This window comes from Leptidea sinapis, chromosome 18, assembly GCF_905404315.1.
Source record: "Leptidea sinapis chromosome 18, ilLepSina1.1, whole genome shotgun sequence".
NCBI classification, from domain to species: domain Eukaryota; kingdom Metazoa; phylum Arthropoda; class Insecta; order Lepidoptera; family Pieridae; genus Leptidea; species Leptidea sinapis.
This window is the reverse complement of record NC_066282.1, coordinates 5,099,631-5,243,809: the sequence shown is the minus strand read 5'-3', so window position 1 is coordinate 5,243,809 and position 144,179 is coordinate 5,099,631. Positions and strand designations below refer to the sequence as shown.

The following is a 144,179-nucleotide window of genomic DNA, read 5'->3' as shown; positions in this document are numbered from 1 at the left end:
TGGACATTGGCTGGCAGGCCTTCCAGCGGACTAGAATATGATAATATGCGGAGAAGTCGTACTGTATTAAAAATAAAATTAAATGGACACCATTAAGAACTAAGAGAGTATTAAATTAATATATTGGCTTTACATAAGAGAAAACAAAAATTGTAAAATTTTGGAATGCAACCAAAAAATTAAATTATAAACAGACCTTACCTGTGTCAGTAGAGAGTTGCCAGACCCCGTCAGATATAGCCGAAGTATTTGCAAAAAGTTTTAAAGTTAACCCTCTGACTGTAGAGTATGTGCCCGACCCTAAAATATATCATAAGGATGATGATATGGAATTCACAAGCAAAGATATCGCGAAAGTCATCATGAGTATGGTGAGAGGCAAATCTCCGGGACACGATGGGCTCAGTATCGAGCATATACTCTGGGCCAGTGATAAAATATTTAATCAATTAAGTTTTCTTTTTCATCAGGCGTTCTTAGTAGCACAACGAACTATCGACCTATCTCCTTAGGCACTATAATAGGTAAAATATTAGAACGTCTTATACACCCTGTACTGCTTAAGAACATTAAGATTGATGATGCTCAATTTGGTTTCCGTGCCGGTCTTTCGACAGATGCCGCTATTGTTAGTCTGAAGAGCGCTGTGAGTCACTACACAACTCGTCACACGTCCGTACACGCTTGCTTCTTAGATCTAAGCAGCGCTTTTGACATGGTTAATTATAACATCCTATGGACGAAGTTGTTGGCCTCACAGGTGCCTAAACGTTTGGTCAGTTTACTGAGATTCTGGTACGGAAGACAAACGAACTCTCTAAAATGGGGCGACACAACATATAGCAAGTATAGGTTAGAATGTGGAGTTCGTCAAGGTGGGGTGACCTCTCCTGATATTTTTAATGGTTCGATCGAGAAACTCAGAGGCACCAAAGTCTGCTGTCACGTAGGAAATGTTTGTGTCAAGAACCTTAGCTATGCTGATGGTATGGTGCTTCTCAGCCCCTTGATTAAGGGGTTGAGGAAGCTGCTTTCAGTCAGTGAGCATTATGCTTATGCTCATGGTGATGGTGATGTCATCAATGATGGTGTTCCCTGCAGGTGGAGGTCCGGATAGGGTACCTGAGGTGTATCTAAACGGAACGGTTAGCGTACGGAAGTGAATAACTTCTTATGGGAGGGTAAACCGCTTCGTAACGTAACGCGTTACGGCGCCTGTCTGTCTGGTTTCCCTTTCTCTCACGCATACGGTAGGTAGGTAGGCTCCTCCTCTCTCACTCTAACCAATTGTAACTTTTAAAGAATTAAATAATGATACTAATAATGTACAAACACAAAATTCTCATGTACTAAATAAAGAATTATAACTAAGAATGAAATATATTTTATAATCAATAAAAGATCTTACTAATAAAAATAACCTTTTCTTACTTTATCATATTAATATACAAAAATTTAAGTAATTACCTAAGCATTTCTCAAGTTAAACAATTTTAACATATATTTTATTAAATAGTTCAACTTAGATTAGTTTAAGTTACCACTCCTGTGGAATGAATACGCCTAAGGAGGTTATGCAGTGTTTCCGGGACGATAAGTCATGGGTACCTTAATAAAAAAATGCGTACCTTCCTTAAAGACCGGCAACACTCCTGTGATTCCTCTAGTGTTGCAAGAGAATGTGGGCGGCGGTGATCACTTAACACCAGGTGTCCCGAACGCCTGTTTGTCCCCTCCTTTTCCATAAAAAAATTTTTAGCAAAAAAACAACCGCCTTCAAAAACTCTATTCCAAAACAATAGATATAATGTGCACTAAAAAGTATAAAAATAATTGCGTATACAATCTAATTAATTAATCTAATTCTAGTTACGATTATTGCTATTTTTGAAAAAATATATATTTTTGCTAAATTTTTTTTTATTTTATGACTTTTAGTGAATTTGAAGTACACTAACTAACAGTTTGTCTAAATATGTGTAGATGTACTAAATTTTTCAAAGCAGCAATGAACGTAAGTACTTTGCAATTTGATTACAGACAGTGTTCTGTTACTTTGTCTTGGATTCCGTAATCAGAACCTTACCAAACTCTCAACAAACTATCTTTGAAGTATATCCTTTCCAATAAAAAAAGATTTATCGAAATCGGTTGGCGCGATATTGAGTTATTCGTAAATTTATCATCCACTTTGCTATAGGTATGTATAGCAAATTTAAGATTATTATGGTTTTCTCATGGATGCTATTGTCAGATCTGGACCAAATTACAATGGGACCATACGGAAAGCACCAGCTTTCAAATAAAAAAAGAATCAAAATCGATTCACCCAGTCGAAACTATTGAGGTAACAAACATAAAAAAAACCATACCGACGAAATGAGAACCTCCTCCTTTTTTGAAGTCGGTTAAAAAAAGGCTTGTCGGCCGTCCCGAGACGCACACGTTTTTTTATTATTATTATTACTTAATAATTAGAATTACTTAATTCTATTTGTACTTATGTCCAACATAGATACGATTTAAATTAAACGGCGACATATACCACTAACTAACATGAACCGATAGTAAACCACGCTCCTCTGCACACAAAAGTCATAAAGCGAAGTGTTCATCGCTAACAATGTCTTGCAAACAATTCGTGTGACGCTGTCATCGTTTTAAGATGCAGCACAATAGAGCATAACTAGAGTCACAAATCATTCCATACGAGAATTTTAGACATCTTATGCAGTTAGTAGCGTCGTTTGTGGGATTTACTAATATTTAGTAAGTCTTTTGTGGGGCGTTGTATATGCTTTTACAACAAGATCCCAGAAAATGTTCAAAACAAAAGTATTACGATATTCCACGGACGAGTAAAAAAAGAAGGACTCCACGCCGTGATATTAGCAAGTGAAGCACCGTTATGCTAGTGTGTGTCCGGTTACGGGGGATACTAGTTACACAATATTTTCTCAATTAAATAATCAAATATGGCCACAAATACTTATATAGCATCGTTTTTACACTTTTTCACAACGCATGACGGCATTTTTAAACTATTTTATTGAGACGCAAGCTGATCTGTCACAGACGATGCCAATTCTCATAATGGCCGCCTATCGGCATGTAGTAGTGTAAGTGTGTGCGTGGGGCTATGTATTTACACGTTAATCGGCTTGTTTTTTTCTGCTACACTGTTATGTAAGTTAACACGGCGTCCTTATTTTTTTAGTAGTCCGTGCGATATTCAAAAGAATTGTTAAGAAACGTTTGTGGTAAAGGTTACTATAACATAAATGACTTTCTTGATGATGCCACAGATTGGGAATGGAGCGAACGCCCTCAGGCTATTAAATAATAAGTTTAATTGTACAATATTACTTTGTTAACTCACTTCTCTGGTCTGAGGCATTCTTTTTGGAATGGTCGGTTTGACTTTCAATAAGTGATGTCACATCCTATTTTGAATAAAAATATTTGAATTTGAATTATGTGATACAGTGTTGGAGAAGCATCTACGAGTGTATTCGTTGCGTCATTCTCGTAAAATCATTTTAAAAATAACCTAATTATTAAACTAATCTGCTGTACAAGATATTGATGTATAATATTGATCAAAACGCTAAAGGTTAAGGTTGTACAAAATCTCAATCTCAATCTCAGAAATGAAATGAAATTATTTTATTTGCAAGTAACATTGTACTTAAGATGTTAACATAATATAATTAATAAATTTTTATTTGTTATCCAAATGATTTGAGTCTCAATTAATAATTCTGTTTCATGCCAGATTTTGACGAGTCAACACGTACTAGATGCCTCGTGTAGAGACGAAACACGTGTGGAATTGTTTAAAGACAAATATTGGCGGAATTAACACTAAAGAAAACTGAAATCAATTGGATAATTATTTATTATTTTTTTGCAAAAAGAAAATATAATTTTGCTTAAAATTACCCTCGATCCCCAAACTAGGATAGCCCGTGACATGGGGGTCAGTCTCTTCCCAGTTGTGCAATGTAAAATGTTAAAGAAAACAATCATCAACAAAATAAAGTATTGTTTCCGAAGCGGTGTTAGTGTTTAAACTGACATCAAAAAGAATTCTAAAGAAATTAATTTTGAGAAAATAAATGCCTTTTTATTGAAACTCAACCTTTCAATTCGTCGTGTGTCGTGCGATGCAAGGATCCTGTGGCGTTTCGTACAATTTGTTCTAACAATTTTTTTTTTGACACACTTTTACACAAATTATCTTGCCCCCAAAGGCATAGCCTGTACTATGGGTACAACAAGACAGCAATATATTTAATACAATCTACTTATTTAAACATACATAAATACATATAAACATCCATATTATTCTTCATATAAATGATTCCTACCGGGATTCGAACCCGGGACCTCTAGCTTAGGAGTCAGGCTTACTAGCCATTCAGCTATATGGGACTATATGGGTCGTCGTGTTCTAACATTACCAAATATAAGAGATTCAAATTCGCTTAACGAAACGTCGTCACCTCGAAAATTGGTAAAACATTTCCGAAGCTTGAACTCCGGAACGTCGCAACGGCGCTGCCAACATAAATCAGACGTGATTTATTTTTAATCGGTTGGCACCACTGTTCTTGCATATGAATGTCCTTTGCCTGCAGTGTTGTTTACATTTTTTATATCTTTTAAAATTATGTGCTTCTGTATTGTGTTTCTGTTTACGGCGTGGAATACTGTTCTATTGGGATTGATAATTTCTTTTTGATAATATTCAATTAGAAGATTAATACCGGTTTCTTAACGGAATACTTACGCACTTTTTCTGAACGTAAATTATATTATTTACATGAAAAATTCGTTTGGAAGAAATAGTTCTCTTTCCTAAAATATGTTCGAGGGAGGCGATGGCCGGTCCATGCGTCATGCTCGTGAACGGGCACTTCTTGTACCGGCTGGGTGATGCTGTTACCAGAAAAACTGTGTCATTTTTTAAATAATGTGAATTTTTATTTTTTATAAACAATCAAAATCAGTTTATTCACGTAGGTCACGGAAATGACACTTATGAATGTCAAAAAAAAATCTTATTGAATCTACCGTTACTTCGTAAAGGGTTGAGCTAATGAGAAGAAGTAGCAAAAAACTCATTGCCACGCTTTTATATCAAGATTTACATTTATGTACATCGATTTACAATTCATTTCAAATTACAATATAATATGTAAAATGTAAAATGATGCAACAGACACACTCAAACGTCAAATAGTCAATGTCTTACACGAGTAAGTCAAAAAAGCCTTTATTTATTTACAGTGAGTGTGGATTAATGAATGTAATAAACTCCACAAATGGATTTTTTTTTTAATTTACATTTATTTTTTTGACTTAGGTACTCGTAAAAGGCATTGAGTATCTGACGTTTCAGTATTTTTGTTGCTTCACTTTGCATATAGTATTTAAAATAACTCATAAAACGACGATGCTGTAAATGTTGATTAAAAAAAAATGTGGCAATCAGTTTCTTGCCACTTCTTCTCATTAAGGCCTCAACCTTCTCCGAAGTTGTGGTAAATGCTAAAATGTTTAATTTTTGACATTCATAATTGTAATTTTTTGACCTAAATGAATAAAGTGATTTTGATTTGTCGATTTGGTTACTTGAATTAATTTAGAGACATTAAGTCAGTTTTTATTTGTTAAAAGATTTTGAGAACCTATAATGACGTCATTTTGGAAAATTTAAAGACCAGGGCACTTTTTACCTGAAAAGCCAACGATAATATAAAAGATCTGCGGTAGCAACGGTATTCACTAACGGCCGTTCCCAATATTCAGTGTATCTCTTAAATTGTTATAATAATTTAAAATTTATAAAAAATCACTGCTAATTTAGGCTGATTGATAACCTTGATCAAAATAGCTACCAGAGCTTGGGTTTCTAACGGCCGTTCCCAATATTTAGTCTCTCTCTGGTTGTGGCCTACTTGAGATAAAAATCTTAAATATCGTTGACTTTTCTGTCTCAATAAACTTATCGACGGTAACTCGCCTTATCCGTACACGCTGTCTGTCAATGGAACGACGTATAGCTTACCAGCGATATAAAGTTTGTATGGAAATTGCAATTCACGCGTCCTAATAAAAGGCGATAAGAATGACTTATCGGGTATATTGGGACAGCTTCAGATTATTGACAGCTAATTACTGACAGTAGAAGGTAGTAATTTATCTCTATCTGTAGATAGTAAATTGGGAACGGCCGTAAGAAGGTTACATATTAGTCTATTTATTTCCTGTAAAATAAAAAAATCTAATAAAATAAAATTGAGCACAATTTCGTCACCTAATTTTATCAACATCAAGCAACCTAAATTTTTAATTGCGTCTAAAGCGATATTAATATTCAATAAACATGTTATCTGTGGCGGCAAAATAAAAAAATAAAAGAAGGTACCGAAACAATTTATTGGATATGCGTTTATGATAACCCACGTATCATACTATGACTGATTGAGAGGCTATAACGCGACTAATTTACATCTGTCACAAGACATACCAGTAATATTATCCAACATAAAAGTTATATCAATAACATTTCATGCTAGATGATTTGATTACGCTATATAAAGAACTTGTGAACACGTCGAAAAAACAAATAGCGGGGAACAGTTAACCTCTATTTCAGCAACGCACGCACACAAAAGTAATAAACCTGGCCTGTTTTCATGCGTTGTACTCGTATAGCAGCAAGAGGTTCTATCTAGACGTATAAATTACATTAAATTTACTTACATTCTTATCCGTCGGAAAGAGCGGTCTTCCCTAACGCAGATTCTGCGAACTTAACAGGGAAGTCCTTCAAATTCTATTTACTAGTAGGCTATATAAATAAATTTTCTTTTTTTTTTCATGATTCGATGGTCTCATTGTGACGTCGAAACAAGTTCATCTAGCGACAGTCTTCAATGAGTCAAGTTATACATGAATGACTCGATTATGAAGCAAATTAATACAAGTGTTTTATCACAGTCACCTTTGGCTCTGTACTTGTTTTGGTTGTATTAATGGAACATCGTCTTTATCATCATTCTCTTAATTATTTGTGTCCTTTTGTTATTGATTTTGTTGCGTATAATATACGTTGCTTATCTTGTTGAGCTACGTGTAGGAAAGTATCATCAATAATAATTGTTAATTATAACACGCGGACCAGTAAGAAAAGAAGGACTCCGCGCCGTGATATTAGCAAGTGAAGCACTTTTATGCTAGTGTGTGTGCGGTTACGGGGGATACTAGTTACACAATTTTTTCTCCCTTAAATAATCATATATGGCCACAAATACTTATATAGTATCGTTTTTACACTTTTACACAACCCACGACGGTATTTTAAAAATAATTTATTGCGACGCAAAGTGATCTGTCACAGACGATGGCAAATCTCATAATGGCGGCCGATCGGCTTGTATTTGTGTATGCGTGGGGCTATGTATTTGCACGTTTACCGGCTTGTTTTGGTGCCTCACTGTTATACGTAAGGTGATACGGAGTCCTAATTTTTTTACACGTCCGTATTATAACAAAGTATTGTTTGACAGCATTTGTACATTTTTGTTGGTGACAATTTAATATATTATCTTAGATAAAGGACTGGTGTCTGCTGCGCTCCAACTAGATACCGCACTACCTAAGAACAATAGCTTTTTTATTGCGGCAACTATTAGATGCTTGTGTGCGTGGCATCTTGACAATCAATGGCATGTTTCAAATATTGTAACATACGCTTTGTGTTATTTTACAATGAAATTAATAAAATACAAAGTACTTACTGATAATATGTGAATAATTCCCAGTGTCTTTTTTATTTCTTGTAGTATTATTTTTACAAAATCTTACTACGAAACCCGGCATTTTAGTTTCAATTATATGAAAAGATTAACAGAACATGTGGCACGTCAACGTCACACATTGTTAGAGACTGGCTCGAGAACGCCCACTTGGGCGTAGTATTAGTTGCCGCACTTTGGCGACTACGCCTGCCGTATGTAGTTGAAGCACAGTGTAGAGTCCTTAATCGGATTAAATATAATATAAACGTGCCAGTATGTTAGTTGCAAAACTTTTCTGTAACGTCTTGATCGATTTTCATGAAATTTTATTTGTATATTCTGTAGGTCTGAAAATCGGTCCATTTTCGAATCTATTTTCACACATGTTGTTCTTTTTTGCATTTTTGTTATTAATTTATATGACAAAACAAAGTTTGCCGGGCCTTCGAGTAATTATCTCAGAATTCTGTATTCTAAGGTAATTATATACAAATTAACAGTCATAGAGTCTACAATCAGCATCGAATCATTTTTTATGACAAAAGTTGGGTGCTATGTTCTACCTTGTGTATGCTTTCCTATTATGTTTTTTGATTTCTTTAAAAAAAATTCTTTAGTCCATAAAAAGTTTTATTATAACAATAGAATCCATAAGGAGATGATAGATTATTTATTTATTGGACTCAAAAAGTGCATCAGGTCAATCTGTGGTATAAGGTGAGCCGATTCATATAAGCCCTTTTTCAAGTTACTGAAATTGTTATCTTTATATGTTCTTTCTAAAACAAAACTAAAATTTACAAGCTTTCAAGCCTTGATCTTGATCGCCCTTGAAGTGCGAGTTTGCTTGTGTAAATGTAACTATGCTATATTTGGACAATATAATTACTGAAATACCCATCTGTTCAGCTGTAGTACCCATCTAGCAGATGTAGTGCCCATCTATCCGCTGTAGTACCCATCTAGCAGCCATAGTACCCATCAAGCCGCTGTAGTACCCATCTAGTAGTGCCCATCTATCCGCTGTAGTACCCATCTAGCAGTCGTAGTACCCATCAATCTGCTGTAGTACCCATCTAGCAGCTGTAGTACTCATCTAAGTCCCACTGTTGCTGTAGCACAGCTGTAGTACACTCTCAGTCCAAAAAGCTGCTGGCTTTTTTCAGGCAAATTAGTCTCAAATAAATAATAATCTGAATAAAACATACTATGAGAACGAAGTGGTGAAAAAATATTCAATGAACATTTAAAGCAAACAATGTCAGGGAACGATGCTACAAGTAATTTTAATAATTATTAGATACAACGTTATCAGTTCGTTTGAAGTGGAACCGACACGGCCGCGGCGTAAAGAAGCCAAAGTGTCAATAAAATAATAACTTTACAATTATCTTTGTCATTTGGTTGACCTCTTATCTCCGTCGAACGACCGGAGATGAAAGTTGGCCGAATGTGGCTGATAACACTCATGTTATAGTGGACACGTCTTCAGACAGTACAATATTGTATATTTTTATTAAAAAGAGCGCAAAAACGATTGCTGGGAGAGTTTCTTGTGCCGCTTCTTCTCTCTTAGGGCGCCATTTGTTTCCGAAGCGGTAGTAGTATCTAGTATATTAGAAATGACATCAAAAAGAATTCTAAAGGTATAAATTTTGAGAAAATAAATGTCTTTTATGTGTTTTATGCCTATTCTTCAATAAAAATAATAAAAAGAGGTAAAGTTTTTGAGTTTGTACGGGGCAATCTCTAGATCTACTGAACCAATTTTGAAAATTCTGTTACCAATAAAAAGCCGCATTGTTTTTTGAGTATCATAGGTTATATATTAACCCAATCTTCCTAATCTTATAGATAAAAAACATAAGTTTGTATTGTTTCCGGTCGACACTTCACTGATTTTCAAAGTGAAAAGAAACCAAGCTATGTATGACGAAGTGAACGATATTCTATCTGACATCGTGTACTGGTTTAGCGCTAATAACCTATTGTTAAATAGCAAGAAAATAAAACTAGATATTTTAAATTTACCGTACCAAATGTCAAAAATGCAGATGCAAGTGCTTTGTTAAACGGAGAGGTGATAGAACCGGTGGAATCTGCTATATGTGTCTTGGCATAACTATAGATTCCAAATTACAATGGGGAACAGACTTAGTTCTGCAGCATACGCGGTTAAAAAGATTAGACAATTAACTGACATAGATACAGCACAACTTGTATACTTTAGTTATTTTTTACAGTATTATGTCCTATGGTATATTGCTATGGGGCGACGCTGCCGATTTTAATACAATATTTGTACTGCAGAAGAGGGCTATTAGCGCTATTTTTAACCTAGGTCCTAAAGAATCATTGATTGCAAAATTCAAAGAAATTAACATCTTGACTGCTGCTTCTCAATATATTCTTGATAATGTAATGTATGTTCATAAGCATATAAGTGAATTTGCTTGAAACTGTTATTGGTTATGAACGAATAATGTTAACACCAGGAACAGACATAAACTTATAATGCCTACTACTCGGCTAAGTCAAGTTAGTAAGTATTATGTGGGGCCATGTATATGCTTTACAGCAAGATCCCAGAAAATGTTCAAAACAAAAGTATTACGTTATTCAAAAGAATTGTTAAAAAACGTTTGTGTGGTAAAGCTTACTATAACATAAATGAAATACTTAATGATACCACAAATTGAGAATGGAGCGACCACCCTCCAAATAATATATTTAATTATACAATATTACTTTGTATACATATTTTTTCGATGAAAAAAAAAAAGCTCGCTGAGTTTATTGCGCCCGTTCTTCTCAGGTCTGAGGCATTTATTTTGGAATGGACGGCAGTTTTTGACTTTCAATAACTATTGTCACATCCTATTTTGAATAAAAATATTTGAATTTGAATTTGATAAATGAACCTAGGGAGAAAAGTAGGTCATTCTCACCCGCGGAATATTGACGATCGCGGGTAGCAATGACCTACTTATCTCAAGTGCCTATTTCTGCCGTGAAGTAGTAATGTGTAAGCATTATTGTGTTTCGGTCTGAAGGGCGCCGTACCTAGTGAAATTACTGGGCAAATACTTAACATCTTATGTCTCAAGGTGACGAGCACAATTGTAGTGCAGCTCAGAATTTTTTGGGATTTTTAAGAATCCTGAGCGGCACTGCATTGTAATTACCATCAGCAGAACGTCCCGCTTGTCTCGTACCTTATTGTTATAAGAAAAAGTGATTCCTCTGCAAGAGAGATTAAACGGCGTTAATTACTTAGGATAAGGTAACCAGGCTTACCATTTATTCGCCTAGTTCATAATACAAGTCACACAAGGGGCGATATACTGCACGGCGCAAACGCGAGCGCCTTGAGACTTGAACATTGCAATAATTCAACAAATTGCCGAAATATAACGTCGGAATGGCCCATAAAGTTGATACATCGCGCTAAAATAAGCCAATAGTTTTATATAACTGCGCAAGATACATTAGATGTTATTGTGTACGAAGTTTTGGGGTTTTACAATTGTAATGAAGCGTTTTTGAATAGATAATTGTGGTTCTTTCGTTGAGTAAACAGTGGCTAAAACCTCACGGTTTTAAGTGTAATTAAAAATCAATAATTTGGTTTGTTAATAGATAATAAAAATTAGGCAGCTGACAGATGTTGAAACGGCTAGACTTGTATATTTCAGCTACTTTCATAGTGTCATGTGTAACGGAATTATATTGTGGGATAGGGTTGCAGGTATTGACAACATATTTGTGCTGCAGAAAAGGGCAATTCGAGCAGTCTATAAAATGCGTTCAAGGGATTCCTTGAGAGGAAAGTTTAGTGAAATTAATATTATGGACACAAGTACACTGCCAGTACATATACGAGAACCTCCTATACGCTCATAAACATATTAGCCAATTTAAAAGAATAGTGATGTACACAGTGTCAATACTTGAAACAAACATAAACTCGCAATTCCATCTACTAGGCTCCGTAGAATTGCTAAATCTTTTAAAGTAGATTGTGTTATATTTTATAATAAACTCCCAAATGATATTAAAATGTTACCTATTAAAAATTAAAATGTATTGTAAAAAATAAATTAACATCTAAGGCTTATTATAATGTGAAAGATTATATGAATGATAAAGATAGTTGGAATTAATGTTCTAAATTTTGTTAATGAATATTGTTATACTCATTTGAATGCTATTGTAACTTTTATACTTCATCCTGACTTGCACTAAATAACTTATAAAGTTTTACAGTGAATAAAGATTTTTTTGACTTTGACTTTGATATGTTGTAAGCAAATCATGAAACTCAATAGTTTGAGCATTTGAGGATTCAAAAGGTTATCTCTTACGAAATCAAATAAAATCAAAAATATTTTATTTCGTAGGTAAATTGCATTACACTTGAAATATTTCTTTTTCATATAGCTCGTTGGGAATGCAGATTTCCTTAGAGAAGAACGAGCAAGAAACTCTAAGGTTGCTCTTTTCATAATAGAATGGTATATATAGAGTACAGGTTCTTATTTTCAATTAAATTTATAAATCATTTATATTACAATACTAGCTGACCTGGCAAACGTTGTTTTGCCATATAAATTATACATGTAAACCTTTCTTAAGCTTCAACGAATCTATTACAAAAGATTTCATTGAGATCGGTCGAATAGTTTAGGAGTTATTAGGGAACATACAAACATACATTCTCTTTTATATATATACTAGCTGACCCAGCAAACGTTGTATTGTAACTATTGATTGTAGATGGGTGAAAATTTGAAGTTGTATGTAATTTTTAATGCTGATTCATAATCTAACAAATTAAAAAAAAAATTGGCATGGACCACCCTCAACCTTTAGGGGGATGAAAAATGGATGTTGTCCGATTCTCAGACCTACCCAATACGCTCTCAAAATTTCATGAGAATCGGTCAAGACGTTTCGAAGGAGTTTAACTACAAACACCGCGATATGAGAATTTTATATATTAGATATGCAAAGTGATGCAATGATGTGGCATTAAGCGCTCATGACGATGCCTGTCACGAGAACTCTACCAAATAACAAAAGATAATGTTCATCTACACATATTAAAGCGATACTCACTCAATTGCCTTTACTTACCATGTGTAGTGGGTTCGATTTCCACTAGGAACAACGCAAATTTAACACGTCCATATACTGTTTTTTTAAGGCTTAAGCATAGGTAATCACCAGACAAATCAATAATAAATTATCATTATAGTAAGTGAAATTGTTTTACGAATCCTACATTATGCTATTAAGGCAAAAACCTTAAGATTAATTAATAATAAATTTATTGGTTTGGACGGACTTTGGCTATTAATCTATACACTCTTAGATCATTTATACGTCTAGATAGACTGTGACAGCTGTGAAAACGTTGAAATAAATTGAGGTTGACATTTAACCTCTATTTTGAGCTATGCACGCACATTAACACAAAGTTACATATGAATCGCGAGTGTAAGACGTAGCTTGTCACGCACACTAAATATATAAACCTGGCCTGTTTTCATCGGTTGCCTAGCAGCAAAAGGCTCTAAATAGACCCATTAATTACTAAGTATACACATTTAAAGAATTGGTCATGTTTTTATTGTGATAACCCTCACTTCTGGAATAAATACACAAATAAAATTTGAAAAGAAAATTTTATGAACGATGCGGGACTCCCACCCACGACCTCTGGCGTTCCATGCGAGTGCTCTTCCAACTGAGCTAACCGTTCGAGTGACGTATCATCATAAAATCTTGTATGCTTTGTTCAACTCTCAGGTTGTGGCTTCATCTACCGGATCTACTTTACAGTAGATAACCTGCGCAACTCCAGTATTTTCATGTTAGGAAATTGACTTGAGATGTCGTGGGTTCGAGTCCCGCATCGTTCATAAAATTTTGTTTTAAAATTTTATAATTATACATAATAAAATTATAACAATTATAGACTTTACACTGATTATACAGGCAGCAACTAGTAATGTAATTACGGGTCATGTCTCTTTTGACGATTATTTAATACACTTGGTTTTTGAATACAATATGACATGCAGTCATGACTTACGGCCGTTCGTAATATGCTATCTACAGATAGAGATAAATTACTACGTTCTACTGTCAGTAATTGGCTGTGAATAATTTGAAGCTGTGCCAATATACCCGATAAGTCATTCTTATCGCTGGTAAGCTATACGTCCTCCCATTGACAGACAGCGTGTACGGATAAGGTCAGTTACTGTCGATTAGTTTATTGGGACAGAAAAAATTTAAAAACGATTTTTATCTCAAGATGGCCACTACCGAAGATAGACTGAATATTGGGAACGGCTGTTAACTATCATTGCAATTTTCGTTATTGAGCCCCACCCACATGAAATTATCACCTTTACCATCCAATTAATGAATTTATCCGTAAAAATCTTTATTGATATGGTAAGTATTTAATTGCATCATTGGAAGTTATCAGAGACTGAGAGCGGGCGTCACCAGGGACACATAACTTACGAGTGGCAGATCAAAGTGCCTGAGGCGTTCGGCGGCCAGGATATATGAGCCGGGCGATAGGCCGGTCCGGGTGTAGTGAAAAATAATGGCGGATAAACGACTTTATATGGTTATTGTGTTTGTGATTCATATACATGTTTGGTTGCAATGTTTTTATATTACATACCAGTGGCATGAAATTCCTTTAATTATGTGGCAATGGAGAAATATGAACTCACCATCTGGATGTGTGGCGGTCCTCCACAGTGCGGTTTTCAAGGAGCTTTCTCCTTCGTACTACAAAGCTGTGGAATGAGCTTCCTTGTGCGGTGTTTCCGGGACGATAAGACATGGATACCTTCAAAAAAAGCGCGTACACCTTCCTTAAAGGCCGGCAACGCTCCTGTAATTCCTCTGGTGTTGCAAGAGAATGTGGGCGGCGGTGATCACTTAACAACAGGTGACCCATACGCTCGTTTATCCTTCTATTCCTACGTAATGATAGTTTTAATTTTATGTAGACATAGTATTGTAAATATAGTTATAAGATTTGTTTTGTTTGAATAAATAACAATAAAGACAACTCATATACTAACCTAAGTATAAATAAGTTTAACATGTATGAAAATTCAGAGTAAAAGGCGTTATTATAATTATTACGTGACAATCTGGGCTTATCGATATCACGCTAACATTTCAGTCCCAATGTAGTGTTGCCATTTCAGGTCCCGTGAAAATCTGACTATCGTTTTGGAGATTTGGCGAAACGGAGAGCAAACTGAAAAATTAAAACAATAAGCTTTGACGTTGACTTTGTAATTGGTTTTTTGATATCAAACTGTTATCCGATGTTAAGTTATCACCACCGCCTACATTCTATTGCAACAGAGATAAACAGCAGGTGCGTGACTATAATTTTAGTACGAGTTGTTTTTGAAGGTATCCTTGTCAACTCATTGTGCATTCAATGTTCATTCCACATTTTGGTTACTGGCAGATCCTTAAAAACCGCTTCGTAGACAAACTTCCATATAATTTCCATGCTTGTGGCGTGTTGTGCGAAGGTGGAATTTAGTGAAATAGATGACACTCATGAAGCGATGTCTCCAAGCAAACCCGAGTACCCCGGATTCTCAACAATTTATTATATTTAAAACAGTTAATTGATTCGAGCTGATGTTAGGGTATACTATTACAGATGAGGCTAGAATGTAGGTTCATGGAACCTAAAAGAGTGGCCGTTGAGTTTCTTGTATGTTCTTCTCACGAGCTCTAACTTTTCCGACCATATAGTGGATTCTGAATATTTATAGTGACAATTCTAAAGCGCTTAGTTTAAGCCTAATTGAATAAAGTTTATATGACTTGACCTTACAGATAACCGTGGAAGTGGCAATCGTTCGATATTTTGAGTTGATAAGATTATTGTGTTGTCGAACAGCGTTGAAAGGACAATTATTGAGATTTTTTTTAGTGGTGATCGCGCAAAATTGAGCGTCTTGGGGTCGTCCACATAATCGAATGGTCCACATAATTTCCCATTCCGTGACCTTCTCAAGAGAGGACGTGAAAGACGATACAAGTTTCTTCCGGCACTGGAAGGTGATTTCCTAAGAGAGACCTGCATGGCCAGTGTATACGGCATGTCCAGTGTTGTCTGCATAACAATTCATGTTCGAGGTATCCAATATATCATTGGTTTGTAGAAGAAACAGGCGATGGCACACTGCTTCTAGGAAAACATGGCGTACACAACCAGCAACCGTCGAGGAAGCTGGAGATCTACTTCCAAAAACGCTCGTTGCCTATGTGATAGAAGTTTCGAAATAAATGCCTTGTGCCATATACTATCAAAGGCCTTCGCTATATCTAAACTCAATGACCAGTCTTCTTACTCTGAATGGTCATCGCCCATCTATGTGTAAGGAATACCAGAAGATGGTCAGGTTGAGTGTGGCGAGAGCAATACTGTCGGATATTGATCAAATGGTGTTTATCTTGATATGCCAAGGAATTATGAATTTATGATGACTTCATCTCCATGATTTTCAATATCAGGGAGGTTGTGGAAAAGTCTAGGTTAGTAATACGAGATACAAAAATCTTTTCTTCATTCTATATTCATAAAGTTATTTAATTTACAATATATATTGTTACTAGCGGACCCGACAGATGTCGTCCTGTACACACGTCTTCAATTTGAAAAATTGGTGCAGCCGTTGGGAGGAGTTCACTAACATATAAGTAGGCAGGAGGATTATATATGGACTGAATTAAGAATCTAAACCATTCTCAAATTCACTGGAACACACAAAAATTCATCAAAATTAGTCCAGCCGTTTAGGAGGTAGTTCAATTGTGAATCTAAACCATCCTCGAATCCATTTGAACACAAAAAACCATTCAAATCAGTCCAGCCGTTTAGGAGAAGTTCACTGTCAACACACGTACAGTTATAATTGGGAAATGCTCTGGGTAATAATAGTTTGATTGATCACGCTTCCTTAGTCGAATCGAGCGTTACATATCTGAGCGTGGTAGCTCATTCTCATTCAATATCCACAAAACAAAGTACTGCCGACTAAAGTTTTCATTTCAAAAAACTCCACGTGCGTGATATAATGAACCTCTAATTTACCAGACTTTCATAATTTATATCTTAAACCGTTACGCCATACATCCACGCAATGAGGTGTTAAAAATTAATAAATAAATAAAACGAACGCATGGACGCAAAAGGAAACACTAAAAAATGACAGCACTTTATCAAAGCATCTTTAACAATGTAATGAAGTACAAACGATTATTTCACGCCATTTCATTTTCATTTAAATACATATTGACTCGTTGCCGAAAGCGTAATTAAAAGGGCCAAGCTCGTGCCGACTCTAACACAAAATATATTATACAGAATAATAAAAACATTTGCATTTGTCGCTCTTAATATACCAACTGTTTTAGAGCCAAATGGTTAATATTACCCGCCGCGATGGCAAGCGTCCTGATGGAATGAGCCTGGTGGCTTGGGCACGGGGAAGGGCGCTGGTGTGGGACGTGACATGTATCGACACTCTGGCTCCTTCTCAAGTCCAAGTTACGTCAGTTGGTGCTGGGGTTGCTATTTCGACTGCCGAAGACAGCAAGCGACGCAAATATGTCGGTCTCAGTGAGTCTTACATCTCTGTGCCGTTTGGTGTCGCGACACTTGGGACCCAGAGGCGCGGAGAATGTACAAAATACTATGTTCGCCCCTCAATAGGGCTACTGGAAACCCAAGCGCTGGCAGCTATTTCGGTCAACGGATCATCGTAGCTATCCAACGCGGAAATGGTGCCAGTATTCTTGGTACGCTTTCCCGTAATGATAGTTTTAATTTAATGTAATCATGTATTGTAAATATAGTTATAAGATTTGTTTTGTTTGAATAAATGTTTAAAACAAAGTAATATTAACACTTATTACATTTCTAGTTTGGTTGCGGATAAAATGAGAAACTGACCCTTATTATCTTGAAGACTATAGAGACTCATTAAACAGAAATTGTTACATTTCATATAACTTCAAATAAAAATTTTGTTCTACTAAGGACAAAATAAGATAAAACACTGAAGTATGTTTTTTAAATTATCAGTATTGTTTCATGGTGAAAATATTTTGTCCTGTGTCGGGCTAGCTCAATACTGAATAAGTGTTTTAAATAAAATTTATACAATACATGTATATACATATATCTACTATTTTTTAAACAAATAGAAACTACAAAAATCATGCACAAATTGCAGCGGGGAAACTGAATATGGTAACGGAGTTTGTTTTTGGAGAGGAGGAAAATACATTTACGTTTTGAAGACCCGGAAACGGGGCCCAATTGTCTGGCTCGGGTGTAGACAGCCCCTACCGACTAAAAACCTCCTCTGTGCTGATAGCCCTAAAGGCTTTTACAGCGAAGCCGGGCGGGGAAAGTGGAGTACGCAAAAAGAGTCTCGTCTCTTGAACTTGGTTTAGCTTTGAACAGACCGCAACTCTGCTCCTTACTGTGCCTTTAGGGCCCGTTTATTTTAGATTATTTCCTTGCTGTGCCTTTAGGGCCCGTTTATTCCTCATTAATGCACAATTTGCTAATCCACCTTCTCACTTTGCTCGCTTCCTCGCTCCTTGTCAATCGACAGGCGGCTTAAAGAAGCCGACATCTGAGAGCTCATAAACTCCAAACGAAATTAATTAAAACATCCACACTCACAGATATTTTTAGCTTCGTTGAAGCAGTTAGTCTGTGAAGGATGCTGTAGCATAGATGGGCCAAGATATCCGAAAATTGATGAAGCTAGAAAACGCAGCGTTGAATCTGGATAAACACTAAGTATTATATTTTTACACATATAAACTTACAAAATATACAATAGTAATGAAATAGTTACTACATATAAACGAATATAATACAGTTACACTCCAATTAAGCCACGCAAGACTTAAACTATCAAACCAAATCGAAAATCCAAAGATCAAACAAGATAATAGTTAATCTACATAATTTAATTGTGATTTAATTAAAACTCAGGTGTAGAATATACTTTACGATATGCTTTCAGGGCATTGGGAAGCGTGAGGCAATAAAAGAAAGGGATAAAAGATATGACTTTACGTAGCTAAAAAGGGGATGGTAAATGAAGAATGGCTTTGCTCTTGTGAATTTGCGTGATAAATATCGTTGTGTTAATTGTGAAGTTGCGAATGTGTTTTCGGTGCACTTAATTAAGAGATGATGAATGAGATGCTACCGATGATTAAGATTACAGTAACTTGGACTAAAAGAGCAGGAATATAATATTGTTTTCAAGATATTTTGGGCGTTATTAAGCCAATGCGAGTCTTTTTAGGACGCCGTAGCTAGTGATATTACTGGGCTAAATAGACCTATTTTACGTTTCAAAGTGTTGAGCAAAGAATTTTCGGCTTATAAAGAATCCTGAGCGACACAGCATTGAATGAGCATTTACATTTTCAAATCTTTTTGAATTTCAGTATTTATTTTAAACTTATGTAATCTTTAATCCAAAAGGATTTTAAGCTCTTTTAAATTGTCATTTATAGTACTTTTATTTTTATAAAGCCATAAAACTATTAGTACAGTACAGTACAGTATGTGTGAATTGATGGACTTATTATTCTCATTAAGTTATCTCGTGTTTTTTCCTATATATTTACATTTTTTTAACTTATTTGTGTAATACGTTTGAGTATTTTTGTTACATCGCTTCATAAATAATAAAATTAAAATTATTTGTAAAATGATAAAGATGTAAATATTGATTTAAAAGAGTGGCATTGAGTTTCGAACTTCTAATTTAAGCTCATCCTTTTCCGAATAGTAAAATGTTTAATCTTATAAATTCATACGTATTATTCTTTGTCTTAATTGAAAAAGTCTCATATAATTTGACAATGGCTCTATAGATGAACGAGACAAAATCCAGACACTATCATGCATATTTTTATTGTTTCAAATATACGTAAGTAACGTTCAAAGGTGGTGACTCAAATGCTGTATTTGACATCGTCACAGGTGATGAAAGCTGGATATATTGCTACGAACCCGAAACCAAAAGACAATCAGCTCAGTGGGTGTTTCCTTTCGAGGATCAGCCAACTAAGGTAAAAAAAGGAAGAAGTCAAGGAAAAAAGATGATTGCCTCATTCTTTGGTCGGAAAGGTCATTTTGCGACAGTTGTGCTAAAAGACAGAAGGACAGTTACTGCAGGCTGGTATGTCAATAGCTGTTTGCCTGTTGTCTTGGAAAAAATTCGACAGCAGCGCCCTCAAACCAGGATCCTTCTTCACCACCACAATGCTTCAGCACACTCAGCAAAACGGACTGTTGAATATTTGACTATGGCAGGTGTCGAGATAATGAGTCATCCGCCATCCATCCCTGACCTGGCGCCCTGCCACTTTTATTTATTGCCAAGAACTAAAGATAAAATTCGAGGTATTCGCTTTACGAGCCCTGAAGATGCGGTGAAAGCGTACGAAAATACCATAGAAGAGACCCCTAAGGAAAAATGGGCCCACTGCATTTCTCAGTGGTTCCATCGAATGCGACGATGTGTAGAGTGTAGGAACGGAGATTATTACAAAAATCAATAAAAGTATTGGCAACTTTCTACATTAAGCCGTTTTTCATTTTCTAAACATTTTCAGTGTTACCTAGGTATTATGTTTGGTAGTTTAAATTTCATAAAAAATGTTCTCAAAATATTTTTATTTATATATGCTTTGTGTGAATTGATGCATCTGTTCAACTTTTTAATGTTTGATGTTGAAACTTTGGAGTATGTTAACGTATAGCTTAACATAGATTTTATGTAGCAGTAAATATTGATAGAAATTAGTGGCAATAAGTTGCCATGTTGATGCATTAAACATTAAAATTCAACCGTAGCAAAATGGTGTTTTAAGAATATGTTTCATTTCAGCAGTCAAATGTGTGATTATAAATAAGATTTGTAGCCAAGTTTATTGAAGATCACCTTGTGGATAAAGGATGCACAATATTTAATACAGTTCAGTTCAGCCCTGTTCCACTGCGACCAATGTGATCTATTGTGATAGCCACTGTTAACTATAGTTCACTGCTAACATTGATTCTTTTCATGAATCTTACAATATCTTTTGCAGTGACGTATCGCACCTGCGATACGTCAACCACCTGGTTGAAGAATTGCCAAAGGACTTGCCAAAGAGACAAACCACACAATTAATGGACCACATTGAGAGGATATGTTTTTTTTTATGAAAATAAGGGACGAGACGAGTAGAACGTTCAGCTGATGGTAATTGATACGCCCTATCCATTACAATGCCGTGCCGCTCAGGGTTCTTAAAAAACCCAAAAATTCTGAGCTGCACCACAATTGCGCTCGTCACCTTGAGACATAAGATGTTAAGTCTCATTTGCCCAGTAATTTCACTAGCTACGGCGCCCTTCAGCCCGAAACACAGTAATGCTCACACATAACTGCTTCACGGCGCCGCTGTGGTACCCAAAATCTTGCCGGCTTCCTGTGCAAAGGAGCCTCCTACTGGTAAAATGTAACGGGGTTTCATCTGCACTATTGCAGAATCTTCACGCCCTGCAATCATTGAGGCCTAGGTTTCAGACGGAACACAACCTGATACTAAGGATGGTAGTATTTTTTTAGGGTTCCATAGTCAAATGGCAAAAAACAGAAGCCTTATGGATTCTGTCTGTCTGTCTGTCCGTCCATATTTCACAGCCACTTTTTTCCGAAACTATAAAAACTATTCTGTTGAAACTTGGTACGTAGATGTATTCTGTGAACCGCATTAAGATTTTTACACAAAAATAGAAATTAATTTAGCATTAACATAAAAAAAGCAATAAATGCAAACTACCACCGAAAATTGGTTTGAACGAGATCTAGTAATAATTTTTTTATACGTCATAAATCAAAAGCCGCAATTTTGCAACAACAGTTTGCCAACATTAATTGTTGGAGACTTCAACGAATATTTTTTAAAAGACAATTGTACGCTGTCATGCAGAGCGCTGGATACAGGACCTTATTAACAACCACGCGAGGATGCACTTGTGTGCATCACTCGTGTGATAATATTATTTTTGGGAATATTTCTTGTCAAACTGGAATATATATTTGCTTGTTTAGCTATCGCAAGCCTTTATGGGCTCGCATATCTAAATCCCATCATGTAGGTACCTAGTTATAATGATTACTTATTAATAACTTCAGTGGGAGGCTCCTTTGCACAGGAAGCCGGCTAGATTATGGGTACCACAACGGCGCCTATTTCTGCCGTGAAGCAGTAATGTGTAAGCATTACGGTGTTTCGGTCTGAAGGGCGCCGTAGCTAGTGAAATTACTGGGCAAATGAGGCTTAACATCTTATGTCTCAAGGTGACGAGCGCAATTGTAGTGCCGCTCAGAATTTTTGGGTTTTTTGATAATCCTGAGCGGCACTGCATTGTAATGGGCATGGCGTATCAATTACCATCAGATGAACGTCCTGCTCGTCTCGTCCCTTATTATCATAAAAAAAAATTGATCAAAGTTACAATGGACTACAAGAACTTTTATATTCTGTTACTTGCTGCTACGGAACACTTCATGGGCGAGTTCGACTCGCACTTTGCCGCTTTTTTACGTAGAAGCCAATATGTACAATTCACACTTAAAGACCTTTGCCTAATTTGTTTAATACGTGTTGTTACGATAAGCACTTTGAAATGAGACCGATGAGGTTCAAAGGTCATATCGCAAGACTGAATACGAATACGCGAATTCCACTACAAATTAAGATAATTATTCCCATTCATGTTTACAAATATTGCTGCGCGATTCTAAGTCTTATACCGTTGATTTAAAGAAGTGATAAGTGTTATCTGGAACCTATTTGAGAAGCGTCAAGACCTTACATTTCCGTTCTAATAATGTCTGCCCTTTTGTCTTGTACCGCTGATATACATGTTGGCAAATAGAATTGATGTGTAATTTATGAATTAAACGTTAGCACTTGAAGAACCTAATTCATATAATTATTATCATATTAACAACAATTACTATTTGACGCACCAAATATTGTAACCAACGTTGCAAAACTAGCGTTTCTCCTTTTGTATCTATAGAATAGTAGCTCCAAGACCATTGGACCAATTTTATGCGGATTTTAACAAAATATGGGCATATATTTTTTTTTATGGAATAGGAGGACAAACGAGCGTACGGGTCACCTGGTGTTAAGTGATCACCGCCGCTCACATTCTCCTGCAACACCAGAGGAATCACAAGAGCGTTGCCGGCCTTTAAGGAAGGTGTACGCACTTTTCTTGAAGGATGTCGTATCGTCCCGGAAACACCGCACAAGGAAGCTCATTCCACAGCTTCGTAGTACGAGGAAGAAAGCTCCTTGAAAACCGCACTGTGTAGGACCGCCACACATCCAGATGGTGGGGATGATAACTTGTGGCGTGTCGTGCGAAGGTGAAATATATAGTTTGGTGTTGTGGCTACTTGTTATCTAGGTACATCAAAAGCTTAAGGCCGCTGTCCTAAGAAATAGTCAAAATAGCGCATAATTTAAAAAAATCCTAAACGGTTTATATAAAGCTTTTATTTTTACAAAAAATACCTAAATACCTACAGAATATGAGAAGAAAATTAATTCTTTTTTTACATTTATATATTTAATAGGTATTACGAAAAAAATCACCGTATTAACTGTTTACCAACACTATTTAACATGACATTGTTTTGTTATTTTTGTAAAGAAAATTGTATTATATTGAATATATATTGAAATAAACTAAAAATGCTTCTAATTCTGAATTGAATGTATGGCGCTTGTACGGGAGAGGTAATCTAGCTCCGCCCGATTCCTCAAGGCCATTGGCTCAGTCCCCATCCTTAATTCAGCCTTTCGATAATATATATATATATAAGAGATTTCTACTTATATCTCATCACGATATCTCTCGAACCATTAGAGCTAAAGACTTGAAATTTGGTAGGAATATTCTTTTCATCGAGTAGAGGTCAGCTAAGAAGGGATTTTACGAAATTCCATCCGCGGGAGTTTTTTTTTATTATGAACAGAACAACATCTGTCGGGTCAGTTAGTTCTTAATAGGCCATTCGATAGCCAAAGAATCAAAGAAATTTTTACAAGGCACCCGTGTAGGAGAACCATTTTCACTGCGTTAAATAATTTCCATTTATTTAGTTATTGATGCTCGACGAGGTTCAATCGCTAGCTTCATCTCCATTGATATAAAATATTAGAGAGATATTGTTATAGAGTTATATAAGTAACAGTTATAGTAAAATATATATGTTTTTATCAATAATAATTTGTAGGCCGATCAAATGGGAAAATGAAAAGATAGACGTTGAGGAGAGGTCGAAGATGATATAAAATAGGAAAGAAATTTTCGAAAGTAAACTAGACACACCCGTAAAACACCATACGATAGAGTGAAGTGGTGCTGGGAACGCAAATTATGAAGGCGTCCGATCGCTTGAAAGACGTCATAATTGTTCCGGCTAGGGGAGATAATATACAATATATTGCTTGCACCTTTGTCGGATAATTTTGGTAACCAAAGGTAAGTAAGTATATCTTTATTTGGAACAAACACTACAAATACACGTGAACTTTTACAAAATATAATAACAAATAATATGAAAAAACTTATCTAAACAATTACTATAATATGCCTAATCTAATTAAAACAAACATACATTAAAAACTAAAGTAAGGCTTATTCTATATCTGTTGATATAGAATAAGCCTTACTTTATGTTAATAAGGTGGTGTTTGCAGTGTTATGTCCCAAAAAGGTTTGCTACTCAGCATATTAGTTGGGTATCACCCAACACTGATTTTCAGTAGCTACCTTCAATAAGGCGGCCGCCGCGATAACAGCCACAAGTGCTTCCATTATTAAATACAATAATTATGTAATAAATAATAAATAAATAAATGGTAGTACTCAAAACATAAGGTAAAAAATAATATTATAGTTATAATAATATAAGTTATAAATTAGATATAAATATAATATAAAGGAAGCCCTGACCTAGTAAGTAAGTCTACTATTACATTTCGATCAGATGTAGGTACACGTATTTACGTAAAATACACAGCGTATGTACGAAACAGCCTCAAGATTGGTTTATTTTTAGACTTTTTATTTTATAACTTAGCACTGCGATGTCCGCTTAGGGGCTTTGTTGAGACATGCGTCTGTGTGCGTGCGTCGTTTCGAATTTTTGTATATCGTTCCTTACTGCTTAAGCAATTATATATGAATTATTTAAAAAAATCCGACGAGGCAACGATCCAGAGTTCATACATGAATTCATTCTCTTGCGCATAACATATGATATAACCCGGAGGATAAAATGGAACAAGACTAGGTAATTATAGCCCATTCTGTGACCTGGTAAAGAGTTGAGGCTATAAAAGATTATGTGTCCTTAAAGCCAATATCTACACTCACCAGCATTCCATGATAGCAACAATTCAACAGTCATTATTGCTATATCAGTGGGAGGCTCCTTTGCACCGGATGCAGGCTAGATTATGGGTACCACAACGGCGCCTATTTCTGCCGTGAAGCAATAATGTGTAAGCATTACTGTGTTTCAGTCTGAAGGGCGCCGTAGCTAGTGAAATTGCTGGGCAAATGAGACTTGACAACTTATGTCTGAAGGTAACGAGCGCAGTTGTAGTGCCGGTCAGAATTTTTGGGTTTTTCAATTATCCTGAGCGGTACTGCATTGTAATGGGCAGGTCGTATCAATTACCATGAGCTGAACGTCCTGCTCGTCTCGTCCCTTATTTTCATAAAAAAAGGTGACCACCTCCTATCAAGTCTCTACTACTAGAAAATTAATAATTTAATTATGTATGTATTGTGATTTAATTTAATAGTGATTCAATTTTTAATCTATGACATAATCGTGATAAAATTTTTAAAACATAGAAATTTTTTCTTTTTAATGTACTTGCTTTTTATATAAGAATGTTATTTGCGCCTATAATTGAGGTAGCACTCAACTTGTATTTTTGTCTATATATATATTAGTGTATACTTTGTTGGTGCAATAAATAAATAAATAAACTACTCACATCAAGATGGCTGACATCCACTGTACACTCAATCAACTCTCAGTCGCATAAAAACAATTCCAGTAATTCAATTACAACAATATAATTGTACAATGAAAGCAGGAATGTGTTACGTTTGTCATTAGACACGGTGGAACTTGTTTTAAATCAATTTGTAGCACTGTTTTTGTTGCGAAGAAAATCGATGTAGGGTGACCAGCTGTTGTGGTGTTTCTGGGACTTTGACGCGTTTGTGTTTAATGAGCTTAATTGAGCTGTTTGTCTACCGAGCAATGAATTCGATCCATCCTCTAACGGCCGTTTTCAATCACCTATCTATTCTTAGTTTAACTTACTAGAGGTAAGACAAATCTATCCTTTTACGCTTATTTACATTTAAATCACCTATCGACATAAAGCATTGGACTATAACTATATTGGACATAACTATGGATAGATAAGATCTTGTCATTAAACGGTGACAGCAATGTATCCGTAATTAGAGATACGTTATTGAAAATGGCCGTAAGTTACAACCATAGACTAAGTATATACTACCGCTTAGCCGCTTAGATGATCTGATAATTATTCAATTTTGTACAAGATACCAATACCACCAAAAAATACAACGTTTGCTAGTAGATCTAGCCCAATCTTACATACATATATATACAACAAGATAAATTTAAATTATGTTGTATTAAAAATTTCTCGGTCCATCAGGTCAAATTCAAAATACAGAGATGGTTTAAAAGACACACTCACTTATGCAGGACATGAAAGGTATTCAGCAACGGGTAAGAATTCACATAATGTTAATTCTTGATTAAACAGTGTGTAAGTAACACATACACTTTGACCTTTTGCTTCTTATTGGTAACCATAGAATGTAAATTGGTTACCTACAGGATAGGCTATGATCAGTACAGTAACCAAATACACGTATTGTATGTATAGTAAATATTCGATAACGATTAGATTCGATAACAATAAATAAACTGAACTAATTAGTTTAACTACCTACATTAATATTCCCCATGGTAAAACATATTATCTCAGCTCTTTGAATATCCATGTGAGTATTTGGACTCTACACTTATTAATCTCTTATCTCTTATCTTATCTCTTGACTTATTTCAGCTGAGGATACCGGGTAAAACGCTGTTCAATAATCACTTAACACTCCCAGATACTTCGTTTGAGTAACTTGTTGTATAGGTTTTAGGGCTAGCATTTTCTATTTTTTTTTTTCTATTTTTGTGTGAAAATATTAACGCGGTTCACAGAATACATCTACTTAACAAGTTTCAACAGTATAGTTCTTACAGTTTCGGAAAAAAGTGGCTGTGACATACGGACGGATAGACAGACAGACAGAAATGACGAATCTGTAAGGGTTTTTAATATTTCAAATTTCTATATTTGTTAATAAGATACGATAGTACAATATTACTTATAATCTAATTATTAAAGCAATTTAAAATTAAGCCTTATATATGTAGGTATCAGAAAACTTATTTCTACAACCCTATCTACGTGTTGAGGGATAAAACTTTATTATGCTGAAAAAACTAATACATAAGGTTTGTGGGGGAAAATGCAGGAAACTGGGAAAACCTGGCTAATTGCTATCACTTAACCTAACTTAAGACTAATGACTAGAGCTTAAAACTAACTTAAAACTAAGGTAAATAAGTACATAGATATGTATATACGTGTATAATATATAAATATAAGTGTGGTGGCGGGGGATCTCGGAAAAGGAAAGGAGGGAGAGGAAATAGGAGGTCAGTTTACGCCGATATTTAATGCTAAAAAAGCATTTAATTTTCAAAATTCTTTTTTTACTTACACCTACTATACATACAAATTATACGACTGTATATCACTTAATAATAGATTCCCTTACCTTTTCTATCTTGCTGTATCTCCGTTAGAGATATTTTTCTCTCTCGCATGTTTTATTGTCTATACGCTAGTATTTTGTTAGTCTATGGTCACAACAGAGGCAATGAGCTGGCTGGTCATCTAATGGTAAGTGATCACTTTAGCGTCCATGGGCTCTGGCAATAATACAACATTGCTTGCTCTTTACTTTTATCTTTTTTTTTGTAAGCATTTAGAGTTTTTAAATGTCATATTAATAAGTAAATCAGAATAACGTTAGTAAAAAGCAATATTTACAAGTTCAATAAAGGCTTTTAGGTTGTGGCTTCATCTACAGGATCTACTTTACCTGAAAGTTGAACAAAGCATACAAGATTTTATGACGATTCGTCACTTGAACGGTTAGCTCAGTTGGTTAGAGCACTGGCAGGGAATATACCAGAAGTTGTGGTTTCGAGTCCCACATCATTCATAAAATTTTGTTTTTCTAATTTTATTTCATATACTTGCCTTATGTGTTTTGTTTTCTAAATTATCACCTGGCAATTAATATTTATAGAATCAAAAACAATTTCATTAAAAAAATATTTTTGCAAGTAACAATCTTGATTTGATTACTCACTTGTTTAGGTATAGTTCCATAGAAATTAAAATTAATAGTTACCCTAATCTTTTCTACGACCAAAATCACTCATACTTTAAAGACGTCATGTCGCGTCAAGGATCAAACTCAGCTGGATTCCGTCCTTTATCAAATTAATAGCTTTTAATTTGTATAACTTTAGAAATCACGGACTAATTATTAATAATAATAATAAGGCATCATCACGAAGACTCCCATTTATATGTGTTAAATCTCATCGAGCTACGGAATGGTTTGTTTCTACTTGTCATTTCAACCCCAAAATGTAATGTTTTTTTTTCTATTTTTATGTAAAAATCTTAATGCGGTTCACAGAATACATCGACTTACCAAGTTTCAACAGTATAGTTCTTATAGTTTCGGAACAAAGTGGGTGTGACATACTGACGGACAGACAAACAGACTTGACGAATCTATAATGGTACCGTCTTTTGCCATTTGGCTACGGAACCCTAACAAAATCCTCCACCAAGTCCGTCCATTTGCCTGTCTGGTCGCAATAAACTCAAAAACTACTGCACCGATTTTCATGCTGTTTTCACCAATTGATAGCTTGGTTCTCGAGGAAGGTTTAAGTATATAATTTGTCAATTTTTTGCTTAAATTTTTGTATAGATTAATGATATAAAAAATATGCTGTCTAGGAGCTTTTCGATCCCAACTTTTGTTTCATTTTTAACTCATTAAATTATATTTTACTTGAATTTACGATAATTTTCGTTGCCACCTTATTTGGTATCCCGGAGGTCACTATGTACTTACCGGTTTGGTGATTTTTTCATCGGTTATATCTCTTGTCGCGATAACTGTAACAAGAGATATATTTTTTTGGGATACGTCATTTTGTTGCAGTTTCACTGCTTTGGAGGAACTCATTCACTGGGAAAACAGAGTGATAGTGGATTCTGTTTCCCCCTTCTTTAGTGGTAATTTTTCCCCTAAACTGTCACGCCACTCCTGGAGGAAAGAAGGTCAGTTATAACAAACATTTGATGGTAGCAGTACGTGTTTTTTTTAATGGAAGATGAGGAGAAACAAGCCTACAGACGGATCACCTGATGGTTAGTAATCACCGCGACCCATCCTCTCTTGAAACACCAGAGAAATCACGAGAGCGATGCCAACCTTATAAAGCGTTGAGTAAACGATCATATGAATTCAAACCCGAAAACACACTCGTAGGTGGCGGGCGAGTATCGAACCTGTGGCTTCATGGTAAGAGGAAACGGTTCTACCTATTGCGTCACGAATTGTTTTGGTATGAATTAGTTGTAAGAAACGGTCGGTTTGTCTGTGTGTTGCTAGTATCCGATAATCTCAGGAACGGCTAGACCAATCTGTCGTTTTCACTGATGTGTGCATCCCAGGGCATAGCAGACACATGTTCTATATAACAATAACCTATACAATTTTTTTTTATGAAAATAAGGGATGAGACGAGCAGAACGTTCAGCTGATGGTAATTGATACATCCAGCGCATGACAATGCAGCGCCGCTCAAGATCAAGAAAAACCCAAAAATTCTGAGCGGCACTTCAATTGCGCTCGTCACCTTAAGTCATAAAATGTCTCATTTTCCTAGTGATTTCACTAGATACGACGCCCTTTCGACCGAATTACAGTAATGCTTACACATTACTGCTTCACGGCAGAAGTAGGCGCCGTTGTGGTAGGCCATAATCTAGCTGGCATCCTGTGCAAAGGAGCCTCCCACTGATATAGCAAAAACCGTTGAATTGTTGCCACCATCGTATGCTTATGTTTGTAGATACTGGCCCCCTTATTCATAATAGTCTGCTAACTTAAAGCATTGCTAGTTCGCACTCTGTCTTCTTCTATTGACCTGAGTCAGAATGAGAAAAAACACTCCTTAGCGGCTGTTTAAAGTTAGCGGACCATTATGAATAAGGGGGTGGCTATTTACTGTGTCTTTAACACTTACCCCCCCATTCATAATAATCTGCTAACTTAAAGCATTGCTAATTCTCGATTTGTCTTCTTCTATTGACCTAAGTCAGAATGAGAAACAACACTCTTTAGCAGCTGTTTTAAGTTAGCGGACCATTATGAATAAGGGGGTTAATCTTTTAAAGGTTCAACTCCTTACGTGGTCGCAAAATGGGCTATAATTACCTAGTCTTGTTCCATTTTATCCTCTGTTAAGTATGAGTACGCTGCGTCATAGAATGTAGAGCGACTGCCACTTCTTACGTCAGTGTCAACATGAAGATAAAGCCAAAAACAAATTAGGATATCCCCTCCATCTGTTTCTGTGGCATTCTTCCACAGTGCGGTTTTCAAGAAATTTTCTTCCACGCACAACCAAGCTGTTGCTTCCTTGTTGGTCATCCATACTTCAGATCATCATTTATAGCATTTTAATTAATAATGGAACACTATTAATATCATAAGTCATTGCTTGAATAAAAAGGTTGCTAAGATTTATTTTTGATTTTTAATATACTAACTACATACACCTGTTCAGCCTAGCGAAATGCTCTAAGAAAAAAAGCGATTGTATGAAACGTGCAGTCATTGATAGATTGACAGATGACGGCTATAATCTTGTAAAAAAAACAGAGATAGCCAAAAAACACTACGGTTTAAGCAATTGTTCGCTTTCAAACTTAGCCGGATTATAGTTCGTCGCTATGTTATTGTTATTACTATTTCAAACTTACGTCAAATTACTGCACGTTTCATACTAAACTAAATTTAAAATTTTACTTAGACAGTGCCACCTCTTATTACATAGTATTTACATCCTCTTTGCACCTGTTCTTCAGCCATTAAAACGTTAAAAACTGCTCCATAAATAACGATTAGAACTGCCAGGAATGCGCGTAACGAAACGGTTACGCTCGAACGATAAAAAATCTATTCAAGTAAAAAAGAACGGAAATCATCACTACCTACCATGAGAATTACAATTGAAATTGAATAAATCGATATCATTAAATGTAAAGTTGAATGAGGTCTGGCTGAAAAAAGTATCGATGCGGCCGACTCGATTGCGAAGCGTTGATAATCGATACTTAGTGATGATCTTAATTCTTAATTTATTTATTTCTTAATTTGAATTTAAGCGATTATTATTTATTTTCTTATAGAATTGAAGAGCCATCTCAATAGCATCTTATGGTATTTTATTATCACCGAGAGGTATTTTTTAATAAGATATCTTTAAATAACAGTCTTATTTTGTTATTTCATCGTGTGTACGAAATCCTCGCTGCGCAACTCAAACCTTACTTTTTTAAATTTTTATTAGTAATAATTAACTATAGATTTTATCCGAGTTTAAACTTGTCACTCTTGGTATAAAATTATGATCATTTGTACTAAGAATCAGGTTTAAGCCACTTCTTGTTTTCGTAGTAAGGAGCAACACAAAATATCGATATCGCTAAATCAATGGATCGACAAGCCAGCTCATTGGTCTCGAAAATCAGGTGTATCAGTGGAGAATGACATTTGGTAACGGTAGCCGGTTCGCCAGCAGGGGGCGGTGCCTCTCGTCCGGAATCTTTATTTTATATCACTTTTTACTACTTGTTTATCCAGTTCGACACGTCATGGCCCAATGCACGCAGCAATCAATATACACAACCGTAAAACCCCGCCAGAATTAAATAGCGCAGCCATTGTAGGTGTCCAACGTTCCAGTTCATAGGTCTCTGGTAATTATTTGCTGGGAAAATGTTAGTGAATTTCTAACTCTGTCGAATTCGAATTGCTTTTCCTTTAATTGGAAACTTAATTAGCGCGACAGAAACATATTACAATATAGCAGCCTGCGTTAATAATGAAACATTTGCTTGCTCAGCTACGGGGATAAAAAAGCTAATAAGAAAATTATAACAAACACGTCCCGATGGTAGCAATTTCACACTTTATTAATGCAAGTATTAGGGCTAATTCCGCCATTTGACACGTGCCGAATTTGCTTTTCCCATAAAATTTCGACCCCAACCTACTAGCTCCGTTATTACGGCTATACAATTTTCAGTTTTATATCTGTACAGCTAGGGCGAGTGCCGTATGTATCATTTAACTTGCATCGAATACGAAAAAATCGACTCGAAAATATATCCTATCCGCTGTGCAGTAAAGGCGAGAGTAATTGCATTTAATTCGATGTTATTGCACAGCACTATAAGCAACGATTTCCCTCCAATTTTGACAGTTGATGCACAGATAAAAACGGAGCGCACAGATTCCGCGGGCCATAGATCACAGAGTAATGCGGTCATGCTCTATAGTATTAAGTGTCAGTTATCGTCTCCACGGGGCTTACGCAGAATATAATACATTCTGATATTTGCACGCTCCCCTTGTTGTAATAACAGCATGAAGTGAGGTTTGCTCGGATTGAATACGGCATTATAATGAAATGATTCATATTTAAGTGAGTCTTCCCCTCGCTTGATGTAATTTGATGGTGTCAGGGCTCGGAAGCAATGTTTCTTATTAAAGTGATGTTTTGACTTCCCTTTTATTGTTAGGCACTTTTTCAAGATTTTAACAGGTGTAAATCTTCATTGTTGGGATAATTTGTTCTTTGTACGTTGTTCCATTTCCAGTTTTTATTGGAATTAGTACGGGCGTTGGATCAAGTTAGTTGGAAATAAATTTTGTAATGTGACATTCACATAAGAAAAACTTTTTGTATTCATAACATTACTCATTCTTTATTACTATACTAGCCGTTACCGGCGACTTTGCCCACGTTTACGTAACATTCATAAATTACTTGTTCATCCAGCCAATAATCAGTGTGTCAAATTTCATTGAAAAGTAAACTCACACACAAGGATAGTAACTTTCATATTTATACCATACATAGATTGTGTTCTAATCATAAACTTAGTATTCTACCGTAATAGATGAACCCTGTGTGAAAGTGAGATAAATATCCTTACAAAAAATCTAGGTATGTTTTGTAACAATTTAGTGTCCATTAGTCTCCTGTCAAATTCGACTGCGTTTTAATTTTAAAGTTTTTATCGTAATTGTTCTGTGTTTAAACGGATATAAATTTAAAAATATAACGGTGTCGTTTTATTTAAATATTGATTTTTACAAATTTAGAAAGATATCACAATTTATAGACGTAAAGGTATCTACTCAAATTTAGATTGAAGTTGATTGGGTGGTACATTGAATTATAATTATTGAATAATTTTAATTTTAGTTGCAAAGCTTCACTTTTCAGCATTTTTTTATTAATTAACATTTTTTTAATTTTACTCGTGTAAGTTACATTTGTGTATTTTTGTTGCATCGTTTGGCTTAGATTGTAATTATTGTATCGCGACGAAGCTGTAAAAGTTGATTTAAAAGTATAGCAGTGAGTTTCTTGCCACTTCTTCTCATTAAGAAGGAGTATTATGAAGAGCTGTTTGATCTGATTCCTACCGCCGAATCCCACCTTCGAATGACTTATGACATCATTCCCTGGATTCACCTGGATACAGTGCGGTTTTTTTTTATTTTTATGAAAATCACGGACGAGATGAGCACGGCGTTCAGCTGATGGTAATTGATACGCCTTGCTCATTACAATGCAGTGCCGCTCAGGATTATTGAATAACCCAATAATTCTGAGCGGCACTACAACTGCGCTCGTCGCCTTGGGACATAAGATGTTAAGTCTCATTTGCCCATTAATTCCACTAGCTACGGCGCCCTTAAAACCGAAACACAATAATGTTTACACATTACTGCTTCACGGTAGAAATAGGCACCGTTGTGGTACCCATAATCTAGCCGGCATCCTGTGCAAAGGAGTGTCCCACTGGTATTCGGTCTGCGGTTTTCAATAATCATTCTTTCACGTACAACCAAAGTATAAATGAGCATTCTTGTTCTGTTTTCAAGGACGATACGACATGGGCCCATTTAAAAGTCGAGTATACTTTTCTAGAAGGCCGACAACGCTCCTGTCAACAACTACTGTGGACAATGTACCGTACGCTCGTTTATCCTCAACTTAGCCAAAGATCAAAATCGCAGATGCAAAACAATAAATTAATGCCACAAGCCGTACCAGGCATCTCAAGTTACATTCCCAGCGCCACCTAATCCGGAGATACCGATGAAAATGCGATAACGATCCGGTAATAGTCAAAATATCGTCCTAATGTGCACCTAATGCGCATCCACGTGCCGGTCACGTGTCGCCCGCCGTCACTTGTTTGTGTCCGGGGATTTACCGGGATTAGCACTTTACGGTGCGCATGTTCTATTCGGTTTTAATTACCGATTGATCCGTTGTATCTGTAGATCAAGGATTAGCCGCAACTTATGGTTGTAGTGTTCTAAAACAATGATATAAAAACTCTTCACTATTTTGTCTATGGGTAAAGCGTTTCTTGGGACTACTTTATTTATCCATCTAACGATATTTATGCTGGATTCGTGTATTTCGATGATACTATTTTTTAACTAAGGGGTTTTTCAATATTTATCCTGTCCAGAAATTGGCAGCCACAGATCTCTTTTCACGAGAGAAGTAGTACCTCTAAGTGTACTTCTAATAAAAATACACAATCTGTAATTTTTTTTCTTAAGTAATAACTCTTCTAAGTTACAGACAGACGGACATATGAATAGCTGAGTCTTAATAATCGTGATTTGAAGGGTGATTAACTGCCATCAGTTAGTGTCAAGCATGGGGTGTCACCTGCCCTCAAATGTCAAGCGTAGGTGTGAACTTAAAAAGGGAACAGGACATGATAATGTGGGGAATATCATTGGTGGTTCATATTCTTATTTAAGTAGTTAAGCGCTATCACCCATCTATGTTAACACGTTTAATTATTGTGCCATCTGTCAACGAAGTTTTAACCCTTTGGTACACTCTCGGAAATATTTTGCCTAGCGAATAAAATTATAAAAAAAGTCAAAAAATAATAAAATGTAAAACTTATATTTTAATTTCAATAATATAAGTTACATTTGACAGCCTTTGCACTCTGAATCTGGTAAGCTTGGCATTACAGTTTCAATTTATGAAACTCAGTCGAACTGTATGGGATCCACCGGGAGCATAAGCTGTGCTTTACAACCAGAACTTTGTGAGGGTTTGAATGTATTTGGCTCATTCCTACGTTTTATACCTCCAAATTACCATATTATGCATGTTTTAAACACCTTCTAGCCTAAACACCTAACCTAGCTGCTGAATATCTAAGCCATATTTTACATAAGAGGAGGCAAACGGACAAGAGGCTTATGATATGGGAGTGGTGAGGCCATGGGCATCCGCAACATCAGGTGTCAAGAGATGCGTTGTCGGCCTTTAAAGTTGTACGCTCTTATCTTGAAGGCAGTAGAAGTCTTCCTGGGACTAGATTATTTTGTATCAATAACAATGACAGTACAAAAAAAGAATGCTGGGAGAGTTTCTTGCGCCGCTTTTTCTCTCTCAGAGCTCCATTTGTTACCGAAGCGGTGGTAGTGTTGGAAAAGACATCAAAAAGAATTTTAAAGGAATCAACTTTTAGAAAATAAATGCCTTTATGCCTTTAATCACATGCAGCATGATGCAAGTGAGACCAATTTGTGTCCAAACACTTTATATTTCTTGTGTATTTGGTTCTTTGATTTTTTAATTGTTCTATATTATTTGTAAATGATAATGTGTTTGTTGAAAATTAAAACAAAAGTTATATATGAAGAAAATAAAATGTTTATTTTAACGTATAGTACCTACACGTAAATGCAAAAGACTTAAATATTATGAGAAACAGGCAAACAGACAAAACTGTAGCTTATTATTTCTATATTTTACAATGTCGTCTCACTCAAAACCATGTTTGCTGGTTTGAAAACCAGCGCTGGTCTTCCATTGGGCCATTTGATAACGTAGCGATAAAGATTTATGAAAAAAAAAAAACGTTTTATACCATGTAAAATGTGTAATAAACAACTATTTTTCTTTCTTTCCACACGAACCTATCTGTATTCGAGTTAATGCTGAATACAATTTGATTTTATCTTTAGCCGTATAAATAACTAATAATTACTCCTATTAGTACAAAATCATTATAATATACTAGCTGACACAGCAAACGTTGTATTGCCGATATTAAAATCGCGATACAAAAGTAACTGTTGATCGTAGATGAGTGAAAATTTTAAGTTGTATGTATTTTTTAATGTTGACTCATAATCAAACAAATTTATAAAAAAATGTAAAAAAAAATGTATCGAAAGGTACAGTTTAATAAATTGTCGCATTGAGTTGTTTGATGACTCTTTATATAGTTTTAAACGAAAGATTTGGGAGCATTACAGAATTTAGTTATTGTAAAATTTTATGTCACTTAGTATTAGTATTTTTAAGTGTTTCGGCAAAGCTATGTACACCGTAATTGTTGCACATATCAGGCACTTTACCCTGTATGCATAAAACTAGTTTTTTCTCTGTATGTTTATGTTAATTAGTAATTTAATTCGTGTAATCTTGCTATGTCCGTTCTGATTAAATAATAAATAATAATAAACATTACCGAAATTTCAACTCAAAGTTTAATTATTTACACCAAAAGAATCCAATGATATTGAAATATCTCGAGAGACGGCGCCATCCCTCGAGTGCTATAACACTAACTAGCGCATCTGGCAACGCAATGATTTTATCACATTTTACTGAAGACCAACTAAGCATTGATATAATAATTGAATAGAAAGTTGACGATTTATTTTGAATTGAAATAAATATGGCAAGGAGAATGAAAGAATGGAATTTAATTTACAAAAAATTGCATTGGCTTTCCAAAGTACTAATAACTATTTTGAGACGCAAACTGATCTGTCGCAGACTATGACAATTCTCATCATGGCCGCCTATCGGCCTGTAGTAGTGTAAGTGTGTGCGTGGGGCTATGTCTTTACACGTTAATCGGCTTGTTTTGGTGCTACACGGTTATGTGAGGTGACACGGAGTGCTTATTTTTTTACTAGTCCGTGTAAATAAGTTGTATTTCAGTATACCTAACACATAATGTCTTACGGCTGGTTTGTTCGGACGAATAAAGTCTCTCGCGTTGAAAAACTTCAGAATTATCATTGTATTGACAGAGTTGTCAACGATATTGTAAGCATTTTGCATTTTCTTTGTTTATCATCAGTTATAACTTTATACCAAGTTTATTTGTAAGGCTGTTAGACTTAGTATACTATCGTAATAGACGAACCCTGTGTAAGTGAAATAACTATCCTCACGGTAAAACCTAGGTGTGAGAAAGAGACGGAATACCATAAAACCGTTTTGAAACAATTTAGTGTCCATTTGTCTCCTGTCAAATTGGACCACGTTTTAATTTTAGTATGTTTAATACAATAACGATTGTTCGGTGTATTAACGGATATTAATAAAAAAGTGGTATCGTATTCTATATTACATTATATTGTTACATATAGCAACAATCCAACTAAATCGTTTCACAGGTAATTACTGATTCTTCAATACTATATGCGTGATGTTTATTTTCGTAGAACATATGCACTGAAATAATAAATATTACGTTTTATATACGCAGTAAACACTCTATTTTCTAATGATTATATTAGTTAAAAAAAAGATGTGTTAGAATATAATATATTGTAAATGAGAATATGACGCCGTTTATCAATTTTTGTCATGGCTATTGACCAAGCAATATACTACACACTTCACTAACACATCTGTAAAACTAGTACACATGAACATTTTTAATTTACACAAATAAAATTTGAAAAACAAAATTTTATGAACTATGTGGGATTCGAACCCACGACCTCCGGCGTTCCGTGCCGGTGCTCTAATCAACTGAGCTAACCGTTCGAGTACCGACATCTCAAGTCAATTTCCTAATATGCAAATATTGGGATCGAGCAGGTTATCAACTGTAAAGTAGATCCTGTAGATGAAGCCACAACCTGAGAGTTGAACAAAGCAAACAGAATTTTGTAACGAGGCGGTACTCGAACGGTTAGCTCAGTTGGTTAGAGCACCGGCACGGAACGCCGCAGGTCGTGGGCTCGAATCCCGCATCGTTCATAAAATTTTGTTTTTCAAATTTTATTTGTGTATTAATCCTAGAAGTGAGGGTTATCACTTTAAAAGCAAAACATATTATTTTTAATTTAGTCTCGCCGTAATGAGGAGAGTGTTTGTCTTTTACTCTAGTATACTAAGTTTATTATCTAACAACGGACACTCTTTGGCAACTATATCCTTAGATAATATGCGTCTAGATACAGTCTGTTGCTGTTAAAAAAACATGCCAGGAATATAAGTTTAGTGTGCGTGACAAGCAACGTCTACATTCGTATGGTTAATTGTTTTTTACTATTTAGGTAACGCCAGGGATACGTTAACCAAATTACTCTAAAATATGTATGATATGTAATATATTTGTCATACTGGCATGCAACTGTTATAAATTACCACCTAATAAAGAATGATTTCCACTAGCATGCTAATGCTTTTGAATAAGATAACACATTGGCAAGCAACTGTTGTCTATTATCCAAATAAATGTAATATTGTTCGCTAAGGCAAGACGTCGTGTTGTAGAAAGTTAATAAAACTTAGGCTAGTTAATAAAGTCAATAACTTCTTAGTTCTTGAAAAACCTCCTTAAAATATGAGTTATGGCTCGTCCAATTACACTCGCGATTTGTATGACACTTTGTGTTAGTGTGCGTGAATTGTTCAAAATAAAGTTTGGTTCTAAAGTCTATTTTTTTTCGCCTTTATTACTGCTGCCATAGTATTTCTACATACATACATACATAAAATCACGCCTCTTTCCCGTAGGGGTAGGCAGAGACCATTTCTTTCCATTTGCTACGATCCTTACATACTTGTTTCGCTTCGTCCACTTTCATTATTCCTTTCATACATACTCTCCGGTTTAGGGTACTCTTGACCTGGCCTTTTTTCAAGACGTCCCTGATTTGATCTTTCATTCACACTGGCCTTATACACTTTCTTCGTCAATCGTTCTTCATTCATTCTCTCGACATGTCCAAACCATCTCAGCATACCTTTCTCAATTTTTGTCACAACATCTTCTTTCGGACCACAACGTTTCCATATCTCACTATTTCTTATCCTGTCACTCAGTTTAACTCCTATCATACTTCTCAACGCTCTAATCTCAACTGCATTTTTTCTGCTTTCATGTTTCTTCTGCCATACCCAACTTTCACTTTCGTACATGAGTGTTGGAACCAACACCCCCTCATGCACATAGTATTTCTCGATGTATAAATGATCTAAGACTATATCAATCAAAAGATAACATTTTATTCGCAAGTAATTTTTACATTAACCAATGTTTTGTTTTCAATTAAATATAAGGCGGTAATTTTTAGTATGGCGTTCTTTATTTTTTCAGTCCCTTAAAATCCGGAGTGTTTCAAACGTAGGTACGTAGCAATATTAGTAAACGTTTATAAAGGATAATCTATCCACAGGACACTAGCACTTATAACCTTTCTGTTACCTGATTTCCTTTATTAGATTTCTATGAGTTAAAAAGCAGCACATCCGTGTCTTCAGCGTACCAACGCATTCTGGCTGCTTGTGTTAGACACTGGTTTTTGTATAGTGAATATCTCTTTGGTGCTGGTTGTTAGATCATGTAGAGATGATGAATGAAACAATAGCGGCTGCTTAAACTTTACAAATTAAATTTGTAACCATTTATGGACAATGCGGGGCTCGAATCCGCGCCTCCAGGGTTTCGTCCGAGTGCTCTTACCAACTAACCCAACCGTCCGAGTGGCGCATCGACCATAAATCTTGGTATGTTTTGTTCAGCTGTCAGGCTGTGGCATTCAATTGGTATTATTAATCCCAGATGGAAATTAAAAAAGAACAAAGACATTTTAAGCTAATGTGGGTTATACTACCACCATTGTACTAGAGAGAAACTAGTTGAGGAGTAGGTACCTAGAGATCCTTACAAGAGAGAGTTACTTGTTACATGAGAAAATGACAAAATTGTGGCAAAGGGTTTATTTACTTATGCAAACTTCTCTGAGGCCTAATAACTTGATACCTGCCGCCGAATTCCACCTTCGCACGATACGCCGCAAGTTAGGATATCATCCCCACCGTCTGGATGTGTGGCGGTCCTCCACAGTGCGGTTTACAAGGAGCTTTCTTCCACGTACTACAAAGCTGTGGAATGAACTTCCTTGTGCGGTGTTTCCGGGACGATACGACATGGGTACCTTCAAAAAAAGCGCGTACACCTTCCTTAAAGGCCGGCAACGCTCCCGTGATTCCTCTGGTGTTGCAAGAGATTGTGGGTGGAGGTGATCACTTAACAACAGGTACGCTCGTTTGTCCTCCTATTCCATAAAAAAAAAAGAATGATGCAGATATATAGAAGTACATTTTTTGCTATAGCCAGGCGGATCCTTGCCATATTAACGTCTGGGTAATCATGCATATTGCGGCTCGTCACTATGAGGTCACTAAGATGGCAGCCGATCCCTGTTCCAACGCGCGGGAATTCTACATAAAGAAAAATACATAAATAATTTTTGTTAGTAATTTATTTTATTTATTTATTTATTAGGTTTATTTACAATCACATACAATAATACACACAAATATAAAAAGTAGAACTAAAAACTAGGAACTAAATGTAGTGATTACTTACAAATAAATACAGCATGCACAGAAGTAATTAATTTTAGGTATACAATAAGTTACAAATTAAACATTTTTTTTTTAATTAATAAATGAGTTTTACACAGTTACATCAATTTTCCAATTATAACATTATTAAAGATTACCAATGATGCTGCAAAAGGTCTTGTGAAATTTGGCTAAGGAATCAGCAAATATATTAATATCAGCTACGCTATAAGAATTTAAAATTTTACATAATCGAGGGACTGGGGAATTGGTACCTAGGATCGTTCGACGAAGTGGAGGACAATGTGGAGTAATAGGCTTATGTGGAATTCTTACTGGTACTCTTAGACCAGTAATTGACGGATAAGCATGTATCGAAGTGTTAATAGACTTCGTTAACTACTTAAAATCTCTTATTAACCTTACTCAAAATTTATAATAATGTTTACTAATACTAATAGTGTAAAACTGCATATTTGTAATTTTTCCACACATTAATTACTTAACCGATCATCATAGAAATTTGTAGAAACTGTGATCTTAAGGAATCGCCAAAAGGAGCTAGCATTTTAATTAACTACAAACTTTATCTTAGCATTGCAATCATAACAAAGACATAAAGGCATTTATTTTCTCTAAGAAATAACTTTGGAAACAAATTGAGTGCTGACAGAGAAGAAACGGCATAAGAAACGTTCCTAGCATTATTTTTAAAAATAATAATAATAATCATAATTTATTTCGGATTAATTCACGAGATTACATCCATATTTGTTAGTACAATATGCAAACTTACAAAATAGTGTTGGTAATAATTTATTAAATCACATATTTAGACCTCCCGATGATGATGGTAAATTACTAAACGACTGCGTGCAGCCGTATCCACCGATCCAGCATCGGGGAGTCCCACCAGTCCGACAGCGCACGCAGTATGGTGTTGGGACTGTCGCGCATGCGGCGCATGGTAGAATGGTAGCAGTCCCATCAGCACCCGGAACGCGTTATTATATTGAACTTTTAGCGCTCTCTATTCGCCATTGTTATTGAATTTCAATAAACATCGATGGTACAATAGGTTGAACTATTGACTTTCACCATGGACTCCCCGATTCGATAGTCACCCGCCACGTACCAATGTCCTTTTATTTTCTAATTCATATGAATGTTTATTCGACGCTTTATAAGGTCGGCCACGCTTTTGTGATTCCTCTGGTGTTACAAGAGAGTAAGGGTCCAGGTGATCACTTACACTTACACTATCAGGCTGTATATGCTTTAACATAATCCCCGAACATTAAAAAAAAAGTATTGTAAGAAGACCTTTATGTGGTAAAGGTACAACATAAATGTCGTTGATACCACAGATAAGGAACGCAGTGACAGCCTTCAGAATATATAAAAAATAAATATTATTGTAACGAAGAATCCCACTGAGGCACCTCGAATGGTTTTTAAACCTTCAATATTCAAGTGATTTCAAATCCTATTCTGAATAAAAATATTGGATTTAAATTTGATTAACCAATTACCTCAATCGCAATACGAAAAACCGAAACGAAAACAAACCATCATCGGGAAGTGAATATCGAAAAAACGGCTACAATAATTATATTCAGAACATCCCCCAGGGTGGAGTCACGTACCTCCCGGACAAGGGGGAAGCTATTAAGCCAAGCCAAAACTAATTTAAATTAAATCCTAGTGAATTACCCGAGGAGGAAATTGTCGAGCGTACCCCCAACGCTCTCGTTCGTGTACAGTCAACGGAAAAAGTGTTTTGCTGAATATAATTAATTTGAAACTCAAATAAAGTTACAAACAAAGTGAAATTTATACAATTTGTTTTTTTTTTAAAGTGATACCACTCACCAACCAACAATCACTTCTGGGATTATTTACACAAATAAAACTAAAAACAAAATTTTATGAACGATGCGGGACTCAAATCCGTGATATCTCGCGTACCGTGCGAGCGCACTTCCAACTGTACCAACCATTCGAGTGACGTATAGTTCATAAAATCTTGTATGCTTTGTTCAACTCTCAGGTTGTGGCTTCATCTACAGGATCAATTTTATAGTTGATGACCTGCTCAACCTCAATATTTGCTTATTTGGAAATTGACTTGAGATGTCGTTCTTGCAAATCTAAACAATTTGTTATGTAAAGTAAATCCTGTACTCGCACGGAACGCGATAGGTCACGGGTTCGAGTCCCGCATCGTTCATTATATTTTGTTTTCACTCTTATTTGTGTCAAGTCAATTTTTTTTTCAAATAGATTCATAAAAATATTTTTTTACACTACCACTGATTTGCAAAGCTGCTTTTGCTGAGAAGAATCGGCAAGAAACTCTACAGCTCTTTTTTATTTATTTATTTATTTACACAACAAGATATTATACACTTATTATTTAACAGTAAGTAAAAAACGAGGCATATTAATAATTTAGAGTTAATTAAAAATACTGTACGATTCTCGGCTGCCATGTTCTGAAGAGTACATAATTCCTGCTACCAAATACCAGCTTTGCACCACACAACACTAATATTTTAACCATCGTCACTATTCCTCAGTGTAATCTAAATGGGGGGGATAAACGAGCATACATACGGGTCTCGTAATGGTATGTGATCATCGCGACCTATATACACATGTTTCACAAGAGGAATCAAAAGAGCGTTGCCGACCGAAATGAATAAACATAATATTGTTACGTGGCGGGCGAGGATTGGACCGGGTACCATGGTGAGAGTCAAGTGTCAACAGCCCTAACAAAAACGCCATCGACCTTTATCTTATTTTATTATACTCTAATAAAACTATAATAGGTACTATCTACATGATCTTTTATCCAAAGGCACCAAAATTTACGATTTAATACGTTGTGGCTTAATATAAATTAAATTAAATTAATATTTTTTTCACTCACTTTTTTTTTCTTGTTTCAGTTTATCTTTAAGAAGCTACTTATGAATTTTGTCTTGCCTATATAATATAAAATCTCTGGCCCATGTTATGTTATACAATACTTTAGCAAATAAGTGATGTTATGTGCTGTAGATTTTATGAAATAAATAAATAAAATTTCGCTTTTCTCACCGAGTATCCGTTCTATATTGCTTGGAAGCGACGTGGCAGAGGCTTCAAGCTCGTCGTTATATGTACCATTTGAATATTATCTAACTCCCACCCCAAGAGTTTAGACGAAGGCCTCAACACTTTAATTAATGCAAATTTGAGTGCTAACAAGATTATGAATCCACCGCTTTTTGAGAACACACTTAAGTAGCGTGTTACTTAAGTGGCTGTATGCATACTAAGGGCTAAAGTTGAATAACATCATGAGGCCAAGCTCATTTACGTATTCTCTACAATACGGGTTGTTTGAAGTTTAATGACTTGCGTAATTATCTTGATTCTTTGTATGACAGATGTTGAAACGGCTAGACTTGTATGTTTCAGCTACTTTCATAGTGTCATGTCTTACGGAATTATATTGTGGGGTAGGGCTGCAGATATTGAAAACATGTTTGTGCTGCAGAAAAGAACAATTCGAGCAGTCTATATAATGCGTTCAAGGGATTCATTGAGAGAAAAGTTTAGTGAAATAAATATTATGACAGTACACTGCCAGTACATATACGAGAACCTCCTATACACTCATAAAAATAGTAGCCAATTTAAAAAGAATAGTGATGTACACAATGTCAATACTCGAAACAAACATAAACTCGCAATTCCATCTACTAGGCTCCGTAAAATTGCTAAATCTTTTAAGGTGGATTGTATTATATTTTATAATAAACTCCCAAATGAAATTAAAATAATGCCTATTAAAAATTTAAATGTGTCGGAAAAAATAAATTAACATCTAAGGCTTATTATAATGAGAAAGATTATTTGAATGATAAAGATAGTTGGAATTAATGTTCTAAATTTTGTTAATGAATATTATTATACTCATATGAATGCTATTGTAACTTTTGTACTTCATCCTGACTGGCACTAAATAACTTATAAAGTTTTACAAGGAATAAAGATTTTTTTGACTTTGACTTGACTTTGTCTTTGTATCTTCATAGTGCTATTATAAAGCCATGTGTCAGAGTCTGTAGTTCTGTTTGTCTATCTATCTGTCTGTCTGTCTGTTCGGGACAAACTCAAAAACTACAGCACCAATTTTCATGTTGTTTTTCACCGATGGATAGCGTGGTTCTTGAGGAAGGTTTAAAATATATACTTAGTTAAGTTTTTGAATATATTTTTGTTTAAATTAACTGTATTTGTTGTAGGTGTCGGAAAAAATAAGCTTTTAACGATGTCTAAAACCTTATTAAAAAAATGTATGGCGGAAGTGTGTATCTTATATATGACTACAGAAAAGTCCGCAAAGGCATATGTCTGTCTATTAAGGATTAAATACTATATCCGTTTCAATTTTTTGATCAATCCGTTTCAAGCGTCTGTTGGGTCAGTTAGTCTATATATTATATAATGTGTTCTATATTATTATTATTAATTAATTACAGTAATAGATATGCAACGGGTGGCTGTATCCAGTCGATGTGTTCCTAACAACCCAGAATGATACTGGATACAATAAGCCAAATGGTATTACCCGCCGCGATGGCAAGCGTCCTGATGGAATGACCCTAGTGGCTTGGGCACGGGGAAGGGCGCTGGTGTGGGACGCGACTTGCGTCGACACTCTGGCTCCTTCTCATGTCCAAGTTACGTCAGTTGGTGCTGGGGCTGCTGCTTCGACTGCCGAAGACAGCAAGCGTCGCAAATATGTTGGTCTCAGTGAGTCTTTTGCCTTTGTGCCGTTTGGTGTCGAGACACTTGGCCCTAGGGGCCCACGGGCGCGGAGAATGTTCAAAATACTATCTTCGCGCCTCAATAAGGCTACTGGAAACCCAAGCGCTGGCAGCTATTTCGGTCAACGGATCAGCCGTGCTATTCAACGCGGTAATGCTGCCAGTATTCTTGGTACGCTTCCACGTACTTAATGATAGTTTTAATTTTATGTAGTCGTAATATTGTAAATCTTATATATAAAATTCTCGTGTCACAATGTTCGTTCCCGTACTCCTCCGAAACGGCTTGACCGATTCTCATGAAATTTTGTGAGCATATTGAGTAGGTCTGAGAATTGGCCAACATTTATTTTTCATACCCCTAAGTAATAAGGGTTGTTCACCCTTAAATTATTTTTTTTAATTTTTGAACGAAATTTTTTGTTTTTATTTTTTTATAATGTGGCATTAAAAATACATACAACTTCAAATTTTTACCAATCTACAATCAACAGTTACTTTTGTATCGCGATTTTAATATCGGCAGTACAACGTTTGCTGGGTCAGCTAGTATAGTTATAAGATTTGTTTTGTTTGAGTAATAAATATTACTATTAATTCGATAAATTAAAGTATAAGTCTTTTACATATAATGTTATAACTATATTAAAACAAACAATTTGCTCCGAACCTGCATATTTTTTTTTTCATTTTCATATGAATGTGAATTTCAATGTGATTTACATTTCAAAGTATTTTTCGGAGAGCGCTTTTTGATCTCCTTAATTTATCACGTTGAATTTGTATGTTCTCACTAAATTAGTTTATGTACCTACAACGGTGCGGTGACCATACGCAGGTGCCTAATATTTTCACTCCTAGTGCAAATGACATCGCTTAAATCCATGTTCTATCTGCACAGACGTAGACTTCTTATATCAAATTTTATTGAAAAAAAATCTTTATTTTAACTAATATGAGAGTCTCACATGATAGGATTTTTAATTATATCTGTTTAACTATCTGCAACACTAGAAAAATCTCAAGCCAGTTGCCGACCTTTTCAGGAAGGTGTGTCCTCTTTTTGTGAGCACCCAAGTCCTATTGTCCTTATGGCATCACAGTCTTTGTATCTTCATAGTGCTATTATAAAGCCATGTGTCAGAGTCTGTAGTTCTGTCTGTCTATCTATCTGTCTGTCTGTCTGTTCGGGACAAACTCAAAAACTACAGCACCAATTTTCATGTTGTTTTCACCGATGGATAGCGTGGTTCTTGAGGAAGGTTTAAAATATATACTTAGTTAAGTTTTTGAATATATTTTTGTTTAAATTAACTGTATTTGTTGTAGGTGTCGGAAAAAATAAGCTTTTAACGATGTCTAAAACCTTATTAAAAAAATGTATGACGGAAGTGTGTATCTTATATATGACTACAGAAAAGTCCGCAAAGGCATATGTCTGTCTATTAAGGATTAAATACTATATCCGTTTCAATTTTTTGATCAATCCGTTTCAAGCGTCTGTTGGGTCAGTTAGTCTATATATTATATAATGTGTTCTATATTATTATTATTAATTAATTACAGTAATAGATATGCAACGGGTGGCTGTATCCAGTCGATGTGTTCCTAACAACCCAGAATGATACTGGATACAATAAGCCAAATGGTATTACCCGCCGCGATGGCAAGCGTCCTGATGGAATGAGCCTAGTGGCTTGGGCACGGGGAAGGGCGCTGGTGTGGGACGCGACTTGCGTCGACACTCTGGCTCCTTCTCATGTCCAAGCTACGTCAGTTGGTGCTGGGGCTGCTGCTTCGACTGCCGAAGACAGCAAGCGTCGCAAATATGTTGGTCTCAGTGAGTCTTTTGCCTTTGTGCCGTTTGGTGTCGAGACACTTGGCCCTAGGGGCCCACGGGCGCGGAGAATGTTCAAAATACTATCTTCGCGCCTCAATAAGGCTACTGGAAACCCAAGCGCTGGCAGCTATTTCGGTCAACGGATCAGCCGTGCTATTCAACGCGGTAATGCTGCCAGTATTCTTGGTACGCTTCCACGTACTTAATGATAGTTTTAATTTTATGTAGTCGTAATATTGTAAATCTTATATATAAAATTCTCGTGTCACAATGTTCGTTCCCGTACTCCTCCGAAACGGCTTGACCGATTCTCATGAAATTTTGTGAGCATATTGAGTAGGTCTGAGAATTGGCCAACATTTATTTTTCATACCCCTAAGTAATAAGGGTTGTTCACCCTTAAATTATTTTTTTTAATTTTTGAACGAAATTTTTTGTTTTTATTTTTTTATAATGTGGCATTAAAAATACATACAACTTCAAATTTTTACCAATCTACAATCAACAGTTACTTTTGTATCGCGATTTTAATATCGGCAGTACAACGTTTGCTGGGTGAGCTAGTATAGTTATAAGATTTGTTTTGTTTGAATAATAAATATTACTATTAATTCGATAAATTAAAGTATAAGTCTTTTACATATAATGTTATAACTATATTAAAACAAACAATTTGCTCCGAACCTGCATATTTTTTTTTTAATTTTCATATGAATGTGAATTTCAATGTGATTTACATTTCAAAGTATTTTTCGGAGAGCGCTTTTTGATCTCCTTAATTTATCACGTTGAATTTGTATGTTCTCACTAAATTTAATAATAATTTAATTTAAGTTTATGTACCTACGGTGCGGTGACCATACGTAGGTGCACAGACGTAGACTTCTTATATCAAATTTTATTGAAAAAAAATCTTTATTTTAACTAATATGAGAGTCTCACATGATAGGATTTTTAATTATATCTGTTTAACTATCTGCAACACTAGAAAAATCTCAAGTCAGTTGCCGACCTTTTCAGGAAGGTGTGTCCTCTTTTTGTGAGCACCCAAGTCCTATTGTCCTTAAGGCATCACAGTCTAATCAAACAAATTTAAAAAATTCGTGTGGACCACCCTTAACATTTAGGGGGATGGAAAATAGATATTGTCCGATTTTTAGACCTACCCAATATGCACTCAAAATTTCATGAGAATCGGTCAAGCCGTTTCGGAGGAGTTCAAAGTTTAACACCATGACACGAGAATTTTATGTATTAGATGTACACATAAAGGTAGAGGTCCCGGGTCTGACTCCCGGTTGGTGTAAAAATTTATATGATGAATATGAATGTTTGTTTCCGAGTCATGGATGCTCATATATATTTATGTATGTTTGCGAGTATGCGAATGCATATTCGGTAGGTCTAAGAATCGGACAACATCTATTTTTCATCCCCCTAAATGTTAAGGGTGGTCCACACGATTTTTTTTCAATTGTTTTTTAATTTTTTTTTTAAATTTGTTTGATTATGAGTCAGCATTAAAAAATACATACAACTTCAAATTTTCACCCATCTACGATCAACAGTTCCATTTGAATCGCGATTTTAATAGCAGCAATACAACGTTTGCTGGGTCAGCTAGTATAGATATATTTGTCGCAATTTTTCCATAAAATTGTACAAAAACGACAATTTCATTTTGCAGAATAATAGAGTACGATTCTTTTCGCGAGCCGCCAAGCAAGCTAATCGATTTTAGAACGATTCGATGGAAATCATTAACAGACCTAACCCTTCCAGTTCCCAGGAAGTTAGGGCGTGACGCAACACCGTCACATCCATCATGGAGTCGCTGTTTTAATTTTAAATCAATTGTGTTCGCGCGTGTCCTCCATCCATCTTGCGTTATCAATAAAAAATAGGCATTCTCTATGGTTGAATTCATCATAGATAATCTGTTTTTTAAAGAAGAAATTAAGTATTTAACCAGTGGAAGGCTCCTTTACACCGGATGCTGGCTAGATTATGGGTACCACAACGGTGCCTATTTCTGCCGTGAAGCAGTAATGTGTAAGCATTACTGTGTTTCAGTCTGAACGGCGCCGCAGCTAGTGAAATTACTGCGCAAATAAGACTTATTACCTTATGTCTGAAGGTGACAAGCGCAGTTGTAGTGCGGCTCAGAATTATTGGGTTTTTCAATTATCTTGAGCGGCGCTGTATTGTAATGGGCAGGGCGTATCAATTACCATCATTTGTGCGTTCTGTTTGTCTCATCCCTTATTATCATTTAAAAAAGCTTAGAGTCACCCGATAGTAAATCGGCCTTCTAGTGCATCCCTATTTTTAATGTAGATATGGGAATCAAACTCCAGTATGGTTCGAATCCCGGTACAATCATTTATATGAAGAATATGAATGTTTGTTTCCGGGTCATGGATGTATGTATGTTTAAGTTTGTATATTGTATCAAATATATCGTTGTCTTGTATCCGTAGTACAGACTCCGCCTACTTTGGGGCAAGATAATTTGTGTAAGAGTGTGTTAATATAATATAATATTATTATTAATTCCAAGCGTGGCTGACTGTTAACAATTTGTCAATCAAAATCGATTACAGTGACTTAGATTATCTTTTCTATCTTGCTGTATCTCCATTAGAGATGTTCTTCTCTCTCGTTCGTTTATATGAAAGTATATTGTAAGATGGGTGACATGGTAAAATTTGGTGACATGGGCCACGTGAAACAGTTTTTTGGAATACACCCCATGATAAATTTGTTAGAAATATCGCAATAAAGGGCCGTGTGTATTAGAGATGTGCCGATTATGACTTTGGCTGACTAGCCGACTAGCCGATTGTATAGTTGCCGACTAGTCAGCCGACATGACTGTCAAGCCGAATTGATATGTCTTATTAGCAAATTTAAGTTAATTTTGGTAACTGATTACCAAAAAAAAATATTGGAGTAGGCGAAACACGAGTCAAATTGTTTAAACACATATTTTAGCGGAATTAACACTTTATAAAACTTTAAACATTTGGATACTGATTACCAAAGAAAAGTTTGCGTCACATTTCGAAATGTATAGACTGATTTTATAAAGGGGCTGCTGAAAACCAGTGTTGTGTTGGTGTCTTCTGCATTGACCAACAATATACTGAGTCAGCTCCTTTTAGCAGGGAATCACGCTCACACTGTTATTTTTATTTATTTATTTTTAATTTTTATAATATTTTTTACCTTATTTAATTTAGTATTTTAAGATTTTAATTAATATTGTTAATTGTTGTGTGTGTGTTTTTTTTATTGCTAATAAAGTGTTATTCTGTTCTATTCTTTTCACTACTATAAAATAAAAATATTAATAAACAAACAAGATTTTTTATAATGTAAGCCGAATAGTCGGTGTTTTTGACAAACAATCGCCGACTAGTGACCGACTACTATAGTTGTCAGATAGTCGGCACATCTCTAGTATCTATGCAATGCAATTTATAATATTTAGAGGTTATTCTATGCCACCCTTGATGGTACTCAAGGTGTATTAAAGCAGAAATATACGTTCAATAGTCCATCATTCTTCGCAAAAAGCTCACAGTGAAAACGACATGACAAGAAAAATAACATCGACACAGCATCTATAAAACAAAATCTTTACCGACCACTATGAACGCCTTTCCAGTCTCGACGTAAGCCCGAACATAATGAGTACTAACGGCCGGAGCGTGTATGGATACCCTAATGTGTAGAACGAGATAAAAATATTGAAAATAGCATGAAAAAGCGAGAAGGAAGTCGATTTCTAAACTGAATTGAAGATGGATGGTTCAGCGGCGCATGTGCCTTGGTCCGTTTCAGTTTATTATGGAAGTTATAACCCTGTTATATTTTCTATTGGATTTTATTGAACGAGATTGCGTTCCAGTCGATTTTATATTGAAAAAATGGTTTTATTTTTAAACCGAGCCTATTCATATATGTATTTGAAATAGAAGTCTATGTGAAGAAGTTAAAATAGCAACTCCATCGTAATGTTAATATAGACGTATGTAAACATAAGGCACGAGACGAGCAGGACGTTTAGCTAATGGTAATTGATACGCCGTACCCATAACAATGCAGTGTCGTCAGGATTCTTGAAAAACCCAAAAATTCTGAGCGGTACTACAATTACGCTCGTCACCTTGAGACATAAGATGTTAAGTCTCATTTACCCAGTAATTTCACTAGCTACGGCGCCCTTCAGACCGAAACACAGTAATTTTTACACATGACTGCTAATCTAGCCGCCTTCCTGTGCAAAGGAGCCTCCCACTGGTAGATAGGTGTATATGTGCTAATTTTCAACCCCATGTCATGGGAGAAATTCTATCCTCACTCAGCCACGTTGTGGAATCAATTACCGACTGCACTTTTCCCGAACCTATACGACTTACCGGACCGGGAACGCATCTCTAGACTAGGTGGCTGGCTTCTCAAATATAAAATATAAGTAATCAATCCTATTGTTCGATGGATTTACTTCGAACATATCCGGCTCGAAGGACCATGAATGACTCAGGGGTAGATATATGTATATTGGTCTTATTTAAAAGTATTTACTTAAGATACTAAATTAATCTATGACACTTGGTAAATAACTATAATTAATGGTTCTATTTGTGAGTACGCGGATTTATACTATTAATTGGTTAAAATGGATACTCGGACCAGTCCTGTAATGGTTAATGGTAACTAGGACCGGCCCGATCAATAGTCACCCGCGTACTGCCTTACTAAAGGCAACACATGGTTATAAGTAATTAATATTATCTACTAAGCAATATTTGTAATATAATGCTGTTCGATGGATTTACTTCGAACACCTATGTTATCATCATTTGTGAGTACAGTGAGTACATTATCAGTTGATATAACATTTTTTCAAAACAAAACAAAACAAAACAAAAGATACGGGTTGCACTCCGGAAGTGACGGCAGAAGTGAAAACTTGAAACGTTGTGCATTTTTGAATATTTTAAAGTGGTTAGGGAATAATTTCGCACGAATTGCTTTATTTATCAGTATAAAAGTACTTAGTATTTATATGATTAAATACAATATTCATGTATCGCGCTATCGTACACAAAAATGTCAATTAAAATTACATAAAAAATTTAACACTTCAGCATTATTACAATTATTTTACATTAAGAAGTTTATCGCTCAGAAAAATCAACTTACATCCATAATAGCAACGAATGTCTTACGAATTTTCGATCAGGTCACGTGTCCTGACGCGAGTTTAACATTTTATACAAATCCCAGGAAAAGTGCTCAACGCTGCTAGAGAAGTTCTCACTTCTACTAATACTACGAGGCACTGTACCAAGTACTATTATTATTAGTAGGAGCAATTCCGCAGTGGATAGCAAGGCTAAAGGAAATATGTGCCAGCACTCGGGTTTCCAGTAGCCAGTACTTTGTACATTCTCCGCTAAGTATCTCGATACCAAACGGCACAAAGATGTAAGGCTCATTGAGACCGACATATTTCCGACGTTTGCTGTCTTCGGCATTCAAAACAGTAGCCCCGTTATCAGTTGTGAGTCATCAACGGACGAATATTGGCAGATCTGTGATCACCGCCGTTACGTCATCATTATCCGGGGCCGTAAATCAGCATTACCGATAATCGCCCACTTTTCTTGACTCATATTAAAATTGTATGAGACGAGTATTATCTCACCTCCTTAGCGAAGTGGTGGTACTTTTATTATAATTGTATTATTTTTTAAGCGATAACGAGACGGGCAAGGTTTAAACCTAGTGGTTAGCGATATGCCCTGTCGATTGCAATGCAGTGGCTCTCAGGATTCTTAAAAACTTAAACTCCAAAGCACACCCTGATTCCGCTCGTCATAAATGAAATAAAATGAAATTATTTATTTTTATATGGTACATCCTATTACAGGCCAAGATGCATTGAAGTCTAAAATTTTGTATGCTTCGTTCAACTCTCAGGTTGTGGCTTCATTTACAGGATCTACGTTCTAGTTGATAGCCTGCTCAACCCCAATATTTGCATATTAGGACTTGAAATGTCGCTCTTGCAAATCTAAGCGCTTTTATGACGATACGTCACTCGAATGGTTAGCTCAGTTGGAAAAGCACTCGCACGGAGGTCGTGGGTTCGAATCCCGCATCTTCATACAATTTAGTTTTCAAATTTTATTTGAGATTTATTCATATTTACGTATATTCGACTCTGTGACACTGAAGGAAAAGATCGTGAGGTGAGAATGTGAAATTGCCCAACTGGCAGATTGCCCAAAGGGCGATTTCACCCAAAGCGCACAATAGACGCCTTGTTGAGGAAAAGTGCTCGTGAATTCCTGTACCTAAATGAATGTCTAACATTTTTAGTCCCAAATGAACTTGACAACGGAATTCAAAAACATTGCTATAGGTACATCATCAATTATTTACCCGATCACCATCATTTACAGATTATCATTAATTTTACACGTTTAATTGGCAAAAATCTCTATTTGAATATTTTATTCATTTTAGCAGGATTATGTTTTGTGACTATTACAATAGTGTTATGACCACCGAAATCTGCTAATAGGCTACAATATTCTTAATTAACTTGTGATCTTATGACCTGAACACATAAATATTATGTGTTCGTAATTTAGTATTTATTAGAATTTTATTCGATAATTAAGATGTGAAGTGACTGCATACCCAATGTTTACGTAAAAACCATTGCAGTATTATAAGGTTAGTACATAATAAACTTCTTCTCTCTCAGAGCGCCATTTGTTTCCGAAGCGGTAGTAGTATCTAGTATATTAGAAATCACATCAAAAAGAATTCTAAAGTAATAAATTTTGAGAAAACAAATGCCTTTTATGCCTTTTAATTTGATACATTTATTAAATATAGCAAAATCTCTTTATCTGCCGGGTATGTTCCGTTAATATGCCGCGAATACACAAATCATGAATATGGAATGGTAAATTATATTATAGGGTTATATGGGATACGTTCCTAGGTGACAAATTAAGAACAAATATATATATATTTTTTACCACATTGATGAATTATTATCTTCAAGCTAAGGTAATAATTATAATAATGATGTCGAAATTGTAAAAGTAAAGGAATCCAATACCATCGTATTATATAAAATAAACGCACAAATAACGAGCATATAACCTTTCGAAACTGCAATATTTCTTGACATTACTTTTGTTTTAAAATCACAATGGAAAATTATAAGGACATCGAATGTTTGACAAATATACTACGCTCTGTAGAATGTTACGCGTTGCAATACATGGGGTACACTAAAAGTTTTGCACTTCAAGCTAATCGGAACTATTTGAATTTCGAATGTTATATTTTTTGAAACATTGCAACCTTCTTAGTAATAAAAAAATACAATTGGCGGGAAAACATTTGTCAATTGTTTTTTATCACACATCAAACTTCAAAACGTACGCAACGAAAATGGAATTAAGTCGAAATGATTTTGGAGCGATGATATTTTATGATTTTAAAAGTTCTCTCTCTCCGCGAGACTGTGTTGCTCGTCTTCAAAATGCTTTTGAGAAAAAAGCACCTCCTTCCATTGCTGAATTTGAGTGATTCGGGTTTCTTTACACGACGAATTTCATGATGGGCGGCCTTCAAGTGCCGTCAACGAATGGATGTGGCTACTGTTAAGCGGCTAATTGAAGAAATCCTGTGGATTACCTATGAGACAATTCGAGGACTATTGGGGATTGGTATGAGCCAAATTCAGAAAATTTTACACAAAGAATTGAAAGTTCGGAAACTTTGTTTTCGTTGGATCTCTCATGAACTGACAGCGAAGCAGAAGCGGGCTCGCGTGGAATGGTGCTCACAGATGCTAATGAAGTACTACCACGGACATTCTAATGCTGTTTATGACATTGTCACAGGAGACGAAACGTAGATTTATTGTTATGAACCCGAAAAAAACACCAATCTTGTGAATGGGAGTTTGAAAATGAGAACAGGCCAACAAAAGTGAGGCAGGCGAGAAACGTTGGTAAAAACATGATCGCATTTTATTTCTCAGCTACGGGTCTCATCTGCACAATTCTACTTGAAGATGAAAAGAGTATCAATGCGGAGTGGTATTCTACCATTTGTTTAGTCAGGGCATTAAAAAAAGTTCGCGAAAGACGACTAAACAGCCGCGGTCTCCTACATCATGACAACGCTTCTTCACACACGACCAACACAACTAAGTCATTTTTAGCTTCCGAAAAAGTACAACACGACACCCATCCTGCACATAGCCCCGACCTAGCACTTTGTGATTTCTGTATTTACCCCAAAATCAAGGATTTGATGAGAGGTTTCACTTTTACCAATTCCGAAGAGGCAGTGATAGCCTTGAATCAGCACGTAGAAAACATGCCTTCAGATCTGTGGTCCTCCTGTTTTAAAAAATGGTTCCATTGCATGAAAAAATGTTTAAAATGTAAAGGAATGTATTTTGAAAAGCAATAAACATAATATTTTGGTTATAAAATGTGGTTTTTTAAGTTACGCAAAACTGTTAGTGTGACCTACGTATAAGATTATACACATAATACAGACAATTTATTTTAGTTATTTTGTTGTTTTTTTTTGTTGTTGATTGTTAGTTATTTTCAGAGTGTTGTGTGTTGTGGTATTTATACACTTTATAGTATTATAGAGCAATGCAACTGATATTGATAACTTCTATTTTTGTGCAAAATATTCTAGCTATTCGCGTTATTTATAACTTAGGTCAAAGGATTTTTTTTAAATTAACATACAATAGACAGTTGCCTCTCCATTATAGTTTAATCTCTCCTCGAAAGACATAGGCAATGAAGAGCAGAGGGCTGGCCCTCGATGTTTTTTTTCCGCTAAGTTTTTTTTTTTGTATGCAGTAGGAGGACAAACGAGCGTACGGGTCACCTGTTGTTAAGTGATCACCGCCGCCCACAATCTCTTGCAACACCAGAGGAATCACAGGAGCGTTGCCGGCCTTTAAGGAAGGTATACGCGCTTTTTTGAAGGTACCCATGTCGTATCGTCCCGGAAACACCGCACAAGGAAGTTCATTCCACATCTTTGTAGTACGTGGAAGAAAGCTCCTTGAAAACCGCACTGTGGAGGACCGCCACATCCAGATGGTGGGAATGATATCCTTACTTGTGGCGTGCATCCACTAAGTATTCATGAATAGAAATTCCTAGAATCTTTATAAAGAGCTTATAAATTTGGTAATATTTGTATCGGCTCTTATGCGAATTTATAATAGGTTTCTGGGAAAATTTTTATTGACATTGGTTAAGGGTCTGAAGTGTGTAATGTTTATTTAGATTTAGTTATGATAAAGATTATTTTCATAGTGAGGTGTGTTATGCCGGGGCGCGTCTATGAATCTGGAGTGAAAATTTGGCGAATAATCACCAACTTATTATTCGAGTATGTATTTTAATATTGGTATTTAACTCACAATAAAATGGATATAGATTTTACTGAATAGATACTTTTATGCGTTCATTTTGTTTGTCTTGAAATACTAGAAGTAGACACTAATTATGAAAAGGTATAATTTTAACACGCTTTTTATTAGCTTCGCCTGTATGTATGTTTGTTTGTAACCGACTTATTTGGGCGTGATTTTGACCCACTTTAAACTGACAGATTTCGTTCAAACTTCGTAGATTTATCGAGGACCGATGAGAACACATTTACAATTTGAAATATTATTCCATTTTTCAATTTGCAAAATAGGATTTTTGTTAATTTATATATTTTTTTCATATATCGTTAATTCATTTATCGATGTTCATTTTAAATTTCAACCAAAGCGTGTATTTTACTTTTTTTATATATTACATTTTTACATGCTGAAAAAGCGATCAGTGTCAAGTTAGTGAAAATTTCATCTGAGTCTGTTTCGAGATAATAATTTTATATGTTTTAACTTATCGTTTGTTATAAATTACTATGTAGAGCCGGTATTAGTTATATATGCATTAAATATGAACATTTATACATGAACCTTGTCTATGGTTACCTTAAATAAAAAAACGTAACTAAGCTTGCAAACAAAACAGTAGCTAAGTATTTAAAATAATAACTTAAGTTTGAACATAAAAGTATAAAACAAACAAAGGTAGAATACCTATCTTGAAAGTCTAATTAACCCGACCCTAATTAAAATCTAATTAAATTCGCTGACAAAAAGAGAGCGAGACATTTAACTGATACTAATAAGATCGTCAAACAATTACGGTTCATCCACGCCAGAGCGGGATGGAAGCATCCCCTTCAACCCGTCCTGCTCTAACTCACCACATCCTCTGTTTAACTTTTAATTTATACTCATTCCTTTATATCTTTTATTGCTTCGCCCATCGCGACTCCTAATGCGCCCGAGGTACTCCTCAGTCCTCTTACTAATTAAATTCATGCAACACCAAGCTTTCCAAACACCCTATATAAGACCCGCCCCCTTTCCCTACCGAGTTACAGCGACCAATCACAGCGCGTAGCGGCGTAGCCACAATGAGACAACGCTAGAAGGCGGTATCGCTCAGTCGGAGATCTTTGATAGAGACGTCAAAACGCCTCGCGCGCGTCTTGACACATTTTTATTATTATTTATGTCAATTAAGTTATTGCTTTTTCGTTTAATGGAATAAGGAATTGTGAAATTGATTGCCTTTCGCTTATGATTCATCAACGTCAGAATACAATCTGTAACGTGTTAATTTCGTTTGATTGATTGTTCCCCAGTCATTAGCGCTGTAATCTAGTTTTGTACTACGCTATTGTACGTGTTAATAACTTATTCTATGCTCTATAATCAGCCTTAAATTAAGCTGTAACCACTCGAGGAAGCGAATTAGAACTTATTGCATTTAAAACTAATTATACGTAATATTATATTTGTTATTTGATATCTTTTATACTTCATCATATATGTAGATAGTAATTTCAGAAAAAAAATAAAAATATCACATAAAATTTGATTGATTTTTAGTACTGGTAGGTTCGTCTATATTTGCATAAAGTTGGTATCTTATAAATTTTATATATTTTGTAATAGTTTATAAAATGATAAATTAGTAATTAATGATAAGTTTATCTTAAAATCTAGTCAAATATAAATTCTAGAGAATAAATAGTACTCATATCTAGATATAAATATACTGATAATAATAAAAATTATAGGACTTAAGTAGGTACTATACTACATTTATGAATAATATAAATTCGTATACAAAACTAACAAGTGTTACGAAAACAAAAATATGTCAATCTATAACAGAACATCTTTCATTATGTTTGTGTCTTTTTGTAGCGCCATGCGGCTAAAAAAGATTACGACTCTACCCATACAGATATATCTGTGTATGGTAAATCGAATGTGCAATCTAACAACAAGCTAATTGCAATCTTCAGTCGATAGAGTAAAGTCGTTTTTCGCGTGTAATTTTCCGACTTTACTACGGCTAGTTTTACGTATGTCGAGCTTAATTTATAGCCCAGCGTTTAATATCCATCTGTAGCGCAAAGACATAGGGTGTATTATTCTGTAGCATAGTATGTCTAAATAAATCTATAATATGAAAGAGGCGGGGAATTAATTTGGTGTACGGTAGGGGCTTGCTCCGCCTTGGCTGGGAAACGCCATATCAGTGTTGACGCGGGAGTGTTCGGAACTGCGTGTCCATGTGTGGTGACTTGTGTTGACGATGTCGATTTTGTGTTGAGGATTGTTGAGTATGGTGCTGGAAGGTGGACTACCAGCTCCGTTGCAGCTTTATGCTGCTGCGGCGGCAGGGTTAGGTCCGAGACCAGCCTGGCCACCGTTTTTACCGTTTTTTGGAGTCCCATCCCCATTTTTGGCGAGGCCGCGGCTGCCTCATCCTTTACCAGGGCGAGCGCCCCATGGACCCCCAAGTGAAGACTCTAATGAAGACGGCGGCAGTAGTAAAGGTAAGTCTTCAGTTAAATGGACAGTAATAATTATATTTTATTCAACTTTTCTGAATCGCGACCATTATTATTAAAAGTTGTGGAAGTTTTTACATATAGGTAGTAGATATCTACCTATCTGTCATTTAAATTTATTAATCCAATAAAATTAACCTATTTACAATAAATTCAAACAATCTATGGCGGAACGGCTTAGAGAAAAGAAATTGAACGCAATTTTGGAGAGTTTCTTTTTGCAAAAAATACTTAACAGGGTGTTTAAATAGTAACCTTTTACTTTGTATTTTATTTGTATAACTTTAATCCTATCTTTACATTATTACAAACAATATATTTATTCTCAATATATTTTATTTAAATATTCCTTAGTATTTAAAAAAAAATTCAGAAAATTTGTCAATAATATTTGTAGCAAGAACTTTTTGATCTTATTTTTTTACTTACTTAGATATTTATGTTTTGATAATATATTAATATTTAAATGTAGTTGAAAGAGTTCCATTACACAAACTAAAATAAATGATTATTCTAAATAAATAAAAAAATATTTCATTTTTATTTCTAATAAGATTATTATTACCATTCAGCGAATCTTAATAATATTTATCGTCGGTTTTAAACTACCTACAATATCCTTTTGTTTATAGCTGCTTTCACCTAGGTAGATAGCGAATACTTCCGATACGTTTTTTCAAGACGTTGAAATAATTATAAATTCCAAATAAAAAAAAAATAAGAAAAATAATAATGAATTTCGAATAGACCACAACCAACCACCGTTTACGATGATTGGCGGTTAGAGTGGATTGTACGCAACGGCATCAGATTGTAAATTACTACATTAATTAAAATTAAAGTTCAATTAGTGGCGCATTACAGAATGATATGGCTATTGGAGCAGGTGATCACCTATCATCAAGTGAACCTCTTTAAAAAGACTTGCCGGTTCATTGCTTTTTTGCACTCTTAATCCACAGAAAAATAATACCCCCCTTATTCATAATGGTCAGCTAACTTTATACAGCCGCTTAGGAGTGTTTTTTCTCATTCTGACTTATGTCAATAGAAGAAGAAAGAGTGAGAATTAGCAATGCTTTAAGTTAGCAGACTATTATGAATAAGGGGGTAGGTAAATAAATCTATATATATAAAAATGAATTGCTGTTCGTTAGTCTCGATAAAATTCAAGAATGGCTGGACCGATTTAAATAATTTTGATCTTGAATTATTTGTGGAAATCCAGAGAAGGTTTAAAAGGTGAATAAATATGAAAATGTTCAGAATTAAATAAAAACAACAATATTGCTTTATGTGTCCCCCGTCGTTCAGAAATCAAATTGAAAGAATAGTTTAAAATGAATAACTAATTAGAATCTGTCTATCTTTCTCAGGAGGTAAAACAAACTTAATTTTAGCTACCTATAGTTAGTAGATTTTATGTACGATTTAATATTTGTGAGGTCTGAGAATCGGTCGTCATCTATTTTTTATACCCCATTTTTTTTTTTATTCTTGATATTTTCTATTTACTTTATATGGCAATGCAACGTTTGCTGGGTCAAGTAGTAAGTAATAAATAAAGCCATATCACAGAGCAAATGTGATGCAGCCCAAATTTTAGGTTTTCCAAGAATTCTGAGCGGCACTACATATTAGTGGGAGCGGCGTAACATTTACCATCAGATAAACATCTCGCTCATATCGTCGCTTTTTCAGAAAAACAATCTTTGAAACAAGAATAATTAATTATTAAATTTTTACAAAAAAATACGCTGTCATCAAGGTAAATAAATGAGTTACGGATTGTTGAAAGCAAAAAACATATATTTTATTCACTAATAAAAATGATACTTAATTGACGTACCAAATATATACATAAAATAATTATTGTTCTAAATACAAATATTTAGAAAAGGGCCAAGCGCGAATTATAAAACGATTGACGGTTCAGTACCTGCTTCTAAGATCATTAGATAACTTTTGTAAACGTTTGTTATAAATTTATTGGGTTAATGATGAGAACATCTTTTTTTTTATAAAAAATAAGGGACGATACGAGCAGGACGTTCAGCTGATGGTAATTGATACGCCCTACCCATTATAATGCAGTGCCACTCAGGATTCTTGAAAAAATTCTGAGCGGCACTACAACTGCGCTCGTCACTTTGAGACATAAGATATTATGTCTCATTTGCCCAGTAATTTCACTAGCTACGGCGCCCTTTAGACAGAAACACAGTAATGCTTATACATTACTGCTTCACGGCAGAAGTAGGCGCCGTTGTGGTACCCATAATCTAGCCGGCTTCATTCTTACATCTTATCATAATATTGAGTTTTTCAAGAATCCTGATGGGCTCTGCATTGTAATGGGCAGAGCGTATCAATTACCATCAGCTGAACGTCTTGTTGATGAACAATCTCGTTGATTTTTTTTTTCAAAAATGTAAATAAAAGATAATATAATTCAGTTAATAACGCTCCATATAATAATTCCTTGCATGAGCTTGATAGAAATTTTTATCCTTTGGATATCATGAAGAGAAAGAAGAGGTTATCATCCCCATCATCTGGATGTGTCGCGGTCCTCCACAGTGCGGTTTTCAAGGAGCTTTCTTCCACGCGCTACAAAGCTGTGGAATGAGCTTCCTTGTTCGGTGTTACCGGGACGATACGACATGGGTACCTTCAAAAAAAGCGCGTACACCTTCCTTAAAGGCCGGCAACGCTCTTGTGATTCCTCTGGTGTTGCAAGAGAATGTGCGCGTACGGGTCACTTAACACCAGGTGACCCGTACGCTCGTTTGTCCTCCTATTCCATAAAAAAAAGAAGATCTTAGAGTGAAAGAGCAACAGACAGACATTATTACATTCACAGAATCAATTCACGAGCATAGGGTTTAGTTGAAGGTGGGTGATCAATACACAGCGCGATGATACAATAGTAACATTAGATATAATAAATATACGGGTAGAGCTGCTTAGCCTTAAAAATAAAAAAAATATTCTTAATAATTTTTTTTTCCATAATATCATTTTGGAACGACTTGTAAGTAAGTAATTTACATGAAGTTTAAATATATCATCAACATCATCATCAGCCGGAAGACGTCCATTGCTGGACAAAGGCCTCCCTCAAAGATTTCCACGACGGTCGGTTCTTCGCTGCCCTCATCCAATGTATTCCAGCGATCTTGACCAGATCGTCGGTCCATCTTGTGGAGGGCCTACCAACACTGCGTCTTCCGGTACGTGGTCGCCATTCGAGGACTTTACTGTCACAACGGACATCTGTCCGACGAACTATGTGCCCTGCCCAACTGCCACTTCAGTCTCGCAATCATTTAGGCTATTTCGGTAACTTTGGTTCTCCTACGGATCTCCACTTTAACTATATATCTATAAATTTTTGGCCTCTTGGAGCCCTTCTTATACACTATATTATATACCTAACAAAATCGCGCGGAAAAAGTTAATTTTTTTTTTTTATTTAAATATTTTTTATATACCTATAAATAAACTGTAATCATCATCTCTTTAAGGATTTTTTTATATAAAAATACCTTAAAAATCAATAGTTTTTGAGTTAGTAACGAAAATTTTAATGTTTTTTTTACATCTTAATTTGTTAGTAACAATAGCAATTTTTTGTGTACTTTCAAATCGATGAGCCATTTTTCTTATTTTAAGAGCTTTATCAAGAATTAACACGTTGAACTTGTTTATAAGGCGACCACGTAAGTCCATAAAATTTTCCTAAATAGCTTTATGATTAAAAAATGTAATTCTGTGTCGGACTAGTCATCGCACTTCACGTTAAACTGTGGAAGGAAAGTTTGCTTTCCCGTCGGACCCGGAAAGTAGGTACTCGAATAAAATTACAAAACAGATCAAATCAAATCAAAATCACTCTATTCATGTAGGTCAAGGAAATGACACTTATGAATGTCAAAAGTTTTATTTTCTTTTTATATTTAGTTTTCCTTTCTTTTTATATTTATCGCCACTTCGGAAAAGGTTGAGCATTAACAAGAAGAATTGGTAAGAAACACATTGACAGATTGATCTTTTTACATATAATTTGAATAACAATATATAACGTAAAGTGTTTTTTTTTTTAATGAAAATAAGGGACGAGACGTGCAGGACGTTTAGCTGATGTTAATTAATACGCCCTACCCATTACACAAATTCTGAGCGGCACTACAATTGCACTAGTCACCTTGAGACATAAAATGCTCATTTGCCCAGTTATTTTACTAGCTACGGCACCCTTCAGACCGAAACACTGTAATGTTTACACAATACTGCTTCACGGCTGAAATAGGCGCCGTAGTGATGCAACAAAAATACTCAAACGTCAAATAATGCTTTACACGAGTAATTCTAAAAAGTAAATGTAAATTAATACGTAAAAACAAGAGTTATTGAGTATTGTAGATGCCTCAATCCACACAAACCTACATACATAAAAGATTAAAATTAATGTTAAAACATGGAGCAGAGTTTCTAGTAACAGGATCATCCTGCCACCACAAGTAGCATTCTTTCGCCAAGTATATGCTTTAATTTATTGTTTACTAGCTGACCCGACAGACGTTGTTCTGTATATAATAAATAAAATAATGTTTTTATATGAATTTGTCAATAATATATCATAACATCAAAAATTACTTCGCTAAATATGCACCCTGCTGTCGCAATGAAATTGTTTCACAGCAGAACTGTCAAACCGTGCGTCAATAAATTCTCTCATAGAAATTATGTATGGACACATCAAAGGAAAAACAAATTTGTTGTTTTTATTTAATTTAGCAGCATTTCCCTATTTATTCACCTTTTAAACCTTTTCTGGACTTCCACAAATAATTCAAGGGCTAAATTTGCCAAATTGGTCCAGCCGTTCTCTAGTTTTAGCGAGACTAACGAACAGCAATTCATTTTTATAGACATAGATGGGATTCTCTTAGTCGAACCAACGATAAGAGCTGTCATCTTTTAACCAAAACAATAACAATAGATTTAAGTAGTTATTGCGTCATAATACGGCCTAATGCATAACGTATTCCAATACGAATAAAACGTAACATTTTTCAAGCCAGAGTAACTTTTTAAATTTGTCGCATAATCATTAAAAAAGTTTTTATATTCTTTGGCCGCGTTGAAACTCAGTGATGCGGAAATTGTTTTAGTAAGAACAACATTAGGAACTATTCATTTCTTTAGTAATAGCCGGCTAGTTGATAGTTGATTTTTGGTTAAATTGCAGATTCTCGATGAAAACATTTTTTCTTTAATCGTTTTTTATATATTGCACAAAATCATTTATTGTATAAAATCGTTGAACTTACTCTTTCATTCCTATTTCTGTAAATTTTTTCTCTTTGTTCCCGATGAATTTATCTATACAAATACAAGTTTCTTTCTACTATATATTTTACCAGTGAGAGGCTCCTTTGCACAGGATGCTGGCTAGTTTATGGGTATCAGAACGGCGCTTTTTATAAGTTTTTTTTTTCAATAACTGCTGGAAGACTTAATACCAAATAAATTAAAAGTGATAAATACCTACATATATTTATTTTTTTATGAAAAAAAGGGACGAGGCGAGCAGGACGTTCAGCTGATGATAATTGATACGCCCTACCCATTATAACGCAGTGCCGAAAACTTAAAAATCCCAAAATCTCTATGAAGCGCTCGTCACCTTGAGTCATAAGATGTTAAGACTCATTTGATTTTCAGGCCGAAACACAGAAATGTTCACACGTGCCGCTTAGGATTCTTGAAAAACCTCAAATATTCTGAGCGGCACTACAATTATTGCTCTCGTCTCCTTGAGGCATAAGATGTTAAGTCTCATTTGCCCAGTAATTTCATTAGCTGACCAAAACACAGTAATGCTTACACATTACTGCGTCACGGCAGAAATAGGCGCCGTTGTGGTACCCATAACATATCCGGCATCCTGTACAAAGGAGCCTCCCACTGGGAAAATTATTAGAAAGAAATTAGATACCGGCTACTATGATGCCGGCTAGTTAATGGGTACCACAACGCCGCCTGTTTCTGCCGTGAAGCAGTAATGTGTAAGCATTACTGTGTTTCGGTCTGAAGGGCGCCATAGCTAGTGAAATTACTGGGCAATTGAGACTTAACATATTATGGTTCAAGGTGACGAGCGCAATTGTAGCGTCGCTCCGAATTTTTGGGTTTTTCAAGAAACCTGAGCGGAACTGCATTGTAATGGGTAGGGCGTATCAATTACCATCAGCTGAACGTCCTGCTCGTCTCGTTCCTTATTATCATAAAAAATACTTATTATCACTTAAAAATATTTGTGTTTTTAAATCCTATGTCTGAAGTTCTCAACGATATATCTATTGTTTATTGTTTTCAAATTTCAATTAATCAAAGACTCACAATTTACACTAAATATTGTGTTATTAATTTGAGTCAATATTTACAAAGTATTTAAAGTGATTAAATATATTTTAGTGTAATTATGTAGTAACTCGTTAGTAAGAAAATGTCAACAAGACCAGTTGATAGAATGACTGAGTGAGTTACAAAGGGCGGGATCTATATTTTATTACTTTTTTATATAACTAGTAAATACATTATAACAAAATAATTAAATAATAATAAAGTGTTATTATTTATTATAATAATAATATTTTTGCTCTTCTTAAATGTCCCTGGGATGTCCATAAGCTAGGACATCACGGGCTGTCATGCCAAAAAAAATGCATGCTTTTCGAGACATGCCGCACTTAACGATATCATACACCGGTCCCTTGCGATCGACAATGTGCCAAGTCTACTTGAGCCGACTGGTATTACAAGAGACGATGGCAAGAGACCTGACGATATGAGTTTGATTCCATGGAAGATGGGCCGGGTGCTGGTATGGGATGCAACCTAGTCAGACTCGCTGGCCCCTTCCCATCTACATGGAACCAACAACAGAGATGGTGCGGCTTGTGAAGCGGCTGAAAAAACTAAAGGGGTCTAGACTCCGAATATGATTTTGTCCCATTCGGTGACGAGACTCTTGGTCCGTGGGGTTATATCGATATCAGGCTTTTTAAGGAAATGACAAAAAGTTTAGTTGACATCGCAGGAGACCGAAGAGTTGGCAGCTACGTCGGACAAAGAAATAGTCTAGCTTTTCAAAGGGGGAACGCTGCCAGTATCTTCAGAACCTTGCCTAAAGAGACTCCTTTTAATAATATATTTTAGTTATATTATATTTTTTATGTTTTAGTTTTAGGTTCATTGTTCTTCAGTTATTGAAATGTAATGTTATATTTAATTTCATTAATATAATAATAAAGTCTGTATCTAACAATGTAGGCATTACTACGCACATATTTTCTATTTCTCAAAAAAAATCTTGAAAAATACTGCCTGGATTATGTATTTGTATGTAGGATATAATGATATGCTTAAATGTATTGCGATTTCTAGGAAAACGCGTTTTCGTATCGCTAATAAATCATAGTATTTGTTGAATGCAATTACTAATTATGACAGTAATCACGACCATGTCACGTGACATATGACGTTAACGAAGGATCCTTAAAAAACAATAAATTCAAGCTCTAAAGACCTCACTTAAGACCTATAATATTAGATAATTTATATATAGTTTATTCTTAATAAGTTTTTATGAAATATTTGATATTTAAAACGGTTTTTACATTGAAAACGATTCATATAATGCAGCAGCATAGGATGTAGCACCTATTGTTATTATAACCGTTGAGTTTCTTGTATGTTCTTCTCACGAGCTCTTCTTTTTCCGAACATATGGCAGATACAGTAATTTAAAATAAATATTAATATTGACGATTTAAAAGCGACTAATTGACTTATAGTAAGGATTGATCTGCTGCACTACAACTAGATACCGCAGGCATAGTCGCAAAGTGGGGCAACTAATACTACGCCCAAGTGGGCGTACTCGAGCCAGTCTCGAGCAATGTATGACGTTTACGTGCCACATGTTCTCTTAAACTTTGCTTATAATTGTAACTAAAATGCCGGGTTGCGTAGTAAAACTTTGTAAAAATAATACTATAAGAAATAAGAAAGTCACTGGGATCACATATTACCGCTTTATAATTGCCAATTTCTAAAGTATTAAAATGGATAAAGAATGTGATCCTTAAGAAAAAGACATATTATAGCATCGGACTATTTTTACATTGAACCAACAACAGAGATGGTGCGGCTGAAAAAACTAAAGCATGCAAATACAGGGGTCTAGGCTCCGAACATGATTTTGTCCCATTCGAGGTCGAGACCCTTGGTCCGTGAAGTCCTAGCGATATAAGACTTTTTAAGGAAATAGCAAAAAGGTTAGTTGACATCACAGGAGACCCTTCGGTTTCAATTTCATACATAATTTTTTGACACACAACATTCCAACATACATTATTTTGTTATATCTGGAAGGGTTTAGACAGCGTTTTCGTTGAAAGCTCCCAGACGGCTGATTTTTTTCCGACACCTCCCAACAAATGTCGTTAATGTATGGAAAAATTATACTAAATCTAAACAAATTGTATATTAAAACCCCTCCTTTCCTCAAGAACCACGCCATCTATTGGTGAAAACAGCATTAAAATCAGTGCAGTTTAAAAATCACCAATATAAATAAATACTGTGTTATCTCTTAAGTTGGACCGAACTGCACTTAGTTTAGAAATTATAATTAAAATACGTTCAGTAGTTTAGTATTTCATCGCGGACAAACAAGGTGACACGAATTTTTAATATATTATTATCCCAAAGTGAACAACTGCCTTTATCATTTACTTAATCTATCTAGGTATATACATATATATAATGAAAATAGACTTCGTTTCCAATCGCGCCCAAACCACTTTTCGTATCGACATGAAACTACCACCATTCGATGCGAAATTTATCCTAGATGGTGTATGGCTACTATTATTTTTTATTGTATTTGTAATAAGGTGAATAAAATTTAATTTATTTCCTTTTAAATTTCGCCCAGCGAAGCGGGCGGGAACGGCTAGTGATTAATAAATGAGTAACAGCAAAGCCAAGGATGAACAAGCTACAACACAGAAAAAGCTGCTTCTTTGGTAAATTAAAAAAGTAATTCAACTTGTTTTCTATTCAGTTTTACACAAATTTACTAAGAGAATATAAAAATTTGCATCTGTTGGATTCAGAATTGCAACTTTAAAAATGTCATTTAAAATGACATTGACACATCGGTGTTATTAATTGCTTCTTAAAAACTAACACGCTTAAAAAGGTTGTTAAAAGTTTTATTATGGATTAAGAAGTATTCGTTAAAGATTTTTTTAGGTTAGAATTTTAAGTCTCAGTTTAAAAAAGTGTGTGTGTACTTATGTATGCATGCAAGAAGTTATACTTCTTTGGCCTAACGAAGCAAAAATCATTAAAATGATTTATTCCTCGTGCTATTCTATGTTTTTAGAATGTACAATTCTGTAAAAGTTCGTTGTGGTTCTTGCAAAGATGGCTTTGACAATTAATTATTAAATAATGAATACGGCTGTATGGGCTTGAACCCTTTGCCTGTTCTAATAATGGACGAAGAAACCAAAAAAAAAATAACGTACGAAGCAAACGTCAGCTAATTTTAGGAAACAACTTCAACCTGTCACTTTTGTGTTACAATGATGTGCGCGCATCTTAAAATTTCACTCTCATCATTTATTCATAATGCGCCTATAGAAGTATAACTTCAAAAATTTTGTGCGTTTAAGTGTGTGCCGGCCTTAATCATGGACGCATAAGCACGCCTACACACGACACGGTCAATTCCCGCGACATGAAAGAGACCCCAACGCCGCTATTTGACATTATATTACATCTGTCAACAGATTATATAAAAGAGTTATCTCCAGAATCCACATTAACAAAACACCAAACATCCCAGCCATAAGTTATCGCCACAATCTTTTAATAACGTACTATTCACAGATATCGCTCGGCTCTCGTTTGAATAAATTTAATATAAATATTAAATAAACGCCGCGGCAAGGTGCGAAGATTCTAACGAGCGTAATCCAAATGTAAGTTATTAGTTTCATGTCGATACCGCCTGCTGCGCGGGCGTCGCTCAAACACTCACAGCGTTTCGATTGAATCGAGTATCGACTCTTTTGTCGGCACTAGTCTTTCTATCGATAGCGCTGAAGTGTTACCCACGAAATTAGGATGTTAAATGTTCTGTGGATGACACATTACCGACGCGGCAGTCGCCACGCAATAGCGTGCTGAGTTTTTATACGTCCTATATTATTTTTTTACGAAATCTTTTTTGATATGTTCCTGTATTATCATTATATATTTTGATAATAGTCTGAATAATAAGGTCTTAATTTATATATTAATTTTCTACTTACAAGATGGGAAATACTTGATTGTTAAAAATTCGCCACATTGAAAAATCTTGTGTAAATATATAACTTAATTGAAAAATACTACATACACTTGTACCTAAATTCTTTACCTACTCCGTCAGATTTTTTTAACTAAAAGGTTCATAAACATGACGAGTATTTCATCCGTATTGATAAAACTTAAATAAAAGTTAACTAAAATTCTATTTTTTGTAAACAGAAGTGACGCCCTGACCATTACAATGCAGTGCCGCTCAGTATTCTTCATTTAATCCAAAGTTCGGAGCGACGTAGGCTCGTCATTTGAGACATAAAGTGTCAATAGTTTTCTAACATAAATAGCTACGCCTTTCGAATGATAATGTTTGTATATGACTGCTTCACGATAGTAAATAGTATTTAAAAAAAAACTAAAAAACTTTTTATAGAAAACCGTACTAAAAAATAGAAAATATTTCCTACTTCTTAGTTTGGTTTATTTATAAAAGCGTGTTTTTTTTAGTTTTTTTAAACTATTATTTATATTGTTGAATTCAAAATTCTGTTTGGTATTCGAAAATTTCTTAATATTAGATAAATCGGTTAACGATAATGGTTGAAATTTTAAATTAACGTCAATTCCTGCCTTATAGACGATAGATGAAAAATATATAAATTAACAACAATCTTATTTTGCAAATTGAAAACTGGAATAAATTTATCAAATTAATATATTGTCATCGGTCCTCGACAAAACCACGAAGTTTGAACGAAATCTGGCAGTTTAAAGTGGGTCAAAATCGCGATCGCCAAATGAGTCGGTTACACACAAACATACATACAGATGAAACTAAAAAAAAGCGTGTAAAAAAGGCACCGCTTGTCGACATTCTGCGCAAAGAAGTCAATCACTAAATAAAACCAAGGCTAGATTCCATCATATTAGCTGTTATAGTTAAGGTTTAAGTCAAATTTAACGGTAACAGTAACCCTGACTTTAACATAGACTGTGGAATGTGTTGCACCATCGTATTCCTTGGCATAGTTAAAGTTAAAAAGTGAAATATCAAGTCAATATCGAATATTTTATTGAATTTTGACAGGCCGCTATTTAAAATTAACAATAAGCTTTAAACGGCGAATATTGAACGGTTATTATTAACAGTTAAAGTTATGACGTCATCTAAAAATTGTCAAATGATGCAACTCATTTTTTGCTCAATCGGTACTTTAACATGTTTGTTATAGCTAAAGTTAGTTGTTACAATCCTGCCTTAATATTTTGTAAACATTTAAGTTTCCCGTCGGTAATTGAGTTCGGCGCTGCGTAGAAATATCGCGTCATATTGTGTCTTCTAACCAACATCAGCAAACCCATCAAAAGATGTGAATTCAATCTTAAGGTCTGATAAAAACTATTCAAATTCAAATATTTTTATTCAAAATAGGATGTGATATTACTTAATGAAAGTCAAAAACTACCACCCATCCCAAAATGAATGCCTCTGACCTGAGAAGAATGGGCGCAACAAACTCAACGGCATTTTAATTCATCGAAAAAATATGTTTACAAATTAATATTGTACAATTAAACTTATTATTTAATAGCCTGAGGGCGGTCACTCCATTCCCAATCTGTGGTATCATTAAGAAAGTCATTTATGTATTAGTAACCTTTACCACACAAACTTTTGTTTTGAACATTTTCTGGGATCTTGTTGTAAAACCATATACATCGCTCCACAAAAGATTTACTAACTCGACTTAGCCAAGTAGTAGGCATTATAAATTTATGTCTGTTCCTGATGTTAACATTATGGTTATGACAGTTTCTGGCAAATTCACTTATGTGCCTATGAACATACATTACATTATCAAGAACATATTGAAACGCAATAGTCAAGATGTTAATTTCTTTGAATTTTGCTCTCAATGATTCTTTAGGTTATAAATAGCGCGAATAGCCCTCTTCTGCAGCACAAATATTGTATAAATATCGGCAGCGTTGCCCCATAGCAATATTGTGCATAACACATACTAATAATTACAATATCTACAGCTGTGCTAACACCAAGTATTTGGTTTTTCTACAAGCTCCCTCCCCATGGCGCGCGCGTGGGGAAATGATCCTTGAAATTGGTTCCCTCCCAGCCCGGTTACATTTCGCACACCTTGACTTCACCACTTGACTGATACGACTTATTACTGGCGACCATTTCCAATTCCATTGTGCGCTTTTAATGGTCTTATAAATTGTGACAGAGCTTTTTATTATTAAGTGTAATGAATCTGAGAGACTACGGTTTGTAACAGTTCTACGGCTCTAATATTATTATTTTCAGAATATTTCTTCTATTACCCTCATTTTTTTTATTGTTTAAAATATATAAGAAACAAAATACGAAACAATTTAAGCCATCCTCATGATACTAAAGTGTTTATGTGTGGAATAGCGAGTTCACTTGTTCAAAATCAAAATATTTTAATGTTTAATAATTATTATTCTAAAAATATCCAATTAAAGTCGAATAAAATAACATGAAAAAGTAACATGGCTAAATTAAATAGCAAAGCGGAGACAAAGCAAAATAAAAACAAAGAAAAACAATAGAAATAATGAAATAATTAGACAATGAGACACCCAGGCTATGCTTATTAGTAATAAGCATTTCCTAGAGCGTATGGCCATATTCTAATATCGAACTTAAATTGACATTGGCTCGTCAACGCATTTGATAAATTGTGTTAGTTTTTTAAAATACTTTTTGGCGTCAGAATATAAATAAACATTTATAGCAACTTTGTAATCTATATCCAGCCAATCCGAAATAGGATTGATGAGAGTAGAGGTACTATATCGAATATCCGCAGAAACAAAGGTTTTATTTAAAAAAAAGATTTTTTAATAAGCAATGATAGACTTTAGACCCGTTCAATAGTATATAAAAACTATGCAAGGAAAAAGGGGAGGCCTTTAATCAGAAGTGGGATGAAATATAACTAAAATTATAAAAGGCTTATTTAAAACACCTTAGCTAAGTGACCTTAATCTTAAATATTTCCGAAAAGTGAATCATGTGAATTGCTTTACATTTCTGACCTTTTGTTACTCCATCAAGTGAATTTCATTCGTACAAATAAAACAATTACCATAACAGCTAAATGCTTACAAGCCACCAACAATCACAAAACAATACCACATATCTTGTAAAAAGACAAGCTATAACATAAAAACAAAAGCCAATTAAACCCAAACCCAACCGCGCAGCAGTAAAGCTAAATGTTCTAATAAACAGAAATCAGAACTAGTCAAAAGTACATCAATAAAGGGCAAACGCGGCAAGGGGAGACTGGGGTGAATAGAACAACACATCAATTACTACACCCTCCCCTGTTGCGATCCAATGGTATTTTGCTATTTGTTAATACTCGTTGAGACTTGAAATACTTGTACTTAAGTGAGCTTAAATATTTATTTTAATTTTATTATATTAGGGACGCTTACAGCCACAATCACAATACAGTTTAAATATGTGAATAAATATATAGCTACCACATATTGAAAAACAAAAATTATTTCTAACTATATAAAATTATATCTTACGAATTTTACTAAAAGTTTTACAATTAAGTTTATAAATAAAGTTTAATCTAGCGCCAACATTAAATATTTACTAAGTGCATATCTTGTACTTTTGATACCACATATATATAGATATAACATCGGGACTTCGTTTTTGTGAAACATAGAATTCCTATTTGAGGAATGTGTGCAAGAAATGGGAGAATTAATATCACGCGAATTTATTTTCATTGATACAAATTTCACAGCAACTGTAGGAATTTGGACATAATTATAGTGTTTACATTTATCAGAAATAAAATATTCTTATAAATGTTTAATTCAGGTTAAGTCAAATATAGTTTAAATTCGTTCAGATCCGTTTTGGTGATAAAGCAATAGATACATAATAAAAATAACTTTAATTATTTTATAATTGCTTGGTATTAAATTATATGAAAAAGAAAGTATCTATATTTACATTTTTACTTATTTTATTTCGTTGAAAATGAGCAATTTGTAACAATAATAGTTTATTTGAAGATTTTATTTTTATTCTACCACTAGACGTAGTTGAATAAGATTTACATAAATCAATACTTAATTTGTAAAAAAAATAAGCAATCGTTTTCTTTAACTATATTAGCTATACAAATAATAATCACAAAATATAATTATATTAATCATCCACTAAATGTAGCACAACAGTAAAATATAAAAAATATAGAATTATTAAGTGTAAATAGTGTAAGTACACTTAATAACTGTTAGCACCTCACAAAGTAATTAAATTTATTTGTAAAAAATTAAGTTGTATTTAATACAGCTGCTTTTTTACCATTGCAACTTAAGTTTTTGTCTTCAATGACTCTGTTATTCATAACCACGGCAGTTTCTATAAAAAAACTATATTTAACTTAACAAACAGATGATGGCGTGATTTGAGTCGTCTTGAGTTTATCTTTCATCACTCCGTTAGCGACGCAAACAATAAAATTGATTTGTCTCGCTTCGACTTATCCACGAACCGTAAACAGCTTAAATATTATATAAGATTGTCTATTGTTTTCTAAACAGTTAATATCTATATTGAAACTAAACGCTAGTATGTTTTGTATGATAAGAAATAGATAATATAATTTTATTAATTATCTTCGAGTATTAATTAAATTTTGTTCTAATTAACGATAATTATTGTTCCAACAAAGACAGATATTAATGTAAAAAGAAAATCAAATAAGTATATTTGTTTGCTGTGTTTATTTTTTGGCTGCAAGACTTTTTTTTATCTAAGACTGATTTAAAAATATGTTATTATTGTATAACTATGATGAATTTGTGATGGATAATTCATAATGCAGTTTTAATAACTTCAGCATTCACAGTTATATGATGGTGATTTTAAATAGGTATTCGTAATGTATAAAAAGTAATATTAAATGCGATGTAAATATTTTATTCCATAGATTTCGATCTATAAAATCATTTATTTATTATTATATTAATGCTGAGAATGTAGTATCACGATAAATGAAAGCATTACCAATCTTGGCAAAGCGTGACTAAGCAAACAATTCTCGTTATCCATTTCAATAGCTTATTATATTATGCAGCCTTAATATTGATAAATAATACGAAAAACTTTAAAATAAACTTGCTGAATAGCTTTTCACTAGCTCGAATGAATTGCAGATTAGTGGATAGATAGATAATTTACAGATACGAAAGTTAGTATCGCATACAAGCATCGATGTTTTTGGTCAAAAAAAGAATATTGTCAAATGTGTTTACGTTCCTAACTGTGTCTTCAAAGTCAATATTTTTATTCTAGTGGGATTAAAAAAACATTTGAATTGTCAATTTTTTTTTATGCTATCACCAGTTCATTCATTCTCTGCTTTTGTAGAGAAGAATTGGCAAGAAAAAACATATGCTCATTTAATTTCTTTACATAAAAGAAACAGCCGTATATTTTATGATTCATAAGAACAGCCCTTGCATACACATAGTAAAGGATATAATAATTAGAAACTAAATAACAAGTTAATAAAACTTAGAAAAATAACTTAATTTTATAGCATGAGAAAAGTTGAAAAGAAAAAAATCTATCGAGATCAAAAAAAAAACGTTGTGTGTTTATGATCCATACGCGGGAAATGTATACTTCAAGAAGGTTAATATGACCAAATAAAACTACTTTTTGTTATAATTACAAAAAATATATAAATATACTCTGGTAAATTTTGATGTGACAAATTAGTCTTATTCAATACAATCAAAATAAGTCTTCAATGCTGCTAAATAAATTGTCAATTTTTTTTTTTAATATTTCAACTTGCCATATTTGTGCCGAGATTTTTGTGAGCACTTTTAGATCTACCCATTTAATCATTTACTTTTCGCATTCAAATGAAAGTATTAAAAAAAACCACCCAATGTTCCGGATAAAAATCAAAAAATGACATCTTGCCGCGTGTCAAATCTCAGGTCACGTGTCTCAAAACACACATTTGTCAAATTCGTAACGCTTTTTTGGTACTATTTACATTTGTACAGTATAGCGCCGTTCACCCCTTTCTGGAAATTGGTCACGGGAGACGCTGTGTGATTTCCCGCCAATATGGCTCGGAGTTTAGCGGCTTATTCGATACGTTGTCGAATTACTCTCATGGGCCTCAACTATCTTCACATAAGCGACCTAAGCCGTTATGTAATTTCATGCTTCATTATTATTATGATAACATAATTCTTAAACAACTAGTGAACTATAAAATTTTCTGGAAGATAGGATTGTTGCAAAAATATCTGATTTCACAGCAAATAACTGTCCATAATAATAATTTAAACTTTAGTGAGACAGTATCAAGTACATTGTTCTTGAAAAGGTTTAGCTTAAGTTAGTTTCCAATTGAAGGTCCTTCCTTCATCTGAAGGTGAAGATGATATTCAAATTTGTGACGTGTCGTGCATAGTTGAAATTTATCACCAATATATATTTGGTCAAATATATCTTCGAAACGGCTCCCGTGTGATACGCGGAAGTAGTTTTAGGTAGTATGATGATGTTATGAACGAGACGTGCAGGACGTTCAGCTGATGGAAATTGATACGCTCTGCCCATTACAATACAATGACGTTCAGGATTCTTGAGAAACCCAAAATTTCAGAGTGACACCACAATGGCGCTTGTCACCTTGAGACATAATATGTTAAGTGTCACTTGCCCAGTAATTTCACGAGCTACGGCGACCTTCTGGCCGAAACACAATAATACTTACACATTACTGTTTCACGGCAGAAATAGGCGCCATTCTGGTACCCATAATCTAGCCGGCATCCTGTGCAAAGCAGCCTCCCACTGGTGAACTTACGGTAAAAATGGTGAATGAAGGTAAAAATCGATGCGATTTTTTTATTACCTAAGTCCGAAGACTGTTAGCTTAAATTATGAGCGCTACGTAGCTTCATGTATGTACCTATTGGTTGTAGTGTGATAGTGTGGAGAGTACCTCAAACCAGTAAAAATTCTCAGATTGTATGGTAAATAAAAAGTATGTGTGTACTTATGTATGCACGCAAGAACTTATTGCAATGAATAATACTTCTTTGCCCTAACGAAGCAAAATTATTCCTCGTGCTGTACTACGTTTCTAGAAAGAACAATTTTGTAAAAATCTTGCAAAGATGGCTTTGACATGGTATTAAATAATGAATACGGCTGTATGGGCTTGAACCCTTAGCCTGTCCTGATAATGGACGAAGAATAAATAAAAATAACGAATGTCGCAAACTTCAGAGAATTTTAGGAACCAACTTCAACTTGCTACATTTGTGTTACATTTTTTCATAACGTGACTAAAAAAGTATAACTTCAATAATTATTAAACTGCCCTCTCTCTACTCTTTAAGCTCGCACCGATAAAAAACAATGCATTACAAAGCGAATCGTGCTAAATGACAATTAATTATTGTAATAAGAACGTTGCGCGTGGGACGGCAACAAAAAAATCTCACCCACAGTCCTATTGGGATAAAAAAAAATTAACAAATTTATCGCTTGCGTCTGTCGCGTGTAATTATTGTTTTAATGAAACTAATTATATTCACTGTATTTGTTCTAATGTTATTTTTTTGATATTGTTTTATTAATGATTTTTATTATTATCAGTTGTTATATCATTGGAAAGTTTCAGCCGGTTTCTGAATTGAGAATTTTGCATTAAGTTCGACTTAAGTATTCCTCAACCTAAAATCAATTTAATTTCTGTTTCTGAATTGAGATAAGTATACTTTGAACACGCTAATTAAGATCGTTCTTTTAAGACTTAGCACTTAGTTGATACTTGCTGAATTCATTCTACATATTTTTTCGATTATACATATATATATTTGATTCCTCTGGTTTTGCAAATGAGTAGGGGTGGTGGTGATCAACACCATCAACAACATCAGATTTACTGTATTGGTTGACCCAAAAAAAAGTTATTTTAAAATTACCAAAACAAAAAATGGTTTATAACTTACAATTATTACTAAAAACTAAATTATTAAAAATAACTTAAAACACTTCGCCGCATCATATTTTTTAGATTTCTCTATGAAATATAAATTGCCATTTTTGTTTACGATAGCACAATAAATGAATATTGTATTTAACTACATAAACGCTATTACATTTATACTGATAAATAAAGCAATTGGTGAGAAATTATTCACAAACCATTTCAGAGTATTCAAAAATGCACAACGTTTCAAGTTTTCACTTCTGCCGGGACTCCCGGAATGTTTTTTTGACTTACAAATAATTCGTCCATAATATGGCAATTCAAAACTTATGAGGCATAACATTGCCGGGTCAGCACTTTTTTAGTTACTTATATTTAAATTATACTCTGAAATCTATAAACAAATGATCGATGAAATAAATTATTGCACGAACATGTGCCATCCAAATACGTCAAGTCGCATGAAAGGCATTTATTTTCTCAGAATTTATTCTGAAACAAATGGTGCTCTGCGAGAGAAGACGCGGCGGAAGCAACTCTCCCAGCATTCTTTTTTTGCGCTCTTTTTAATAAAATGTACAAAATTGTACTGTCATTGCTATTGCTATAAAATAATCATAATCTAGTCTAGTATTCAGCTGTGCAGTAGTAGGATTTACGACAGAGACGTTTTTTAATAAAACATTTAAATGTATTTATAGGTTATGCCTGAACAGTGGCTGGGATTTTATCAAGTGATGATCAATAAAAGTATATACATGTACCCTTAAAGGTATTATATATCTTATGAAGCCTACTAAAATTAGATACAAGCAATCCTTTATTTCTAGTGTTATAATAATGAAAATCACTATTAAGAGTAAAAATAATATATATTATACAAGTCGCAATATAAACAAATAGGGCAATCCCGAACCACCAAACCCTAACACCATAACTAACTCTATTACAAGCCCTTCTGCATTAATGTACCATAAAATGAAGTCACACTGCTCATATTACGGGCCATGCTTCCAAAACCGGTGACCCCTCAGAATAACGCACCTTTCTGTATTATTCTGTGTTTAGATAATTTATTCGTCTAGATAGAGCCTATTGCTGTTAGTCAAGGCCAGGTTTATTACTTTTTTGAAGTTATATTTCTTTAGGCGCGTGATGAAAAATTATGAGAGTGAAATTTTAAGATGCGCGCGCATCACTGTACAAAAGTAACAGGGTGAAGTTAGTTCTGAAAATTTTCTGACGTTTGCGACATTCGTTTTTTTTGGTTTCTTTTTCTATTATTACGATAGGCAAAAGGTTCAAGCCCGTACAGCCTTATTCGTTATTTAAAAATTAATTGTCAAAGCCATCGTTGCAAGCTTTTTACAATATTGTTTTTTCTACAAACGGATTTTTGCTTTGTTAAGCCAAAGAAGTATGACTTCTTGTGTGCATACATAAGTACACAGACACTTTTTTTATGGAAAACGGAGGACAAACGAGCGTACGGGTCCCTTGGTGTTATGTGAACACTGCCGCCCACATTCTCTTGCAACAGAGGAATCACAGGAGCGTTGCCGGCCTTTCAGGAAGGTGTACGCGCTTTTTTGAAGGTACCCATGTCCTATCGTCCCGGAAACACCGCACAAGGAAGCTCATTCTACAGCTTTGTAGTACGTGGAAAAAAGTTCCTTGAAAACCGCAGTGTGGAGGACCGCCACACATCCAGATGGTGGGAATGATATCCTAATTTGTGGCGTATCGTGCGAAGGTGGAATTCGGCCGCAGGAATCATGTGAATTCAGTGTGCATGACACTTACTGAGCTGAGTGTGATCTTAAAATAACTTTTGATTTGGTTTTTATAGTCATTTGACAGTTGTAATTATACTTAACTTAAGCTAAGACAGCCCAATGCAAAAGGCCGGCAACGCTCCTGTGATTCCTTGCTATGTATGTTACCTAGGAGCTTTGACTGGGTCGCCAAGGTTAATGGTTTGTAACTACCTACTTGTACATACATAGTTATAGGCGAGATGTTCTTGAGTCGCACGAGCAACGTGAGGAGGTGAGATGCGAGAGCGGGGCCGCGGCGGGAGGACACCGATTCCAAAAATAACAATAATTGCAATTAGATTATATAAAAATACGCAATTATTTTTATACATTTTAGTAAATTGAGTAATTTTGGTACACCATTTTCCATAAATTGTATAAAATATTTGATTATGTAAAATGCTTAAAATGCAAATTAAAAAGAGTATTGAAAACTTATAGATTAAAAAAAAGCAATGACTTTCTTGCCACTTCTTATTTAAGCTCAACTTTTTAGTAGTGGTAGTAATACTAGCGTAACGCGAACGGTGAATGCGAGATCAGATCGTCACGACCGAACGCTAGAGTTACACGAACGGTGATATCTTAAATTGAGCATCAAGTTTGTGAATTCGTAACGAGAGAGTTAAGAACGAACGCTAGCGTTACGCGAACGGTGATATCTTGAATTGAGGAGTAAGATGGTGCATTCGTGACGAGAGCGTTACGAACGAACGCTAGCGTTACGCGAACGGTGATAACTTGAATTGAGGAGTAAGCTGGTGCATTCGTGACGAGAGAGTTACGGACGAACGCTAGAGTTATGCGAACGGTGATATCTTGATTTGGGGAGTTAGCTGGTGCATGCATGACGAGAGAGCTACTGACGAACGCTAGAGTTATGCGAACGGTGATATCTTGAACTGGGGAGTGAGCTGGTGCATGCGTGACGAGAGAGTTACGGACGTGATTTCTCGACTTGGAGAGTAAGCTGGTGCATTCGTGACTAAAGAGAATGGTGATTTCTTGATTATTCCGTAATTTCTTTTCGTTCTCTACATTTAATTAACATTTAATTTGATAATTGAATATTTTGTTTAATTTAAGTTGTGTGTACTACTTAAAGCACACTCGTTTTTCAATGATACAATTACGTAACAAGCCATATCGTGTATCGATAACAAATATCAAAGTTAATTATTAACGCGCCTCAAAAGGGCACGGGTGACAACGACACCAATAAATCTCCAAAGTGTTATTGTCAATGATAACAACATGGCCCTTCTGAGCGACCGACAAACTGTGGGGACAATTATTTATAGTAATATTAATTACGTCATCTACAATGAGATATCGACTTTTTGTTGTGACAATTTCGTCACACGTTTGTCAGCTGAACTTCAAAACAAATCAGATTTATTCAATTAGGTCAAAAAATACAAGCGTGCGATGGGAACATTTTTTCAGCTGATGGTATTTGATATGCCCTGCTTATTACAATGCAGTGCTGCTCAGGATTCTTGAAAAATACAAAAATTTTGAGCGGAACTACAACTGCGCTCGGCACCTTTAGACAGTTGGTGTCATCCAAGATAGGCTTGTAACTACATACATAGTCATAGGTGAGATGTGCTTGAGTCGTGAGGAGGCGAGAGACGTGAGCGGGTCGCGGCGGAAGGACACCGATTCCAAAAATTACAATAATCCTAACTAGAATTATATTGTATAAAAATACGCAATTATTTTTATACTTTTTAATGCATATTATATCTATTGTTTTGGAATAGTGTTCTTGAAGTCGGTTGTTTTTAAGTAAATTATTTTTTTTTTTTATGGGACCAAATGGCATCTATTTCGCATCAAACAAAAGAATTACGTAAATCAGATCATAAATCTCAGAGTAGTCGGTGTACATACATCAAAAAATACCGATCGAAAAGATAACCTCCTCCTTTTTGAAGTCAGTTAAAAAAAAGTAAGATTTCTAACAAAAAGTTTGAATAGGTGAGTTTTCTTTAGTGTAAAAATAATGAAACAGATTTTTTTTTATTTCCTTTCATTTGCAGTAATACATTTCTTTGCAAAGTTTGATCTTCATCAGTAACATAGTCCATTGGTGCAATAATAAGTCCCGTAGTTTCCGACATGGCCATCACTACCCTTCTCAAAAACCCACCCTGTGTATGAAAAGTCAGCTTTCTACTAAATACATTACACGGCTTATATGCCAAGACTACCTATTCAAAAAAAATTGTCTCTATGTCTGTTTTTCTTTCAGTTTTTTTTTCTTTTATAGGAAGTAACTAAGGCTAATTTGATTTAAAATAGTAATAGTAAAAAGGCATAAAAAGGCATAAAAGGCATTTATTTTCTCAAAAGTGATTCATTTAGAGTTCTTTTTGATGTCATTTCTCATACTACTAGATACTACTACCGCTTCGGAAACAAATGGCGCTCTGAGAGAGAAGAAGCGGCGCAAGTAACTCTCCCAGCATTCTTTTATTGCGCTCTTTTCAATAAAAATACACATTATTGCTCAGTCATTTCTATCGCTATAAAATAATCACAATCTAGTCCCAGGCTGTCCGATCATTAAGATATTCAGCAGTGGAGTAATAGGATTTACGACAGAGCCATTTTCTTTATAAAACATTTAAATTTATTTATAGATAATGCCTGAATAGTGGCTGGGACTTTATTATAGAAGTGTATACATTTTAGTTTAATTTTAAGTATTATTATTATTTTTAATTTTAAGTATTAATTAACTTCAAACCTAATTATTAACTATTAAATGCTTATCATTGAAAGGCACCCACAACATAGCTATAATGCACATACAAATGTTTGTTTAGAGGGTCTGCGCAAATCGGTGATAAATTCGTCCCCGGGGAGTGATACAGCATCAGGGCTGATGGCTCCAAGCAATAGATTATCTCCTACACATGTCGCTTCAGCCACCGAACGCTAACTGTTGCAATCAAATTTAGCTAGATATACCAGTGGTGATATACACGACAGTGGCGCCCAATGACGTTCTATACTTAGATAACTTATAGTAAGTAAGTATATTTGGAACAAACACTTTAATACAGGTAAACATTTACAAAATATAATAAAAATAATATGAAAAACTTATCTACGTTATCTATCTATATATGTATATAAAAATGAATTGCTGTTCGTTAGTCTCGCTAAAACTCGAGAACGGCTAGACCTTTTTGGCTAATTTTGTGGGAAGGTTTAAAAGGTGAATAAATATGAAAATGCTTGGAATTAAATAAAAACAACGATTTTCATTTCTCTTTGATGTGTCCCCCGTCGTTCAGCAATAAAATTAAAATAATAGTTTAAAATGAATAATAATGAACTAATTAGAATGTTTAAATCTTTCTAATTTTCTCAGGAGGTAAAAAATTAACTTAATCTTAGGTAACTGTAGTAGGTAGATTAAATACAGTTGCTAACTATCTATCAGATTATTTTTATGTAGATTGATAAATCTTAAGTTTTGTCCAAAAATAAAATTTCTGAACCCAACTGCACCAACAAAACAAAACAAAAAGTTTATCAGAAAGCTTTGAATTGATTAACTGACTGTATCATAACTGTGTGTAACAGCCAGTATTTCAGGAAAACTCTGTTTTGTAAGTAAGGAATATCGTGTGTAATTAATAATAGTAAATCGAAAATAATAATAAAATTTCATTCATACCGAGCTTTTTTTTTAATTGTTTTATTAAAAAAAGAATTCCTTTTGTTTGTTTTAAGTTTATTTTATACAAAAGTTTAGGCATTTGTTTATCGATTGAGGCAGTACGAAGTCTGCCGGGTCAGCTAGTTATGAATATAATATACATGCCTAATCTACTTAAAACTAATGTACATTAAGAACCAAACAAAATAACTAAAGTAAGGCTTATTCTACATCAACAATCAAGGTGGTGTTTGCACTGTTTTGTCCCAAAAAGGTTTGCTACTCAGTAGATTAGTTGGGTATAACCCAATACTGATTTTCAGTAGCTACCTTCAAGAAGGCGACCGCCGCGACTTCAGCCACAAGTGCTTAGACTATTAAATATAATAAGTATGTTGAAATAAAAATACTTAAAGTAGAGTCTCTTGCTGTTAGACAACCGATAAAAATAGGACAGGAATATTAGTTGTGTGTGTGATAAGCTACGTCCTACACTCGCGATTTGTATGACACTTTGTGCTAGTGTGCGTGAATTGCTCAAAATAGAGGTTAGTTCCAAAGTCAATTTCTAAGTCAAGAAGCGGGCTCGCGTGGAATGGTGCTCACAGATGCTAATGAAGTACGACCACGGCCATATTCTAATGCTGTTTATGACATTGTCACAGGAGACGAAACGTGAAATTTTTGTTTTGAACCCGAAAAAAAACAGCAATCTTGTGAATGGATGTTTGAAAATGAGAACAGGCCAACAAAAGGTGAGAAACGTTGGTAAAAAAATGATCACGTTTTTTTCTCAGCTTCGGGTCCCATCTGCACATTTCCACTTGAAGATCAAAAGGGTGGTATTCTACCATTTGTTTACCCAGGATGTTAAAAAAAGTTTATGAAAGATGACCAAAAAGCCGCGTTCTCCTACACCATGACAACGCTTCTTCACACACGGCTAACAAAATTAAGTCATTTTTAGCTTCCGAAAAAGTACAACACGTCACCCATCCTGCACATAGCTCCGACCTAGCACCCTGTGATTTCTATATTTTCCCCAAAATCAAAGATTTGATGAGAGGTTTCAGTTTTACCAATTCCGAAGAGGCAGTGTTAGGGTTTAATCAGCACGTAGAAAACATGCCTTCAGATCTGTGGTAAAAAATGGTTCGATCGCATGAAACAATGTTTAAAATGTAAAGGAGAGTATTTTGAAAAGCAATGAACATAATATTTTGGTTACAACATGTTGTTTTTTTAAGTTACGTAAAACTTTTAGTATGACCTACGTAGTACATGGTAATATATTAAACATTCACTGCCCTAGCTAAGGACTCCTGTTACTATTTAGGATTTCTTGTCTGAAAGTTAACCAATGGGACCCCAATTACGGGTACACAGTACACTCAACTAATAATGATCACCAATAACAACACACTGGCAGTTATGCTGAATGTTTACTTTAATTGCTCAGTTACTAATGGAAATTGAATCAAACGCGTCTCTATACACCGGTAAGGATTATTCTCAAATGATATCGAGCAATGATGTCAATAATGAACAAACAACAAAAAAGATACGTTGCTCGGAGCAGATACGTCTACAACTTCTTCGTTTAAAACATAGCATAAAGAAAACAAGAGTCAAAATAAATCACCCGTCAGGTAGTAACAAGCTACCACAAGTAAGCAAGAGAGTGAGTTATTGCTCCCGAGGGAGTGAGGGGGTAATGCAACACGCAGGACGCATCATTGCCACAACTGTCTCTCCAACTGGAGTGGAGAATGCTGAAACAGGACATATTTAAGTACTTGCACTAATCTCGATCGTTGGGTTGATTTTAACGTACCTACTAAAAAGCAGTTCTCCCTTAGTTCGGTTGCAGTTTATCACACATTTTGATATGATCTTTATTCACAAGTTTGTTCCATTAAATTTAGTACGAGTAGTAAGTAGTTTTCAAGTTGAATATGATATAGAGATATGGCTTAGTTTTATACATGTTTAAGTGACATTAATAAACAATTTACCTTGCGGCTATCAATCAATTTTAGCAACGATTTATGAAATTCGAGACGGAATTGAAGATTGCAGTTCCAATTCTAGTCGAAAACAAACATTACCGTAAGTTTAAATTAAAAAGAGTTATAAGAATAATTTTTTGTAAAATAATTTTAGTATTAAAGAATAATTCCTTAAAAGAATATTAGTTAGTATCCATCTATAACATTTGTACTCTGTGATATAAGTATATTAGTAGCTCCTAATCATAAGAAATGGTGGGTTAACTTCCAATTATTAATTGACTTGATTTGTATTTTTGTTAATATTTGTCCTATTACAACTTATTTTAACCGTTAAATATGAAAATTTGTTGAAGTAGGCGTTACTATGCGGAAATCCATTATTATCCAAATGATATGAGTTTTCTTTAGTGTTAATTCCTTAATTTCCTAAGACTCACTTTAGTCTCGTGCCAGATTTTGGCGACTCAACATGTCCCGAGGATCTCGTGTAGAGGCGAAACACGTGTCGAATTGTTTAAGGACAGATATTGGCGGAATTAACACTATAGTAAACTCAAATCATTTGGACGTTAAATATGACTCGTGGTAGTTGTCTTAATTTTTTTAAGTTTACAGTTATTATTAATTAATAAATACAAAAAAGATGTGGTGTCGTGGGACACCAGGTAGGAACGAAGTTCCTTCGGCTAATGTAGAATCGACATAATTTGTAAAAAAAAATCGTGTTCAATTTTATATAGGTTTTCTTGATTTTTCTCTTAAATTTTGCAGATAAGTTTTTATTTAACGACACGAAAGTACTTAGGAAATTCAGTATTTTAGGAAATAATAAATTACGTAAAATAAAAAAAAAACGTAATCCAAATTATCAATTAAAATAACAAAATATGTCTCTTTATTTTTGTTTGACAACATAAAATTACATAGAAATAGAAACGACTGTCGCGCCTGCGCACGTCTCATTTAACGCTTTTATTCCACGGACTTTTTCTTACGGTTTTACTATCACATTTTTTTCAGTTCGGTCCCGCAGCAAAATCCGTATCTCCTCCAAGCCTGCCATAAGGAACTTCGTTCCAATTATTTTAACCCCGTTAATTAACAATTATTTTTCACCCGGCCTCGTGCTATGAGCAAGGTCACTGGCATATATTAACACCTTAATAGGGTGTCACCTAAGCTGTTCAGAATTTTCAATATACGTTTGTTATCAATATACATTATCACTTATGTTAAAGTAATAGTATATATCACCTGCGGAATATTCAGACAATCGCGGCTGGTAATGACCTACTTATCTCACGTGGTGCGTATACGTTTTTTTTCCCACCTGGATGAAAAGGTCGCGTTAAGGCCCTCGTACTAGGGACAAAAGTCATATTGACGGGAGAGAATCAGCCACTTCGTACCAGACAACTTTTCATCGAGTTGGAAAAAAAAACATTTTATTGTCATCAAGAATATGTCAACAATATATTAGTCTAACTACAGATTCTTGTTAATACATTGTTCACAAATCAAATATATCTTTAATTGAATCTGTGTTAGAATTAATAGGAAGTATCTTTGATAGACAGTGAGATATCTATGTATAAGATAGCACATACCTATATGTTGATGGATGGTAGTATTCTTCACAGATTGCATTCCCGATTAAATAATTTTGAGGCTAGCCTGCAGCAAAACAAGATTAAAAATTGATAAATAACTACAGAGAGTATTAACTGCAGTTTTATTGTGAACATTTTCAAAGTTTATATCAAAGTTTTTTTTAAGAATTATAATAAGGTATGCATTTAGTTTGTTTGTTTGTTTGTGTCCTGAGACTCAAGAGTATCGTAATTGGGACGCATTTTGACAGTACAAGTAATATTTATTTACACAAAGCTGGACTCTGTTAAACACAAGCTATCTTGTTTTTTCTTATTTTTTAATGTATGCCTCGCCAATTTATTAAGGCCTACTGGAGTCGCACTTTAGGTAATATAAATTACATGAAATGCTTCTCCAAGACATTTTCCTAAATTTGCATGTCCCACAAAAATAAAAATTAATGATAACGCACTTTTCAGCCAAATGTTAATTATTGTGTTACATTGTCGTGATACTTAAATTAATGTTACATTTCATTAATTGTAATGTTACCAGTGGGAGGCACCTTTGCGCTGGATACCAGCTAGATTATGGGTACCACAACGGCACCTATTTCTGCCGTGAAGCAGTAATGTGTTAGCATTACTGTGTTTCGGGCTGAAGCACACCGGAGCTAGTGAAATTACTGGGCAAGAGACTTAACATCTTATGTCTCAAGGTGACTTAAGCAAGAATTCTTAGCGGCACTGCATTGTAATGGGGAGGGCGTATCAATTACCATCAGCTGAACGTCCTGCTCGTCTCGTCCCTTATTGTCATAAAATAAATTTACATGTGTTTTGTCAAAATACGTGTACACCACACCTACCTTTTAAATTCCTTTTTGTCTTTCTTCATCTTTATAAAAAAGGATCAAAATTATTTACTTATGAGTACAATATAACGTATAGTACAATAAATAATAGGATAATTTATAGTTAATTTAAAAATTATGAACGCATCTTTCAAATAGTTGAATATTCATTCAAATAATCAGTGGTTCCAGAAATGTCCTTCTTTATATGCACATAAGTAATTCGCACTCTTTGAAGTGTATAAATTGTTCAAAATCAATTAAGGCGCTTGCGTCCCAACAGCCAGTTCTCGGAAACGTCCGAAGGCTTTCGTAATCGAGTATCTGACGATGTCTTCATCTTGTGATCATTAAATTTTATCGACAAGAGTGTCAGAGCTTTGATGTTTTTACGTATTATATTTACAGTTATCTTCATATTCAGTCGTTGTTATGATGTTTTATTGTAATGACAGTTATTTTATTCCAGTTTATACAATTTCGTATGTTTTGAATCGATTATGATTATTTGCGTAGAATATTATAAATCAACATTATATTATTAATTTAGACTTTATATAATATCCTAATTACTTAAATATTAAAGTAGTGACTAATTGATTTTGATCCTTTTTATAAAGAATAAGAAAAAAATTAAACTTTTTTTTTATTGTACTGTTTCTTTCTATTTTGGATACCTTCAAAATAACCATAAGTTAGCTTTGTGGTCGGCAATGCTCGTATGTTACATAAGAGTGTGGGCGGGGATAATCACTTGGCGTCATGTCACCCAAAAAGTTGTTTGTCCTCCAATTATGTATAAAAAAATGATCATTACGCGAAACTTGGTTATTAGTGATTTCTACCTCTTTAGATACTCTTATAAAACTAAGTTCTACTACTAACTTACTAAGTCCAGGAAAGTGTTAAGGTAGTATATAAGGTTAGTAGTTATACGATTTTTTGAAGTTCCCTTTTACAATGGAATTATTTATTCTTCCCCTATCAGAGTAAGCCGATTGCCCATTTACCCCTTCTAGTATAAAAACACCCGTTACAGCTGTAATAAAGTTTATTTTTTAGTTAAAACAAAATCCTTAAGAATATTCTAGATATTAAGAATACACAAACGATATCAACCTGGATACACAGTAACAGGTAGTTCATATAAAATTTGACTTATAAGTGGACTGTTCCTTGGAACTAAAACTGAATGCCTCTCTTCCTTTCCCTCTAGCCTCTGCAGCATTGAGGTCCATTGTGCATCAGTAAAAAAAATCGAGATCCTTTAGAAATTCTTATTAAACCATTTGGACGACAACAAAAAAGCCTAGTGTTATGATTTTCAAATAGTATATTATATATTTATAATAATAAGCATTATTATTTAATGATAATAACAATCAAAATATGTATTTCATTGAATTAAAAAAAGAGTATCTCATTTGACTTGCATGAGTAACGCATAAAAGGAAATATTTGATAACCGGTCATTTCCGGCCGTTTTCTGCCAAGTGTTCGTGTTAGACGCAGCGCTGCAGTTTTTAGACAGATCTTATCGAGCGTTTGAATTGAAAGGTTCTCTTGAAAATATTAATTAAGTTATTTAAGGATTGGTTTTGTTAAGAGTGGAATAAATACTTTTATTACTGTAAATAGTTCCCGTTAGTCGGGTGACCTGTAACCTGTGATGGTAATTGTTCACCGCTTCCAACACTCTCTTAAAACACCAGAGGAGCGTTGCCACCCTTTTGGGTAGAGCTACGGGATTTTGGATACGATGGAATTTATTTCAGCTTGTACGGTGTCAGTGTAATATAAAACAGCATAATGAGAAATTGATAAATGTATTTGACAACACCCCAACATTGTTTCAATTTTAAACAGCATTTGTGAAAGCGCAGCCGAGGGCGTGGTCGAGTAACCTGCGTGGTTTGCATCAAAATTATAACTTTATTATTGGCAGTGATCGCCAAATTAATTTCCAGGTATCGAAGGTAAATTATACGCGGTAACCGACGCGCCCAACAAACTTGTGATTAATTTTTGTATGTTTTACTCAGAAATTTGTGTTACCAAATATCGTGTAGTAGAGAAAGTTGTACTTAATTCATATTTATTCTGAATTTGCGATTGATTTTTAAATATAAACCTATTTGTTATCTGTTTTTGTGTTTCATGTAAATGCATTAATGTGTGTGTTCTGTGAATATTTAATCTTTTTTTAATAGTGAGTATATATAGTAATTTAAAAAATAAGAAGAAAAACAAAAATAGTAAATGCACAGAATAGAATAAGGCTCCTCAAAATGGCACTGGGCAGGACATATTTGCAGGATGGACAGTAATAGATGGACGAAGCGCTTAACAGAGTGAGTACCACGAGAGGAAAAAAGGAGAAAAGGGAGACCACGTAAGAGATGGAGAGACATCTTCAACAACAGATGTGGATCCCATTGGATGCGGACGGCACGAGAAAGTGATGTTTGGAAGGATTAAGGAGAGGCCTACGCTACAGAAGCGACTACTACTTTTAAATACTAATAAAATTGAACTAGTATAATAACATATTAAATTAATTAAAAATCATAGATATAGTTCAAACTAGAGTAAGATATAAAAAAATATTGTTGTAGTAGAAAAATAAAGGCGATTTTTATTTTTATTATAAGTAAATATGTGTTAGTAACTTATATCATAAAAGCCTGCAAATATTTTCCTTGAAAATACATACCGATAATGAAGGCTTACGATATTTTACAGAGTTATCATACCAGAGAACTAATTTCAAAGTTTTTGTCTATTAGCTACCAATTGATCTTTGATACAACTGGATAAATTTTGAAGGCACTCACAGATAAGTAACATTAACTGAATAATCATTCAAATTTTCAGATGAGCAACCATTGAATTTTAAATCTACTTATCCACTTACAAACATTTGAAATTACTACAAATGAAAAAAAAAAATGTTTTAGAAACTGCGGATAAAAGTGAAAACTTTGAGTATTAAAATTTGAAATTTCATAATGTTTAAAAAAATATATTTATTTCAATTTATTTTTAAAACTTATTTATTTTTAGGCATTTAATTTCTCAAACACATTCTCTGTCTCAATCTCAACAAAATTCAATTTCGCAATTTCAACAATGCACAGTGAATATAATAATATACATAAAAAAGGCATTTTTTTTCTCAAATTGATACCCTTAGAATTCTTTTTGATGTCATTTCTAATAACTACTCGATACTACTACCGCTTCGGAAAGAAATGGTGCTCTGAGAGAGAAGAAGCGGCGCAAGAAACTCTCCCAGCATTCTTTTTTTGCGCTCTTTTCAATAAAAATATAAAATAGTGTACAGTCATTTCTATCGCTATAAAATAATCACAATCTAGGCCCAGGCTGTCCGATCATTTAGATATTCAGCAGTGGAGTAATAGCATTTACGACAGAGCCATTTTTTTATAAAACATTTAAATTTATTTATAGATAATGCCTGAACAGTGGCTGGGAATTTATTAGAGAAGTGTATACATTTACCCTTAAAGCTATTATGTATATTATGAAGCCTACTAGAATTAGTTACAAGCAATCCCTTATTTCTAGTGTTATAATAATGAAAATAACTATTAAGAGCAAAATGAAAATCACTATTAAGAGCAAACTTTTAACTTTTCACTAAATCCATATTCAATTTCACTTATAAGATATACACAGCACTAATGTTGCACAATACGTCAGCTGTATAGCTACAGGTATACTGCTTTAAGCATTTCGGTGACGCGAACTCACGAGATTTCACCCATCCAAAAAGTGTCTAACTATATAAATGTATATTTATTTTTCATTATTTATTTATTGCGTGCGCCAGCATGTCGATGACGTGAACCCATAAGATTTTCCCCTACCCAACGCGTCAACAAGTTTTCACTTAGATAAATCTTATGTGAAGGATCTTTGCCTCTTTTTGTTATGAAATTATCTAATATCGCGCATCCTGTATAAGGTTAAGCCGCAGTAAGATTACGTGGCTGCTATAGCACTCTTATAAGAGTACCGCAATAACAGCTCCAAAATGATTTCCGCTTAAACCAATACGTATAATGTCTTTATCTGTGGACCAGTTATCTCGGACTATAATTTAAAAATTATCCAATTATATTAACTGGAAACCAACCACCTACTTCCACCCACGAAGTCAACACCTTGGACAATTTATCTGGCTGAGAGTGGATTTTTAGGGTTTGTTGACTTTTATTATTCTATGAGTCCAAGTGTGATAATAATATAATAATATTGACACACTTTTTACACAAATTATCTTGCCCCAAGTTAAGCACATATAGCCTGTGTTATGGGTTACAAGACAATGATATATTTAATACAATATACTTACTTAAACATACATAAATACATTTAAATATCCATGACTCGAAAACAAACATCTATATTCATCATATAAATGCTTTCACCTACCGGGATTCGAACCCGGGACCTCTAGCTTAGTTAAGCTTAAGTACATATTATTTGGATAACTTGTTATATTTAAAGTGATAATCCTCACTTCTGGGATTAATTACACAAATAAAACTGAAAACAAAATTTAAACGATACTTTACTCGAACGGGTGGCTCAGTTGGAAAGAGCGCTCGCACGGAACGCGAGAGGTTGCGGGTTCGAGTCCCGCATCGTTCGTAAAATAATGTTTTCAGTTTTATTTGTGTAATTAATCCCAGAAGTGAGCGTTACCACTTTAAAACATAAAGAATTGTTTAGATTGGCAAGAGCGCCTGTAGATCCTGTAGATGATGCCACAACCTGAGAGTTGAACAAAGCATACAAAATTTTACCAACGATACGACACTCGAACGGTTGGTTCAGTTGGAAGAGCGCTCGCATGGAACGCGAGAGGTCGAGTTCGGTTGAGTCCCCAAATTTTGTTGTCAGTTTTATTTGTGTTATTATTTGGATATCAAAATATTATCCAATAATTTTCCAAGACTACATAAAAATAGGCAAAAACATGAACTTAATTACTTTTTGGTGCTTTTTAATTTTGATAGTCTTGCAGCGGGGAGGGTTGTGGAATGTGGAAGTCGATGATGAAATTATTAAAAAAATTATTAAACGTAAAACTGCATGTTAGAGTCGGAAGGATTCTCAGCTTCAAAAACTTATACCTGAAAAAAAAACACATAATATAAGCATCGCCGATTAACAAATAAATAACAAAATTTCACCAAAATCAGTTCAGTAGCTCCGGCGTAAAAGCGTAACAAATAATCTTACATTCACATTTATAATATTAGAAGGGATGTAAATAAAAAGACTAATAACTTACACGAATAAGTTAAACAAATGTAAATTGATTAAGAAAACCAAGAGTTATGGAGTACAGTACATCAATTATGTTTTTTATTACTTTAACATTGGTGCCTTCGCAATATCCTGAGTGTTCACTTGCCCGACAAAATTTCCAACGATCATCTTTGGCAATGCTGTCATGAAGTCCCAACCGACAATCCAAAGTCCGAATCGACCATCAGATAAAATGCCGCAAATGGGTCTGGATAGGTCACACACTCAGGAGGAATCTCAACCATATACCGAGGTATTTTTTTTTATGGAATAGGAGGAAAAACGAGAGTACCTGGTGTTAAGTGATCACCGCCGGCCACATTCTCTTGCAACACCAGAGGAATCACAAGACCGTTGCCGGCCTTTAAGGAAAAAGGTTTAGGTAATCCCTAGACTGGAACCCTCAAGGAAAACGCAAACATGGCCATCCAAACAAATTTATGTGCTTCTACAATATGATCCCAGAAAATGTACAAAACAAGTGTGTTACGAAATTTAAAAGAATTGTTAAAAAACATTTGTGTGGGAAAGGTTACTATAGCATAAACGATTATCTTAATGATACCACAGACTGGGAATAAAGCGAACACCCTCAGGCTCTTTAATTAGAAATGTTTATTGTACGATATCAAATTGTAATCCATATTTTTATATAAGAAACCCGCTGAGTTTGAGGCAGTCTATTTTGAATGGGTGGTAGTGTTTGACGTTCAATAAGTGATTTTGAATCCTATTTTGAATAAAAGTATTTGAATTTGAAACCTTTCGGCGGACTGTCATTGACGAAGCGAAAGACATCGGAATGATCTGGAGCGAAATCTAAAGAGATGCTTAGGACCGATCGCGATGGAGATGTACTGTGGATGCCCTCTGCCCCAGCTAGGGGATACAGGAACTTAAGGCGAAGAGTAAGCAGAAAACACGCAAACATGGTGTTTTTAGACAAGTTTTGTGGTGAAATTATAGCATTTCGAGCTATGAACACTACTTAATCCTGTTACACATATCCTTAAGTCTTATTTGTAGGTTGCTAATGCTTGCTGTTGGTTATAGTTAACACTTCCGAGCCTTTTTGAACTATCACATTTCTTTGAAGTTAAACAAGTTTTTTGGCATGGCGTGACTCATTTTTTTTGGTACTTCTCTCAGAAAAGTTATTCTTATAGCTTGTTCTTTTTTGTGTAGGTTCATTTATTCAGATTAGACGTGAATAACGAGGATTGTAACCATATAAACTGTTTTCCACGTAAGAATTTTGAAAATATTGGCTTTGTTACATAGATGGCGGGCCGGCAGCCGTGAACTCATATCGCTCAAGGTCGCTGGCATTTAGTGTCGCCTTAAATGACATGTATCAATTCACCAGTACGGAACCCTCCAATTCACATTTACAACTGCATCTAAACGTATACAATAACAATATTTTGAGATAAACAATCTACAAGACCAACATTAAATGTTCATATTCAATATAAGATTGCGTTTATTCCATTACGTAGCATCCAGCTTGGTAGTCGGGGTTATAATTCAGAGTTGATTCAGATAGCAACTATTATTGCTATGATAAAATCTTTATTAGATTTTTCCAGACGTATGAATGGGTTCCCCCAATAGTAATGTTAATGCTTCGCAAAAGAATATTCGTTCCGCGATGGCAATTTACAAAATAGGTATTGTGATATCGTGCAATGTTAAGGCGTTAATATATGCAAGTGACCTTGCTCGTAGAGAGATAGTGACTAGAGCGTACGAGTCGTATTATTGTCGGTTAAATAAAATAATTATTAATTAATCATAATTGATGATTCAAAAAAAAATATTTTCTTCGTTTGTGGAAAAAAATATTATTTGGAGTAATATAACTTTTAGATTTAAACTAAATATTTCATGATCAATTAATGTTTTTTCAATTACAACAAATACACATACACACACTCACGCCTGTTTCCCGTCGGGATAGGCAGAGACAACAGAATTCCACTTGCTTCTAGCCTTACAAACATAATTCTTCCGCACGAAGACGCGGTTCCGGGTGCTTCGGACCTTTCCTGTTTTCCAGCAAGTAAAGAAATGTAAAATAAACAAAAAAGCGCAAGATTTATGAACCTATATGCACTGAAAAAAATAACAAAATAGAGCAGAGTTCTCGTTGACAGAATCATCCAGCCATCACCTCCCTCGATCATATTTTAGGGACAGCAACAACTCGCCCAAGGACCCCGCCACAAGCCATGACAGTTTTAGCGAGCATGACGAATTACTTTTTTTATGACAATAAGGGATGAGACGAGCAGGACGTTTAGCGGATGGTATTTGCACTGCCAGGATTCTTGAAATATCCCAAAATTCTTAGCGGCAGTACAACTGCGCTCGTCACCTTGAGATATAAGATGTTAAGTCTAATTTGCCCAGTAATTTCACTAGCTACGGTGCCCTTCAGACCGTAACACAATAATACTTACACATCACTGCTTCACGGCAGTAAAAGGCGCCGTTGTAAATGAGACATTTTACTGAGGCCGATTTCAGATGTAAGAACTCTGAAACAACATACGGTCGCGCTAACGGGGGCGATACGATCATCAGTCCGACAATGATGATATTCAAAAATTCAAAATAATTTTGATCTAGGGTTAAAAACAAAGGAATAGATGCGACAACGTTTGTATGGAAAAATGGCAGCTAATATTTTCTCTTAACGTCTTATGCCTTAAAGTGACTATCGCAATTACAATGTTGCTCAGAAGCTTAGGTTAAATCAATAAACCTGAGCGGCACTTCATTGTTTTAGGCAGGGCGTAACACACACCATTCCATGAACGTCTTGATCGTCTTAAAAAATAAAACAAACCGTATAGCACCTGAAAATTATCGCTGAAAAATAGTCAAAGCGATCGAAGGAAATTCAGGGGTATATTCTCTCGTATGATTTCGAACTACCAAAACAAGCATATTCGTGTCTGACAAATGCAATTCAACCCTCGAAAATCAATAAGTAACTGAAACAATGTAAGTCAGTTAAACACAAACACAGCTATCTAAATCATTATTCATACAGAAACAAGAGAGAATTATTAACTCTAGGAATTTATTAACTCCGTTATACAACCCTCAAATAGATACTTAGTATCTCCCTCCACCCCCTTTTCTCCCTATGGCATTAAAACATCAAGCCAGACTAAATTAAACCTCACCAAAACTGTTCGCGGAGGACCCAAGGCGACCGTTTGTTTTAATACAATAACTGTAGTCATCTCTTACTCTCTCCTCATTAGAGCTATCAGCTGTCTCATTCGCACTAGTGTCATTTAATTTATCGTAAGGAGAATCTATGTTACACATGGCAACTTTACTTGATATAAATTGTATTTAATTATAATATATTTTATGTTTAGTACAATAGAATTGAATACAATCAGTATATTTTATAACTTTTGACGGCCTACTCGTCCCCCAAGTATCTCCTGCCTGTGTATGCATGTCTGGTACTCAAACCTTATTTTCAATGAAAGTCTTCAGGAAATGTTTGAACCTGAGTAGTTTTTGAGTTCTTCTGGCTCCGCTGCTCAGTATTCTTGGTTGAACCGAAAATTCAATGCAGCATCACAAATCCCTCGTCAGTTATCGTCGTTCAGACTGAAACAATGATACTCACACATTACTGCTTCAAGACAGAAAATGGCGCCCAACCAAGGCATACTGCGCTAAAAAGTGGTGATTAGCGGTCTTGATTTTGTTGACAAAAGCCCGGGACGCCATGTTGCTCTTCTGTCATGGCGTCACTTCGCCATGTTAACGAGTTTTTAATTATTTTAATTTACCTCTTGTGACTTCTTGTTCGGAGTAGAAACATTTTGTATCCTCTTCAGCTGGTCATGAGCTATTTGCATGATCCACTTAAGATTCGCTTCCAAAACTGACCGACTATCAATTTTAAATTATATCGACTTATAGTTTTGTTTCAATGCCATAGTATTTTGTTACTTGGCAGAACAAATTTGGTATTTGCAATAAATAATTTTCCGACTAAGTATCAAAGAATTGAACTCTTGGTAGTTTAATACAAATTTAATAGATATACTTTTGTTATGTTTATATTAAATAATATAAGCAAAAACAACAACAGTTTATTCTGTTGACAGATCTCTGTTTAGATGACTAGCACGGATGAGTAAAAAAAAGGACTTCGAGCCGAGATATTAGCAAGTGAAGCACCGTTATGCTAATGTGTGTGCGGTTACGGGGGATACTAGTTACACAATTTTTTCTCCCTTAAATAATCATATATTGCCAAAAATACTTATATAGTATAGTTTTTATACTTTTTCACAACACACGACGGCATTTTTAAAATATTATATTGGGACGCAAACTGATCTGTCACAGACGATGACAATTCTCAAAATGGCCGCCTATCGGCCTATAGTAGTGTAAGTGTGTGCGTGGGGCTACGTATTTACACGTTAATCAGCTTGTTTTGGTGATACACTGTTATGTAAGGTGACACGGATTCCTTATTTTTTACTAGTCCGTACTGACTAGATAGTCTTTTTCTGTTTGACCACCAATAAAAACGGACCACGAATATTAGTATAGTGTGCGTTACAAGCTACGTCTTACACTCGCGATTTGTATGACACTTTGTGTTAGTGTGCATGAATTGCTCAAAATAGAGGTTAGTTCTAAACTCATTCTTGTTCGACGTTTTCACAGCTGGCATAGGCTATCTAGACGTATAAATGATCCAAGATAATATTATGGCAGCTACCATTTCGAGGAGTACAACTTGAAAACTTTTAAATTCATTATTAAGTTTAATATATGGACTGAAACTGATATTTTGCGACTACTTATTTTCAAAGCTATTTCAGTTATATATCTTTTTTGTTTTCTTTAAGAGCAAAATAACCTTTGATAAATTTATTTCATCATATCCATTGTATAGATAGATACCGTACGTGTTGCAAAAGATTTTAGAAATAATAAAAAATCACAATTATTATTTTATTAAATTCATATTCGTTAGATACTAAAAACTGGCTTAGGATTACTAAAACAAAAATTATATCATAATAAATACAAAAGCACATCACTTATATCATCAGCGTGTCCATATAATTATGATTGTGTTAATTAAAATCAAAGACATGTTCCCAACCGGGTTCCCTTAATCACTTCTAATTTATTTAGCCCGGTAACCGACTAATTTATACCCATCCCGTTTCTACCCCGTCCTTTTAATATCGTCGTCTCTCTCGGGACCATTTTTAATTAAAATCAACGAGAGAAAATTAGAAATTATATTCTATTTTCTGAAACTTGTTCTGACGCTTTGTTGGAGATTATCTCGTTTTTATGAGCCCCTGGTCGCGACTTTGTTTTAACGGCACACGAATCGACTAAATGAATCCTGTTAGACCATAGACTAGTGAATAGACGACCTGGCAGCCACATAATCTATGACCAATTTTGATGTGTTAGTTTATGTGTTCGCCAGTGGTTTAATATTAAAAATACTAAGGAGTTTATGCCAAGCATGGCTGAATGTTTACGACTTGTCAATCGATTATAGTAGCAATAGATTCGATTTTCTTTTCTATTTATTTTTAAGTGTTCTGGTAGCTTATTATACATTTAAATTGGCATTGGCATTGGCATTGTGTAATGTTAATTATGTATGTTGCGCCGTGGTATATTATATACTAGCTGACCCGGCAAACGTTGTTTTGCCATATAAAGTATAATTCACGTGATAGTTTTATAAGTAATAAAATATTCCCTTTATTATTATTATTGTATAGCCTGTACATCATTTTGTTCTATTGTCAATAGTTTTTGCAGCGCACGCAAAAATAGGTTTTCGATTTTACACCTTGTGTTACAAAATAGCAATTTTATTACGGATCCCTAATTTTGAAAAAAAAACACATAGCCGATAGCCTTCCTCTATAAATGGACTACCCAACACTGAAAAAATCATTCAAATCGGACCAGTAGTACCAGAGATTAGCGCGTTCAAACAAACAAACAAACAAACACTGCAGCTTTATAATATTAGTATAGATTAGTATAGATGAGTATGTCTTTGGCGTATGTGTAGAGTCAGCTCCGAATCAACTGCAGCTATTCTAAGGGTAGAACAGTGCTGAAGCCTTTGAAAATGATAAAAGCTGAAAAATCTTTTTAGTGCCTACAACTTTTCTATTTAACTTTTTTCTATAGGACTTGTGGTTTTGTTGGAAATCGAGATAAACCGTTTTTTACCCTAAAACACCCCCCCTTTTCAACTTCCCGACCTCAGATCGCCCGTAATTTATTTTTCTTTCAATTTTGTTATATTCTCTTCCTTTCCGATAAGTATCATCGTACTATAATTTTTTTCGGTTTAAAAATTATCGACCCTGATCTAAGGACTGTAATGTCAGATTAACGAATTAAAATTGAGCTAACTAAAGTAACCAGTTAAATTCCACTAAAGTAATAAACTGAATTCAAAATTCAGAATCCTGTTGCAGATCCTAAAGGACGGAAATGTAAAATATACAAAATATATTTATAATAAAAATAAATATTAAAAGAATATACACAACATATCTGAATCTCGAGAATGATCTAGAAATGTGCCTGATTCATCATGTAGATTGTAGATTATTGCAATTATTCGGTACAATGTAGAGAGATATCATTGAGAAAAGTCTTACTGACAGACGGGCGGAGGCAACATCACCTAAATTATAATTACAGTAAAGACATAGGGGATTGCTTACTCTGTGGTACAACCACGCTTCATCGCTTAGTACAATAATATCCTAACATGCTACTCCAAGAAGTCCTAGATCATTTTTACATCTAGATAGACTGTGACAGCTGTAAAAATGTCGAAAAAATTGAGGTCGTAATGCACACACATCTACACAAAGTGACGTTGAAATCGCAAGTTTAAGATAGCAGTATAGGTAGCGTGTCACGCACACTTAAGTAATAAACCTGGCCTGTTTTCATCGGTTTGTCTAGCAGCAAGGAGTTCTATAAAGACATATAAATTACCTATGTAAGACGCTTTTATATAAGTAACCGTATAGTATCAATGATCTGGCTTATCGTACTAGATCCAGAACGTTCTAGAAATCCTAAAGGAATCGCCGCATAAATCTATATTCAATTTTCCATGCAGCTCTTCAGTGAGAGGCAACGCGCCGCCATTTTCAATTCCAGTCTTTATTGACACCGTGGTAATAAGATATTTCAATTAATAAACATATAATGAAATGTTATCTTCCATCTCAATTGATATAGGCTTTCGAAACGAGTTAGATAAAGACGCAGATAGTCGGCGAGGCCATCAAAATTTATGACTTAATCAAAGGGAATCTTTCTATAGCACTCAACGAAGTAATCACTTTTCGTTTTATAGATTTTGTTATAGGTACCTAACTAACTAAACGATATGTTACGAGCGTGGTATTCAAGAAAATGTGAAGGCATTCTGTATTATGAATCAATAGGCTATTCTTCCTTCCTGATAGATTATTTAAATTCTCCTGAGACAAGGTTTTATATAAATTAGCTAGCTGACCCAACAAACGTTGTATTGCCAATTAAGGTAATAAAAAAATCAATACTTTGGAGTTTAAAAAATAGATGACGAACGATTCTCAGACCTATCAAATGTATCGTAATACAATAATTATTCGATTTCCATCTTACAACCCTATTGCGGATCTGTGGATGAAATAGAATAATATAAAAATCGCGATAGGTCGAAAATCGAAAAATAGGTCTTCATTGTAGACAGATGAAAATTTGTAGTTGTATATATTAAGCGGAAACATAATAAAATAAAAATCAAAAGTTTTGTCATAGAAAAAAAAATCCAGGTCACCTGTATAGACATGTCAAACAATAGCATAAACTATGATGAAGAATTTCAATGGGCGGCAAACCTTAGCTTCGATTATTGCTTTATGTATTCGTTTCAATGGCAACTAAGTGTCACTCTTCTTCTAGGAGGAGTGGGCGATGATGACGGAGACAGCGGTAAGAGAAGACGGTCACGGACCAACTTCAACTCATGGCAGCTGGAGGAGTTAGAGAGAGCATTCATGGCGTCGCATTACCCAGATGTCTTCATGAGAGAAGCGCTGGCAATGAGGCTGGACCTCAAAGAGAGTAGAGTTGCGGTAAGTTACTTATAATTAGTATTTTTGAGCTAGTACGTTATAAAGTTTAGTACAAATATTAAACATAAAAATATTCGATAGAATTAAAGAATTGGGGACAGCAGTATTATGTTATAGAGAAAATTTTAGCAGTTCCCAAGAGAGTGCAGCTAGTAGCCAAGAACCATAGTCGTGGGCGCCATAATGGCCTTGTAGGTGAATTGCGTCTCCCGATATATTAAAGTCCTTTGTACTATCTCTGAGGAGAATAAAAACTTAGTATAATAATTTGAGCAAATTAAACTGCAAACAGCAGTTTATTGATATTATTTTACCAATAAACTGCTGTTTGCACTGAATACATTTTAATTGCTGAATACTGAATACATTGCTTAAAGGTTACACTGAATACATTTTAACTGGCCAGTATGAAAAGAGAGAAAAAATTTATGTAGACAACAATAAGAATGGATTTTTTTTTTGTATGGTAAGAAATGACCAGATGAGAAAGACCTGAAGTCTTCCCTACTAATTACAATGCAGTGCTTGTTCACCAAGACCAAGAATTTTACCCGTGGGAGGCTCCAGTGCACAGGATGCCGGCTAGATTATGGGTACCACAACGGCGCCTATTTCTGCAGTGAAGCAGTAATGTGTAAGCATTACTGTGTTTCGGTCTGAAGGGCGCTGTAGCTATTGAAATTACTGGGCAAATGAGACTTGACAACTTATGTCTGAAGGTGACGAGCGCATTTGTAGTACCGCTCAGAATTTTTGGGATTTTCAATAATCCTGATCGGCACTGTATTTAAATGAGTAGTGCGTATCAATTACCAACAGCTGGACGTCCTTTTCATCTCGTCCCTTATTTTCATAAAAAAAACTGCCCTCGTCACTTTGAGATGGTAAGTCTCATTAGCCCAGTAATTTCATTAGCTATCTTCAAATTGAACCGATAGTGCTTGCACATTACTCCTTGCCGGCAGAAAAAAGAGGAACACTGTAGTACCCACCTAGTGTCTGTATGTAAAGGTATGGGTGACTACAACGCGCCTATTTATCCTGGTGAGGTGGACGGCTTATCTTGCCATCCCAACTCCTGATGGGAGTTTTTGCTGAGTTCCTCGTTAATCCCAGGTGTTTGGCCCAGTATGTAGTCACACTCCAGAATTATGTGTGCACCCAATTTCTTCTGCCATGGAGGCAGGCCCTGCACAGGGTATTACCGGTGACACCTATATCAAATAGATGCTTGTTAAAAGGGCCTATTATCATAAAAGTTATTTTACGTAACTATAGGCGTGTGCGTTTGAAAAGCTTGCGAGAAAGCTAGAAGTGAATGCATCTTACATAGATGTAGAGTTTCTTTTGCCTGTCTGCACCCACTCACCTTCCCACTGGTTTACTGAGCTAAAGGTCCCGGGTTCGAATCCCATTAGGTGCAACCATTTATCAAATGAATCTGGAGGTTGATTTCCGAGTCATAGATAGGTACATATATTAATAAATGTTTATATGGTTGTTTTGCACTCATAGTACAGTAAAGCATAGTTTGGGACAAAATAATTTTCTTAAAAGTGTGTCAATAAAATTAAAAACAAAACGAATTATATTAGAAGAATTTATAGGTATATTATTATCAAACTAAAGATCCATTGCTGTAGTCAGGATAACGTGAAGCCTTCATTGTCATACAGTGTACGTGGCGGTAAACAAGTTAAACAGTGTAGAAGACTCAATGTGTCGTTACGGGTGCACAAAGGAGTTTGTTAACTGCGTGGCGGAGTCGATATTCAACGTTGTACTGTTTTATGTGACGCTTGTTTCCGGCTACGTGTCGGTTATGACGAAGCTTGATGGACTGTGAAATTATGTTTAAAAGTTTTTTATCTGGCTCTAAAGGGTATTGTCATATCACTGGGAGTGCAGTAGGCTACAACTGATTCATTCTGGGTCTAGTGGAGGAGTGTTCCAAGGAGTTGTTTAACCTGATTCCTGCCACCGAATTGAAACTTCGCACTACACGCCACAAATTATAATATCATCCCCACTCTCTGGATGCCTTGTGCTCCTCTACAGTGCGGTTTTCAAGGAACTTTCTTCCAGGTACAACAAAACTATGAAATGAGCTTCCTTGTACGGTGTTTACGTGACGATACGACATTAGAGGACCAACGACCGTAAGAGAACCAAAGTCACTGACATAGCCCAAATAATTGTGAAACTGAAGTGGCAGTGGGCAGGGCACACAGTTCGACGGACAGATGGCCGTTGGGGCAGAAATGTCCTCGAATGTTAACCACGTGCCGTAAGACGCAGAGTTGGTAGGCCCCCCACAAGATGGACCGACGATCTAGTCAAGATCGCCGGAATACGTTGGATGAGGGCAGCGCAGGACCGACCGTTGTGGAGATCTTTGGGGGAGGCCTTTGTCCAGTCTTTCGGGTGATGATAACTACATGGGAACCCTCAAAAAAAGCGCGTACTGTTTCCAAAACGCTGGCAACGCTCCTGTGATTCCTCTGGTGTTGCAGGAAAATGCGGGCGAATCACTTAACATCAAGTGACCTGTACGCTCATTTATCCTTCTCTTTCATAAATAAATAAAAAATACATACAGCCGAAGGACTAGTTATAGATGACTATACTTAGCCTGGCCATAAATACTGTCATAATTAAAAATAAACAGAATATTACATTTGAATTTGGAATCTGTCATTTTTATATGATTTTTCATTGAGTTTTCTCATTTTGGCGCCAATACATTGTGCAATATTTTGCGATATTAAAATGGAGTGGGGTGATAAAGAGAACCGAATCGCTGTGATTGCATTACACAAAGTATGTATGGAGCCAAATGCTATTTTTAAAACTTTCCATACGCTTGGTATTAGTAAAATGTTTGTGTACCGGGCTATTAATAGCTACAATGAGACCTCCTTTGCTTGTGACAGAAAAAGATCTGGTTCACGTAGTGTTCGTACGGAAAAAAAAGGTTGTCAAAGCACGGAAAGGATTCTAATAAATCCTGTCCAAAAGCAAAAGAATTCATCTCGGGAGATGAAGTTAGCACGTAGAACCCACGGACTAGTAAAAAAATAAGGACTCCGTTTTACCTTACACGACAGTGTAGCACCAAAACAAGCCGATTCACGTGTGAATACATAGCCCCACGCAAACACTTACACTACCACAGGCCGATAGGCGGCCATTATGAGAATTGTCATCGTCTGTGACAGATCAGTTTGCGTTTCAATAAAATATTTTAAAAATGCGATCGTGCTTTGTGAAAAAGTGCAAAACGATACTATTTAAGTATTTGTGGCCATATATGATTATTTAAAGGAGAAAACATTGTGTAACTAATATCCCCCGTAACCGCACACACACTAGCATAACGGTGCTTCACTTGCTTATATTACGGCGCGGAGTCCTTCTTTTTTTACTCTTCCGTGCTAGAACCATGTCGCGTATTTTTAAAGATGACTAAGGACTTGCAGCCTATAAGAGACGAACTGGCAAGACTATTTTATTTTAATATGAGAGAGGGGAAACGGGCAAGAGGCTCACGGGATGGGGAGAGGTGAGGCAACCGCCCATGGACATCCGCAACAACAGGTGTGTCAAGAAATGCGTTGCCGGCCTTTAAGGGAGTAAGCTTTTTTCTTGAAGGTCCCTAAGTCGTATCTGTTCGGGAAGACCGCTGCCGGTAGTTGATTCCACAAAGTGGCTGTGCGAGGCAAGAAATTACGAACAAAACGCGCGGTTGTGGAATACCAGACGTCTACGTGATGCGGATGGTACTTTGCACGTAATGTCCGGTGGTGGAATTCGGCCGCTGGAGTCAACCCGAACAGCCCCTCTGAGCACTCCCCATGGTAAATGCGGTAGAAGATGCAGAGAGAACCCACATCTCTACGCAATGCTAGAGAATCAAGCCGATCGGAGATGACTTGATCGTCGGTGATTCGAGCCGCTCTTCGTTGTATACTAGGTATATAAATATAAACTGTCTATATAATATACATAAAAATGGCTGCTTTACGCCTCGCGTGAAATAACGCCGGTAGCAGATACGCATTAGGTCTTAATTTCCAACATCTACGTCGGGTTTACGAGGGCCCGAGTGCGTCGCCGGTCATTATAAATTATAGCTTACCCTTTGAGTTAACGGACTGTATTTCGATGTTAGCTTGTTCGTAACACTGGTTGGCTATTTAAGTTTACTATAACGTTAAACTATTTAAAGCTACCTGGCTAATTCTTAATAATAATTGCGATAGAAATATCTAGAAATATTTAATAAAACGAGCCGCATATGATGTGTAAACATTATTGTGTTTCGGTCTGAAGGGCGCCATAAATAATGAAATTACTGGGCAAATGTGACTTAACTTGCTTTAGGGTAAAAAAAGGTTTATCTCGATTTCCGGCAAAACTACAACAACTAATAGAGCACACAAACTTTTTGAAAAAAGCTGACCAAATCTAATGAATTTACTGGGCAAATGTGACTTAACATCTTATGTCTCAAGGTGACGAGCCCAATTGTAGTGTCGCTCAGAATTTGGGTTTTTTAAGAATCCTGAGTGGACTGCATTGTAATGGGCAAGGCGTATCAATTACCATCAGCTGAACATCCTGCTTGTCTCGTCACTTATTTAAATAAAAAAAAAGATGTGTAACACCTGACATGTTATCCCAATCTTTTATTGATAATTTCGCATATGTTCTGTTCTGGGTTTACCCATCTCTGCAAATCAAATTAGAAATACTTAGATAATTTATACTTCTAGATAGAGTCTCTTGCTATAAGACAACCGATAAAAACAGGCCAGGTTTAAAACTTTAGTGTGCGTGGCAAGATAAGTCTTACACTCGCAATCTGTATGACACTTTGTGTTAGTGTGCGTGTATTGCTCAAAATAAAGGTTAACTCTAAACGCAATTTTTTTCCACCTTTCCACAGCTGTCAATAATTTTGAACTCTAAGATCTTTCAAATTTATTTATTATTACTGTGAGCTATTATTATTGCTTCCTAGCAACAGATGTCGTGCCCTGAAATAATTTACTTCTATTTACTAAAATATCCCGTATTTATTTCTTTAAAAATCACTTTATTAATTTACGGCCAACCAATAGATTTCAACGAGAGCTAACGATTGGAAATATAAAAACCACACCTGAGAGTCGCACAAAGCATACAAAATTTATCAATGTTACGTCACTCGTACGGTTGGCTCAGTTGGAAAGAGCACTCGCACGGAACGCGCGTTCGAGTACCGCATCGTTCATAAATTTTGTTTTTAAATTTTATTTGTGTAATTAATCCCAGAAGTGAGTGTTATCACTTTAAAAACATAATAAATAACTTATTCCGTCTTATTACAAAACACGAATTAACTAAACAACCGGGTCTAAATCGTATATTTTATAACATGGTCTTAGAAAGTTTTATAGTGGAAGTTTTTTTTGAATTTGAATTTGAATATTTTTAATTTTTATTTACACAATTTCTTTTTTTATTTCAAATTATTTACATATGACTTAATAATTAATAACGCTATTTATATAATTAATCAGAATAAATTGTTTAAAAATCAGCTGTCAAAATTAAAGCAAATGAGTTGATAGAAGTGGGTTTCTAGAAAGCTACAATACAGAGTCTATCACTTTCATAAATAAATTAAATTTATAATATTTTCTAGTTATAATAGCTTCTTCTTTCCTCAATCTGGTCACTCAGCAAATAATGATACGTCATTACTAACGATTCAAATATGAAAACGAAAGTATAAAGATACGTAAATCACAACTATTCAGGAAAGTGATTCTTTAAATTGTATTATTAGAAAATATATTATGTAATATTATTAATAAGAAATCTCTCTGTAGTCTATGCTTTCATTGTAACTGCAAATAGGTTATATTATTTGGTTTTGAATTTATTATAAATACGTTTTCAAATGTCAAATGAATCAACTCTCTTCCATTACATAAAACCGGCTTTGTGATTTCATAACATAATTTAAGTGAAATATTTCACATAGATTAGTATTAAGCTCTTACGAAATTTGACAAATATTATGTTTGAGCTTTATTCTTTTAAGTCTCCCTCTCCGCTGCGCTCCAACTAGATACAGCATGTGTATTCGCAAAGTGCGACAACTAATACTACGCCCAAGTGGGCGTTCTCGACCCAGTCTCTAACAATGTGTGACGTTGACGTGCCACATGTTCTGTTAAGCTATTCCAAAAATTGTAACTAGAATGCCGTGTTGCGTAGTAAAACTTTGTGAAAGTAATACTATAAGAAATAAGAAAGACACTGGGATCACATAATAATTATCATGAGTAAGTATTTTGTATTTTATTAATTTCAATGTAAAATAACACGAAGCGTATGTTACAAAATTTGAAAGATGCCATTGAGAGTCAAGATTCCACGCACAAATATGTCTAATAGTTGCCATAATAAAAAAGCTATTGTTCTTAGGTAGTGCGGAATATTTACCAGTGGGAACCTCCTTTGCACAGGATGCCGGCTAGATTGTGGGTACCACAACGGCGCCTATTTCTGCCGTGAAGCAGTAATGTGTTAGCATTACTGTGTTTCGGTGTGAAGGGCGCCGTAGCTAGTGAAATTACTGGGTAAATGAGACCTAACATCTTATGTCTCAAGATGACGAGCGCTGTTGTGGTGCCACTCAGAATTTTTGGGGTTTTTCAAGAATCCTGAGCAGCACTGCATTGTAATGGGCAGGGCGTATCCATTACCATCAGCTGTACGTCCTGCTCGTCTCGTGCCTTATTTTCTTAAAAAAAAATCTAGTTTTAGCGCAGCGGAGATTAATCCTTAATCTAAGGTTTATAACCATAAAAATATATTTCATTAACATACTAAAATATATTGTATCTAATCTAACGATGTTTTCTTAAGTTTTTAATTATGTTTATCTGAACCCACTTATTCATAAATAGTCCGCTAACTTTAAACAGCCGCTAAGGATTGTTTTTTCTCATTCTGACTTAGGTCAATAGAAGAAGACAGAGTCCGAATTAACAATGCTTTAAATTAGCAGACTATTATTAATAAGGGGGTTAGTCTTGACTTTAGTTTTATTGTTATCATTTTGAGGTTTCGTAGTTAATACATTATTATACTTTAATAATATTATTACAATAACTTGTATCTGAACTTTTGTTTTCTCATTAGTTTTTTTTTATGTTTTCATTTCAGTCTTGAGTTATGGTTTTTTAAACGACTTCAAAGAATGAGGAGGTTCTCAATTCATCGGTATGTTTTTGTTACCTCAGAACTTTCGACTGGGTGAACCGATTTCGATGATTCTTTTTTTACGTTAAATTATCTTTCTTCCATATTTTTAATATTACTTTAATATATTTAAACAACAATTCTAATTCCATTCTAGTTCATGGAACTTATCATCTTATGTTTTTCCTTAAGTAATATGATAAATTAATTAATTTATCACATATTATAAAGTAAATATAATATAAAGTATCCAACCTTTAACCTTAAAGAACATCAAAGACCTTCAATACGGTTCAAGAATTTTCATTTTTCCATTCCGTCGGATACTAAGCGGTCTCTTAGGGATGGGCCCTTCTGGTAAAAGGGTTTCTGGCAATCTCGACCAACGGTCAAATAGAGACCGTTCAGTATTATTGGGTTACATAAATAATTTATCCACTGAAATAAGAAATTGTTATTTAGCTGAAATATTAAGACGCTGTTTAAGTCATAAGTAAGGATGACATAGCCTTGCTCGGATTTTTAGAAGATAAGCAGAAGACAAAACTTGAACAAAAAATAACTAATAGGACATCTGGATTCGAACCGGGGTCTTCTGCTTTCCGGATCACCCAATGTCCCAACTGAGGTATTATAGTCTTGTATATAGTGGCGAAATTTATCTTTATATTATATTATTGTAGCAGTATCTTATTAAAACACGGACCAAATTACATTTTTTAAAATTGAAACCTAGCTAGATCGATTTTTCGTCCCCGATACTACCTGTATACTAAATTTCATTAAAATCGTTGGAGCCGTTTCCGAGATTCAGATTATATATATTGAAGAATTGCTCGCTTAAAGATATAAGGATATAAATGTATTTTTAGCGCGTTATAATTTTTAAGCTTTATTGTGTGGTGTTTTCACGACGAAACAACACGCTTTTTAAAAGGTCGCCAACGCTCCTGTGCTTCCTCGGCTGCAGTGATCATTTAACTTCAGGTGACCAGTACCTCTTCCATAAAAAAGACAGAAATACCATTGTAGACTTACAATTAACTTACTTGTAGACTTTGAGAACCAAAAAAGCCCTCTAAGTCTTTGGCTTTGAATAACAACCCAAAAATTCGATGGATATAGATTTGTTATGGTGCTTATTTCGTAATTCCATGATATGAAATTTTAATTATTTTTCTTTATATATATAATTCTTCAGTACGTGTGTTGACAGTGAACTCCTCCTAAACGGCTGGACCTATGTGAATTAATTTTTCTGTGTTTGTTCAAGTAGATTCGAGGATAGCTTAGATTCACAATTGAACTACCTCCTAAATGGCTGGACCGATTTTGATGATTTTTTAAGTGTTCCAGTGAATTTGAGATTGGTTTAGATTCTCAATACAGTCGACATAATTATAATTCTACTACGTATGTTAGTTAACTCCACCTAACGACTGGACCAATTTATCAAATCTAGCACGTGGTAGATTTTGACGTTCAATAAGTGATTTTAAATCCTATGTTGAATAAAAATATTTGAATTTGTATACAGGACAACGTCTTTAGGGTCCGCTAGTTGACTATAAAAAGACACTTTATCGCATAATATTACATAGTTTTTGGTCCCTACACTAGGCATAGCCTGTCCTGATGGGAACCAATTTACATTCTATGGTTCCCAATATGGACGGAAAGGTTAAAAATGTCTGTATATATGTGTGAATATCTGATAAATCAAGTTACAAAGTATTAGCATTATGTGAATGCTAACCTATCACTTTAAGAATAGCATCCAAGTCTACAAGTGAGTGAAAAGTTAAATGAGCGAAAACAGAGCCTAGTTGAGACTAGTTGATGAAATTAGATGCATATAACTAAATATCATACATTGTAATGACCCAGTCGTATCACTTTGAATAAAATGAATGTCTATCTCATCTCATCACCATATATAATAAAAAAATATACCTCATATATCTATGGCAATGGCAATTGTCGGGGATCCAGTGCTCTTTGAACGCCTAGATCACTTGGCGTTGCGTAAAACACATTTAACACGGAGAGTGTTGTGCATTTTTTGCTGATTCCTGCCGCCGAATTCCGCTTTCGCACGACACGCCACAAATCAGGATATCATCCCCACCATCTGGCGTGGTTTTGCTGTGGTTTTGATCCACAGTGCGGTTTTTAAGGAACTTTCTTCCACGTTTAACCAAGCTGTGGAATGAGCTTCCTTGTGCCCTGTTGCCAGGACCCAAAAAAAACATGTTCCACTTTCTAAATGGCTGGCAACGCTCCTGTGATTTTAGGGCGGCGGTAATAACTTAACATAAGGTGACCCGTACGCTCGTTTAAAGGTATAAAAGGCATAAAAGGCATTAATTTTCTCAAAATTGATTCCTTTAGAATGCTTTTGATGTCATTTCTAATAACTACTAGATACTACTACTGATTCGGATACAAGTGGCGCTCCGAGAGAAAAGAAGCGGCGCAATAAACTCTCCCAGCAGTTTGTCCGCCTCTTCCATAAGCAGTTGAATTTTTTTAGAATTTAGATTATCGACTGAATCTTACTTGTTAGATATAAAAAGATGTAATATGAAAACATCGATTGTACTGAACTGTAATCGAGTATATCTCAAGAATATCCCGCACCGCTCCTAATAGTTGGTATAAATCAAAAGATTGCAATCTCGGCAGCACCCCTGGGACGCGAGCGAGACGGAACGATTGAATAGCATAGAATTAAATGGGCGAGGAAGGAAGATAGCTATACATCTCGCAGCTTCGTACCGAAACGTACGGCGGCTGGTAGGGACGTCACAATTCGATTACGGCTCAATAAAGTTAAAGTGACTTGTTTGCGTCTGTAAAGTGGATTTCTTTCCTCTACTTGATTCCTTCATTTTCTTTGTTGCGGTTTTCCGGCTTTCTTTCGCTTTTATAAACTGATCGACAAAGTTTTCGGCAGTTTATTTTTTTTTATTGTAAATGTTAATATTGCTAATAAAATTGAATTAGAGTCAAAGGCATTCAAATATTTCACTATGGAATGTTTCACTGATTTCCAATTCATAGCTAATTTCGTGCACCGCAGACGAAAACTTCCGAAAACTGTTCTTTTACCGCATTAGTGAGGAAATATCGACTTCATTTTAAAATTCATAGCATAAAATTTACATTTATATGCCAATTTCATTCCCTAACAGAGCGTCGGCGGTCGCACGCACACATCAGTATTCCGTTCACATCCGCCGAGCCTTACACCCCTGAAACTTAAAAAAATAACATTTGACGCTTGGCTGAAAAGAAAAAGAAAAGCGCGAGGTTTAAATATGGAACACTAAATGGAACGCTTAGGCGACAAAATGCGGATAGAATATAAAATTTAAGGGGAACATCGGCGTTCTTGTCACTCCTGTACGCCGCTATATAGTGCTATCTTGCTCTGAGCTTCGATATCAAGTACGAGACAAGATTTTACCGCCCTAGGCTTAGCGGTAAAAGATAGACAGCCGGGTTCGCAGGGCTGCCACATATTTTTTATGATTTTCTACCTTTAAAAGAAAAAGTAAGCTTAGTGGCATCATCCTTGTCCATGCGGTTAAAAAATCCTGAGTCAACCTAATCAAACCAAACAAGAGTTAACCCTATTATTTTAATACTTAAAAGCGACCTCGTATAATAAGATCAGGGTCAGAATTAGAAAGTCGTTATTCAGGTTTATTTATTTTTTTATGAAAAAAGGACAATACGAGCAGGACATTCAGTGCCGCTCAAGATTTTTGAAAAAACGCAAAAGTTTAAAAAGAATGAGAACAGTAACTCTCGAGCTTGGTATGTGATTTGATAATTGGTGACTATGTAAGATAATAACAACTCAATTTAAATGATAAAATATGAAAAAAGAAACTACATATTTCATCAGTAGATCATCACAGTAGAAGTCTCATTTAATTAAAATGACGAGCTTTAATTTTTGATTAATTCTCAATTAGAATTTAAATGACTACGTATTCAAGATAATGATTGAAATTTAGGATTTTCCAGTACCTACGGATAAATCATTAATAAAATCATTTAATACAGAATTTAATAACATATTCAAATTATTTTAACATTCTTGTTTTAATTGAATAATTATTATTTAATCATGAAACTTAATTTGATTTAAGGTGACTACGAGTATTAAGTTAACTGTAGTTAAGGAATGGGTGACGTTTTTTCAGAGATCCTTTAACACAACATCTGTTAAAGATTTCATAATATTATGAAAAGGGGTGCACTTAGGGGTAGATATATATATATATTGGTTTTATGGTAAAAGTATTTATTCACTTAAGATACTAAATTAATCTATGACACTTGGTAAATAACTATAATTAATGGTTCTATTTGTGAGTACGCGGATCTCTACTATTAATTGGTTAAAATGGATACTCGGACCAGTCCTGTAATGGTTAATGGTAACTAGGACCGGCCCGATCAATAGTCACCCGCGTACTGCCTTACCAAAAGCAACACATGGTTATAAGTAATTAATATTATCTACTAAGCAATATTTGTAATATAATGCTGTTCGATGGATTTACTTCGAACATATCATAAACTTATTTTTTATTTCATTCGATTTATTTTATGCACTTTTACCACCTATTATTCTAACTTTAAAATAGCAAATTACATTAGTGGCAGTATTTTAACTAAGACTGAATTTTCATTCATGTACTAAAGTGTCTTGCTAGCTTAAGGGTCATAAGTTCGATTCTCAAATTAATTCTAATGTTGCTTTGAAATACCTATACATATATATAATAGTATTTATAATATAATTGTAGACGTGTCTCATGTTTACTTCAACAATTGTAGGTAATGTGTACTTACATAATATTTACTAATAAGTCATTTAATTTAATAATCACTATTAAAATATAATTTCTAATGTTATGTAATTATTGTAATAACACTAACTATAAACATAAAACATAATTATAGTTAAGAATTTAGATTTGTTCTTGAGTACTTCTTACGCTCAATAACATTACAAAAACCGCAGCAAAGAGACCTCGATCCCTTCGAAGAGTGAGGTTCGCTCCCTATCGGAGGGTAGTTGTAAATAAAGTGTGGTTTTCTTATTTACTCTCAGAGGGGAGGTGCCAATTCAGCATCATATAAAAGCTATAAGTAAACCGGATCTATGAACAGGTGCGATTGCTGGAAGGAAAAAGATTTTCATGTGAAAAGTTTTTCCAACGAACGGACGAGAAAACTGTCTGAATTATTGATTATTTTAGGTTTGCGTGCATCTATTGCGTATACGAAAGTAAACCGAATTCAAGAATTATAGTAAACTAGCAGCCCCGACAGACGTTGTTCTATAGATAATAAAAAAATACTGTTTTATAGGAATTTGCCAATAATATTTCATAACATCGAGAATTATTTCATAAAAATGCTCCCTGTTGTTATAATGTAATTGTTTCACAGCGGAACTGTCAAACCGTGCGTCACTAAATTCTCTCATAGAAAATATGTCCATACAAAACAAATATTGAAAATTAAAATAATTATGGGTCCCAATTCGAAATAAAAACTATCCTATCTCTCAAGTTGGACCAAACTGCACTCCATGAAGTAATCCCCATTAAAATCCGTTCATTAGTTTAGGAGTCCATCGCGGACAAACAACGTGTCACGTAATTTATATATATTAAGATTAATGTATTTACTTATTATGTTACACTCAGGCGCCTTACTTATTACAATAATTGCATAGATGCAGGTTCACAACCTGTGACAAACTAATTTATTAGTTCTAATTCCTACAAAGGCAACAAATTAAGATTTTTACAAAAAAAGTATTAAAAAAATATTTCATAAAAAGAGCAAATGAACAAAAACTAATAAAATGGTATTTTAGAAAAACAAATCATGCACTTTCGTATTTTTTTTTTATTGAAAAGGAGGATAAACGAGCGTACTTGGTGTTAAGTGATCACCGCCGCCCACATTCTCTTGCGACACCAGAGAAATCATAGGAGCGTTTTTTTTAATGAAAATAAGGGGCGAAACGAGCAGGACGTTCAGCTGATGGTAATTGATACGCCCTGCCCATTACAATGTAGTGCCGCTCAGGATTCTTGAAAAACGCTAAAAATTCTGAGCGGCACTACAACTGTGCTCGTCACATTGACACATAAGATGTTAAGTAAGTAAGTCTCATTTGCCCAGTAATTTCACTAACTACAGCGCCCTTCAGACCGAACACAGTAATGCTTATACATTACTGCTTCACGGCAGAAATAGGCGCCGTTGTGGTACCCATAATCTAGCCGGCATTCTGTGCAAAGGCGCCTCCCACTGCTGAAGCGTTGCATGCCTTTAAGAAAGGTGTACGCGCTTTTTTTGAAGGTACCCGTTCGTCTCAAAACCACAGCACATATTATTATTATTCTATTAACAAGTATTATTTTCACATAACATCTTTCGTTAAAACTTTTACTAATTACTATGAAGCAATTAATTAGGTAACAAAATAATGTATTAAAAGCACGGACTAGTAAAAAATTAAGGACTCCGCGCCGTGATATTAGAAGGTGAAGCACCTTTATGCTAGTGTGTGTGCGGTTACGGGGTATATCATTTAAACAATTTCTTCTCCCTTAAATAATCATATATCCACAAATACTTTTATAGTATTGTTTTTACACTTTTTCACAACGCATGACGGCATTTTTAAAATATTTTATTGCGACGCAAACTGATTTGTCACAAACGATGGCGAATCTCATAAAAGCGGCCGATTGGCTTGTATTAGTGTAAGTGCATGCGTGGGGCTGTGTTACACGTTTACCGGCTTTTGTTGGTGCCTCACTGGTATGTAAGGTGATACGGAGTCCTTATTTTTTTACTCGTCCGTGATTAAAAGCATATTTATATAATTCGGTTTTTTTTAAAAACAGAATTGCTATTACAACATAATTGCTATTAATCGACAAATATTGTTAAACGTTAGGTAAATGTCTGACAGATCGACCACAACGTATTGGAAACAAAAGTAAAGTTTGCCCGGGAGGAATTAATGGTTCTCCCTTCGAAGGGAGATGGGGAGGATACGTGGCTCATTAACAGAGGGAACAGCCCACGGACTATTACCGGAGGACCATTCCAATTCTATTCAGTAATCAATGTATTTCGATTAGAAGAACCGTTCCAGATTTAATGAACTTAGCTTGCTATAATTTTGCGCAGATGAGCTATAAATATACCGAGCCTTACTCGGATTTTTAAGAATGTACAAAACTTGAACATAAAAAAAACTAATAGGACATCTGGATTCGATCCGGGAACCACGAATGAAATAAATAAATGAAAATAAATTCGTGGTTTTTTCTCTAATAACATAGGCCCTGCGAAGCGGGGATTCTACTTGGCCTTTAGATAAACTTTTATCTGATTTGAGGTTAGGTTACATTTATTTGATTTTCAAGAGACTGGTGCGTTACCTTTTCATGGGAGTGGGGGAGTGAGCGAGGGACAGAGGATATATCCCTCCCTCCCCCTACCCATCTCACCCCCCTCCACCTGCGCCACGATACTAAATTCTTACCAAATTATGTCTAAATCTTACCAAATAAACCTTATTAATACCAAAGAAAATACTTATTGTCATTTCACGGAATTAACTCTGGCATTTGGTCAAATTCTAGTGATTTGTTTCGAGAAATGATAAAACCGTGTTGTTATTTTAACATCTTCCTAAATTTTACCAAATCACTGTTTTTATCATATCCCTGCGACGATATATATATATATTTATTTTATATATCTAATATATAAAATTCTCGTGTCATGGTGTTAAACATTGAACTCCTCCGAAACGGCTTAACCGATTCTCTCCAAATTTTGAGTGCATATTGGGTAGGTCTGAGAATCGGACAACATCTATCCCCCTAAATGTTAAGGGTGGTCCACACAAAAATTATTTTTTTTATTTTTTTGATATTTTATTTTAAATTTGTTTGATTATGAGTCAGTATTAAAAAATACATACAACTTCAAATTTTCACCCATCTACGATCAACAGTTACTTTTGTATCACGATTTTAATATTGGCAATACAACGTTTGCTGGGTCAGCTAGTATATATATATATAAAGAATTTCTCGTTTAAAGATTATGATTTGATAACTAACATTAAGTTAAGGTTAGTAAATTAAATTAGAGCATAGCAGTGGATGTTACCTACTATTAAGTGAGGAATATCTGTACCAGAAAGCCACACTCGTTAATGTTAATAATTTTTTAACAGTTCCAAAAATATTTGGCTTACAATTTAAATCATAAGCTTATTAATATAAAAATTAATTTAACGAATGATATAACTAATTTAAATAATAACATAACTCATATCTCATGCAAACAAGGCTTCCATATAAATATAATAGATATATTTTAAACCTAAAACTCACTACATACCTTGCAGGTTCTTTATAAAGGTAATATAAAACAATTAAGTAAATTGCTTCAACAACGTGTGCTTAAGTACAACAATTGAAAATTATAATGGCGCTCATAATTATTTTCTAGAGCACTGGGAGGTAATATTAACATAATTGTTGCTTGCCTTTACTTAGAATTATGCTTATTTAAATATAAATACATAACTAGATACTTATCTATAGGAAACATAGAGTATTAAATCAAAGCGCATGAATATTTTTATATGCTTTATATTAGCTTCACCTGTATGTTTGTATGTTTGTAACCGACTTCTTTGGGCGCGATTTTGACCCACTTTAAACGGCTAGATTTCGTTCAAACTTTGTAGATTTATCGAGGACCGATGACATTACACTAATTTGATAAAATTATTCAATTTGCAAAATATGATTTTTGTTAATTTATATAATTTTCATATTTAGTCGATAAGGCAGGAATTGATGTTAAAGTACTTAATAGTTTTAAAAATACGATTTTATAGAAAATTTAACTAAAAAATGAAAAATAAATAATAGTTAAATAAAACTAATGTAGTGTAGAAGAATTATTATTTTAATAATATCTTAAAAAGCACCCCACGCTTTTTTTAGAATAAAAATTAATTTTATTAATTAGTTAATTTTCAATTTAAATTTATTTTCTATTTTTTAGTTGAATTTTATATAAAGCGTGTTTTTTAGTTTTTTTTTTAACTATTATTTATTTTAAATATAAAACATTTGACATTTAATGTAAATTAAATAGATACTAAATCTATATTGACATATTTTTAGACAAATTATACCTCTCGCTCAGTAGGCATGGTTACTCAGCACTGGGTTGTATGGGTGGTGAAAATTGTTTAATGCTGTAATATTAAATACTTTCTCATCATCATTATCAGGCAGAAGATGTCCATTGCTGGACAAAGGCCTCCCCTAAAGATCTCCACGACGACCGGTCCTGCGCTGCCCTCATCCAACGTATTCCGGTGATCTTGACCAGATCGTCAGTCCATCTTATGGGGGCCTACCAACACTGGGTCTTCCGTTACATAGTCGCCATTCGAGGACTTTTCTGCCCCACCTGCCATCTGTCCGTTGAACTTTGCTTCCTGCCCACTACCACTTTAGTTTTGCAATCATTTGGGCTATGTCAGTGATTTTAAATACTTACAATTAAATAATTCGGTTGATACTGTTGACAACCCCTGAAGTATGTACTTCGAACGTACGACCATATAGTAACTCTGTAAATATAAATCAGTTCGAGTTTATGTCAACCAAAACATTTTGGAAATAGCATTTAAAATAACGTTAATTAAAAATAATATAATACTTTCGATTATTTAATAATCCAAGGACGTGCATGTAGTTTCAAATTATTTAATTAATCATTGATAGGATAAAAAAGCTATTTTACAATGCAACGTTAAAATTTAAATAACGTCAATATATTAATGGCAACACTAAAGTACTTTGTATTTGATTAATATTTTTTATAATTACATATTAATAACTATTTCATTTAAATGAGTTATCAACACGGCTTTTATATATTTAACATAAATTTTATTGCTTGAATAATTTCTGTATTTAATATTGATTTTGTTTGTAATAGTAACTTACTCCTCATGATAAGTTCAACGGTTCATTTTTTAATAAAACTTTGTTACAACATAAAAAACAAAATACACAGAAGTAAACTCGGTCAATTAAGGTTAGTAATCACAGAATTCGTATAACTTTTTTTACCTACCAAACAAAAACATTCTGTATGCTGTCAGCACTAAAGGCTTTAACAGCAACATAGGCCAATAGTGGAGGCCGCAAATACTGCGGAACAACAGTCACGGGGCGTGACTCGAACCTGAGACCAGCTGTGTGCTTGTGTAAGGAGAGAAGATCGCTTACGATCTAATATGATCTGATAGTCCGATGGACTTTTGATAAGAGAGTTACTGTCGGCGGCGAGTGTGGTGATATATGTATATAATGAATATTAATGTTTGTTTCTGAGTCATGGATGTTTATATGTATTTATGCTTGTTTAAGTAAGTATATTGTATTAAATATATCGTTGTCTTGCAACCCATAACACAGGCTATATGCTTAATTTGGGGCAAGATAATTTGTGTAAAAGTGTGTCAATATTATTATTATTATTATATTCTAGTGTAATGTATAAAAGTATGTATGTATGTAAAGTATAATGTATAAAAGGTTGTATCTATATAAGTAAGTGTCTATGTATATGTATGTATGTGTTTGTATTTGTTTGTGAAGTGTGTTAGTCCGTCAGTCTGTTCGTGTGCGAGTGCCCAAACAGGTAATACAATGATCACTCACATTCAAATTTTATAAAAATATACAGCAACAAAATAAATACATTTTATTCCTACTGTTAACGCTAGTTGAACTATGCTAGACAAAACCGCAAACCGCGACATCTATGGTCGCATGGCGTAACTAAGCACTCTGTCAAGTAACCGCACGAAGGTTGAGTAACGCATCTTATCGCAAAAATTCAGGAAATCCTCGTATTCCTGTTGAATGACTTATACTCAACACTACTAAATAGCAAGCGAAATAATAAAAATTGAAACAAATTAAAAAAAAAACACACAAGCATGTTGTATCATCGAGCTCATGGCAATAAAAATTTATAATCGCATCCCTAACGAAATCAAAAATTAAGAGAAGCCTTCTGAATTTAAAAGAGATCTTAAAATGTTTTAGTTTTAAAATGCTTCTACGATTTACCCGAATTTTTTAATTACACTAAGTGTGACAAGTAGTTACAATAATATTTTTATTATCTGTATTTTAATATCTGTTTTCTTATGTATAAAACCTATTTATTAACCGACTTGAAAAAAGGAGGAGGTTCTCAATTCGTCGGTATTTTTTTTATCTTTGTTTCCTCAAAACTTTCGACTGCGCGAACCGATTTTGATCATTCTTTTTTTATTTGAAATCTGGTGCTTCCCGTGTGGTCAGGTCATAATCATCAGGTCATAATTTGGTCCAGATCTAACAATGGCATGTATGAGAAAACCATAAAAGTCTTAAATTTCGATTCCAAAGATAACAATAATCGTAACTCGAATTAGATTAATTAATTCGATTGTATAAAAATACGCCTATATTTTTATACTTTTTAGTATATTTATATCCATTGTTTTGGAATAGTGTTTTTGAAGTTGGTTGTTTTTTGTTTAACTTTTTTTTATATAAAACATTGCTGTGCCAAGGGCTTCACATATTGTCTACATATCTAATGTACCACCCTATTGTAAAAATATGTCTTGCATTAAAATATTTTGATTTGTTTTGATTTAGCACAGTGAGATCGTAGTGACTTCATTGTTAATCGTTGACGAATTAAGATAAAACCCAGGATCTTGCAGAAGAGCTGATATTCGGCTTTTCCTTTCCATTCTTTTTATATTCACCTGAGTAACCCCTTTATTCAATACAGTCCACTTAAAACCCCTTGGCACAACCATCTACTTAGACAGCAGAAATGGCTTAAAATTGTACCACAACCGTATTTAACGGGTCTGTCGTTAAAATAATTTTATTAAATTAATCCGAATAAATCCAAATAGGTCTGAAAAATAACGCTTTGTCGTAAAACGCAATGGCCAGGTCATTATTACGACCCGACATAATTATTATGGTTAGCAAAAAATGTTTCCGACATATGGTTTCAATTTTAAGGATGTCGTAAATTTTATCAAATGGTTTCCTTTATAATAATTATATTTATGATAATTAAATATTAATTAAATAGATTATAAAAAGGATGATAGCTATTGATTTACTAAAGATTTATTGATGTTAGATACTTTCTTCAATTGAACTATAACACAAATTATTTTTTTATAATTTTGTAATATTTAAATAAAACACTTTCAAATGATTAAAACGCGTATGATTGTAACGGTTTTACATTAAATGTTTGCGTAAAAGTTATATTTTTATTTTAGTTAACCCGACCTTTCCAGATCTCGTTTTCAGGGGGACTGCAGATGAAGTGAGTCAAAGATAGTATTTGTCATAGTTGTCATTATAAAGTTTAGCGCCTTTTATTGTGGTAGTATTTGCTGTACACAGATGGTTTTTGTGGCAAAATTTACTGACAGTGTCCTCTTCTTTTTTGGTATGTGTAGTTATGGGTTTTAATTTAGAGATTATTGGATCCCAGGTGTTAGATAATTTTAGACCATCTTCTCTATTGAAATTTGGGTGTTTTTTTAAACGTCGGGTTAGCTAAAATAAAAATGTAACTTTTACGCAAACATCTAATGTAAAACCGTTACAATTACACGCGTTGTAATCCATTAAAAGTGTTTTATTTAAATGTGTAACACTCGCGTTAATCAAAGGAAATACTATTTTGAAATAACTTTAGGTTCGTGAGAGTAAAGGGGCGGTGTATTATCTCTCATTAATAAAAAAAATCACACTTTTTTAAATCAAGAGTTTTGCATTAGCCATCTACGTTTTGTGAATTCCATTTCCATAATTATTGTAAGGAAGCTAAAAAACTAGTTAAACACATTTAACGACTTGGCTAATTGTCCAAGACAGGGGGGGGGGGGGGGTCACATTATACCACTTTGGAAGTGTCGCTCGAGCAAACTATTCAATTTGGAAAAAAATGATTTTAGAAACCTCAATATAATTTTTGAAGACCTATCGTGTAAATATGGGTATGATGAAAAAAATTTTAGGGTCTGAGTTCTAAGTATGGGGAATCCCCAAAATTTATTGGTTTTTTTTCTATTTTTGTGTGAAAATCTTAATGCGACATTTAACAAGTCTTTTACATTTCTTAACAAGTTTCAACAGTAAAGTTCTTATATTCGAAGAGAATTAAAAAAATTACAATATGTATATACCAGTGTGAGGCTTTTTTTTATGGAATAGGAGGACAAACGAGCGTACGGGTCAGCTGTTGTTAAGTGATCACCGCGGCCCACAATCTTTTGCAACACCAGAGGAATCACAGGAGCGTTGACGGCCTTTAAGGAAGGTGTACGCGCTTTTTTTGAAGGTACCCATGTCGTATCGTCCCGGAAACACCGCACAAGGAAGCTCATTCCACAGCTTTGTAGTACGTGGAAGAAAGCTCCTTGAAAACCGCACTGTGGAGGACTGCCACAATCCTAACTTGTGGCGTGTCGTGCGAAGGTGGAATTCGGCGGCAGGAATCAGGTTAAAAGCACACAAACTTGCTTCTTTGCACAGGATGCCGGCTAGATTATGGAAACCACGACGGCTCCTATATCGGTATCCAACACCGATAAAACGTGAGTAAAGCCGTATTAATAAAAAAGTTAATAATGTCTCACGAAAGTCTTAATAATTTAGGTAATCGTTTTCATTTTAGTTTTTATAGATGATCTAACAGAATCGAGTTAACGACATATTTACTTAACTAGGTCATTACTGAATATCTTGAAATAATTATTAATAACGAAAGAATTGTTCATGTTTTTTGTTACGTTATATCATCGTGTTATGGCGTAAATTAACAGATACAGCCATTTATTAATATAAATATTATTTATAGCTATCGATAGTGTGTATATGATATTGTACGGCACAATTTAATTAAATTATAAATTGGTTTCGTTAGGCTCATTAATATATGTCCAGTTCAATTCTGCAATTTAAGTATAGCTTGATTAAAATCTTTTAGATATTTAATTTATTAAGTCAACCTTCATTGGACGAATGTAAGGTTCACTTGTTCGTAGAGAATTATCCTACATAAATCACATTAACATATGTTAATGTTATTTTATTAATTATTTATCATTCCAACCGAAATTTAATACAATATGAATTGCAAAAACGAACTTATGAAAATAATTTGTAAATTAATTGTCAAATCGAGCAAAGACTAGACGCAGGCCTTAGGTACCATCCTTTTCTCGAAGAAGTTCAGGCCATTTTCAACCTCCTAAAACTTCGTTGTCGATAAAATTAGCAGCAGCCTGAATTTTCAGTAAGCAAGCAGACATGTAATAACTGTATATTCCTAATTTCATTCAATTTGAATCATAGTTTAAGAATTATAACCAGTGAAATTTTCTTAACTTTGTCACTCACTGAGTGATTGACCGATCATCAAAAGTCTTAAGTCACCTCTAGTAGCGATAGAAGCTTCAAATTCAGAATAGAATAAGTTTTGTGTATAATTCAAGAATTCCATGCTTATAATTGCTCGCCCAGTGGGGTCATGGCAGTGATCTGATAAAGACACTGGTTGCTGAATACTAACAATAAAACTTATATCAAAACAAATATCACCTAGGTAGAAAAGTAGGTCATCCTCACCCGCGGAATATTGACAATCGCGAGTGGCAGTGTCCTACTTATCTTACGTGGTGCGCATACGTTTTTCTCCCCACCTGGATTACATGCTCGCTTTTAGTCTCTGGTACGAGGGACAAAAATGGACTTTCCGGGAGAGAATCTGCCACTTTTGTCCCTCGTACCAGGGACTAAAAGACAGCTTTTCATCGAGGTGGGAAAAATACATATTTTTGTATTAATTCAATACTATACCGTAATTGGTCAGCGAATATAGGATCTTTTACTTTTCCGGTACTATTATTTAAGCTATAAGTTAACTATACGATGTTGCTAGGTTAGCTAATTCGATTTATCCAACCTCTCTACCTCCTAACCACCTAGACACCGAGACAAACTCACCATCATTATCGGAAAGGTTGGCCAGCTCGTAAAATTTACTTTAAGCACCTTACAGCTTTGGATTCAAAATTAACCCCGCACTTAACAGTAAGATGTTATGCAAATAGAGCAAAATATTGACGATGCATAAGGCTACTGTTGGATCTATGCAATCACTTAAAGTATTTACCGGTAGGAGGGGCCAATTGAATTAGTAAGCAATAGCAAGGAAATCTGTAACTCATATGAATAGATACTTAAACTGTATTTTGGAAGTTGTAGTATGTGTTCCATCTTAAAGTTTAAAACTGTTGAATCTTAGAAAACAATCAAATTACTCGTACCCTGGCAATCATGCATTTTAAATGTTAACAGATTTCTCAGGCACCATTACAAAATTTTAGCATGAAATGTAGCCTAGATATTAATTAGATGGTAGACTATACCATACTTATAAATTCTGTCTAAATTGCTTGGGCAGTTTAGTTGACAGATAACGTAGTCTTGAGCGAACGCCGTTTCTTATGTCTTCCGGTTAAGGCGATTCCTTCAGCTGATCCCACAACCGCCTGCTGTCGTGTCCGTACTCCCTATAAAGTTTCTATAAACCGGGTATTCCGCTTTTGTCCAATTGTTACGTGTCAGGACTAGAAAGTTCGGAAAACACGAGTATAATGCTGCAAGTAATTAATTATACGTCTCAGCAGTTAGTAATATACCCCTTGCTAGGTACCATATATATATAGGTAGTAGTTGTAGTTTTATTAAAGGTATCCCAATGAAAGTCCACTTCAAGCCGACATTCTCGCGCTCTACGCTCTACGGAGTATTGCTGTAATTTCTGGTCTGGTGCACCCCAGTATCAGCTCGCTCCATTTGACCGTGTGCAACGTAGAGCAGCTCGAATTGTCAGAAACACTGCCCTGTGAACGGCTGGATCACTTGGCGTTGCGTAGAGATTTCGCTTCATTGTGTGTCCTTACCGCATTAATTACGGGGAGTGTTCCGAAGAGCTGTTTCACCTGATTCCTGCTGCCGAATTCCACCTTCGCATGACACGCGACAAATCAGGATATCATCCCCACCATCTGGATGTGTGGCGGTCCTCCACAGTGTGGTTTTCAAGGAGCTCTTCCACGAACTATAAAGCTGTGGAATGAGCTTTCTTGTGCGGTGTTTCCGAAACGATACGACATGGGTACCTTCAAAAAAACTTATATACTTTCCTTAAAGGCCGGCAACACTCTTGTGATTCCTCTGGTGTTGCAAGAGAATGTGGGCGGCGGCTTAGCACCAGGTCACCCGCTCCTTTGTCCTCCTTTTCCATAAAAAAAGAACCTAATACCTTTGCTTCTATCGTCTCCATTTCATTCAATACTCATAACGCTGGCTAAAAATAAAGCCCGTTCCACAACGATAATTTAATTGTATAATTTGACATGCGTCGGCCACACCTTCGACGATTTGTCTCCGTCTCGCCGGCGATATTGCAATATTGCCAACCGGAAAACGAAAGAATTATTAATTAGTATTATTAATAATAACATGTGGGTGCGATGTTATTCGATTACAATTGTCATCGTAACTTTCTCTTGTAGAAACTGTAGTCAAGGTTATATTTCAAATATATTATTTTATAAAGCAATTGAAACATCTGCTTCATTAAGTTTAATAAAAAAGGTACAGAATATAACACTATGTACGAAATATACACTATAATATATTTAGACATTAGTTCAAGCACGCACCAGTGGGAGGCTCCTTTGCACAGATTGCCGGCTAGATTATGGGTACCACGACGGCGCCTATTTCTGCCGTGAAGCAGTAATGTGTAAACATTACTGTGTTTCGGTCTGAAGGGCACCGTAGCTAGTGAAACTACTGGGCAAATGAGATTAAAATCTTATGCCTCAAGGTGACGAGCACTATTGTAGTGACGCTCGGCTAGGCACTACAACTTTGCTCGTCACCTTGGAGACAATCTAGCGGGCATCTTGTGCAAAGGTGCTTCCCACATGGGCCTTTAAAAAAAGTGCGTACACTCTTCCAAAATACTGGAAACGCGTGTATGTCTGTGATTCCTCTGGTGGTATAGGAGAATGTTTGCGGCGGAGATCACTTAACGTCAGGCGATTCGCTCATTTGTAATTCGTTTGCAGTAAACATTTATAGGTAATATTTATATTTCATTGTGTGGCATAAATACTACTAGAGATTAGTGGCTAAATAATGTTTATGAAGGAGTGTCAATAAAAAAACCATGTAGACTTGGAGACAAATATTTTAGAATCAAATATTTTTTCAAATCTTACCAACCATCACTGAAATTTTTCATAATTTCATAATTTTTGTCCTCCAGGTATGGTTCCAAAATCGTCGAGCGAAATGGCGCAAGAAGGAGCATACCAAGAAAGGCCCAGGTCGGCCGGCGCACAATGCTCACCCACAGTCGTGCTCAGGAGAGCCAATACCACCACACGAGCTACGAGCCCGCGAGAGGTGAGTCGCTATCAGGATAAACTTTCACAAAAATGAAACCCACATTCTTATGAGATATATCTTTCAATTCAAATATTCTTCAAAGTGACAAAAACATAAGATAACATAACCTCAAATGTCTGTTGTGCTGAAAGATGTCATATAGACGCAAGGGCACCGTTCGATGTAAATATATTGTGAACTGTATGAAAAATATTTTAATTTACATTTGTTTGCCTCCAAAAGCATGAAATCCTAGCTATCTGAGTATGAAATATCATTAATTTAGGTTCTATACTAATTGAGCCCTATTTCTAAACAGGGCGAGAAGAAGAAAGAAGCTGGCAAAAGCACTAGAGAGACAGGCGAGGAAATTACGCGCAAAAGGTATTGCAGTAGACCTCGAGGCTCTTAAATCCGAATATCTTGCCCAGCATCGAAACACTGGCCTTTACTCAGACTCAGATGGAGAAATAGACGGAGAAGAGTGTATGATTGACGTAGTAGGTGGAGACTCTTGCCATGATTCAGGGCCAGAAGACTTCTCCTTGGCTGGCAGATTAAGAGCACCAGGCACTGATGTTATCAACAACTCTGATAGTTCAACGTCAGATGGCCATTCTGGGAGAAACTTCAGCCCACTTCCAGATCCACAACCATCATTCTTTAAGCAGTTCGGAGCCGCCGCAGCAAATTTCGACAAGTTCGACTTCGACTCTGGTCGAGCAGTGTCCTTAGACTTGAGTGGAACTTCATCGACGGAACAAGATCTGACGAAAAACGTTGGTACAAGGAAATACAGTCCATTCAGTATAGAATCATTGCTTAACACGTGAAAAGAGGTTTAAGGTTTAGCAGTGGCGTTTTGTAATGTTCCTTTGTTTATACAATAACTTGTAGGAATAGTTTAGGCTTTGACAAAGATGTGGTTAAATTTCAACAAATGGTAAAACACATAATTGTATGTGTATTATCGATATCTCAGATATCTTTCAATTTCATAATTGAGCATACGGTTTGAAGGACAACAATTGCGCCACATTTTCAAAATGCCAAGACCCAGTAATAAAGTTCCTCTGTACAAGATTGTCTTGGATTTATCGTTTGGTACGTGTGGCAATTCTTAAGTGAAGTGACATATTATGAATGGCTTTAGAAATTCAAGCGTCGCTTCGGTAAAAATAATCAGATCTTTTCAAAGCGCAAACTTGAGTATCATTAGTACCTAATTATCAACTTGATTTAAAGACTTAATAGGTACTACTTAACATATCCGTGTGAATAATAATGTAGATTTTGTAATATAGTTGATGTAAATATTAATATTTATTTGTACGTTATATTGTATTTGGGGCAATAAGAGAATTAGGTATTTGTTAATAGTTTTTATTTTAAATTTTATTGTTAATTTTTAATGTTCACACAACTTTGACACAGAAACTACGCCGTTATATAAAATTATTATTCCATTTTAATGCTTTGACATGCCAATTTGGTATATTATCAAAACAATACTCGGAAATAATTCTCGTTGAACAAAATTTTATGATAAGTGTAATATGTAAATAATCATATTTGATTTATTACATTCTAATAGAAAATATGTCCGTACTATGGGAATATTACTTTGTAGATGAAAATGTGACATGATGGGGAAAATCCGTGCAGTAAGCGAGTTATACAAGCCCCTCATGGCAGTTTTAAAAACTATCTCATATTTCATATATCCATTATTATCGAAAAAGAAAAAGTCGGAATTTTACAAATATAATTGGTACGAAAAGAGCGACATCTTAAGTCAATCTCCTATATGCAGTTATTGCGATTGCGCAGGTTATCAACTAGGTCTTGAATATGGTGCCACAGCCCGAGAGTTTAAGAAACATAGCATGATTTATGGATCATGTATTGTATTTATTACTTGTATTAATTAAGAATTAAAAAAAAGTAAGAAACTTAAAAGAATATACGTAAACCACAAGACCAAGTAAGTATACCTTCACCAAACTTCTAGATCGCTATGACGTTGTTGCAAATAGTTGCACAGTAACAGCAATGTATCTGCGCAAACAGCTGCGCGTGTCAGCTTCAGAGCAAACTTGAAGTTTTGCGAGGGTTATACCATCCTCACTGTATGGATGCGTTACGTTCCACAGTTGTGTTTTTACATCACCAAACAAAAACCAAAACTTTTCAGTGAATCGATAGGCCATAAAGATCAATTCATCACGGATAAAAATTGTCGTACATGTTCTTGTTTTTTGAAGACTGTTGAAAGCATGTATTACTAATAAACTGTAGGAAGGGGAAATTAATAAAGAATTGCTTACTAGTAGGAAGAGGATAAAGCAAAATGAAAATACAAGTGCAATAAATGGTTTCACAAAATAATTTCCATTGCGTATTTAATTACAATATCAACCGCGTACGTACTGACCTGAACGCAATATATCGAAATAATTGCGCAAGCTTTAATGAAATTACAAATGCCTACGCAAATACAATAACGATTGGAGAAAGAAATATAATATAAAGTAATAAAATTGAAGTTTATAATGCAGAACGATAACCGGTACCAATTAGAGAAACAATAAAAGCAATTAGACGCGCCCTAGCTTATAACGATAAATTCTGAATTGATAAAAATACTTTATTATTTTATAATTGTTTGAGCTAAGCAAGTCTATTGTAATTATGGATAAAATCAACAATATATATACGGTTTGAAGCCAGATTCAGACTATTCATTTCGCGCTAATCCAGAGTATGCTCAAATATAGAAAGTAAGAATGCGATATCTGCCAGTAGGATCTGCTTTGCAAAAGATTTCTATCTTTTGCTAATCAGATTCTACTAGCGTTTGGACCGCTTGCAACATTTGTGTAAGTACTATTCAGATAAATGGTTTTCATTATCATTTAGTCCGTTTAGTAAATAGAGATCATCGGTTTCAATTACAAAAAACACTTCCCTATTGTTTTCGACATTTCTTTAACCAGAACATTGATTTTATACTCGAGTTGTAGGGAGCATTTAATTCTTGACTGAATATAAAATTAAATTAACATAATTTTTCTGGTCTTCAAAATTGCATACCCAGATAGATAATAACAATATAATATTTTTGTCTGTTTTTATATTTTATATTTTTTTTATATTTTTTTATCACCAAAGGCAACCGCTAATCCTAGCCAATCGTTGCGATCTTTTATAAAGCAAGGGGTTTCTTGGACAATCAGAAATACAAAAATTTTGTGAATTTGTAAATTATTTTAGTTTTGATTCTAATTTAAATAATAACATACAAATTATATGCAACCGATCAAGTTATCAAAATCATAACTGACTTCGCTCCATAAGGTATTTTAAGAGTTCCTCAACTAAGGCCTACTGGGGAAGGGTTTTATGAATTCTATTGCGAATTTAGGTCGTCTTAGATTCAGGTTTCTTTTACATGCACCGAAAAGTGACTACCTATGAGCTTTTTGTAACCCTTTTAATATGTGGTATAGTTTATGTGGTGAGTTAGGCAAGTCAACATCTCCTGAGGATGCCGCGTGTAGAGGCAAAACACGTGTCGAATTGTTTAAAGACAAATATTGGCGGAATTAACACTAAAGAAAACTCAAAACATTTGGATAATTATGAACTTCCGCAAAGTAACGCCTACTCCAATAAATTTTCTTAAAACAAAATTGGTCAAGCCCGATAATGGGTTGTCAGGTTGTCTATACAATAGTATATTCTAAGTCTATGTTTAATACACTTTCAAGTCACAATTACTCGTTTTGTTTACAACAAATATTATAAGGAAACATAAACATAAAATCATGACAGTCAAGAAACAATTGAATTAAAAAGTAATAAGAATAGAAAATCGAGTAAAATGATCATTAAAAGTTTTAATGTAAGTTTCAATACTATTTATATTATTAATATATTATTATTGCGTACTTAGATTAAGGATTGGTCTCCGCTGCGCTGCAACTAGATACCGCAGGCGTAGTCGCAAGGTGCGGCAACTAATACTACGCCCAAGTGAGCGTACTTGAGCCAATCTCGAACAATGTGTGACGTTGACGTGCCACATGTTCTGTTAAACATTGCTGATAATTGAAACTAAAATGCCGGGTTGCGTAGTAAAACTTTGTAAAAATAATACTACAAGAAATAAGAAAGACACTGTGAGCACATAGCATCAGTAATTATTTTGTATTTTATTAATTTCAATGTAAAATAACACGAAGCGTATGTTACAAAATTTGAAAGAAGCCATTGAGTGTCAAGATGCCAGTCACACAAGCATCTAATAGTTGTCGTTATAAGAAAGCTATTATTCTTAGGTAGTGCGGTATCTGGTTGGAGCGTAGCGGAGACCAATCCTTAATCTAAGATTGCGTTCATAAGATGACGCAAACTTCACTTTTACTTATTGTCTTTACAACATTTAACTATCGGTTTTGTACTTAAAACCAGAATGCAACACAGATTAAATTTTAAAATATGTCAAAGTTATTAATTATTGTTAAAAATATAAAGTTATTTTTTTGTTTTTTGGCATTCAGATAAACCTTTTATCAACCTATAAAGGTATATTTTTTTTGTTAGTTTTCGATCTCATATCTAAAGGTTTCCTTCTCATAACTTTAATAGTTAATATTACTGTAGATAAATAATCTATTATTAATGATATAATATTGGTTAAGAGGTAATGCACCTCATGCATGTAATTTTGAAAGGTAAACGAAGTAATTAATGGTTTCTAAAACCCTTACGGCCGTCCCCAATATTCAGTCTATCTCTTACTTGAGATAAAAATCGTAACTATCGTTGACTTTTCTGTCCCAATAAACTTATCGATGGTAACTCACTATATATACGTATAGCTTACCAGCGACATAAAGTTTGTATGGAAATAGCAATTTACGCGTCTCAATATAAGGTGATAAGAATGACTTATCGGGTATATTGGGACAGCTTCAGATTATTGACAGCTAAATACTGACAGTAGAAGGTAGTAATTTATCTGTAGATAGTGTATTGGGAACGGCCGCTAGAAGACTAATGTATAAGTACAAATAATGGTTTACTTTTAGTACTACATCCTTATTTATTGTAAATTTATCTGTTAGAGTGCAATGTATAAAAAATGGACCAAATTTGTTATAGAAATGATTCTCTTCTGTATCAAGTATTATTTTAAAAATTCCAGTTTAAATGGTTATAATGGTTTGTCTCAAAAGCACTTTGATACACTTTTTAAATACAGAACAGTAGTAAGCATAAGAATATGATGGAGACGCAATTTTTACAATTTTGCGTTTTTTTTTATACATTGAAAAGTTGACTACAAAAATTATTATTTATTAATAACTCGATGATATTTAAACACCCATAACATATTTAAAATAATTCCAGAAGAATCAGTGAAGTTGTATTATTGAAAAACAAAAATATTGAATTTAATTTACCTAATAATTATTTTACAAGATGAGGACGAATAAGAAACATGTCCTGAATAAAAATTCAATACGATTCAGATTTACTTCAAGTCTTAAAGAGAGAAGCTTCACAAAACATATATTCATCTCAATTTAAGGACAGGTTATCCCCCCTATAACGCGGTCGTGTGGCTCCACGTTATAGAAAACCGCGTCAAGAGTTATTCAAGTGTTTTTACGACCTCGTACTTCGTAATAATAATAATTAATCACAATTCTTAACAAGTATTTCCAATTGTTTGCCTAGTTTTACAACTTAATTAAGGTCTTCAATACACAAATTTAATTTTGTAATAACACAATTAAAAAAGTGCAAAGGTACCCGAAGCTAATTATGAACTGTATAAATAGCATTATAAATTACACAGTACAGAAATATGTATGTGGGATATCACCGTGTTATACGACCTATTGAAATCGCGTAATATGAAAACGTGTTATAATAATATCGCGTTATAAGGAACTATACTGTACAATATAAATATTTGGTAACGGTATTCGTTTTGAATTTTGTAATAACTTGTAAATCAATAGTATAATCTATGTATGACTAGGTACAAAATATATTTATTTATACACATAGGACTTGATATATTGTAAATTTATTATCACATTAATTATAAGCTGTAAAAATTATGTTATGTAATTTATTGAATATAATTATAGGTAATATTGGGAATACTTTAGCTTCATTTATTTCCTTCATAAAATTGTAGTTATTGGTTTTGATTGTGTGGCTTCTAGCATGTATCACGAGGACCGTGCCAAAGAGCTACTAGATCTAATTCCATAAACTCCTACCATCCTCACCCCTGCATCTGTGGCGTTCATCCATACAAAAATGTGTTTTTTTAATGAGAAGTGACAAGATGAGCTGATGGTAAGGTGCCCATTACAAAGCAACGCCACTTAGGATTCTTAAAAAAATCGTAGTGATATAATTACTGGGCTAATTGGAATTACATCCTTGGTAATGAAAATGCTGATGCCTGTGCTAGGTCAGCTACTCCAATAGATTCCCCCTATTATTCTACAATTTTCTCTCATAACTTGGGCTTGTTTTCTCTCATCCTGAAACCCAAGATGTATCAGAGTTGGTTCAACATATTATGGCAAGTTTCAAAACCTTTACAAGGCAAATCGCGAAATTCAAATTTTATATGACAATAAGAGAAGTGACGAGCAGGACGTTTAACTGGTGGCAACTGACACCTACTGCCCATTATAATGCAGTGCCTCTCAGGATTCATGGAAAACCCCAAAAATCTGAGCGGCACAACAATTACGCTTGAGATATAAGATGTTAAGTCTCATCTGCCCAATAATTTTACTAGCTACGGCGCCTTCAGACCGAATCACAATAATGCTAACATATTACTGCTTCACGACAGACAGGCGCCGTTATAGTACCCATAATCTAGCCGGCATCCTGTGCAAAGGCCTTCCACTGGTGTAATATCAACTATTTGTTGTATAGGTACGACTTAACGCTTGTACTCCAGTATTTCTATTAAAATTAAAGACCTTTGTGATTGTGGCCTGCATGAGGGAAATGTGGATTTATTCTTCAATTGCCCTTTAATGTAATCTTCTTTGTACAATTTTATATCTCCTGAAGTCCGCCCAATCTCTCTCTCGTCCACGAGCCCATACTATTCTTGAACAACTCCTTTCGTTCAATTCACAATTTTAGGCTCTCATAAATCAGTATTTTTCGTTCGCGCTACTCAACCCCGTCTGCTGGTAGATTCCTTCATTGATTTGTGCGGAGCTTTTGAGAAGTTTGTACTTAATAATTCTGTTAGGAAATAAAAACTGACTGCATATTTCGATCTCGTTACTATTCTACGGTGTCTTTTTTTTTTGATTCTCTAGTAAAAGTTACTAAGTACATACAATATATCAAACAATAGCACTATTCCTTGTGGATATTATCAATACATCTATACATACATATAAATAAAATTGGACTGTCTGTTTGTAATATTGAAATAACCATATGTACCGTACATATACCAAAATAATATTTTTTAGAATTTTTGTCAGTCTGTCTGTCTGTCTGTTTGTTCCGGCTAATCTCTGAAATGGCTGGACCGATTTTGACGGGACTATCATTTGCAGGTAGCTTATGTAATAAGGAGTAACTTAGGCTACGTATTATTTTAGAAAAACTCTTTAATTTTAGAAAATAAAGTAATGTTGCAATGTTACAGAAACGGTTAACTCTAAAAATAATTTATATGGCAAAACAACGTTTTCCGGGTCAGCTAGTATTAAATAATATAATTATTCTCGAGCTCAACCTCGCCCATAACTAATGCATCATGCAAAAGCGTTGCACATTAATAATTTTTAATATCCACAAATTATTCGCCAAATGTTAGCATCGGTTAAGTCTTTGATATATGATCGCCGTATCCGCCGAGTTATTTCGGCCACAACATGCGTGACATTGCACTTATAAAGAAAGCAGTAAATGAGTTCGATCTTTGTTAAAAGCATTAACCTCTTGAATTGAATGTACGCCGAAAAATGGCTTACAGGAAGTTACTTCGATTTATAATATAGTTCAAGTTATGTGAAGGAACGATTTTGTTTGCCTTCATGCACGCAATAGGTATAAATACCTAATAGACTGAAATAATTAGAAGCGATTCATAAATTAAAAAAACATCTTTTCGATAGTTCCGATAGTTTTGTTGCTGGGCCAAAGAATATATTGTACAGATACTTCAATTCATTATGGTTCGCTACGCTATGTATGCGTGTGATTTTATTTGAGGAAAAGGAGGACAAACACTGCACGAGGAAGCTAACTCCATAACTTTGTAGTATGTGGAAGAAAGCTCCTTGAAAACCGCACTGTGGAGGGACGTCACACATCCAGGTGGCGTCCCACATGGTGGGGATGATATCCTAATTTGAGGCTACATGAATCTCATCCATGCGGATGTAAAAGTTCTGCGGGTGCATATTACTTGGAAATGTTGGGTCTTATAATAATATATTCTTTAATGCATAGTATAAAATAATGTAAACTTTTGCAAAACTCGAAAAATAATAAAAAGCAGTTAGCGTAAATGGTGTCATATAACTGAAAACGTGTTCTGATTTGTCGTGCGAAGGTGGATTTCGGCGGCAGGACTCAGGTGAAACAGCTCTTCGGAACACTCCCCGTGATTAATACGGTGGAAGATACACAATGAATACACGACGTCTCTACGCAACGCCAAGTGATCCAGTCGTTCACAGAGCTCTGGATCCCCGACCTACCTGGATGTAAATATGCAGCTTTGATCTGTGATCTGTGTGTGTGACAGTGACGCGGTAGTCGTCATCCGAGCAATTATCATTGAACATATATGACTTGGTCAATTTCGCGAAAAAGATCACTCGTCGAATCCAACTCGCATGGGCAGCGTTCGGGAAGCTCCGTAAAATCTTGTCGTCCCACATACCACAGTGTCTGAAGACGAAGGTTTTCGAGCAGTGTGTGTTGCCAGTGATGACTTACGGTACGCAGACGTGGTCGCTAACTATGGGCTTGATGAGAAAGGTTCATGGTCGCTCAGAGGGCAATGGAAGGGGCTATGCTCGGAGTTTCCCTGCGAGATCGAATCAGAAATAAGGAGATCCGCTGGAGAACCAAAGTCATCGACATAGCCCGAATGGTTGCGAAACTAAAGTGATGGTGAGCAGGACACATAGTTCGACGGACATGTTGCTCTTGGTGCAGTAAAGTTCTCGAATGGCGACCACGTACCGGAAGATGCAGTGTTGGTAGGCCCACAAGATGGACAAACGATCTGGTCAAGATCACCTGAATACGTTGGATGAGGGCAGCTCAGGACCGATCTTCGTGAAAATCTTTGGGGGAGGCCTTTGTCCAGTAGTGGACGTCCGGCTGATGATGATATATGACATAAAGTATCTGTACAGTACAGAAGTCTAACTTACTCAAACATTTTAAAGAAATATCTACTTTAGCTGCCCGCTAATAAGTTGCTTTTTTAAATTAGATGACGCACACTACGATCTACTCGTACGTACTTCTTGACAACCTACTCAGGGGTGTCGCGCCCGACACGTTCAGTTGTACGAGTTAGTTACTCAGTTCTCCTTTCCCTAGCGTGTGTGTATTTCATAACTACTAAGCTAGTATTTAATCCAAGTAAAAAACAAACCGAACCCAAACTAAGCGGTGTTGGTCAGTATTCGTACATACTTATATAGTTATATTCCTTTGACTATAAGCTCGACGAATAATAGTACTTAAAGCAAAAGCTTAACATACATTGAAAAAAACAAAAATTAATTATCTACTTACTTTGCCCACTTAGGTAGTTAGACAATGATTACGTAAGTTTTATTTATGTAAAACCTCCTGTATAGTTAACATTTAAGTCAAATTTTAACTATATAAATCACTTTCTTCCATATTTAAGGAACCTTTAACTCTGATTAAAAAAACAAACAAAAGAAAATAAATCAACGATGTGGATTTATTTATAGAAAATAAAACATTATATTAATGTTACTTTTATGGCACAGAATTATGAATAAGTATAAGTAAGATCAGCTACAGTAAATAGTACTGGGATAAAACCGACACGATTGACAACCGATTGTTTAGCTACCTCGAGGTTTCCGCGCGCCTTTCTGTAGGTGTCTAATGCTCAGAATGGAGTGTATTCGCCTAAAGCGCGGAGTAACACACGCCTGGCTGAACGTGTGTACAAGCACCATCGCCAGGAATAGTTGATTCTTTCCGACCTCCAAGAGAGCATCGCTGTATTATCATTGAAAGAAAAAAAATGATGTGGCGGGACTTATGATTTATATGAAATTTTGTGTGCATATCGGATAGGTCTGAGAATCGGCCAACATCTATTTTTCATACCATTTCATACCCATACTAAATATTTTATTTTTTAAATTTATTTTACTTTTTATGATTCGGCATTAATAAATACATAGGAATTAATTAATAAATCCTACAACTTCAAATTGACACACCTCTACCATCAATACCACTTCAATTTTTGTATCGCGATTTTTATAATATTCTGTTCCATTTACAGATTGGCAAAAGGGTTGCACGAAGGCAATCGAATATAATAATTGTTGAAGTACGAGTAATTTTATGTACAATATATTTGATAGGTCTGAGAATCTTTCGTCGAGTATTTTTTATACCCCAAAAATTTTAATTATTGTTTTTTTTTTATTACATTATATGGCAATATAACGTTTGTAAGGTCAGCTAGTATTTATATAATACTAGCTGACCCGACAGACGTTGTTCTGTATATAATAAATAAAATAATGTTTTTATATGAATTTGTCAATGATATATCATAACATCAAGAATTGCAACATAAAAATGCACTCTGTTGTTGTAATGAAATCGTTTCACAGCATAACTGTCAAACCGTTGCGTCAATAAATTCGACGGGGGTAGCATCAAAGAAACAACAAATTTCTTGTTTTTATTTAATTCCGAGCATTTTCCTATTTATTTACACCTTTTAAACTTTCCCTGCACTTCCACAATTAATTCAAGACCAAAATTAGCCAATTCGGTCCAGCCGTTCTCAAGATTTAGCGAGACTAACGAAAAGCAATTCATTTTTATATATAACTAGCTGACCCGACAAATAAAATAATGTTTTTTTTTATTAATTTGTCAATAATATATCATAACATCAAAAATTACTTCGTAAAACATGCACCCTGCTGTCGTAATGAAATTGCTTCACAGCAGAACTGTCAAACCGTACGTCTATAAATTATCTCATAGACTCATATATATCTCATCACACAAATCATCAATTATCAAAGGAAAAACAAATTTGTTATTTTTATTTAATTTAGCAGCATTTTCCTATTTATTCACTTTTTAAACCTTCTCTGCACTTCCACAATTAATTCAAGACCAAAATTAGCCAATTCGGTCCAGCCGTTCTCAAGATTTAGCGAGACTAACGAACAGATATTCATTTTTATATATAAAGATCTGTCACGTTACGCGGGCGAGACAGACCTCAGTACAGTAATGACATCTGCCGCTTCGAATAGAAATCCTGTTGCAGTGCAATAGTCTTTGTTAGATGTAATGGGCTAGGCGGCCAAAGCAGATGTAACCTACACTCCGCGGATGGAATCACGCGCCCACAATCACCACACAAAGGACGGTGAATGTCATATCAATATTTGGATGACATCTGCTGTCTAAAAGGCATAAAAGGCATTTATTTTCTCAAAATTGATTCCGTTAGAATTCTTTTTGATGCCATTTCTAATACTACTAGATACTACTACCGCTTCGGAAACAAATGGCTCTGAGAGAGTAGAAGCAGCGCAAGAAACTCTCCCAGCATTCTTTTTTTTTGCGCTCTTTTCAATAAAAATATATATTGTATAGTCATTTCTATCGCTGTAAAATAATCACAATCTAGTCCCAGGCTGTCCGATCATTTAGATATTCAGCAGTGGAGTAATAGGATTTACGACAGAGCCATTTTTTTATAAAACATTTAAATTTATTTATAGATAATGCCTGAACAATGGCTGGGACTTTATTATAGAAGTGTATATATTTACCCTTAAAGCTATTTAAGTACATGGTGGCTTCGAGGAAGGTCATCCCTGATGGGACGTTGGTTTACATCCGTCTATAAAAGGCTTTGGAGGGGCATTGAAATTATTTTTGTTTTTCATTATTATTATTTTTACAGTAACGCCCAACTCTTTTTTTTTAGACTTTTAGACTCTAGGACCAGGATTTTGTTCGGCTCTCTTACTAATTGTTTTTTTTTATGAAAATAAGGGACGAGACGAGCAGGACGTTCAACTGATGGTAATTGAAAAGGCCTGCCCATTACAATGCAGTGCCACTCAGGATTCTTGAAAAACCAAAAAATTCTGAGTGACACTACAATTGCGCTCGTCACATTGGGACATATGTTGTTAAGTCTCATTTGCCCAATAATGTCACTAGCTACGGCACCCTTAAGAACGAAACACAGTAATGCTTACACATTACTGCTTCACAGCAGAAATAGGCACCGTAGTACCCTTAATCTAGCTGGCATCCGGTGCAAAGGGGCCTCCCAGTGGTAATACAAGGTAATATAAGGCTAAACCCTTTTAAGAAAAGTATTATGCACTTACAAATAAATTGTTTTCTATAAAATAGTACAATTTTGTAAATCGCATTATTTAATTCATAGCTCAGCCGCAAGTTCGCCGTAATCCATAAAAAATACATATTGTTAACATCATTAGCATCGTCCGCCAACAGCTCTTGTCAACCGTGAATTTTATCGTAAAAAGTGGGTAAGGGCAAGAGCACAACATGCTAATTTAGTGAGCGACTCAACATTGATACAAATTACTCCGACACGCGTTCAAACCTAATCACTTAATTATAATACGACACCTTCGAACTGCGTGAGGGTTGCCAGTGATAAAGAAAAAAAAGGTTATTTTGAGTCTTGAGAGAACGAGAATTGATTCTTGTGCCAGAATTTGGCGAGTTAACATCTCCGGATACCTCGAGTGTGTCGAATTGCTTGAAGATATATATTGGCGGAATCAACACTCAAGAAAACTTAAAATATTTAGGTAATTATGGATCTCCACAAAGTAACGCCTACTACAATAAAAAAAAAGTTTCTTTGACGTGTATTTTTGTAGCCACGGCTATTAAATTTTCGTATAGATCATCCTTTTCTATGGCCTTTTTTATGGAAGAGGAGAACGAACGAGCATTTACCGGATCACCACCACTCACATTCTCTTGCAACAAAAGAGGAATCACAGGAGCCTTGAAGGCCTTTTAGAAAAGTGTACGCGCTTTTTTTAAGGTATCCTTGTCGTATCATTCTGGAAATAGTTGAATACTCTCATTAGAAGCTCGGACGCAAACGGCAAGAGTATTTTGTTTTAACAATTGAAATGTAATTATTTAGCAAAATGATTAAAAAAGTCAAGTTAGTTACGCAACATTGTTGGTGGCCTCAAGGGTCACTTACCTGAAATACGACACTACATCCTTTTTAAGTTTGGATATGCTGTTATTGGGACAGTTTTCACTGAACATGTCATTGCGTGGCGTTGTATTCAAAACGTAGTAGAAACACACTGTGAGTCTTTTTGTTTATTGAACTTCAATAGTTGCCGCCCAGAATTTTGGATTCAAACAAAATTCCTGAGTGGCACAGGAGAAGCTCTGACTCGTCGTGTGACTTTTTCTCATAAAGACAGAAAACACCAGAGCTAGACAGGAATAAATCCTAGATGTTATGTGGGAGGTATTTTACTTTGTTGTTTTATTGTGATTTTTTTTATTTTGTTTGTATATACATGATTTTATTACAAAATATGACCTTCCAAGTAAAAAGGATAACATGGCATCAGGCATATTATTTCTATTCGTTGTTTTTTCCTTTTTTGTTATTTAATTAGTTGTAGTTATCAATGTGATGAAATCACAAATTGGTGTGGTTCAAGTAGGTAATTTTTTTAATCAACAGTAAGTAACTGTTATAATAACTATTTTGTTAATATTTGTAAGCAGAGACAGCCCTTAAACGTTAAAAGTTTTTATTACATCAATTGTAGCACATTGAAAGCACGAATTTTGGGTTAATTTGTTTATAATTGCGGTATCGAGTCGCATTCACATAACGCTGTGTGGACTCGCCCTAATCATTCTTCCACATCAGAACATTAAGAGCATTATTATTATTTTTGATTTAGCAATTAACTTACACGGGCCTAATGTGTCTTTTGTATTTTATAGATCAAACGTTCTGATCAAATTAGTTTTCTTTTTGGATTTTAAAAATTGTTAATTAATCAAATTACGTACAAACGTACTTAAATATTGACTCACATGGAAAACAACCACTTAATAGTATTAGTACCAATAATCCGTTAGAATAGCCGAGTTTTAAGTAGGTATAAATAAAAACAGAATTACTGAAACGTTGAGAACACACAATACAACTTAACCAAAGGTCAAGAGCGAGTGACAGTGACAGCACAGACTAATAAGAATGACAGCGAGAGACTAAAATAATATTTATTATCGTTTTAATCTATATGTATATATAAAAATGAATTGCTGTTCGTTAGTCTCGCTAAAACTCGAGAACGGCTGGATTTGGCTAATTTTGGTCTTGAATTATTTTTGGAAGTCCAGAGAAGGTTTAAAAGGTGAATAAATATGAAAGTGTTCAGAATTAAATAGAAACAACAATTTTGTTTTTCCTTTGATGTGTCGTCGTCCGATATTTGTTTTGTATGGACATATTTTCTATGAGAGAATTTATTAACGCACGGTTTGACAGTTCTGCTGTAAAAAAAATTACATTTCAACAACAGGGAGCATATTTTACGAAATAATTCTTGATGTTATGATATATAATTGACAAATTCATAAAAAAAAAAATATTTTATTTATTATATACAGAACAGCGTCTGTCGGGTTAGTTCAATATAAAAAAGGATTGTGTGGTTTTATAAAACCACGGTAATCTTTTTCTTCACATTATAGACATTTAACTAAAATTTTTCAGAATAATATTCCTTTAAATATCTCTAATCTCGGTATAAAATCTTTTTATCAATCTTAATTTTATACTTGGAAAATTGGAATGGTAATGGTAAATAATAAAAGTAGACTAAGTCTCCAACTTATATTTTTATTGAACTGTCTTAGCCCTGGTCAAAAATATTGATTGAAAAGGATTACATTAAACACTGACAAACAAAATTACACTGGCCTTCAAAAGTAAGTATCACACTTTTAAAATTGGGATAACGTTTGAAGTTCACAAGATATACTTTCGAAATAAAAAGGACTCCAAAGAGAATTTAATTTTGTACATAAAAACTTTATAGTCGGTAACCTTCTTTTAAGAATTGGCTGAAAAAAAACATCAAAAAGAAAAGTAGATTGAGTACTTTATATATAACACGTTTATTAGCATAGAAGACCGGCGATTGACTGACCCTTGCTCCCGTTAGGTCGTAGTCTATATATAAGTCAAAGTCAAAGTCAAAAAAGTCTTTATTCACTGTAAAACTTTATAAGTTATTTATTGCAAGTCAGGATGAAATACAAAAGTTACAATAGCATTCAAATGAGTATAACAATATTCATTAACAAAATTTAGAACATTAATTCCAACTATCTTTATCATTCAAATAATCTTTCACATTTATAATAGGCCTTAGATGTTAATTTATTTTTTACGATACATTGAATTTTTTTAATAAGTAATATTTTAATTTCATTTGGGAATTTATTATAAAATATAACACAATCCACTTTAAAAGATTTAGCAATTTTACGGAGCCTAGTAGATGGAATTGCGAGTTTATGTTTGTTTCGAGTATTGACACTATGTACATCACTATTCTTTTTAAATTGGCTAATATGTTTATGAGCTTATAGAAGGTTCTCGTATATGTACTGGCATAATATTTATTTTACTAAACTTTTCTCTCAATGAATCCCTTGAACGCATTTTATAGACTGCTCGAATTGCTCTTTTCTGCAGCACAACTATGTTGTCAATATCTAGAGCCCTACCCCACAATATAATTCCGTAAGACCCCAAAATATTGACTTATCAATATTAAATGCTTAATCAGCCTTATGCCCTACATTTTAATGGCAGTTCCCAATATTCAGTCTATCTCTTACTTGAGATAAAAATCGTAACTGTCGTTGACTTTTCTATCCCAATAAACTTATCGACGGTAACTTACCTTATCCGTACACGCTGTCTGTCAATGGGACGACGTATAGTTTACCAGCGATAGAAGTTTGTATTTAAATTCACGCGTCCCAATATAAGGCGATAAGAATGACTTATCAGGTATATTGGGACAGCTTCAGTTTATTGACAGCTAATTACTGACAGTAGAAGGTAGTAATTTATCTCTATCAGCTGTAGATAGTATATTGGGAACGGCCGTAAGGGCATAACACGTCAAACAAACGTTACATCTGAATTCGAAATCCGAAAACATTGGTAGCTATGAGCGAGGATCAAACCGGGGACTTCGTGGTGAAACAATAAATATATTTCTCAACGTAACAATAATTAATAGCCGAAGTGTCGTGTAACATTATCGTAATTCATTTCATTAAACTTTGCGCAGGAAATTAAAAACGGCTGCGACGGAACTCGAATTTAATAAGAAAATACCACTTAATAACATTATTCATCAAAATATACGCTATAAGGGCCGATGCACACTACGATTAAAGTTTTTTTATTGGCTGATTTCTCTAGTAACACACATTTAATTAAATATTAAAGTCATATCCTAACAATGTACTTGTGATACGTTTCTGTCGGCTTTTTTTTAAAATAATTAAAGCTATTGATGTATAACATGGTCAAAGATTTTTTTTTCCTTTTCTAGGAACTCTACAATACACTGACCTCTACTATATACCACTGGACTGGCGGCGGTCAAAGTGCTTTTGTGCCTGTTTGATATTCGCCATTTTGGTGCTGTTGGTCATGTAGCGAGAGTCTGCGGTACTAAAACTAGTGATGACAACCTCAGCAAACATCGATAGATGGTCGGAAACTACTTACAAAAAAAAATTGTGTACTTTATTACGTTGATTCTTGAAGTATAAATAACACGGAAAACGAACTACATTAATTCAAAATGTAAAAATACTTCAGAATATTGTACGTTCCTTCGCAGCCATTTGCATTATATGTCAAAATTAGTTCTCTGGACGCTCGCGAGTGGCGCTACAAATAGGCACAAAAAATTTGCTGTCGAACATATGGAACAGCCTATCCAGTGATATATATACAACAATATTACAATAAAGGTGGGCCCGCATTACAGCGGCGCCGCACGCAGTGACGTCCAGTGACGCTCAGAGCACTTTCGCACTACGTTCGATCCGAATCCGATACGTACTCGTGAAAATACGGTCGGTTGTAGTCGTAGAACTACTTCTAACGATGATGGAAGCCGGATCTAGTTTGTAAACTACC

At 34.7% G+C, this 144,179-nt stretch overlaps 1 protein-coding gene across 1 annotated transcript; it reads left to right on the top strand.

Annotated features, from left to right (window-relative positions):
- Positions 1-58,646: 58,646 nt before the first annotated feature.
- On the top strand, positions 58,647-128,808 carry LOC126969440 (homeobox protein unc-4-like). The gene is made up of 5 exons (XM_050814865.1): positions 58,647-58,738; positions 59,438-59,803; positions 101,560-101,729; positions 126,519-126,658; positions 126,960-128,808. The coding sequence occupies exons 2-5, from the start codon at positions 59,590-59,592 to the stop codon at positions 127,471-127,473; spliced, it is 1,038 nt and encodes a 345-aa protein (XP_050670822.1). The 5' UTR covers positions 58,647-58,738; positions 59,438-59,589; the 3' UTR covers positions 127,474-128,808.
- The last annotated feature ends 15,371 nt before the right edge of the window (positions 128,809-144,179 follow it).

Excerpts from the sequence above, each read along its gene's own strand:
- LOC126969440 (XM_050814865.1), top strand. The coding sequence starts at position 59,590 with ATGGTGCTGGAAGGTGGACTACCAGCTCCGTTGCAGCTTTATGCTGCT. Across the intron at positions 101,730-126,518 it reads TCAAAGAGAGTAGAGTTGCG|GTATGGTTCCAAAATCGTCG; the intron begins GTAAGTTACTTA and ends TTTGTCCTCCAG. Across the intron at positions 126,659-126,959 it reads GAGCTACGAGCCCGCGAGAG|GGCGAGAAGAAGAAAGAAGC; the intron begins GTGAGTCGCTAT and ends ATTTCTAAACAG.